This window comes from Rattus rattus, chromosome 17 (genome assembly GCF_011064425.1).
Source record: "Rattus rattus isolate New Zealand chromosome 17, Rrattus_CSIRO_v1, whole genome shotgun sequence".
Taxonomy (NCBI): domain Eukaryota; kingdom Metazoa; phylum Chordata; class Mammalia; order Rodentia; family Muridae; genus Rattus; species Rattus rattus.
The window spans coordinates 14373844-14518022 of record NC_046170.1 but is presented as its reverse complement, the minus strand read 5'-3'; the positions used below and the strand labels follow the sequence as shown (position 1 = coordinate 14518022).

The 144179-nt window shown below is 42.9% G+C and overlaps 3 protein-coding genes and 2 pseudogenes across 4 annotated transcripts; 2 read left to right on the top strand and 3 right to left on the bottom strand.

Moving 5' to 3' along the window:
* Positions 1–2636: 2636 nt before the first annotated feature.
* Positions 2637–3217, bottom strand: LOC116886615 (annotated as a pseudogene).
* Positions 3218–25282: 22065 nt separating this feature from the next.
* On the bottom strand, positions 25283–59982 carry Vps35 (VPS35 retromer complex component). The gene is made up of 17 exons (XM_032887347.1): positions 59899–59982; positions 55329–55427; positions 51000–51096; positions 48739–48862; positions 47386–47568; positions 45185–45398; positions 43002–43085; positions 42285–42394; positions 40140–40236; positions 39883–40031; positions 36743–36950; positions 35464–35619; positions 32471–32593; positions 28949–29128; positions 28122–28361; positions 26901–27044; positions 25283–26205 (listed from the first exon to the last, which is right to left on the bottom strand). Exons 1-17 carry the CDS (start codon positions 59899–59901, stop codon positions 26026–26028), a joined length of 2391 nt encoding a protein of 796 aa, XP_032743238.1. The 5' UTR covers positions 59902–59982; the 3' UTR covers positions 25283–26025.
* Positions 45681–45778, top strand: LOC116886797 (annotated as a pseudogene).
* On the top strand, positions 59982–67990 carry Orc6 (origin recognition complex subunit 6). Its single transcript, XM_032887348.1, has 7 exons — positions 59982–60437; positions 61362–61491; positions 62613–62776; positions 63148–63237; positions 64963–65075; positions 66106–66207; positions 67488–67990. The coding sequence occupies exons 1-7, from the start codon at positions 60373–60375 to the stop codon at positions 67610–67612; spliced, it is 789 nt and encodes a 262-aa protein (XP_032743239.1). The 5' UTR covers positions 59982–60372; the 3' UTR covers positions 67613–67990.
* A 12007-nt stretch (positions 67991–79997) lies between these two features.
* Positions 79998–130976, bottom strand: Mylk3 (myosin light chain kinase 3). Of its 2 annotated transcripts, none has more exons than XM_032887718.1 (13): positions 113613–114335; positions 108323–108416; positions 106738–107116; positions 101474–101877; positions 100161–100266; positions 99321–99414; positions 97756–97865; positions 95703–95844; positions 94215–94285; positions 88612–88740; positions 84109–84261; positions 82725–82857; positions 79998–81171 (listed from the first exon to the last, which is right to left on the bottom strand). In XM_032887718.1, exons 1-13 carry the CDS (start codon positions 114096–114098, stop codon positions 81112–81114), a joined length of 2361 nt encoding a protein of 786 aa, XP_032743609.1. In that variant the 5' UTR covers positions 114099–114335; the 3' UTR covers positions 79998–81111. The 2 variants fall into 2 exon arrangements, with proteins under 2 accessions (XP_032743609.1, XP_032743610.1); XM_032887719.1 differs by lacking the exon at positions 113613–114335 and adding an exon at positions 130890–130976 and having other exon boundaries at positions 81112–81171.
* Positions 130977–144179: the final 13203 nt, after the last annotated feature.

Below are 144179 nucleotides of genomic sequence, written 5' to 3'. Positions count from 1 at the left end.
GCTACCCTACAATGGGGGACAATACCCCAACTAGGCATCTCATGCTATGAAACAAAAACCCTAGTATCTAGAATGGGTTACTTTTTACATTGTTAGTAATGGGATCCCACAGACCCCCTCCCCCTCAAGCATTGCAGGCTCTGTCTCCCCTCCAGAATTCGGCAGTACGATCCTATTCCTGAAGACACCAAATAGCTGAGTCACAGAAGATGGTAAAAGAAAAGCATCAAGCTTCATTCCTACTGGCTAGCTTATATGGTGCTGAAATGTGCTAGATATGCTGTCAGAGAAGAAAAGTATCAGTTTTCCTCGGCTATGAATTCTGCTACAACAATGACTGGCCTGACAAGCCATGCCCACTAGGGTGATGGTGGTATAAATGTTATGGGAGTAACCAATCAATTTCTGCTTTGATCTAAGGCCTGTTCCACAAGATGGAACCCATGCCTTGCACTGGTATAGGTGCCAAGAACCTGTCTGCGGCTAGATAAATCATGGGCCCAAAGGGAGAAAACAACACTATTTTCTGCTAAATGGGCATATAATTAAAATGACTCCCAGTGACATATTGCTATACCCCTTCAGTATTTTTCAACCCTCATCAGAGAAGCTTCTCTTGGTAGTATATGACAATTAACAGAGAGACCCTCAACCAGTCAGTGTTGGCATGTTTCTTTTTACTATGTTATTGGGTTCTTATATCTCTACCTCCTTTTTTATTTATTGATTGATTCATGTATTTATTTATTTTTACTGAACTGTCACTGATAGCTGCTAGGACACTGGAAATCAGTTTTCTCCAATAGAGTGACCGGGTATATCAACCACTCCAGGTCAGGCCTTGTGTTCAGGAGTAGTTGAACAATATCCAATAGACCTCACAGTGTGTGTGTGTATGTGCGCGTATGCATGTGTGTACGTGTGTGTGCGCGCATGTGTGTGTATGTGTGTGTGTATGCGTGTGTGTGTGTGGGTGGGTGCGCGTGCTTTTATTTGGTTACAATTTGTTGGGTTTTTGTTGTTGTTGTATTTCCCTTTTGTGTGTGGTTTTATTTTGTTTTCTTGGTTTAGGATGGGGATTTGTCGTTGTACTGGGCTGTTGTTTTTTGAGAAAGAACTTTAAAGATGGGTGGGTAGGGAGAGGATCTGGAAGGACTTGGGGGAGGGAAAGAATATGTCCCTGCATGTAACTACCCTCATTTCAACTTAAATTTGAAAATTGTTTTCGATAATAAAAAATATAATAAGAAAGAAAAAAGTCACTGATAATGGTATTGACTTGTACAAACAAGGGGATCTGACCAAGTGTCTGAATTCACTGTTCAGCTTGGTTAACTTCTGTGCAAATGAATGTGTGAATCCCGCTTCTGAACACTCGAGTCATTGAACACTCCCTGGGAAGATAATAATTCTGAGACACTTTTTGAAACCCACAAAGTCTTTAATTTTCCAGCCATTATTATGCCTGTAGAATGAAGTTTTATTGAGGCAATGAGACCATCTGTGGAGGAGCTCAGATTCCTGGGCTTGCTAGGAGCACTGGTGCAGTGCTGGATACGGACTCTAGGCAGAAGCATTCCCAGCCTAATCATTCGCCCGCTACCGTGGCAGGGCAAGCATCAGCATTGCTGCTTTACAGATGGACAAAATGAAGCTTTGTCAACTGGAAAGTGGCGTCGAGGAGTAAGTCCGGGCCCTGTTCTGAACAGTTATGCTCGAGCCAGCGATTCTCAAGCTTCAGTCCTTCAGTCATCCGAAACTCAGAAGCTGGACCCAGTCCAAAGCTCTGGATCCATTGGATGACGTGAGAAGATTTGCATACCCAACAGCTTCCCCCAGAGCCGGAAGCTGCACTACGGAACCAAGCTTCTGAGCCATCCCTGCTGTCCTGCTTTGTCCAAGCCCCACTTCATTTTCTGTTCAGCAGCTCGGGAGCCACGTCTCTCCTCCCTGCACCTCCAAGAGTTCTATTGAGTCAGCATGTTTCTGGGCCCTTAAGCGTGTAGCCCTCATGAGTGGCCGCTGCGGTCACCTCCTGTCCCTGAGTGTAACTACCCTCATTAAACACGTTCTATTTACCATCCATGTAGACAAGCTCTGCTGAGCAAGGGCTGTGTCTGCACCTGATGCCCAGGCAGTGCCAAGATGGCGCTCCAGCTGAGTCTTTGTTGGAAGGTTCTCTGGGCTCTGTTCCGGGTCAGGGCTACCCTGAGTTGTCCTTGCAAAGCTGCAGAGCCTGCTTTAGCGTCCTCTTCCATCTTTCCAAGCAAGCCCTGAGACCTGAACTGAAGTTCAAAGTCAGGGCGGGATGGTGGCCTGCTGTTCTCAGCCCTCGGCTCATGGGGCAGATGAAGGCCTCTAGAAGTCCTTAGGGTTGAGGCTGGGAGGGCAACTTGATCAGGTGTAGTTCGAGTAAATGCATCCCAAACTATAAAATAAGCACATGAAAGACTATTCTCCACATCTTTTTTAAAAACAAGGTCCGTCACTGAACGGATTCAGCCAGGCTGTCTGGTCAGCACGCCCCAGCAATTTTGTCTCTGGCTCTTCAGTGCTAAGATCCTACAGTGAGCCAACATGCTTGCCTTTTTGCATGGGAGCCCAGACATCCGAACTTGGGACTTCATGCTTGTGGGTCACGTCAGGCACTTCATTAACGAAACCATTTCCTCAACTCCCTTGTGTGAGTAATGCTGATCTGCAATTCTTGCCAGCCCCAAATCCCCGATCTTCAGCACGAGGTCCTCCGTGCTGATGAAAATGTTGGCGGGCTTCAGGTCCCTGTGCAACACATTGGAAAGTGGATGTACTTGAGCCCACGTAGCAGCTGGTACATGAACAGCTTAGCGTGCTCCTCGGTCAGTGTGACCAGGCATACCAGGTCAGTTTCCATGTACTCTTGGACAATATAAGCCACGCTTAACTTGAAGAGCTTGCGCTACGGATCGCCACCCTTGGGTCCTAGTACCTCATACACTTTGACAATGTTGTCGTGGTCCAGGCGCCGGATGATTTTGATCTCTCGGAGCACATGCTTCATGCTTCGGGCATCGCTCAGCACGATCTTCATCATGGTTATCTTCCGGCAAGCCCTGCTATGCGTAGCCGACAGCACCAGCCCGTTGACCCCGAAGCCAAGGGGTTGGAAGTCAGTGAAGCGCCCACCCATAGGGTCGTACCCATAGACACTGGCGATGCAGTCACCTTTCTCAGGCATTGCTGCCTCAGTGGTCTGGGGCTGGCTATAAAATGCAGGGGCAGTCGGGAAAGGCCAAGTTCCAGCTAGTGGCTTCCCCCAGCACACCTCATTCTGTCAGATCTCACAACTGAGGGATGCTTTGGCTCCTGGTGAGGTCACTGCTGTCAGCTCTCAAGGATAGGAAGGGCTGCAAGTCCTTGCTCACCGACCCTGCTCAGCTGGATGCTGCAAAGGTTCTTACCTGCACTGGGAGGGTTTGCCACCAACTCCTGTGCCCCAAGAGCCCTCCTAGATGCTTAAAATGGTTCATGCTTCTTCTAGATCTGGCATTATTAGGAGGAGAAGCCCATATCATTATCTTGTATCTCCATGGATCTCACAGTAAAGTATGTGGCAACTTTGAATCCTTCTGTGTGGGCTCAAATGCAGGCACTGCTTTCTGAGCTCTGGCTGCTTTACTTAAGTGGGTCCAAAGCTTAATCGGATCACAGCCTCCCTCTGTGCTGTAAGTCATGGATTCTAGATGGTTCTAGGGGCTTCTTTTCATTTCTTTCCAGTTTATCTTTCTACAAGTTGCTGTCCCAAGTCCAAAAAGAACTCAGCTGTCAAGCCAAGACCCTCCAGAGGCTTCAGAGGAGAGGACATCCTCTCCACCCACATATCCGCAGCACCTTGACAGAGAATGCTCGGCCAGATGCAATAGGGCCCCAGGAATGCAGCATCTTTCAGACAGCATCTTTGAGCGTGGCGGCCCTTTGTCTGCGGCCGCGGTGCCGGCGCTCTTCGCCTGGTTGCACCAGCCCTGGTGCGTCCTCTACCTCCCTTTCAAACCATATTCCACTCTAATCCTTTCCAACCTCCCAACACTAAGTAGAAGAGAAAGGTTATAGGGAAAGGGGCATGTAGACCTCTGTAGGATATTTCCTGATAATTAGGGGCATTGGATTCCTCAGAGTAAGTCCAGTCTTTGTTATCAGAATTATCTAGCAGACCAACAACCCAGCAGTCCAGCAACCCAGAAACAGCAAACACAGCAGAAGACACAGCAGCAGGATGAAACAGCAGGGGCAGGGACAGTGGCAGGAGTAGCAGCCACTGCCACAGTCCCTCTCAGGGCTTTCTTATACATACCTTCTCCAGAGTCCCCACAATTAAACTATCTGCAGTTGGCAAAGATTGTGCCCTTGCTAGTGTAGATGGCATTTTATAATCACCTGCTGTGAAGCAGCCTCTTATCCTGTACCTGGAATTAAAACAGAAATATATTCACATAGCATGACTGGGTTTTTAAAGAGACCAAACTCTCACGACAAGCCAATGTGCTGAGAATTAAGAGAATGAAGGGTGCTCAGATTACATGGGATACAATTAATACTCTTCTATCCAAGATCCAAGGATCATCATAGAAGAGGTGGAAAAAAGGCTGGACAGGAGGTCCAGAGTTGGTGGATGCCGTTAAGGAAATAGCTTTTCTGATACAACAGGGCGGATGCAAATAAAAACTCACAATGATTGTGGTAGCCTGCACAAGACCTAAGCAAGCTCAAGCTAGACAAAATCCCAGGACAGAGGTGGGAACGTGGGCTTGAAATCCCACCCACTAACTCAGGAGCTATTGGCATTTAATAGGCGCTGAGAAGGAAGAGTCAGTTTTCTTTAATGATGAGACCCTTGGTAGATCAACTACATTTCAAGAGTAAGTCCCAGACACCGCCGGAACCTGAAGGGATAAACAGTTCTCTGCACCCAAATCCCGTGGGAGGGAGAGCTAAACCTTCAGAGAGGCAGACATGCCTGGGAAACCAGAAGAGACTGCACTCTGCACACATTACTGATTCCAGAGGAAAACACCAAACGCCATCTGGAACCCTGGTGCATGGAAGCTCCCGGAAAGGGCGGCACAGATCTTCCTGGTTGCTGCAGCCACGGAGAGCTCATAAGCAACACCCCATGAGCAAACTTGAGCCTCTGGACCACAGGTAAGACCAACTTTTCTGCTGCAAGCGGCCTGCCTGGTGAACTCAAGACACAGGCCCACAGGAACAGCTGAAGACCTGTAGATAGGAAAAACTACACGTCCGAAAGCAGAACACTCTGTCCCCATAACTGGCTGAAAGGAAACAGGAAAACAGGTCTACAGCACTCCTGAAACACAGGCTTATAGGACAGTCTAGCCACTGTCAGAAATAGCAGAACAAAGTAACACTAGAGATAATCTGATGGCGAGAGGCAAGCACAGGAACCCAAGCAACAGAAACCACATGGCATCAACAGAGCCCAATTCTCCCACCAAAGCAAACATGAATATCCAAACACACCAGAAAAGCAAGATCTAGTTTCAAAATCATATTTGATCATGATGCTGGAGGAATTCAAGAAAGACATGAAGAACTCCCTTAGAGAACAAGTAGAAGCCTACAGAGAGGAATCGCAAAAATGCCTGAAAGAATTCCAGGAAAACATAAATAAACAAGTAGAAGCCCATAGAGAGGAGACACAAAAATCCCTGAAAGAATTCCATGAAAACACAATCAAACAGTTGAAGGAATAAAAAATGGAAATAGAAGCAATCAAGAAAGAACACATGGAAACAACCCTGGATATAGAAAACCAAAAGAAGAGACAAGGAGCTGTAGATATGAGCTTCACCAACAGAATACAAGAGATGGAAGAGAGAATCTCAGGAGCAGAAGATTCCATAGAACTCATCGACTCAACTGTCAAAGATAATGTAAAGCGGAAAAAGCTACTGGTCCAAAACATACAGGAAATCCAGGACTCAATGAGAAGATCAAACCTAAGGATAATAGGTATAGAAGAGAGTGAAGACTCCCAGCTCAAAGGACCAGTAAATATCTTCAACAAAATCATAGAAGAAAACTTCCCTAACCTAAAGAAAGAGATACCCATAAGCATACAAGAAGCCTACAGAACTCCAAATAGGTTGGACCAGAAAAGAAACACCTCCCGTCACATAATAGTCAAAACACCAAACGCACAAAATAAAGAAAGAATATTAAAAGCAGTAAGGGAAAAAGGTCAAGTAACATATAAAGGCAGACCAATCAGAATCACACCAGACTTTTCGCCAGAAACTATGAAAGCCAGAAGATCCTGGACAGATGTCATACAGACCCTAAGAAACCACAAATGCCAGCCAAAGTTATTATACCCACCAAAACCCTCAATTAAATAGATGGAGAAACCAAGATATTCCATGACAAAACCAAATTTACACAATATCTTTCTACAAATCCAGCACTACAAAAAGGATAATAAATGGTAAAGCCCAACATAAGGAGGCAAGCTTATACCATAGAAGAAGCAAGAAACTAATCGTCTTGGCAACAAAAACAAAGAGAAGAAAAGCACACAAACATAACCTCACATCCAAATATGAATATAACAGGAAGCAATAATCACTATTCTTAATATCTCTCAACATCAATGGTCTCAACTCCCAATAAAAAAGACATAGATTAACAAACTGGATACGAACGAGGACCCTGCATTCTGCTGCCTACAGGAAACACCTCAGAGACAAAGACAGACACTACCTCAGAGTGAAAGGCTGGAAAACAACTTTCCAAGCAAATGGTCGGAAGAAGCAAGCTGGAGTAGCCATTCTAATATCAAATAAAATCAATTTTCAACTAAAAGTCATCAAAAAAGATAAAGAAGGACACTTCATATTCATCAAAGGAAAAATCCACCAAGATGAACTCTCAATCCTAAATATCTATGCCCCAAATACAAGGGCACCTACATACGTAAAAGAAACCTTACTAAAGCTCAAAACACACATTGCACCTCACACAATAATAGTAGGAGATTTCAACACCCCCTCATCAATGGACAGATCATGGAAACAGAAATTAAACAGAGACGAGACAGACTAAGACAAGTCATGAGCCAAATGGACTTAACAGATATTTATAGAACATTCTATCCTAAAGCAAAAGGATATACCTTCTTCTCAGCTCCTCATGGTACTTTCTCCAAAATTGACCATATAATTGGTCAAAAAACAGGCCTCAACAGATACAGGAAGATAGAAATAATCCCATGCATGCTATCAGACCACCACAGCCTAAAAGGGTCTTCACAACAATAAGGGAAGAATGCCCACATATACGTGGAAATTGAACAATGCTCTACTCAATGATAACCTGGTCAAGGAAGAAATAAAGAAAGAAAAAAAGACTTTTAGAATTTAATGAAAATGAAGGTACAACATACCCAAACTTATGGGACACAATGAAAGCTGTGCTAAGAGGAAAACTCATAGCTTGAGTGCCTGCAGAAAGAAACAGGAAAGAGCATATGTCACCAGCTTGACAGCACACCAAAAGCTCTAGAACAAAAAACAAATACACCCAGGAGGAGTAGAAGGCAGGAAATAATCAAACTCAGAGCTGAAATCAACCAAGTAGAAAAAAAAAGGACCATAGAAAGAATCAACAGAACCAAAAGTTGGTTCTTTGAGAAAATCAACAAGATAGATAAAACCCTTAGCTAGATTAACGAGAGGACACAGAGAGTGTGTCCAAATTAACAAAATCAGAAATGAAAAGGAGACATAACTACAGATTCAGAGGAAATTCAAAAATCATCAGATCCTACTACAAAAGCCTATATTCAAAAAAAAAAAAAAACTAGAAAATCAGGAGGAAATGGACAATTTCCAAAACAAAAACAGGTACCAAAAAAAAAACAGAAAAAAAAAAACCAGAAAAACAACCCCATAACTCCTAAGGAAATAGAAGCAGTCATTAAAGGTCTCCAACCAAAAAGAGCCCAGGTCCAGACGGGTTTAGTGCAGAATTCTATCAGACCTTCATAGAAGACCTCTATACCAATATTATCCAAACTATTCCACAAAATTGAAACAGATGGAGCACTACCAATTCCTTCTATGAAGCCACAATTATCTTATACCTAAACCACACAAAGACCCAACAAAGAAAGAGAACTTCAGACCAATTTCCCTTATGAATATCAATGATTAAAAAAATACTCAATAAAAAATTCTGGCAAACCGAATCCAAGAGCACATCAAAACAATCATCCACCATGATCAAGTAGGCTTCATCCTAGGCATGCAGGGATGGTTTAATATAAGAAAACCATCAACGCGATCCATTATATAAACAAACTGAAAGAACAAAACCACATGATCATTTCATTAGATGCTGAGAAAGCAATTGACAAAATTCAACACCCCTTCATGAAAAAAGTCCTGGAAAAAAGAATAGGAATTCAGGGTCCATACCTAAACATAGTAAAAGCCATATACAGCAAACCAGTTGCTAACATTAAACTAAATGGAGAGAAACTTGAAGCAATCCCACTAAAATCAGGGACTAGACAAGGCTGCCCAGTCTCTCCCTACTTACTCAATATAGTTCTTGAAGTTCTAGCCAGAGCAATCAGACAACAAAAGGAGGTCAAGGGGATACAGATCGGAAAAGAAGAAGTCAAAATATCACCATTTGCAGATGATATGATAGTATATTTGAATGATGCCAAAAGTTCCACCAGAGAACTACTAAAGCTGATAAACAACTTCAGCAAAGTGGCTGGGTATAAAATTAACTCAAATAAATCAGTAGCCTTCCTCTACACAAAAGAGAAACAAGCCGAGAAAGAAATTAGGAAACGACACCCTTCATAATAGACCCAAATAATATAAAGTACCTCGTGTGACTTTTAACAAGCAAGTAAAAGATTTGTACAACAAGAACTTCAAGACTCTGAAGAAAGAAATTGAAGAAGACCTCAGAAGATGGGAAAGATCTCCCATGCTCATGGATTGGCAGGATTAATATAGTAAAAATGGCCATTTTATTAAAAAGCGATCTACAGATTCAATGCAATCCCCATCAAAAAACCAATCCATTTCTTCAAACAGTTAGAACAATTTGCAAATTCATCTGGAATAAAAAAACCCAGGATAGCTAAAACTATCCTCAACACTAAAAGGACTTCAGGGGGAATCACTATCCCTGAACTCAAGCAGTATTACAGAGCAATAGTGATAAAAACTGCATGGTATTGGTACAGAGACAGACAGATAGACCAATGGAATAGAATTGAAGACCCAGAAATGAACCCACACACCTATGGGCACTTGATTTTTGACAAAGGAGCCAAAACCATCCAATGGAAAAAAGATAGCATTTTCAGCAAATGGTGCTGGTTCAACTGGAGGTCAACATGTAGAAGAATGCAGATCGATCCATGCGTATCACCCTGTACAAAGCTTAAGTCCAAGTGGATCAAGGACCTCCACATCAAACCAGACACACTCAAAATAATAGAAGAAAAACTAGGGAAGCATCTGGAACACATGGGCACTGGAAAAAATTTCCTGAACAAAACGCCAATGGCTTATGCTCTAAGATCAAGAATGGACAAATGGGATCTCATAAAACTGCAAAGCTTCTGTAAGGCAAAGGACACTGTGGTTAGGACAAAATGGCAACCAACAGATTGGGAAAAGATCTTTACCAATCCTACAACAGATAGAGGCCTTATATCCAAAATATACAAAGAACTCAAGAAGTTAGACCGCAGGGAAACAAATAACCCTATTAAAAAATGGGGTTCAGAGCTAAACAAAGAATTCACAGCTGAGGAAGGCCGAATGGCTGAGAAACACCTAAAGAAATGTTCAACATCTTTAGTCATAAGGGAAATGCAAATCAAAACAACCCTGAGATTTCACCTCACACCAGTGAGAATGGCTAAGGTCAAAAACTTAAGTGACAGCAAATGCTGGCGAGGATGCGGAGAAAGAGGAACACTCCTCCATTGTTGGTGGGATTGCAGACTGGTACAACCATTCTGCAAATCAGTCTGGAGGTTCCTCAGAAAATAGGACATTGGAACTGCCTGAGGATCCAGCTATACCTCTCTTGGGCATATACCCAAAAGATGCCCCGACATATAAAAAAGACACATGCTCCACTATGTTCATAGCAGCCTTATTTATAATAGCCAGAAGCTGGAAAGAACCCAGATGCCCTTCAACAGAGGAATGGATACAGAAAATATGGTACATCTACACAATGGAATATTACTCAGCTATCAAAAACAATGACTTTATGAAATTCGTAGGCAAATGGTCAGAACTGGAAAATATCATCCTGAGTGAGGTAACCCAATCACAGAAAAACACACATGGTATGCACTCATTGATAAGTGGCTATTAGCCCAAATGCTTGAATTACCCTAGATGCCTAGAACACATGAAACTCAAGATGGATGATCAAAATGTGAATGCTTCACTCCTTCTTTAAAAGGGGAACAAGAATACCCTTGGCAGGGAAGAGAGAGGCAAAGCTTAAAAAAGACACAGAAGGAACACCCATTCAGAGCCTGACCCACATGTGGCCCATACATATACAGCCATCCAATTAGACAAGATGGATGAAGCAAAGAAGCAGACCAACAGAGTGTATATCGCTCCTGAGAGACACAGCCAGAATACAGCAAATACAGAGGCGAATGCCAGCAGCAAAACACTGAACTGAGAATAGGACCCCCGTTGAAGGAATCAGAGAAAGAACTGGAAGAGCTTGAAGGGGCTCGAGACCCCACATGTACAACAATGCCAAGCAACCAGAGCTTCCAGGGACTAAGCCACTACCCAAAGACTATACATGGACTGACCCTGGGCTCTAACCTCATAGGTAGTAATGAATATCCTAGTAAGAGCACCAGTGGAAGGGGAAGCCCTTGGTCCTGCTAAGACTGAACCCCCAGTGAACGTGATTGTTGGGGGGAGGGCGGCAATGGGGGAAGGATGGGGAGGGGAACAACCATAAAGAAGGAGAGGGGGAGGGATTAGGGGGATGTTTGCCCGGAAACCGGGAAAGGGAATAACACTCGAAATATCAATAAGAAATACTCAAGTTAATTAAAAAAAAAAAAAGAGTAAGTCCCACTCCCAGGACTAGGTGGGCAATAAAAACTGAATTTGATGGGGGGGGAAGAAATTTCAAACTTGAATGGGTTGGGATGAGAGAGGATGGAGAGGGTAGATGTTAGAGGAGTTGAAGGAGGGAGGGTAAATATATTTGAAATGCACAGTTAATCAAGCAGACTAGAACTACCTTCATTATGTGGGAAAGATCAAGTCTCCATATTGTCTTTGGAAGTTAGACTACTCTAGTTTATTTTTATTATTTGCTTGTGTAAAAAACAATCCAACAGCTAATAGGCTATCTGTTGCTAGATATATCTAACTAGTCTATTTGTGTACACAGTTGTGGGCTTCCTGTTCACATCTCTATGTGCAGCCTAGGACTAGATGAAACCCAAGAAATCATCTGGGTTTCCTTTCTAGGAATTGAACATATTCTGTCTCTTGATTAGCTAGTTGAAAATAGATGAGGTGCTTCTAGAGAGAGGAAGACACCTCCTTTGAGTAGGGATTGTTCTGGATGTAGTTTGGCTAGCAGTCCACCAGTCCGTGGCTAGGTGGCTGAAGGTAGTAGAGGTCTAACAACTATTCATGCCATCTCCAATTCTTGAACTCTCCTGAATAAAGAATAGTAAATTCAAGTTTCAAAAAGGCAACCAAGTCATACAAGGTAAAGGATGTCATTAGGACAATTGTGTCATCATGTCCATGCAGTAAGATCGGATCCAATCATCCCCTGCCCCTCACCCTTCAGGACTTCCTAGTGCTGCTCACTGCTCCTCAAAGTCAGCGTTCCAGCATCCAGAAATCTTGAGCAATCTCGAGCTGCACAAGCTGTGGGCAATCTAATAAAGAAGCTCGACAGCCATTTCAAAGCCAAGGAAGCCTTTGGGTGAGGAAGGCTCACTAATCACATTATTGAACCCTCTGTGCTAGGATGTAACGCCTTCCTCCGGGGTCAGCTCTACAGCACATCTCTGAAAGCATTCAAATACTTTCCAGGAGCTGAAGGCTTGCCCCAGCCCAGTTGAATATCTTTAAAGCCTTCAGCTACCAGGATTAGAAGTATAATCAAACTCATGGCTGTTGTTTCCTTCTACAGTGAAGGGACTTTTTAGTCCTTCTTACACTGTGGGATCCATTCTTCTGGTTGGAACATCTCTTATGAGAATAAGCACAGCTCTTTTGTGCTAGCCTAAGAAAGATCTGGAGTTTGAGCTCAACTACTCAGAGAACTGAGGGAAAAGAATCATGTGAGCCTACTGTAAGAGGCATAGTGGTACCTTATGTTTTAAAAGGGGAGAAGGATTAGGAATATAGCCTAATTGGCAGACTTCCTATTGTACACAAAGCCCTGGTGTGCTGGTTTGAAAGAGACTGGCTCCATATGTTCATATATTTGCATACTTTGTTCCCAGTTAGAGAAATGTTTGGGAAGGATTAGGAGGTGTGGTCTTGTTGGAAGAGGTGTGCCACTAAAACATGCCAGGTCTAGTCTTTCTCTTTCTCTGCCTGCTGTAACTGTACTAACTGTAAGCAAGCTCACAATTAAATGCTTTCTTTTACATAAATTGCTTGGATGTACCAACATAGAAGTTGGTACCAGGGACTGGAGTATTGATGAGGCAGGTATGATCATGATGTTTGTTCATGGAATATGAACATTAGATTAGAAAAGTAGTTGAATACTTTAAGCATAGCTTACTGATCCTTACTGATCCATCCTGATAGAAGCTTGGAAGCCAGTAGTACTGAGAGCAATGTAAACCTGACTTAAGAGGTTCCAGGAGAAAAGAATGAATGGCCTATAGATCATTCTAGTGATATTTTGGGGAAAATTGTGGCTGCTTTTTGATCTTGTCTTAAAAATTTGCAGAAGGCTAAATTGAAGAGTTTTGGGTTAATGACATTGGCAGAGAAGTTTTAAAACAGCTTTGTATTGACTGCCATATGGTTATTAATAATCATCTTTATGCAGATCTATAATGAAAAAGAGCAAGCTGGCCAAAGAGAAATGCAAACTGTACAGTGTGAGGAGAAAAGGAGTGCCAGGTAGTGTCGTGGAGCTGTCCAGTGCTCGAGGAGAAAAAACGTATAAAGAGAATCCTGGTGCTAAATGGGATAAAGGGAGTAGTGGCCTCAGAGCCGAACTCCACCCAGCTAGATTTCCAACTTGTGAAAATGACTTCAAGGAGGCTGACGCGGTGAAGGAGACCATTAACAACAGAAAACTGAAGCAAACATAACTGAAAGAGGGGGCTCAGTTCCAGCAAGCAAGCAACAGAAACTGGGTTCAGTTGCTGGCAATCCATAAATTCAGGTGGCGTGGCATATCTCTGTAATTCCAACATTTGAGGAAAATGGTTTCAAGGTAAGCCATGGATACACAGAGAGTGCAAGGCTAGCCTGGGCTACATAATGCTTCCTATAAACAAAACTGATCAATGGTTGACAAACTCTGAGAAAATGGTTGTTCTAACATATGAAGGAACAATGGGCTCCATCTATGTGGGGAGCACCCACACTTCTGGAAGTAACCCCTTCCTTATGTCCTGAGAGTAAGTTCAATAAATACACTGTTTTTCCCCAGGGTGAACTTTGAGGGAAATTGTGTCTCAGTGTATCATTGGGACCTTTGGAGAATGAGGAGGGGTAGACATTATTTTTAGCTCTTGAGGAAAGAATTTTAGCAACATTTGGCATAGTTGGCAGAACAAGACTATACTGGCTGGTTTTGTGTGTCAACTTGACACAAGCTGGAGTTATCACAGAGAAAGAAGCCTGAGTTGAGGAAATGCCTCCATGAGATCCAGCTGTAAGGCATTTTGTCAACTACCGATCAAGGGGGAGGACCCAGCCCATTGTGGGTGGTGCTGTCCCTGGGCTGATGGTCTTGGGTTCCACAAGAAAGCAAGCTAAGCAAGCCAGGGGAAGCAAGGCAGTAAGTCACATCTCTCCATGGCTTCTGCATTAACTCCTGCTTCCTACCCTGTGTGAGTTCCAGTCCTGATTTCCTTTGATGATGAACAGTCATGATGTGTTGTGCAGGAATAGAAACCCCGACTAAAAGAAATTGGTGGGGTTGGGGATTTAGCTCAGTGGTAGAGCGCTTGCCTAGCAAGCGCAAGGCCCTGGGCTCGGTCCCCAGCTCCAAAAAACGAAAGAAAAAAAAAAGAAATTTGTACCAGCATAGTGGGGTATTCCTGTGACAACCTGACCATGTTTTGGGGAGGACTGTGGAAGGACTCTGGAACCTTAAACTAGAAGAGCCATTGGGATGTCAAGAGCTCTGTGGGATGTTCTGTAGGAGCGTGAAAGATAATGTAGAGAGCAATGCAGAAGATGGAGGCCTGGCTTGTGAAATTTCAGAGGGAAGATTAAAGACTCTTCTCAGGGCTGCTGCTATTTTGATTGGGACGATTCTGTGGTTTTGGTTAACTGGGGCTGAGGAATCAGCTGTGGTTAACAAGATACCAGAACCACTAAAGCAAAACCTTTGCAGTACTGGGACTATTGATGCTATCAGCTGGAGCTAAGAAATTTGTGTTGATTAAGGAGAGACTAGCATCATTGAAATGAAATCTTCTAGGAAGTGTTTTCGGAGGAAACAAAGAGGCTATGTTCGAGAGATAGCCACAGTTTTATCTCATGCTGTGGCTGGATTTGGTAATGTGTAAGAGTCATCCAGGTGGTACTTGTTTGAAGGTATGAAGGGGTCATGAGGAGCAGCTGAGGCTGGGCGCTATGAGAGGCCATGGAAGGCCATTGGTGAAGATGGCCTCAGCTGCAATTGATGGCCCAGGACTGAAGGGTCATGCAAAGGGGTTAAGGCTTGGCACCATGAAGAGAGCCTATGAGAGGCTATTGATGAAGCCTAGTTGCAGCACAAGATAACAGTGTTTTGGAGATGCCAGTACCATGAGATGACCACCAAGAACAGCAGCAGCAGTGGAATACAGGCATCTGGAGCCTAGAAGACAAGGTGTGTGCTCCAAAGGGCAGAGCTGGAGAAGTAACCCAAGCTCTTGGAGGAGCCCAGAAGATTGTGAGTGGATCCCAGACATTGGACTGTTAGCTTGATTTTGCTTTTGATTTTGACTGTGCCCTGATATTTTTCCCTCTTGAAGGAAGAAAGTATTTTAGTGGAGCCCACAGTTAAGAGACTTTGAATTGGAAAAAAGACTGCATTTTAAAAGAGATTGGAAATATTTAAAGGGATTGAAATTTTAATATGTAAGAATTTGTAAAGACTGTGGGACTCTTAAAATTTAGATCTTGGGGATGAATAAGAAAGTAAGGGTTGAGGCTTAATAGTGATGTGTTTGTGTGTCAAGTTGACCAGGGGTCAACTACACTGGCTGGTTTTGTGTGTCAACCTGGCACGAGCTGGAATTATCACAGAGAAAGGAGCCTCAGTTGAGGAAATGCCTCCATGAGATCCAGCTGTAAGGCATTTCGTCAACTATCGATCAAAGGGGGGAGGACACAGCCCATTGTGGGTGGTGCTGTCCCTGGGCTGGTAGTCTTGGGCTCCACAAGAAAGCAAGCTGAGCAAGCCAGGGGAAGCCAAGGCAGTAAGTAATGTCTCTCCATGGCCTCTGTATAAACTGCTGCTGCTTCCTGCCCTGTGTGAGTTCCAGTCCTGACTTCCTTTGGTGATGAATAGCAATGTGGAAGTATAAGCTGAATAAACCCTTTCCTCCCCAGCTTGCTTCTTGGTCATGATGTGTTGTGCAGGAATAGAAACCCTGACTAAGACGACGGCAAAACTAAAAACGTTTGGGAACAGCAATTGTGTCTCTGATATGGACGAGACAAAGAGCTGAAGTGAAGTCGCATGGTTGGAGGAAATGATGTTTGCAGAGAAAATCCTGATATGGTGGCTTGTCCCTATTGATATTGCAGGAGTAGTGCTTGGGGCATGGTCAGTAGTGAGACATTTGGGACCTTAGGAGAATGAGGAGGAGTAGACATTGTTTTTATCACTCCCAAGGAAGGAATTTTAGCAACACTTAGCATAGTTGGCAGAACATGACAAAAGCAGCAGAAACTGGGTTCAGTTGCTGACAGTACATAAATTCAGGTATGCTATCTCTGTAATTCTAATATACCAAGGTGAGGTAACTTAGGTGGAGGGTGTTGGTGGGTGAAAACCCAGGATGGCATTCTTTTTCCAGATGGTAAGGAGCGGTACACCTGCTTGGTAGATGGGATCCACCAGGGAAGTAGAGAGATGATATGAGGTCTAGAGCCCTGGCAGTGGCTCATCTTTGGCAGGGGTATCAGCCATCATCTTCAGAAGCAGCCTGGCTGCTGCAATCTGTAATATATTTATCTGAGGCCGAGCTGGCATCCTAGAGGGAGACTGGCTGTAAGGAAGGAATCATAGCAAGAAAGATATGAAGTATGAGGCTGGAATCTGTGGTATTAGACTCTCAATTTTTAAAGGCTATGAGGCTCGAAATGAGAAGAGGGCCCAGAAGTCCTCCTAGGACTCCAGAATCAGGAAGCAATGGGAGTAGTAATGTATAAATGAAGAAGGTAGCAACCTGGAAGCGACAGAAGAAACTGACAGAAGCAGGAAAGACATCCAAAAATGCAGAGTCAAAGTTGAACTTCAAACTACCAAGCAAGTGGAAGCCATAATACAGTTGGTGCTAAAAACTCTCATAACTGACAATGTGGACTTGAAAGTAAGACAAGCCAGAAAAAGAGGGTTACCATGTCACAAAGCAAGCAAGTCATAAAGAGGACAAAACTATTGTCAATATTTTTACACCAAATATCAAGTTTCCAAATTCATAAATCAAAAACTAACATGCATAGAACACAGATTCTGATAGAGTATTAGAAAACCTGAGTATCCCACTCTAATTTCTTCCAAACTAAAAATCAGCAAAGAAATCTGAGATAAACTCTGCCATAGATCAATGGTATTTAGTAGATACCTACAGAAAATCTTACCCAATTACGTAAGGAAAAAGCATTCTTCTCAGTAGGGCATGGGAGCTTTATTAAAACTGTCACGTTACCAGACGCCAACGAGCTGGCTTTGTTTACAAGCCTCTTTGCCTCTCCCCTTTGTTGAGTTTAGGCTTTTATAGTAGGATCTGATGATTTTTTGAATTTTCTCAGTTTCTGTTGTTAAGTCTCCCTTTTCATTTCTGATTCCGTTAATTTGGATACTGTCTATATGCCCTCTAGTTAGTTTAGCTAAGGGTTTATCTATCTTGTTGATTTTCTCAAGCAACTAGCTCTTACTTTTGTTGATTCTTTGTATAGTTCTTGTTGTTTCTAATTGGTTGATTTCAGTCCTGAGTTTGATTATTTCTTGCTACCTATTCTTCTTGGGTGTATTTGATTATTTTTGTTCTAGAGCTTTCAGATGTGGTGTCAAGCTGCTAGTGTATGCTTTGTTCACTTTCTTTATGGAAGCACTCAGAACTATGAGTTTTCCTCCTAGCACTGCTTTCATTCTGTCCCATAAGTTTGGTATGCTGTGCCTTCATTTTTTTTTTTAATTCTAAAAACTCTTTAATTTTTTTCTTTATTTCTTCCCTGACCAAATTATCATTAAGAGTTGTTCAGCTTCCATAAGTATGTGGGGTTTTTGTTGTTATTGAAGAGTACTCTTAGTCCATGGTGGTCTGATAGAATGCATGGGATTATTTCAATTTCCTTGTATCTCTTGAGATTTGTTGAAGAAGGTAGCATGAGGTGCTGAGAAGAAAGAAGGTATATTCTTTTGTTTTAGGGTGAAATATTCTGTATATATCTATTAAATCCATTTGGCTCATAACTTCTGTTAGTTTCACTGTGTCTCTTAGTTTCTGTTTTCACTATTGCGTGAGGTTCGATTTGTGCTTTTAGCTTTAATAACATTTCTTTTACAAATGTGGGTACTCTTGCATTTGGGGTATAGATGTTCAGAATTGAGATAGCATCTTGGTGGATTTTTCCTTTGATGAGTATGAAGTGTCCTTCCTCATCTATTTTTAATGACTTCGGTTGACAGTCTATTTTATTGGATATTAAAATGGCTACTCCAGCTTTTTCTTGGGACCATTTGCTTGGAACTTTTTCTTCCAGCCTTTTACTCTGAGGAAGTGTCTGAGGAAGTGTCTGTCTTTGTCACTAAGGTGTGTTTCCTGTATGCAGCAAAATGCTGGGTCCTCTTTATGTATCCAGTCTATGGCTTTTTATTGCGGTACTGAGTCCATTGATGTTGAGAGATATTAAAGACCAATGATTGTGGCATCCTGTTATTTTGTTGTTAGAAGTGTTTGTGTGGTTCTCTTCTTAAGAGTTTTTGTGAGAAGATTAATTTTTTGGTTTTTCTTGGGTGTGGTTTCCCTCCTATGTTGGAGTTTTCCTTCTATTATCTTCTGTAAGGCTGGTTTAGTGGAAACATTGTTTAAATTTGGTTTTGTCATGGAAAAACTTCATTTCTCCATCTATGGTAATTCAGAGTTTTACTGGGGATAGTAGCCTGAGCCAGTATTTGTGTTCTCTTAGGGTCTGTATGAAATCTGCCCAGGAGCTTCTGGCTTTTAGAGTCTCTGGTGAGAAGTCTGGTGTAATCTAATAGGTCTGCCTTTATATGTTACTTGATCTTTTTCCCTTACCACTTTAACATTCTTTCCTTTTTTGTGCATTTGGTGTTTTATTGTGTGACAGAAGAAATTTCTTTTCTAGTCCAGTCTATTTGGAGTTCTGTAGGCTTCTTGTATGTTTATGGGCATCTCTTTCTTTAGGTTAGGGAACTTTTCTTCTATAATTTTGTTGAAGATATTTACTGGTCCTTTAAGTTGGCAATCTTCACTCTCTTCTATACCTATTATCCTTAGGTTTGATCTTCTCATTGTGTCTTGGGTGTCCTGGATGTTTTGTGTTAGGAGCTTTTTGCCTTTTGCATTTTCTTTGATGGTTGTGTCAACGTTTTCTGTTATCTTCTTCCCCTGAGATTCTCTCTTCTATCTCTTGTATTCTATTGGTGATGCTTGCATCTATGCCTCCTGATCACTTCCCTGGGATTTCTATCTCCATGGTTACCTCCCTTTTTGATTTGTCTCTATTTCCATTTTTACTTTTAGATCCTGGACAGTTTTGTTCAATTCCGTCACCTATAAGATTGTGTTTTCCTATATTTCTTTAAGGGATTTATGTATTCCTCTTTAGAGTCTTCTACCTTTTAACCCGTGTTCTTCTGCATTTCTTTACGGGAGTTATTTATGTACTAATAAGGTCCTCTAATACCTTCAAGAGATGGGATTTTAGATCAGAATCTTGCTTTTCAGGTGTGTTAGGGCATCCAGGGCTGGTTATGATGGGAGACCTGGTTCTGATGTTGCCAAGTAGCATTGCTTTCTGTTGCTTAAGTTCTTGCTCTTGCCTCTGGCCATCTGGTTATCTCTGGTGTTAACTGGCCTTGCTGTCTCTGATTAGAGCCTGTCCCTCCTATGAGCTTGGTTATGTTGGGCTTCCTGTGTCTGGGTATGGGAGGGGGTCTAGAGAGCCTGATCTGAGAGCCTGACTGTGTCAGAACTTCTGGAGGTCAAGGTGTCTCTGAGTGTGGATAGGGTGAGGAGGGGGGCTGGAGCACAGGATCTGCTCCCTGGTGTAGATGCTAGCTGGAAGGAAGGTCTCTATCATAACTTTCAAAGAAGACTGTGGTGCTTTGGATAGGAATGGCCCCCATAGACTCTTGTGTTTGAATGCTTGGCCATATGGAGTGGTACTATTAGAAGGTACCTTGGTGTGACCTTGTTTGAAGAAGTGTGGTCTTGTTGTTGGAAGCAGGCTTTGAGGTCTCCTATGCTCAAGCTACTATGCCCAGTACGGCACACAATCTCCTTCTACTGCCTAGAGATCAAGATGGAGAACTCTCAACTCCTTCTCTTCATGCTGCCATGTTTCCCACCATAATGGGCTAAACCTCTGAAACTGTAAGCCAGCCCCAATTAAATGTTTTCCTTTAATGGAGTTGCAGTGGTCATGGTGTCTCTTCACAGCAGTAAAACCCTAACAAAAGACAAAGATCTACAGCCGATGCTTTTATTTTATTCAAAAAATAAAAAAATAAAGGAATTGGGCACTTCCAAATGCTTTGTATGAATCCACTATTACTCTAAAACCAACACCAGGCAAAGACACACACACACACACACACACACACACACACACACACATACACACACACACACACACAACACACACACACAAACAAACACCAATATCCCTGATGAAAAATGGAAAAGCATCAATAAAATACTAGCAAGCTAAATACGGGAACATATCACACAGGTCATCCATCACAATCAAGTGGCTTTATCCTCGGAAAGCAGAGTTGGTTATATGCCAGGGAGGTGGGAGGGGGTGGGTGAGTGCCCTCATCTAGAGGGGGGAGGAATAGGGGGTTTCCAGAGGGAAAACCAGGAAAGGAAATAACATTTGAAATGTAAATTAAGAAAATATTCAATTAAAAAAAAATGACAGGGAAGCTTCACTTATGATTCCTAAACAATATGGCTACCTAAACAAGATCTGAACATGAACAAGACCAATAAGCATGCTAATGTGAAAGGAAGAAATATCATAGGACATCCCTAGATAAAGAATTAAGTAGTCTTCCTCCCATAGTGAAGACCCCTAAAATTGAATATCCAACACTGTGTTAGTTACTGTACTATTGTTGTAAAAGACATCATGACCAAGGCAACTCTTACAAAAAACAAACAAGCATAGTGCTTTGGCAGTGGCTGAGAACTATATATCCTATCTGTGGGCAAGAGAGAGAGGGAGGGGCGGGGAAGAGGTGGGGGGGGGGAGACACACAGTCAGACATCGAGAGAGACAAAAACAGAGACAGAGAAAGAAGAAAGAAGACACAGGGCCTGGTATGGGCTTTTGAAACCTCAAAGCCCATCCTTCGTGACACACCCCCTCTAACACAGACACATCTCCCTCTCAAACAGTTCCACTAACTGCAGATTTAGTATTCAAACATGAGCCTATGGGGGCCATTCTCATTCAAACCACCACAAACACCAAGTGATCAGCCCTGAAATCATGTACACATAATACTTAATTCTTAGGCTGTATCTATATATTTCATACCTACATGGGTACACACACACACCACCACCAACAACAACAACAACAATTAAAGGAGGAGGCTGGAAGTTTCAGAGGAAGGAGCATGGTACAAGTTTGATGAACAAAATAGAATAGGATGCTATAATATTTTAATGTTAAAATGTCTATAAAATTAGGATCACAGGACCAAGCAAGATGACACACACCATTAACCCAAGAACTCGAGGCAGAAGCAAGTAGATCTCTATGAGTTCAAAGTCAACCTTACCTAGTGAGTTCCAGGATAGCTGGGGTTACACAGAGACTATGTGTCAACCCTCCTTGCAAAGAGAATCACAGTTACATGAAAACATACTAAATAATGTATTACAACTGCAAAAGAATTATATTTCACTAAAAATCCTAAATGAATTTCTAGTGTTGTATCACTACCAAAGTTAAACCAAGATCTAATAAATGCACAATTTAAACAGATCTGTAACTAACAGATCTGTAACTACATTGTATACCTTTATGAAATCTTCAAAGCATAATTTAAAAATATTCTTAAAAAAAAAAACAAAACCAGAGGGGTTTATGGTAGAAGAAGCCTGTAATCCTAACACTGAAGAGGAAGATGCACAGAGTCAGAAGTTTGGAGCCAGCTTGTGCTGAAAAAGGAAAACCTATCTAAAGAAAAAAGTTGGAACATAATTCTCTTGAGTATGGGCTAGACTTCTAAGATCAGGTTATCACACGGTATTGTGGTAGCCCCCAATCCCCTACTCTTTCTGGGGTGTATCCTGGAGAAGCCAGATGCCATGTGAAAACGACCCATAAGCTATACTATGGGAAAGGCCACGGGACAGGAACTAAAACCTTCATAACAATCATGGGGTACACAAACAGGTCAGTCATAACCAAACCTTCAGATGGCAGCACCCTAAGATGTGATAAAATGGGCTGACCTAGAACCCCAGCTAAGCTGTTCCCAAATTCCTGATCTAGACTACCATGACATAATAGGTTGGCTCCTGAAACTCTGACAAGTAGTAGTGAGGAAATGAAGACAGGACAGACAAACGGGTAGAGGAAACCTGGGAACAGGTTGGGTAAGCTAAAAGCCCAAGCAACTAAAAACCTCATAGTGTTAGGAACAGCACAGAGGGAGGGAGGAAGTCTTGTAGGTGAGCAGACAAATACCAAGGAGGAGGAAGCTACAATTGGCAACTGTCCACAAACACTAATACTCAGCTTCTAGAGAAAAGCTTTGGTATTCCTCTTTAGCCTCACCCAAGTAAAGCTTTACTACACATGTGGATGAGGCACTGGACTCCTCTATGTCAGTTTCTATGGCAACTATACATATTTATTCAAGACTTTACTTATTCAGGCCTTCCACACTGGACACTACTTCCTACACTGGACAATAGTGAAATGAGTGATTTTAGGCCGTTCTGAGAGTAACTGTTAGTGGTTAACTACACAGGTAGAGAACTTTTAGGGATATTATGGTAACTCCTCATACCCTAAAAAAGGGGGGCGGGTGATTGAAGGAGGTAATTAGCTGTAAACACCTAACAGATGGTACCTTATTCACTAAGTGCTTATAACTAGAGTTAAATTGGTAAACACCAAGCAGAAGGAACTGCCACAGGTAAGAGAGCTTTCTGGAGACCAGGTCTGTTTTTGCTCATCTGCAACGGATGTACCTCAGAGAGGCACAGCCCACCCCCACCAAGGGCATTTATCTCTAGACTGCCTCTTGCTGTGCCTTCTCATGTTTGTCACTGCTATGTTCCTCCTGCATGTGTGAATGGGTGTGGGGAGGCCCTCACTGCCTATAGTCTGGCAGGATTGCTTTGTGAGAGACAGTCCATTCTGTTGGGCAATTTTCCTGCAGATCAACATGAAGATGAATTTTCATAAAATAATAGTTTAGATAAATTAATGATTTCACAAATTTCTGATTTAAATAGTTATACAAAATTAGGGTAGTTGATACAAAGTTTAAAGAGATGGTTTATATTGTTTTGCCAGAAGGATCTAATAGAGTAGAATGTGCCTCCTCCTTGTAGTGAGGGCTGCATAGGTTAGGAAAGGAGTACAGTAAGCTTTCATACGTTACAAGCACATAATTGTACTTGGGAGAGAAAATAGACTTGAAACAAGTTAATGATCAAAGAAAACATTCATTCCAGGTTGGGTCTGAGTTCCTTGATCTTGTACTCTAGGGATATGTCATAGGTTTCAGTGTGCGCCATGAAAAGGGGTTATGAATGAAGAGTAAATATAAGAATAGAGTCAAAGAAAATTGGACATTGAACTGCCTGAGGATCCAGCTATACCTCTCTTGGGCATATACCCAAAAGATGCCCCAACATATAAAAAAGACCGTGCTCCACTATGTTCATAGCAGCCTTATTTATAATAGCCAGAAGCTGGAAAGAACCCAGATGCCCTTCAACAGAGGAATGGATACAGAAAATGTGGTACATCTACACAATGGAATATTACTCAGCTATCAAAAACAATGACTTTATGAAATTAAGAGGCAAATGGTTGGAACTGGAAAATATCATCCTGAGTGAGCTAACCAATCACAGAAAGACATACATGGTATGCACTCATTGATAAGTGGCTATTAGCCCAAATGCTTGAATTACCCTAGATGCCTAGAACAAAATGAAACTCAAGACGGAGGATCAAAATGTGAATGCTTCACTCCTTCTTTAAAAGGGGAACAAGAATACCCTTGGCAGGGAAGAGAGAGGCAAAGATTAAAACAGAGACTGAAGGGACACCCATTCAGAGCCTGCCCCACATGTGACCCATATATATACAGCCACCCAATTAGACAAGATGGATGAAGCAAAGAAGTGCAGAAGTGTAGATCGCTCCTGAGAGACACAGCCAGAATACAGCAAATACAGAGGCGAATGCCAGCAGCAAACCACTGAACTGAGAACGGGACCCCCGTTGAAGGAATCAGAGAAAGAACTGGAAGAGCTTGAAGGGGCTCGAGACCCCACATGTACAACAATGCCAAGCAACCAGAGCTTCCAGGGACTAAGCCACTACCTAAAGACTATACATGGACTGACCCTGGACTCTGACCTCATAGGTAGCAATGAATATCCTAGTAAGAGCACCAGTGGAAGGGGAAGCCCTGGGTCCTGCTAAGACTGAACCCCCCAGTGAACCAGACTGTTGGGGGGCGGCAATGGGGGAGGTGCGGAGGGGGAACACCCATAAGGAAGGGGGGGGAAGGGATGTTTACCCGGACACGGGAAAAGGAATAACACTAAATGTATATAAGAAATATTCAAGTTAATAAAAAAAAAAAAAAAAAAAAGAATAGAGTCAATAATTAGCCAGTTTAGCTGAACGAGACTTCAAAAATAAGTTGTAAGAAGATGATCTGTTGCTTGGTAAATACAAATTGTCAGCTTAGCATTAGGAAAAATTACTACAGACTTGATCTAGAATTAGTTTCAGGGTTATGATGAATTGTAGAGAGAAAGAAAGATGGAAAATGTTCAGTTAGGTTTGATTTCAAAAGAATAATATAAATCAATAATCCTGTATTAGTCTCCTTTTGTGTAATGACTTTAATCCGTTTTGGAGAATATGTTTTTGTGGTGTTAGTTTGGGAAAAATATATAACTGGGTGTATGAAGTAATCTTTTTTCTTTCATAAAGAATTTTTGTCTTAGGTGGTATAAAAAGGCTAAGAGAAAAATGTTGGTGGAGCTTGTTGGAACCTTGTTTCATGTACTCTGTGTGTGTGTGTGTGTGTGTGTGTGTGTGTGTGTGTGTGTGTGTGTGTGTGTGTGTGTGTGTTTCTCCTTATTCACTGGCCCCAGAGAATTAAGTTTTGTTCCCTCACCCTTTATGCCAGCCCCAGAGAATTAAGTCTACTGAGTGATTGATCACTGATTCCATGCTTCCTCCTTAGTTTACTTAACCTGTCAAAACTGGCCTTCAGCATTAAATACGGTAAGCATGAGACTACATGGCACTCACTCCACAGGTAATCTATTAGTTTCCTTCATTAATTGTACAAAAAACAAAAATAATCCAAAATTGTTAACAGCAACTTTATTATTTCACTGATGAAAAAGTTGTAGTTGTGATGCATTTCACATAAATTTACAATAGTGGAGGTTATACATAAATTACATTAAGTCACAAAATTTCTATTTTATAGAATCAAATTATTTTGATGTATCCAGATGATGGCATAGTTCTTAATGGATAGCTGAGTCCAAATATGCAAAATATAGCTTCTGCTTCTGACCGTGGTGCTTTAAAATTCTTCGGCATGCATTAATATATTCTAGTTGTAGGGAATATATTACACATAGGCTCTATCTTGCATTCAGGGCAAGCCCAAGCTGAATTTCACACACAGTACTCCTGTCCTCTAAAGTAATCTCAGATAGGACCAGAGAACAAAGAAACAAGTATGTTTGGCTTAGTATTCTCCATTAATTTAGAAAATACACAATCAACAATGCATCAAAATAAAAATAAGAAAGGAGAGCTCCATTAGTAGCCAGAATAAGTGGGTTTTGCTTTCAGGTTTCACGGATCACAGAAGTTTAAAAAGCAGATCAGTCATGCTACTTGGGGTGATCAGACAGACTTAAACAATTATGCAGTGAGTTAAGGTCCTGAAGGTGTCTGGAGGTGCTGGGTAAACACATCACAGGTAAGGAATGGGAAACCTACCTCAGCATTTCTGAAAGGCACAATCTATGGAAGGGAGACCTAGTTAAGCCCTTTCTGATGTGTAGAAAGGAGTATGCTGAGCTGAATTCTTTTAAAGGATGAGACCTTCATAGATTGGCCCCTCAGACTCTGGTGATTCCCGTCTTGAGCGCAAGTGCTCCAACGTGTTGTGAAAATGCTTGTTAATTTGCTCTGTTTCTTCACTGGACTCAAGGTTTGGGAGATCTTCTCGAATTTTTTGAATAAGTTGGTTCAAGACCTGAATTGTTACCTACAAAACAAACAATTGTGTAGCAGGCATGTACCACAAAAGAAAATTTAATAGCACTGTTTTAATAGCATTACTTTAATCAAATACCTGAGTAATTATGAAAAAGAGATGAGAATGATTCTGAGTTTAAGCAACATCTATTAGCTATTCTTTAAGGAAGAAGTAAGAATTGTAAAAACTCAAAATATAGAGCAATAGAAACCAGCAAAGGAACAAAAAACAAATTGTATTTAACCTAAAAATCTTGTTTTAATGTATTTATTTCTATTTATGTGCATTGGTATCTTGCCTGAATGTATATCTGTGAGGGATGACTGTGTGAGAGTGCTGGATCCTGGAACTACACACAGTTGAGTTGCCATGTGGGTGCTGGGAATTGAACCCAGGTCTTCTGGAAAAGCAGTCAGTGCTCTTAACTATTAAGTCATCTCTCCAGCCCCTAACCTAAAAATCTTAATGATTACCACAATGTTACAAATGGACAATGAGCTTAGGACTGACTCTGAACTGCTACACAGTGACAAATCAAGCCTACAAATTGGAAATGTGTATTTGGTATTTGGTTAACTGCAAGGTCTGTGCAGACAGAAAAGGATTCTGGGTAATGGAAATAGATTGCAGGAAGACTAAGCAAAGTTAAATTTTCACAAATTAAAAGTATCAAACCTACAGAAACAAAGAGCTATTTCACTTACCGCATCATTTTCTTTTTCATAGAAATAGATGTACCTGTTCAGAATCTCTATAAAGAGCTGAACTTGTAGAGAGGGGTCCATGCACTGATTTGCTATTTTTAGTGCCTTCTTTAGGCACTCCATGACCCTTTTACCTCCATGAAGCTAAAATAAAGGGCATGAAAATAGTAAAAGGATTAATGAATGAGAAATATCCCATTTTATCACCACCCTTAGAAATACAACACTATAAGGCCTTTATGCTACGAAGGGATACAACAAAATGAAACCCTAAAACAAAGTAACTGTATTTAAAAACAAGTGCCAGGTGTGGTGGCAAATACCTAACTTTAACCCCAGTACTCAGGAGACAGAGACAGACAGATGGGTCTCTGTGAGTTCAAGGAAACCTAATCTACAGAGTGAGTTCCAGAACACCCAAAGCTACATACAGAGATCCCAACTCCAAACCAAAAGAAAATTACAACTAGTAATAAACAAGCTGTAGTGGCAATTTTAGCATTTTGGTCTCTTTAAAAAAAAAAATTACAAAAATATTTTAAGAATATGTTTTGTTTTTAATTCCAGCTGTGGGATATGGACTGTTTCAGATCATCCACAGCAGCTGACTATGATCTGCCTCATGCTCTAGCAGGGGTGTGATTCTGCCAGCTGTAGGTAGTTTCTGCAACTGTGTGACGTTTGGCATGCTGGGGACTCTTGAGAGAGGGTGTAAATGCTAGGGCCCTAAGAAGCAGGATTATTGTCGGTGGATTGCTGGTTGCTTGCTCTCGGTCACAGTCTGTTAAACAGTGGTGCACAAAGACAAGAAGAAATTAAATATCCTGACATCGAAGATCAAACTTGCCCTAAGGAACTCAACATCCCTAGTCAGCAGGAAGTGGTCTAACTTGCCCCCTTTCCCCACTCTATCCTTTTCTCTCTTATTTAGTGTTAGGGAATTAGAAGGGTGGAAGAAAAGAGAGGGGAAGGTGGAAGAAAGAAGAGCCCACAAAGTAGCAGACATGGGCTACACCAGTTGCTATAAACATATACTTTAAAAAGTGGACCTTTACCACAGGGTGAAATGCTACATCATGACCCCCTCGTTTCCTCTAATAAAGAAAACAATTGTCTTTGTCATATTTCCAAGCTACCAATGTTTCATGTCCAAAGCACAATGACAGGTGACCAGTCCCTGTTACCAATTCTATCTCCTCTAACAACCAAGAGGAACCTCACCTCTTCCCCATTTTTGTCTGTGTTTCGGCCAGACCAAAAGAGATGTGCACATGTGCTCACAGCTCGGCCTTGGTCCGGTTTTTTCAGAAGTTTTGATGCAGCAAGTGCACACTGAGTCCTCAAGGGCTCATGATTCTCTTCACTGAAGCATTTCATCCTCTCAAAAGTACCAATGATCAAGGTGATAGCAGCCAGCTGTGCTTTGGAATCACTGAGCTCATCTTCATATAGAGAAAACGCCTGGCATACACACAACAAAGAGTATTCATGAACCAACCATCAACAGGAGCACCTCCAAAGTTCTTCCAAACCCCATTCCGTGAGATGGTCCGAGTGCCACTCACATCAGTGCAAGGTGTGCCTCTCAATGAAGAGGCAAAAGCTACAGCCGAAATGGAAAGGTCGCGAACAGTTTAAAATTAAGAAACCTATTCCAGCTTTCTTGAGTTGATACTTCTCAACTAACTAACCACAGGAACTTTTAATTCATGAAATACTTTCATGGCTACCCGCCAGTAAATCTTGGGGTTTCTTCCATTCCTGGCAACTCAACCATCTTGCTACTCTGCACAGGCAATGTGACTACTATATGAAAACACTCCCACATAGTCAGACTTAGTCAAATATAAAAAAGTGAGATAAAAGTGAGGGCCAGGCACAGTGCATGCCTTTAATCCCAGCATTCAGGAAGCAGAACAGGGGGGTCTTAGTTCTAGATCAGCCAGCTCTACATAGTTAACACCAAGTGTATTACCTCAAAAATAACGGACCAGTGACCCAACCCAACAAACTGGACAGGAAAATCCAAGAAGGAAGAGAGAGCTCACCTGGGACATAAATTCATATGCTACTGTTTCATGATTTTCGAAGCCAATCTCCCCAGCAGCTAATGCTCCTTGAAGAAAAAGTCTCAGTGGTAGCTCAGCCAGCTCGGCTTTAATCAAAGCACTGATAGTCTGGTGCGCAAATGAAAAAATCTTCTGGCATTTCTTTTCCCATTTGTCATCCTGAAACAGGAAAGACCTGTCAAGCTCAAGGGCAATTTGTTCATTCTACTGAAAACTTCTAATAAGGCCTCTAAGCAAAAGTACTGAATCTGAGTTCGGTTTTTCTGTCATTTTTCTTCTCTCTCATTTAAGGAACACAGAAGTAAACCCAAAACTAAACCCATCTAAAACTGCTGCTTCTGTAATTTATATAGATCTGATATTTCTTTTTATGATTAGAAAAGCAACACATCCCTAAATTGAGGAAAATAACACAAAAAAACTTAGAAAATACAATCAACCCTGGTAACGTGGTTGCTAATGTCTTCCTGTCCACTTTTTGTCTATGTAAATATAGTGGAGTATTTGTATGTAGTTTTGTGATGTTTGCTTTAAAGCAGATCACTGAAAAACAGTTAAAATTGGGTTCATACTACAAACGATTTGTATGTAACTTTTTGTTAAGACAAGTTTCCTCATAACACTAACTTATTTAATATTAATACTTATTTAATATTAATTACTTTAACAAGGAAATATTCCTTCAACTCATTTATAACCTAATTGGTTATACTGCCCCCCCCCTTTAGAAAGCATCTGTGAAAGCATACTGACTGGTCAGTATATATACAAAGCTTTATTAATACCCTAATTATGTGCCAAGTGCCAAGACCCAGCAGGTACAAAGATTTGCCATACAAGTCAGATAACCTGAGCTCAATCCTGGAACCCCTAAGGTAGAGCGAGAGAGCTGACCTTTCGCCCTCCACATGCACACCACAGCATCATCCCCAACCCCTCATACACACAATAATAAAAAGCATAATGAGATTTGAGAAACTTCCCTGATTATCTTAGTATAAAATCTTAGAAGAGGAACTACCGCATTTATAACACTACAGTTACACATTGGCAGCATACTAAAACTGTAATAGTAATTCACATTTCTACCTTTATTAGATTACATTCTTAACATTGTCATTGCTGAAAATTATTTTTCTTTTCCCTTTACTATCTTGTAAAAATACCAGTGAGGTTAAATTTCATCGGTGCTACACCATCCAAACTTCTCTAAAACTAGTAAGTACTCTTTACTTTTTAAAGATGATATAAGAAGATTTGTTACAAGGATTAAATACAATAATCCAAGTCTGTAGTCCTTGTTACAATACAAACACCAGTTGCTACTTGAGGAGGGTGTCTTAAATCCTGTTTTCCCCTTTACTTTTTTGTTGGTCTTCAAATTTTTTCATCTGATAACATTCTGTATAATTTGCCAGCCACTGGTTTACTGCTGACAGTTTTAGATTAGACATGTGAGATTAAGTGTTCTTTCAGTAACTGGTTATTTTACTCAGCATGCTGTCTTCCAGGACCATCTATAGTGTCACAAATGCTAGGGGTTCTTTCATTTTATTCATTAGAATAATGTTCCAGTATATGAATGCACATATGTGCATGCATACACACATCATATTTTCATTCTCCATCACTGAGGTGTTGGGCCATGGCCACTTTAATTAATGCTGCAATGAATATGAAAGTGTACGATCTCTCAGAAACAAAAACTGACTTCATCTCCTATGGATATTTATCTAATAATGTGCTCTACCTTCAGCCCAAATATTAAGTTTTGGAGTAGTCTCAACAATGCCCCTCCCTCTCCCACTTCCTTCCTTCCTTTCCTAGTCTTCCTTTTTTTTTTTTTTTTTTCCTTTTATTTTTTTATTTTTGAGACAGGGCTTTTCTGTGTAACAACCCTGGCTGTCTTGGATGTTACTTTTGTGAACCAGCCTGGCCTCAAACTTATAGAGATCCACTTGCTTCTGACTCCTGAGTGCTGTGAGTAAAGGTGTGTACCACCAGGCCTGGCCCATGCTGTTGTCTATAGTAACTGCACTGTATTTATATTCTAACAGTGGTGTGAAGGGGTTTTTTGTTTGCCTGCATGTGATGCCAAGGACTAATCCTACAGCTCTGTGCATGCAGAGTAGGTGATCTACCAGCAGGGCTACGTTCCCAGCCATTGCACTAAAGATGAGCCATGCATCACTGCCCCTTTCCTCTGCATTTCCCTCCTGACTGAGTAACATCAGTTACTCAGCATCTTCTCTGAGAACTACGGTCATCTGTATGTGCTCCTCGGGGAAACGTCTACCCAGGTCCTTTGTCTCTGTTTGTTTATTTGCTGTTTTGGAGAGAGAGTTTCTATTTGTCTATTTTTGCTTTTGTGACCTATGCTTTTAGTATCCCCTCTCCTTAACACCAATAAAAAGACCAAGGTCTAGTTCCTTAATCCATTTTGAGTTTATGTTTTGTGTATGATGTGAAATAAAGATCCAATTCCATTCTGCTACAAGTGGATATCCAGTTTCCCTGTCCCCTTCATTAAAAACTGTCCTTTCCCCCTTGTGTTTCTGGCATAGAACAAGGATTTAGGGAAGATGGTCCACTAGATGGCCAGGGTGGCACACATCTTGAATCTTGGCCCTTGAGAGGAGAGGCAGGTGGATCTCTGAGTTTGAGGCCAGCCTGGTCTACACAGAGAAACCTTAGCTCAAAACAACAACAACAAAACAAACAAAAATAGATAATCTGATCACACATGTTTGGTTTTCTGGATACCTTCTCAGTTCCACTGGTCTATTCACATATATTTCTATTAGTACTATAGCATTTTGATCAGTAGAACTTCATAACATGGCTACTTTACTGTTAGAGTGACAAATACCTAGTCATGAAGTGCTGAAAAAAAAAAAAAAAAAAAAAAAGAACAGAAGCTATCCTGACAAAAACCTGATAAATAGGCTGGTAAAAATATTAAGATATAAATGTTTTTAAAAAAATTATTAGAAAATCAAGTTTACTGAGCTGTATTCCTAACATAAACCTGAATGTTCAACTTCTATGTCTATGAGACTGAGGAATTTTCTTTAAAATTAGGCCACTAAAGACAAGCCATGATTCTGCTTTAAAAAGAAACAAACTCATAGAGTAGTTGCGTGTGATTCATCGCATTATTCAACTACAAGTTTTTTTGAGAATTGGTTATACAATGCTGGACCTTATCACTAGGCACAGCTACACTGATTCAGACCCTAAGGAGAAGTTTTCGCACCAATCTGAACTGATTCGGCCTCATATTTCCAAGTGCTGTTATGTGATTTCTCAGCCAGTGTGTGGCTCGGCTCCCCAGTGTCAGTTAAGAACAGCAAAGGGTGAGTAATGAATGAATCAGGAGTCCTGAAGATGGCATCTGGTATCATTATCACATTTTGTGTGTGTGCTTGAACTTTTCTACAACCTAGAAGATACAGTAAAGAAAAAGGACAAATGTAGTGACAAGTTTCAAAGTAAACTCACCATTTGAGAATTCTCTTTGTACCGAAAAGCCAACTGGTAAGCTGCAAATACCAAAGGTGGCAGTGTGAAGCGAATCCGCTGATTTCCACCAGCCCCAAAATGTTTTCGTGCCGTATTCAAAATCTGACAAAGAAAAAATTTAAAAATAATTTTCCACACTAGGATTGTTTACACAATTACATGGGAACTCTATTCCATACTGCTAGTATTTATTATAGACCAGGCTTTATTGAGGCACACAGTTCCTATACTAATCACTCTAAAATACTAACCCCTTTTATATATAAGCAAGCTGGAAGCTCACACAGCTGTATTACTGGCCTTAGGTAACTGGTAAAGAACAGATCTGCTCTTTTCAAATGCAGGTATATACTTCATTGACAAAGAACACAGGCAGATGAAGAAAATCAGACGCACATGTGATGGTAGATTCTAGTCCTCTTTGCCCTTTACTGCTGCTGTGTAGCAATCTATTGAAACATCCCGTCCTGGAAAGATGCTCCAAAGACTCAGGAAATAAATAACTTTCCAAGTCCCAGACAGCTTAAACCTGTAAGACTAGCAAAGGCCCTACTCGAGGACCAGTAAACCATGCTGATAGAAGAGACTGACCAGCAAGGCTGCTTGGAGGAGCTTCTCCAACAAGGAAGCTGCCAGCAAGCCATGCAGAGCTCCAGGGTTGCAGATTTAATGAGCTGTAAACAGTACCAGAGTGGGATTTTCAGTTATGGCATTGTCTTTGAGACAGCCCTGTCCCTGTGAATAACTCCACCCTCTCACTGCCCCCACTCCTGTAAGTAATCCCAACTCACTAGTTGGCCAAAGTGAACATTAATAGAATCATTATGTGGGTCTGTCATCTATTCCTAATAGCAGTGAAGAGATGTCTGAGTAGTGATTCCCAAGAATAAGTCTCATACAACAACTGTCTTCCTCTTAGCTCAAATTTCACTTGAAAAATGAGGTAGTGCACTCCTATATAACTGTTGGGAAGATTAAATGACACAAAATTTCAATTGTGTAATCAATACCTTGCACAAATTATGGGCTCAGAAAATAGGCAATGGGAAAACAGCTGTGAGGGGTCCGTGTGTGCGTGTGTGCATGTGTGCGTGTTACCAGAAGTAGAAGAATCACTCCCAAAAGCCAAGGCCCTACACTGAGTTCAGAGTTCCAGGAAGCCAGCTAATTGGGGATTGTAGAGGCAAAGCTGCCTCAGACACCTGGTGGTTGCAGAAAACGATGACAGACCCTACAGTCTCCAAAAACAAAAACAAAAAACAAATTAAAAAAAAAATCAGGTTATCTAAAGAAACCAGCTAAATTCTCCTTTCCACTTTTCCTATCCTTAGCTTCGAAAACCCCAGCCTAAGGCTACATGTAATCTCTCATTCTCTTGAACTCAGACCACTGAGTGACTGGGTCCTATACCCTAATTAGTTGGCCAGAATTAGAGAAACTACTTTTCTGGAATTAAATAAAGCCTGTTCTAGCTGTTGGGAGTTGTCTAAATTCTGACCTTTTAGTTCTTCCTATAAACTTAATCATTTATCCTTACAGGTAGAGCAAACTTTCTAAACATACTTAAATTAAGAAGAATACCAATATAATTTAAAAAGCTGTGTGAAACAAATGTATGGATGGTTCAGAAAGAAAAAAAGAGAAAAAGAAAACCAAAGGATTGGGCAGATGGTTCAATCAGTAAAATTCTTCCAGCACAAGCTTGAGGAACTGAGTCCGGTTTCCTAACATCTACCTAACATCTACTTAACATCCACCTAACATCATACACCTAACATCTACCTTACACCCACCTAACACCCACCTAACATCTACATAAAAGGCCAGGTGCAGCCACGCAAATGCAGTTTCAGCACTGGGGAGGCAGAAGCAGGTGACTTCATGGAGGTCACTAAGGAACCCTGCCTAGAAAAATACAATGGAGAGCATCTGAGGAAGACACTTGATGCTGACCTCTAACCTTCATGTGCACCTACATAAACATGCAAATACAAACATCAAAGAGGATAAGCAAGTCCACGTAAAATACAGAATGTGATATATTTGGGTCTTGTGAATTTCTTTGATATGGAAGCATACAAACATAATCCGTCACAAATATGATCATGGGACAGAAAATGAGAGCAACCACACACACACACACACACACACACACACACACACACACACACAGAGGAAGGGGGACAACTTAAAATGTTTAAAATACAGTATTCACATCCTGTACTGTCCCACAGCGCATAAAAACAATCTCTCCCTAAGCCAAATCAAAGGTTACCTCTCTACTAACAGAGATTAGCTTTTTAATCATTCACTGTCAGATGCCAACAAACCTACCTAGGCCACATTTAAGTCTTCATTTCATAAACATTAACTGAGGACTACAATAAAACAGAAAGCTTTGTCTGATTACTAAACTTCATACGTTTTTCATCTGACAAAAAAAAACCATCTTCCTATCAGAGCACAAGTCAGCCTAGGAAGTCTAAGTTAATTATGACAAATAACTAAACATTCCACATGCACTAAACTACTGAACAAGAAACAACACAGAATAATTAATGTAATTTCTAACTAAAGGAAAGCAAGCTTTTCTGCACGCAATTCTCAGGTTTTCAAAAGAAGCAGGAATATCTAACTTGCTCCTCTGAGTGCCAACAGCTTACTCATTTATACAAAAATAAAATCTCAGCTGTGCATGGAGGTACACCCTAAAATCATAGCACTCAGGAAGCTAAGGCAGCAGGATCATAATTTTGAGGCTAACTTGGCTACAGTGAGACCCTGGCTCAAAAAAACCCCAAAACAGTAACAACAACAAAACCTAAATATGTTAATTTTATAAGGCCATAAACTTTAAATTCAGTAGCAAGCTTTTCAATACCTTAAACTAAGGCAAAAGCTGCATTAAACCGTTTAACCACTTCTCTGCTCATTATGTGTGATGAAAGGTTACAGCAAGAGGTAACTCATACCAAGTACTGCTGATCAGGGTCTTCAGAACGCAGAAGGTGAATAAATCGGCCAACAAGGCTCTGTTCATCAGCAAAGTCTTCTGGGTCAGGGTCTTCTACAGGTTGGTCTGGCTGATCCTGAATCAACGTGGACACCAAATTCATTATGGAATCTACCTGCAACATGGAAAGTAGAAAATATTAGCGTGAAACCAACATCAACAAAGGTAACAGTTTCTAAGTGTATACATAATGAAACAGTATCAGCAAATTAATTCAGGGTTTTGTTTTGTTTTTGTTTTTTGTTTTTGTAAAGAAGTTGGTATAAACAGTCTCAACCAGCTGTGAACCTTAGAAGCTACAGTAACAACCCGTTTGGCAAAATCAGCCCATTAGTATAATAGTGGAATGAATGTTTTAGGAATAACCAATGACTTTCTACTCAGACTTAAGTTTTGTTCCACAGGGAGCCCGTAAACCTGGCCAAGAACCCAAGGAGTATGAAGTGAGAGGCCTGAGGCAGAATCTACTACTATTATTTTGCTAAATTCACATAGTAACAAGCTGCCTTCTAAATACTTACCCTTCCACCTATAGCTTTCTCCCTTATCAATGATGCTTCTTTTGCAGTGGGTAACAGTTAATACAACTCAAAGGGTAGAAAATAAATGACTATGGAGTGTTAAGTCCTAAATAGCATATCTTTAGCATACCCTCCCCAACATGGCTCAGGGAACACTGAAGAGGGAACAGAAAGATTATAAGAGCCAGAGGTCAAGGATTACTGCAAAATAACACCTTCCCACAGTAGCTGTGATTGCCTGCCCAAGATCAAGCTCGTCAACGCACATGCTGGATAGAGAGGAAGTTCCCAAGGATCCAAGCCCAGTTGAAGAGCTATTGGCAGTGCTGGCTGCTGAAAGCAGCAGAGTCATTTCTATGGGAAAAGCTACTGGAAAGTTGCTTATACTCCCAGCAGGTGACCCTCACCCATTGACATACAGGCAGTAATAATTGAACTGAATGGGGGGGGACAGGGAATTTGTTCCAGAGGCATTGAAAAGTTAATAGGTCAATGTATACATTTATGCACAAAAATCTGAAAGAAGATATGCCAAATGTTAATCAACTGTGGTTATTATCCTTTTGGTGAAATCAGACATATTTAATAATTCTATGTACATCTCCAATTTTTAACTTCTATAATAAGCTATTCATAGTTTTTATTCTGTTACCTCCTTCATTTATTACCAGTCTATAGCTCAATGTCCCCTAAAAGAGCGTATCTGTATTCTCTTACCTGGTCCTGAGAGACGATTTCTGTGTTATAATCCAGAACATTACTAAGCACATAACAGCTCATACTCTTTCTGGACTCATAGTCAAAGTACTCAAAAAGTGGGTGGAAATGCTTTAACTTTAAGACTGTTAAGATATTGTTGTAAGTATCAACAGGAATCTTCAAAAGTCTGGTAAGCTCCTTTGAAACTGCACTACTGGTAGCAATACTACAAAGAGAAAAACAGCAACCCTTTCATGAATAAAATTAATCTTTATACACATAGTACTTGTTTCACATATTTTTTAAAAAAAAAATCTTCATTTACCAACTATGGCAGGCAGAGGAGTTAGCCCCAGGGTCATGAGAGTAGAAGAACTGGCCATGTCCCTCACTGGCTGCAACATTCAGGAGAACAGGCCCTGCACCTCACCTGGACAGCAGGGTAGAGCTGGCCATGCTTCCAGGGGTTGCTGGTGAGCCAGCCCTAAGATGGGGAGAACAGGAGAGCCCTCGGACTGACTAGCTCAGATACCTCGCAGGCCCAGATCCAGGGCTTTGGATTGCCTTACCCCAACATCTACCGCATTGATGGAACTGCTGGAGTACGTGAAGGTTTACAGATGTAAACCTACAGGCTATCCATGGCACAGGGCAACAACAGAATAACCAAGAGGAGTCCCAGTGAGACAGCAGAAGTCAGAGGCCTTGTACTAGACCAATGAATGAGTCTTTACAATGAACATTTGCAAAGAAATGTGGACAAAAAGGTACACCATGAGATACACTGTGACACACTATAGAGATTTTTTTTCCCCATTGGGGAGAGGCTGCAAGGGTGGAGAACAGGTACAGGGGGCAGGAGAGATGAGTGTGACTGGGGTGCATGGTATGAAATTCACAAAGAAGCGATAAAAAGTTTTTTAAAATTCAATTACACATTTAAAGAGATAGGTCAAGCAAATTGAGAAAATAATACTTAATCTCTATCCTATTGGTTCCTAGGATAGAGAACAAGTATTATGAAGAAAGTAAGTAGGAGAAAAATCCATGCAAAAACCATCTAGAAGAAAAATCTGTATCTGGTGATTCAGGGAGACCAAGTTGAATTTAAGAGGTAGCATCTTATATAGGGGACTGCGCATATTTTAGCATTTAAAAGACCTTTAGACACTGGCATTTCTAGTTATTTTAGTAACTTTTACTTTAAAGTTCATCTTGGAGGGATAAAGGAAAACAAAGATATCATTTACTTTTCTCTCTTACTTATGTAAAAGATCTGTACTGTGTTTCAGTTCACAGGAAAATGGAAATAACTAATAAAAGGGAGTAAAGGAGAAAGAAACTTTCCTGTTGTGTCCTAACCAACAGGTGGAAACAAGAAAAGAAAAAGTAGTACATTAACACCCAAATATTACAAGTAACTTAGAGAAAAGCAGGAAGTCTAATTAAGGGACTCAAGGGGCAGCTGTTGGGGAAAAGACACATATCACAGCACCAAAATACTCAAGGAAACAGAGGCAGTAGGGGATCTGAGTTCTAAGTTCCAGGCCAGCCTGGTCTAAGAGCGAGTTACAGAATAGGTAAGGCTACACCAAGAAACCTTTGTCTCAAAAAACAAAAAACAAAAACAACCACCCCCTCAAGTGGCCCTTGTAGGGTGCCACAGGTCTAGGACAGCATGACTAAGGAAGCATCCAGTGTAGGGAACATTATTGTAATGGTTTGTATATGACCAGGCCAGGGAGTGGCACTATTAGAAGGTGTGGCCCTGTTGGAATAGGTGTGGCCTTTTTTGGAGTAGGGGTGGCACTGTGGGTGTAGGCTTTAAGACCCTCATCCTAGCTGCTTGGAAGAGAGTCTTCTGCTAGCAGCCTCAGATGAAGATGCAGAACTCTCAGCTCCTGCTGAACCATGCCTGCCTGGATGTTGCCTTGTTCCCACCTTGATGATAATGGATTGAACCTCTGAACCTGTAAGCCAGCCCCAATTAAATGCTGTCCTTATAAGACTTGCCTTTGGGGCTGGAGAAATGGCTCAGTGGTTAAAAGCATTGACTGCTCTTCCAGAGGTCCTGAGTTCAAATCCCAGCAACCACATGGTGGCTCACAACCATCTGTAAATGAGATCTGATGCCCTCTTCTGGTGTGTCTGAAGACAGTTACAGTGTACTTATATATAAATAAATAAATAAATCTTAAAAAAAAAAAAAAAAGAGTTGCCTTCACCATGGTGTCTGTTCATAGAAGTAAAACCGTAACTAAGACCATTTTCCCAACAGTTATTAAAACCAAAGCTCAAATATTGTTACACTTTGAATATATACATATGTCCCTAATTTTTCAACATAAACATACATACACCCTTATTGTTCACAATTTACTCATCTGCAGTAAACCTTTTTCTTTTTTGCAGTGGTGAGGTGAGGTGCGGTAGGGTGGGGTGGGGAGGAGTGGTGGTCAATGATGTTTCCCTACTAGTTTAAAAACTGGCTCATTCTTGAGGTTGAAGAGATGGCTCAAAAGGTTAAGCACTAGCTGTTATTATAAAAGACCAGGTTCTCTCTCCACCACCAACATGGCAGCTTGTAACTGTCAGTGACTACAGTTTCAGGGTGTGCCAACCCCCTCTTCTAGTCTCTAAAGGCACTAAGAACACACATGATGTGTATACATACATTCAGACAAAACACTTATACACATAAAATACAATAGTAAAGACAACAAAACAAAAACTAACTCAGGAAGGGTTTTGAATTAGAGACACAGAACTTTGAAGACTGTCTACAGATCTTACAGGTCACTAACCACTTCACTACTGTATACTGTACACAAGTAAGCAACTAGCAAAACTTTTGGTCCTGTTTAGCACCACACAGGAAAATCTCAGCATATACTTCAAACATTTCAAAGAAAAACTGAGAAAAGAAAAACTAATATAATGCTAAGAATTTTTTTCAATGTTGTAACTTTGGGGTATGGCTCAAGGGGTAAAGACACTTGCCACTAAGCCTACTAACCTGAGTTCTATCTGCAGAAGCCCCTGGAAGAGACAAACAACTAAAGCAAGTTTTTCTCTCACCTCCACATGTGCATATTTTCTAACTCCTTCCCCAACAAATAAATGTAGTTGAAAATTTTTTAAATATAATATTGACTTACTGTTCAAGGTTAAGTTTATTGAATATCTCCACTGTTGTTTCTAGAACTTTATCAACATAGTCCACACGATCAGGGTAACATTTCATAGCAAGATTAATGAGAGAGACTTGTAAAGATACAACATCCTCTGATGGCATGTCTTGTCTGGACTGCAATGTTTAGAAAATTATATAATTTATTTTAAACAATTACAAAAAAAAAGATAGACCAATAAAGAAATTCCAAAGTTGAGAACTTAGAGAAAACACTATACAGACCTGTATCACTGTAGCCACCTGCTGTGAAAATATGTCAAAAAGTTTAATCTCAGCTGGAATTCCAGGTCCATCTTCACGATGAGCAAATAAAGCTAATCTAAAAAAGAAAACATTTTTTTCTTTTTTTTTTTTTTTTTAAGATACAGGATCTGAGCAGTGGGTTCATTTTTTTTTATTGCTTTTCTGTGTTTTCTGAGTCTATTTCTTAGAACATTAAGAATGGCTGTTAAGATTATAGCTAAAAATACCAAGACATTACTATTAATTTTTGGTGAATTAATTCCAAACAAGACTTTGGAAATTTAGCCTAGATGCTACTGTGATGGAAAGAACTTATTTTAACAATAAATGTTACTGCTTTTCCATTTAGGGTGGGAAGGTTAAAACAAGAGCTACAATGTATGACTTCTTACTCCATTTCTTAACTAAGTTTTGTTAATGATGCCTTATTCTATTGGCAATCATGTTTGCTTACTTATTCACTTACTGTATGTAGAACAACCCAGCCTAGAATTCATGGTACTCCTGTCTCTACTTCAGAAGTGCTGGGCTTAGTCATGTGCTACCACACCCAGATTAAATAAATAGAGGCTGCAGGCATGGCTCAGTGGTCAGAGTACTTACCACTCTTGCAGAGAACCCAAGTTCAGTACCCAACATCCATATGGAGCCACTAGAAATAATGTTGACTTTTATAACCTGCATCTTAAGCTATTCAAACCTGTGCACACTGCGTTACCTGTCAAGGTCCAAACTACATCTGCATTTTTCTATGCATTAGAAACCCACACTGATTGGGATTGCTAAATGGTATTACTCCTGCACAGGACAATCTAGTTAGCCATCTTTCTTTAAGAGTAGGCCCAATAAGCATGCAATGTATGCTGCCTAGGACAATCTGGAGACCTCTGCTTTATTAATTTCTAGACTAGTAACTTAAGACTAGTAACTTAATTAAATAGCTTAAAATATATATATATACATATATATATATATATATATATATATATATATATCTGCTGAAATAAATCTTTGGTGTTGTTTCTAACCTCATAATGATATATACTCACAGTAGGATAAATTATGTGTTATTTATCATATAGCAAGGCTACCAAGCAGCCATTCATTACAAATATTATAAGAAGCCAAGTTATACATACATATGCATTATACATATATTTATATAGATATAAATGTTAAATATACATATATACACATACATATTAATATATGTAAATATATAAAGTTAATATTACAGTAATTTTATATATTTATGTATATATATATATATATATATATATATACATACATACACACACACACACACACACACACAAACTAAAAAAGTTTTACTTTTAAATCTTGAGTGTAAATACAAGTATCTATGGAATCCAGAAGGAATGTCAGGTGCCCTAAAACTGGAGTCTCAGGCAACTGCGAGCCATCAGTATCAGTGCCGGGAACTGAACTCAGGTCATCTTCAAGAGTAGTATGTGCTCTTAACTGTTGAGCTAATCCTAATTTTTATATGTTTTATCAATTAAAACCAATGGCTAAAAAACTATACTTAAAGGAGATAACTAAAAATGCGGTTCTTAAAAACTCTTCTTTATGAAAATGTGACAGCAGAATGAATGCTTAAGCATTCTTAATCATTCTTATGTTGTTGCTACTTAAAAAAAAAACTAAATCAAGTAAGTTACCACTGAAAGATAATTTACATAATTCTGAGAAATTCTGTTCTTCAATGAACTTTGGACAAGGAAAGCTTTGCACAATAATGTCTACACATATCAGTTCAACAGATTAAAGAACTCATTGTAAACCAGGTATAGTCTAATGCCAGCACCTGAATTAAGTCAAGAGAATCAGAAATTCAAGGTCATCCTCATGTACAGGCAGCCTGGGCTACATTAAAAAAAAAAAACACATTAAGCTCCTTAAACCTTCGAAGGAAAAGGTAAACCTTCACACTTAAGTCAGGCAATCACTAACTAAATATTGAATGCTATATTATCTATAGCAAAATTACACTAAAATCGGTACTTATAAGTAATAACAGAAACAAAGGACTTATGAATGTTGTTAAGTCGCTTATTTCCATTTCAGAGCATGCATTTCCCTTCCAGTGCTGAACAGTCTTACCTGTCAATTAAAGCAATGATTATGTTTTTCACATTTACATTTTGGTGTAACTCAGCACAAGCTCTAAGAAAAGGATTCAAAGTCTGGAGATGGAACTCATCAGGAAAAACCTAAAAGTCAGATATGATTAATCAATAAAGAGAAAGAAATTCACAAAATATCCAGATCTTATGACTGGTATACAAAATCATTACTTATTGAAAAAATAATTTAACCTTGGATAATTAAAATCAAAACCAGAAATATTCCATTTCTAGCATACAAGTAAGTCTAATAAGACCTAGAAAACTCAAGATTATTTTCCTATATTTTTGAGTCAAAACAAAACCAGTAATTAGTACAAAGACCAAGCTTGAAAATGGAAATTTTTGAAGGACGTTTCCTATTCAAGAAAAACTTTTCTTTCCCTAAGTTTTTTGTTTTTTGTTTTTTCTATTTCTGAGACATAGTTTAGGCACAATGGCTGGGTTGGCCTTAAACTCAGGGCTTCATCCTCATAACGGGGCTGGAACTACAAGCCATGTACCTCCACACTGGGCTCAGGACTTCTTTTTCCCCAAACAAGAATGAAAACTCCTTTTAAGAATTACTGTTCTCGGGGTTGGGGATTTAGCTCAGTGGTAGAGCGCTTGCCTAGGAAGCGCAAGGCCCTGGGTTCGGTCCCCAGCTCCGAAAAAAAGAATCAAAAAAAAAAAGAATTACTGTTCTCCTACTTACCTGAATGATGCACTCCATGAGATACTCTTGAGCCAAAGCATCTCTACAATTCACAACTTGCTCCAAAATGCCTGTTAAAACAATCTAAACACAGCAAGGAAAAGAACAAAGGTGAGCTGGAAATGATTTTGAAAATCCCAAAGGATCCCCTAGCAATACACTGAACATGAACATCATTTTACATTGCTTCCACCCACACTTCAATGTTCACTTTTAAAATAACTTATTATTAAATATAAAAACTTCATCACATAAAGGTTTTAACTTTGTGTTTTTTTGTCTATCCTAATAAGACTTCAACTAATCCAAGATATGAAGATTATGTTTTTTTCTAGAACTTTTAGATTACATATAAATAAGTCTCTGATCCCTTTTCTGTAGTTTCTACACTATGTGGGAAATGGTTAAGACTTAAAAGTGTCTTTGTTTACCCATAAAGTGGATATTCAATTGTTCCAGAGTAATTTATTAAGGTTACCCTGGGCAGGTATAGTAGTGCACCTCTTTAATCCTCTTTGCTCAGCAAGCAGATCTCTGTGAGTTCAAGGTCATCCTAACCTACATAGGATGACCTAATTTTCAGGACAGCCAAGGACTAAAGACTGGCCCTGTTTCAAAAGACAAACAGTAAGTCTGCCTTTGCACCTTCATGAAAATGAACGGCAGGGCTGAAGATGTGGCTCAGCTGGCAGAGGGAATCTCTAGGACTCACTCAGGAGGATCAGAACTTAAAGGCCATCCTTGGCTACAAGTGAGTTGGAGGCCAGCCTGAACTACCTGAGATGATCAAGGGAGAGGAAAAAGAAGGGGCCGATATGTGAGTCTAATAATGGACTATCTAATCCAAGGATTAACAAATCTAATTCACTGGCTGAATTTTGGGGGGTTTGTTTCATATTTTTGTTGCTATGGATCCAAATCCAGAACCTGAAGTCTATTAAATAGTAGCCAAACTGAGCTGTACTCTAAAATGTCAAGGGACCAAGCCCTGCCCTGATCATTTTCTTAATGTTTTTCCTGCCTGTGCCCCATACCCATCTAATTTACTACTTTTAACTAATAACTTACAAAATTCAAATACTTACCATCTAGCTAGCCTTTTACAGAGAAATTTTTGCTGGGAGTTGATCAAAACCACTGGCTGCTCTTCTAGAGAACCTGGGTTTGATTCCCAGCACCCACATGGTGGCTCACAATCATCTGTAACTCCAATTCCAGGGGATTTGACACCCTTTTTTGGCCTCTGGGCACAGACACACACGTGGTACATAAACATACATGCTGGCAAAAAACCTCACACACTTTTTTTTCTTTTAAAGTCTTTAGACAAGTGTGCAGATCCTTACTTTATTCCCCTTCACTGTCTCATGTGTCTGTCCCTTTCGTCACTTCCCCCTTATGCTTCTCTCCACTGGTTTCTATTGCCACCACGAAATACCATGACCAAAAAGCAAGCTGAAGAGGAAAGGGTTTATTTGGCTTACACTTCCACATCATAGTTTATCACTGGAGGAAGTCAGGACAGAACTCAAACAGGGCAGGAACCTGGAGGCAGGAGCTGATACAGAGGCATGGAGGGGTGCAGCTTACTGGCTCGCTCCCCATAGCTTGCTCAAGCTGCCTTCTTACAGAACCCAAGCCCACCAGCACAGGGATGGTACCACCCACAATGGGCTGCACACCCACACCCCCACCCCCTATTGATCACTAATTGAGAAAATGCCATACGCTGGATCTCATAGAGGCATATCCTCAACTGAGGCTCCTTTCTCTGCAATGACTAGCTTGTGTCAAGTTGACACAAAAACAGTCAGCACAACTGGTATATATCAATACCACAAACTATCTTCACTTCAGTGAAAGTAAACTTAGGTCCTTTTGTCCTAGTCTTTTAAAACAGCTGTATTATAGGTTCTCTTCTCTTTCTCATATACTTTAGAATCAGTTTATTGACTTTATAAAGCAGACTGAGACCACACTGAATCGATAGTTAGATTTAAGTAAAACTGCTACCTTGACAGTACAGAAATCCCCAACCCATAAACATGATAGTGCTTTTAACTAGATCATTTTTAGTAAAAAAGTTAAAATATTTTTAAATTTAACAAAAATATATTTAAAATAAAATTTTCAGTTTAGATCTCACAATGTAAGAAAAAAATGACAACAAAAAAGATAAGAACCTGTTTGTAACGTTCCACATTTACACCTTCCAACTGACTAAGGCGCACCAAATTAGTTCCCACTAAAATTCTCAGTTCTTGTCTCTCCCGTTCTCTTTTTTCTCTATCTCGACTATGTCCTTGATGCTGCATCCGCACCCAGAGCTTATTCATTTCTGCAAAGTTGAGTAGTACAAAATCCATGGAATCACTGATATCACCAGTTGTTTCTTCACTGCCAAGAAAAAGTTAGAAAAATCTTTATGAACATGACAGGATCAACTTACTACTTGTCCATTCATTTCTTCTTACTTCTACAAATACTCATGCTTCAAAAGCCATTTTCAACTTCATTTCATTTGGCCTAATGCTAATTAAATTTCAAGAACAGACTGTAGCATGAAAAAAACTAGGGGAAAAACACAATACATTTACGGGGCAAATCGCTTTCCATGACTCCTTATTCTGAGCTCACTGGACTTTGCCCTTACCGCAACTCACTAGAATATAAAAAGTTGTGCTCAATTTAGCAGCACACGAACTAAAATTGAAACAGTACAGAGACTAGCATGGCCCCTACAGTAACAAGCAATCTGTGAAGCACCCATATTTTTAAGGGGGGGCATGACAGGTCTTCACATGGTACTGGCAGCTTACGTTACTCTCTTCAACAACTACACTTCTTACAGAGAACTCAGACATGTATGGTGACACGGTACTACTAAAGAGGGGTTAGTATGGAAGGCGCTGCACTTGGAAGCATGATGGCGTCCCAGCTCCCACCATAAGGAATCCAACTACAGCCGAATCCTTACATATCCTGATTAAAAAACAAAAATTAAAAAATTTTTAAAAGACCCCAAAACTTGACATTTAGGGTAGACCAATAACTACTGCTTTACTGTTATATTTTGGCTTCAAATGAAGTATGAGCTTTATGAAGAAAGACCTTATTTTTCTATATCTTCTAAGACAGGTAACTTAGTTTTTCCAATATTTTACTGATTGTCTAAATGTTTAAAATTCAGTCAAATTATAATAATAAAAATAACATCATCCTCTTTGTATACTATTAAATCTTTTATGTATGGTTTAACTTAATACGAAGAAGAAGGAAGAGGAAGAAGGAGGAGGAGGAAGAGGAAAAGGAGGAGAAGAAGAAGAAGTAGCAGCAGCAGCAGCAGTAAACACTTCTTGGCATAGTGACACAAACCTGTAATGTGGACATTTGAGAGGCAAAAGGAGGAGGATTGCATGCTCAAGGGAAGCATGAGTTATACGGTGAGAATGTTTTTCAAAATGAGAACGAAGGGAGATGGCTAGTGCAGTGGTTCAGAGGGTAGAGGCACTGGCCATGTACTCCTGGTGGTCGGAATTTGATTCCCAGAGCCCATGTAAAGGTAAAAGCAAAGAATCAACTCCACAGTTATTCTCTGACCATCACACACACACCATGGCACACATTCACACACGTGAACACACACACATCATTACACACAAATATACACATAATAATGTATTTTTAAAGGGATTGATGCAGATAAACTATTGATTTACTAGTCTTAGAAATTTAAAAAACAGGTAAACTTTGAATAAAAGGAAATTATTAGTTCTTCAATCTAGGGACCCATCACATAAAAAGTTTACCACACCTAGCAGCAATCCACCATTGCTGGGGGAAAAAGGTGTCATGGATTTTAATGCTAGAATGGAGGCTGCAAAAGAAACAGAGGTCTCTATAAACTATCTTTAGTTTTTTTTCCCAAGTCAACACCTTTAAAGGTTACAGTCACAAAGATTATCTAATGTAATGGGAAGATGTTCTAAACTATATTAGATGCCTATAATCCATCACTTGAGAGTGTGCATACAGGAGAGCTACTGAAAAATCAAGACCAGGCTAGGCTACAGTGAATACCAGTCACTCAAGGCCACACAGCAAACCCTAAACAAAACAAAACAAAAATAAATAAATAAATAAATTTTAAAAAGCAGATTCTAAAGAATCTTTCTAAATATATAACTGAATATGAGTACATTTTGTCTCATACCACACAGACTGAATTATATACCTCAGTGAAAGTCTAGACACAAAATACTACATGAATTTGAGTGGTAAAACTACTGACACCGTGTTCTTATTTCTGTATACTTTTCTACAATTTTAAGACATTTCACTACAGAGTTGGTGGGAACACTACAACGACACCAAGATTACTTACTCTGTTGGCTCTCCTTCATCAGGTAAAATGTTCCTAGTACACTGAAGAAGATAATTTCGAAGAAACAAACCCCTTAGTGGATGCTGCACGCCACGGCACATTTCTACCAAATCTTTCAAAATATCTTTCCTGGACTGAGGAAATGACTTGACATACACAACTCCAACTGTGATCAAGAGATAACTAGGAGAAGCAAAGAATCCATTTGATTAGAGACAGAATATGTGAAAACTTGATTGTATTCAAACACACCACACACATATTAAATAAATAAGACAGAAACTATATCATCTTAAACAGTATTCTTTATGGTGAGAAAAACCACCTAACTTTAAATATAACTACAAAAATATTTGAAAAAAAATCACTGACTGATCCCAGTGGTCAGTCAGTCCCTCTGACTCATGAAGAATACGACCCAAGACAGCCATCTGCTAACTGATACTGCAGCTGGTATGTACGGCTATTCACACACACACACACACACACACACATTTACTAATCAGTCAAGTGATTAACCACAGTAACTAACATAACTGTAACAGTATTGTAACAAAAGATAACATGAGTGAATGATCTCTCTCCTCTATCTTACTATGCCGTATTCACCATCCTTGAATGTGAGACGATACAGTAACTACCCAATGAGAATAAAGTAGGTGAGAGAAGATGAGGTAGCATTAGGCTATCTCAGCAGCACAGCTATTCCAACAAGCAAGATGGCTACTAAGAGACTAAAGGGTAGATAACATATACAGTGCGATCAATAAAACAATGATTCACACCCCCAGTGGAACAATAAAAAGTTTTATCAGGCTACTTAAAATGTACAAAAGTTTAAACTTAAATTACTTCTATCATTTTCCTTTCAATATTCTTAGACTATGATGACCATGGTTGCTTGTGGAAATTACTACTGATTTTTTTTCTTTTTGATTTTCTCATACACACACCTGCTCTTTCTTACTAGTGTAGGCCCAGCTGACTTAGATACTTAGTTGCTATGTAAACCAGGCTACCCTTCAACTTGCAGCAATGTCTCTGCGGCAAAGAGCTGGGATTACAGGTATATGACACCATGCCTGCCCCTTAAATAAAGCCAATGTCAGCTAGTCATGGAGTGTCATGTCTACATTCTCAGCATTTGGGAGACTGAGCCAGGAGGTTTCGTGAATTCAAAGCAATGAGATGCTGTCAAAAAAAAGAGAGGGATAATTTCAAAAAAGAAAAAGTATCTAAGTCAAGAAATGCAAAGAAAGAGGAGTTTTAAACTAGCATTAACTTTTGTTGGATGAGACTTCACCTCTACACAAAGCCTAGAAAGTGTGGCTATAAACGACGTTAATTACTTACAGCCTTGGAATAATGTTTCCAGCATACTGTACAAGTTCATAGAGATCTGCCACCTTTCTTCCTTTAGCAAATTCATCAGTCAAATAGACCTCCAAGTAGTGCAGCTCATCAGAAATAGCCATATCTTTAATTATGGTTAAGGATTAAGAACAAAGGTAAATTAATTAAAAATATATATATATATATATATATATGTATATATATATTTCACAACTACTGTTGGGATAATTACAACTGTTAGGCAGGGCCAGTGATATAGTTCATTAGTGTAAGCATTTACCTGTCACAGAAAAAAGTCTTGTATTTTATTTCCACCACTGACAAAACAAAACAAAACCGCACACACTTTTAGACTGCCTGGCATAGAGGTCCATGGCTGTAATACCAGCTGCTCATGAGGCTACAGAGAGAGGGCCAGAGTTCAAAGGAAAGGCCACGGCTGAGATGCTTTACATTGAGATTAATGTTTAAAGGGAAGAGAGAATTTCAGCTGGCTTTCATTGCTTTACAGTAGAGATCACTGGAGCAGAGATGGGTTAGCAGTAAGAACGCCTGCTGCTCTTGCACCAGAACCATTCAGAACCATTCCTAGCTCCAGTTTCAGGGGATCTGATACTCTCTTGACTACCATGGGCACCAGCTACATGCATATATGCAATGCAAACAGCCATATATATAAAAGTAAATTAAACTTAAAATTTTTTCCATGCTAGTATAATAGCACATGTCTGAAGTCAGCCCTCAGGCAGAAGAACAGTAAGTTCAAAGCCAGCCTGAGCTACACCACAGTACATTGTCTCAAAAAGAAAGAAAGACTCCCAGCTACCTGGGAGGCTGAAGATGGGGATCAGCTGAACGCAAGAGTTCAATCCTGGCCTCAGCGTCTTATAAGGGGGACTGAAGGGAATGCCAGGCATGGTGGCATGCACCTGTAATGCCAGCACACAAGAGGCAGATGCAAGAGGATCTCTGACAGTTAACAAGCCGGGGGAAGGCCACACAACAAGATCTTACCTCTAAAACAACAACAACAACAACAACAACAAAAAAAAAAAAAAAAACAGAAAACAGATGCTACTCAATGGCTTCAATTTTTTCAAAAATTAAGAGCAATTTATTTTGAGAAACTTAGACATATGGGTATGGATTTAGTTCAATTGGCAAATCGTCTGTCTAAAATTAAGGTCAACAGCCAACACTGTGAAAAGGAAAGGGGGAGAGAGGAGATTTATTCTTGGAAAAAAAGGGACACTTTTCTCATTTAGAATATCTGCTTGGAGAAGGACTATTTTGTCTAAAAACTAATAGAACTACTGACTCCACATATTTTTAACAAAGAACAAAAGCCAGGCATGATGGTTCATCCCTATAACCTTACCATTCAGGAAGTTGAGGCAGGAGAACTGCTGTGAGTTTGAGGTTAGGTTGGGCTAAAAAATAAGCATCCATTTAATGGGGAGGGGGGTGATGGAGGGGAGCACTAGCTGCTTTTCCAAAGGACCTGGGTTCAAGTTCCAGCATAGTGGTTTCCAACCATCTGTGACTATAGTTCCGGGGAATCTGATGACTTCCAGCCTCTGCAGGCACTAGTCATGAGTGTGGTCCAGATATACACATATGCAGATAAAGCACACACACATAAATCTAAAAACAAAGAGTATAAATAAAGGCCTTAAAGGCCCTCCCACTCTTAAGAGTTCTTTCCTCGCTTCTTCTTAATAAATCTGTATTGGTTCTGCTTTAAATACAAATCCAACAACAACAACAAAAACAATTGGCCTTATCAAGAAGTAACTATAAGCCAGATGAGGTGGCACACACCTTTGCTCCTAGCACTCAATAGGCAGAGGCAGAGAGGCAGAGAGGCAGAGAGAGGCAGAGAGAGAGGCAGAGAGAGGCAGAGAGAGGCAGAGAGAGAGGCAGAGAGAGAGGCAGAGAGAGAGAGAGGCAGAGAGAGAGGCAGAGAGGCAGAGAGGGAGAGAGGCAGAGAGGCAGAGAGAGGGGCAGAGAGGCAGAGAGGCAGAGAGGCAGAGAGGCAGAGAGGCAGAGAGGCAGAGAGGCAGAGAGGCAGAGAGGCAGAGAGAGGCAGAGAGAGGCAGAGGCAGGTGGATCAGCCTGGTCTGCAGCATGAGTTCCAGGGAAGCCAGGAACTCAGCCAGGCTACATAGAGGGAAACAAAAACAAAAACAAAAAACAAAAAACAAAACCAAATAAGAAATAAGTATGGCTCAAATGTTAATCCGTCAACAGTCAAAGGATACAAAGTTCATAGTAACTCTTTGGTGATAACATAGAAGTCCGGAGTTCTCCAAGCATATTCGAGGCATGTTTCAGAGCGTCCATCAGCTTGTTTTTGTCCTACAGAAACACCAATAACCGATGAGAGTACTTACTTAACTAAACGTTTATCTTGGTTCTATTTAGGCAAAACTGTTACACAGTTTTAAGAGTCTACAGCACTTATTTTAGTCACATAAAAATCAACTTCACAAGTTTCCCTTTATTAAAAATTTAAATTAAAAAAAAAATCTAACTCACCAGGGTTATAAAGCTTTCAAGGCTTCCATAACTAAGACAGTATGTTTCATAGAGCAACTCCAAACTTTTGAATTCAAACTCTACGAAGTAGGGAATTAGTTCCAATAAGCCATATTTGACTTGCAGTCAAAGAAGGCATGCTAAGCTTCTTCAGCAAGATATCTATCCTAACAATGGCTCTGTCCCAGAACTTCAGGCTCTTTGCAGCTTGGGCAGTGATTAAACATGTAAGCCTTTCCTTGTGTTTTTCAACCACCAGACAATTTTTGAGACACAGTAAGAAACATTATTCATGCTCAGAAAGAAAAAGAAACAAGAGAAAACCCATTTTCTATTCTAAAATATTTACTTTTCTTTCCAAATCTATTGCTAAGAAAATCAAAACAGTAAGACATAAGAGAGTTTTAAGCTTTAGAAAAGGTAGACCTGGGGCTGAGAAGACAGCTCATGGGTAAGTGCCGCCTGTGCAAGCTCTGAATTTGAATCCCCGCCTGCCCGAGGCAGCACACATCTGCCATCCACACACTAAGGAGGAAGGCACAGCAGATCCCTGGGGCACACAGGGAGTCTGGTCTACTCGGTGGACTCCAGATTAGAGATGCCGTCTCAAGACCTAAGATGGGAAGAGAGGCAAGAAAGGGCCACTGGTACTTAGAACCCTGATGTTGTCACTCACACTCAGAGATTAGGGAGGAAAGTCAGCCCCCAACAGTCACCATCTGAAGCCAGGTAGTGGGCAAAGGTTTAGGAACTCCCCACCAGTCATGATCTACGGTCACAGAAGGTACCAGGACATAGTCTCCCATTACTGGTTGCATTCTGTGATCAGAAAATGTATGGAGGCTTGGGAGCCACTGCCAGTGGCACTCTGAGGTCAAGAAGGGAACAAAGGGGCTAAAGAGATGGCTCAGAAGTTAAAAGCATTCACTGCTCCTCCAGGGACCCAGGTTCAATTACCAGTACCCACATGGCAGTTCACAGATGTCTGTAACTGCAGTCCTAGGTGATCTGACCACCTCTCTGGCCTCTGAGGGCTCCAGGTACACATGCAGCTCAAAGACACACATGCAGGAAAAATACATACACACGCAAAATATAATAAGACACGGACAGGCCCTAGGACTTCAGCCACACACCAGGTCAGGTCAGGGGGCCTGCTGAGACTCCTGCCTTTCAGAGCTAAGCTACACCTACTTCTGTTTCCTTCCGATGAGTGCACAAAGGAAAGATGGCGCATACGCACAACTGAGGCTTACTCAGCTTCAGGAAAGATGAAGTTTATAGTAAGCAGATGGACTGGGAGGATAAACCACGTGAGTAAACACCCAAAGAGAAACACTGCATGATCTTTCCCGTGTGTGCATCTTTGCTTTCAATCTTCAGAGTCGTTAACGAGGAATGCCTGTAGACACTAAAAACTAGGAAGGGGCTTGAGGTAGTAAAGGGGGAGTGAGGGGGTGGAAAGCAGAAAGGCCTTAAGGAAAGGGTGCAGTAGAACAAAGTGGCATGGAAGTGGGAAAGGAGTGAGAGGATAGGAAAGATTGACATAAGGAAAGGGGTGGAACAGGAGGGAAGGGTGGAGGAAGCAGCAGCAGCAGCAGCAGGAGAGCTAACACTAAGGATGTATGAAGAAGCTATACGGTAACTCATTATTTAAAACTTATAAAAGAGTGCGTAATTCTGGGGGCTGGAGAAATGGCTGAGGTTAAGAGCACTGGCTGCTCTTCCACAGGCCCTGAGTTCAATTCCCAGCAACCCATGGTGGCTCACAACCATCTGTAATAGGATCTGATGCCCTCTTCTGGTGTGTCTGAAGACAGCTAACAGTGTGCTCATGTACATAAAATAAATAATTCTTTACAAACAAAAGAATATGTAATTCTTATAAACAGTTTAACTGGGGTACCCTACACAGGGAGATAATGGTCCTCTCAGAAGCCATACGTTACTAAACAAAAAGTCCTAAGCCAGGTACAGGATATCTCTCTGTGAGTGTTGGTCAGCAAGGCCCCAAAAGCACCCCCAAACAATATAGGCTATTGGTACTGCTCCTGTTTTTCCCACCAGAACTTGATAAGACCCTATTGCTAAAAAGAGCACATACTCCAGTTGCAGTACTTGGAAAAAAATCAAACTATTAACTGATCAAAAAGCTTCCTCTCAACTGGCTACTTTTCATAGTACCAGAAGGTATGACATAGGGAAAGAAAGTCACCAAGAGTCTTATCCAGATGGGAACCACTGATGATACAATATGAGCAGCCTGGCAAGATGTGCCCACTGGTACAATAGTAGTCATGAATGATATAAAAGTAACCAACCACTTCTTAATTTGATTTAAGGTCCTCACCACAGGAATATAAACCTCAACAAGTCAGGACTGGAGCTGTAAGAGCACTTGTTGCTCTTGTACAGGACCTGGGCTCAACTCCCAGCACCTACATGGTAGCTCACAATCATCCATTAACTCTAGTTCCAGGGCATCATGCCCACCAGCACCTATGTATACATCTATACATAGGTACATATACACACAGGCAGTTAACAATCATACACATTAAATAAGTCTAAAAAAATAAATAACCCAGGTGAAAGGGCAAAGACTCGTGGGGGGAACCTACTACCTACTACTGTTTTGCTAAATAGTAACACACTGCCTTCTGCATGTTTATAATTACAACACAGATTAGCACAGCTCTCTACCTTCATCACTGAAACACCTTTTAAAGGTAGGGGAAGCTAATACAGAGACTCATAACTGGCCAAAGTGATTGCAGAGTGCTCCACCCTGTCCCCAAGGCTCACAGACCATCTCAGAAGAGGGTGAAAAGAATGTAGGAGCCAGAAGTTGGGGAGGAGCGCTGTGAAACAGGGTCTGAACCGGACATGGCCACTGCACTCACTGCAGCCATGGGCAGCTGTACCATATGGGGTCAGCCACTGTCTCACCCTGTACGGAGGAAGAGCTCATAAGGTTCCGATGCTCGCTGGGGGACCATAGGCTTTTAATGGGTGCTGGGCGAGAGCCTGTCATAAGTTGTTCATCTTCTGGATATAACCCCTCCCTCATACTCATGCAACCCTACATAATTAAACTTGGTGGGTCAAAACGAAAAGATATAACTTAAGAGGGAAAGAAGAATTTTAGCAGGAAAGAAGTTAATAGAGCACAAAAATAACCAAATTTAAGTTCTGTGCGTGTGTGTCTGTGCGTGTGTGTCTGTGCGTGTGTTTCATAGATATATGAAACTGAAATTGTCAATGAGATCAAGAGCAACTGACAGAAAACATCTGACATCAATCTCTGGACTCCATACACATGCACAAATACACACATATGCCACATACATGCATGGAAAATGTAAGGCACTTTACAAAGTATCATCATTACTCCAGCAACTTATAGCTTCAAGTTTCTGCCTACGTGGTTCAACTCTAAGTGTTGACACACAGAATATAAAGTACCTGTGCAGATTATTCCTACTTAGACTATAAAAACATATAAACAAGTATCTGTGTAACTTTTGTTTTTGTGTTTTAAGGGTCTCACCACGTAAACTAGAACTGGCTTCAAGTTCATGGTTCTCTTACTTTTGCCTCCAGAAGTAGTGACTACATGTATCTTTAAGCATAATTTTTAAGCTAGTTCCTACAATAAAAGTACATATTCAAAAGTTCTCAACGATACTCAGGTGAAATAAGCATAGCTTAATAATTCAAATCCATTCATTCATTAAGTATTTAGTGAACACCCCCTCTATGCTGAGTTCTCCTCAGGTCTAAGGTGTAAACCAAACAGGCTCAGATACTTAGCTGCTAATGTGCCAATGTGTAACTGAAAGTCAGCATCTCTCCTCCTGAGAGTACATTCACTGGACAGACACAAACTTAGGAGGAAGCAGGGCTCTTTGTCCATAAATATCTACAGTGCTACACAGATGAAGTTGAGGCAGCTGCTGCTGGTGACTAGACTGACTGAAAGCAGAAGTACTACATAATTTTACAGCTGGGGGTGCTTGCTTAGGAATTTAATTTCACATTTCCATTCTTACCAGGCATCTTTTCATCTGGAATGATTGAACTTTCACAGCCTGGATGGCTTCATCCAAGAGTTTTTCTTGCTCATCCTGGGGTGATTGCTGTGTTGTAGGCTAAAATGAAGATTTTAAAAATACTTGCATTAGTGGCTCATAAGCACTTTCTCCTGTCAAAAAGAACTTTTTTTTTTATTTCTGTAGTTTTAGTCATAGTCCATTCCCAAAACTTTCACATAAGGCTCATTCAAACTTCCTATCTCAAATTAATTTGTCAATTTTTGACTGACTCAAAAATTCTGGCCTCAGCCCAGCATGGTGAAGCATGCCTTTAATCCCAGCACCTGGAAAACAGAAGCAGGCACATCTCTTTGAGCTCAAGGCCAGCCTGGTCTACATAATGAGTACCAGAACAGCAAGAACTTCCTAGTGAGACCCTGTCTAAAAATGACTGAAAAAAGAAAAGAAAAAGAAAAAAAAAAATCTGGCATCAAAGAAAACTGTGGTGGTAGTTTATAGTTATGTCCTGCTAATATGCTGTACACCCAACTGGAACATAGCTATAAAACCAATCTATTTCTTATGATAACTGTAGTTATAAATTCAAAATTTTAAGAACTTCTCTCTCCCTCTCAAAAATGTTCACCTACATTTTAGCTTACTTTACACCAAGAAATGAGTTTATAAAAACACAGCCCCCTCCATCATAACAAAAACTAAACCACTTGGAAATAGCTAGAATTAATTAATGACTGAAAAGAGAAAATGGTAACGATAGTTTCCTCAAATACCTACTATTTTAAATTCACAGATAATCAGCTAAAAACAAAGCAAATCTACTCTTCCATGCCATCAGCAAAACTCTGTTCACAAAATGAACTCACTTTCCCTGTCAAGAAGCATTAACCCATACTTCATGTTAAGTAACACCATGTTTACATTACTACCACAGCGTGCCTAACAATGTAATTATAAATAATGGTGTGTTTGAGATCCAGGACACACAATGTGTGCTTCGTAAATGTTCACTGCACAGATAAGCTGACTCCAGACCCTTCAGATCATACGTTTGATTAAAAAAAAAAAGAAAACTAACCAACAAATTAGTGGATAAGCAGTATATACACACAACAGCCTATTGTTAAGCCATAAAAACGTCTCTAATATTGAAACACTCCTATTATAGAAATTAACCTAGAAAAAATTACACAAAATGAAAAAAGTCTGACAAAAACGCATGCTGAAAGACTCCATTTATATGAAATATCTTAAATAGATAAATCATCCACAGATTTACTAATTTAGAAGAAATGGCAGGCAAGCCACTGATGAATGACTACAAAATTTTCTTTTTAGGTAGTGGAAATATTTTCGAACAAAAGGTAATTTGTCAAAACCCACTCACCTGGTCATTTTACGTAAATTTCAATAAAAAAGTTTTAAGACTAATTAGAGGAAAAGTACCTCTCTACATAATGTTAGAAAAAGTAAAAGGATTTACACATAAACATGAAAAAAGATTTCATGTTTCATATCTAAGACAATTAAAATATGTATTCCAATTAAACAGCAAGAAAAATCCACTTCTGAAAAATGATGGTTTACAAAAATTAAAGGCTTTGCCTTGGCTTCACTTTAGATAAAGAAAAAAACCTGAGTAATGAGCAACGCCTTCCCTGTGCTCTTTCGTAATAAACTAGTGAATGAGTTTTCCCACAACTATTTCTTTTCAAAAATCATAAAGGACTGAAAGGATAGCACAGTGGTTACGAGTGCCCAGAGCTCCTACAGAAGACCTGAGTTCAATTCTTAGCACCCACCCCCTGGGTGGCTCAAAGCCAACCGTAACTTCAGCAACAGGGAATCCAATGCCACTGGCCTCCTCAGACATCTGCACTCACATGTGCAACAATACACATGTGCATACAAATGAACACATACACATAATTAAATTTTTTTAATTAAAATGCTTATTTTAATTACAATTGAACTTAAAAGAAAACAAGTATCTTTAAAGGAATGTTAATTTATACAGAAATATTAGCATACACCCCCCCCAATGTCCGTCGGCTAAGCAATTCTACTTTATTTTATAGTAAGTTTTATTACTGTAAGTATCTTATATAGACAGAATTACACAGCATTTTTCCTTTTGTGTCTGGCTTATTTAGGGTTATGTCCAAGGTTCATCTGTATGAAAGTGTTTATCAGAATTTCTCTTCTTTAAAGACTGTGTAATATTCCAGCATATGTGTTTGTATATGCATATGCATATATGCATGTATATATATGTGTGTGTGTGTGTATACATTTATTGATTCACTCAATATAAACTTATGGATTGTTTCCAGCTCTGGCTACTGTGTGCAAATAACCTATAAAATGGGCTATAAGCAGTCACAAATTTTTGGTATAGACTAGAAAAATAAAATAGCACACAAAGTCCTGAATGTGCACAGCACTTAGTAATGAACACTCCATAAATGTTAGTTATTACCATATCCAGTTTGAGAGCATTTACCTCTACCAGTTGTAGGAACCTGCTTGTTGGTTAATTTTCCCACTTATAAGCTGCATATGTGATATGACAATATAACATAAATTGTAAAATAAAGTTACAGAATCATCATGTTGATGAATGTTATTTAAACCTGGAAGCACAAATTAATACTTCAAGGAGAGCTGAGGATAACAAAAGAACAGAAACTTTAAAATAATTTGGGTTGGGGAGTTTGTGTCTAGGGGTTCAATCCCCAGGACTACAAAAAGAAAAAGTAAACAAAGAACTCTATCTACAGTTTGAACCCCATGCACACACTAACTCAGCAATGCCCCAGAAATCCCATAATAGAGTATACCATGAACATTAAATGGCAAAATTCTTTCTTCTCTTTGTGGAGAATTTCTGCCCATTCTCCTGAGAATCTGTTTGCATTACCTCCAAAGTCTTTTCTAAGCTCCTAACACAACTCTTTCCCACCATGAACCCAAAGAACTGTATGTTTCAAAAGCACATCTCCGCCATTTATTTCTATCCAGTGTCTACCACATTCTATAAAATGTAAAGTACAGCAGATGTGTGGTTAGTTGAACTGGACTCTGGATTTTTAGGAGTACAGTACCAATGAGATCAACACTTGCTTCCAGATGTAAAAGTGAGACTTAAAGGCTGGCTACCTACTCAAATCATAAAAACTGCCTATGACAGAACCGATACCTTAGGTTCCATTTTCCAATAAAATTTACAGGGAAAACTGTGCTCCAATCTGGTTCGCTCTGCACATAAATGGAGTTTATAGTGTAGCCTCAAATGCTTTGTATTATAAAACACTATGTCAACCAGTAAGTGTTGAAAAACAAGTTAAACTTCACACCAGTCATGTGCCAAATCTCGACTGTACAAAGTTCTGAGGGGGTAAAAACACCATCTTGCAAGGCAATAAATATATATATATATATATTAAAGTTGTATACATCAGAGATTTATCAAATTATGGGAACAAAAGCTTAGAACTCAGAAAGCTGGAACCAAAACAAAGATGACCATAAATACCAAGCTGATCGGAGTCTAGCAAGAGCATCTCAAACCTCCACTCCAATAAAATCAGTAGCAAAAAGATTTAATGCTGGTTTTTCCTACTGACACACTTAAAGTGAAGTATGTACACAGCACGGAGAATTATGAATACAAAGAATGAATACTGAAATCATGAAAACGGACATAAGCATACCAACATCCAAAAGCACTACCTGTTCTACGCATATCACAGCAAATGCTACTATGATGCAAGTGACAACTTGCCCTGTGGAAAATAGACAGGATTCGAATTTTGAGGAAGTTCCGGTTTATAAGGCTAGTGCCACAAAGCGCCGCGACGTGCTATCATCGCAGAGAAACCTTTGAATGACTGCTTCCAGCAAGTGAGCTAGAATCCTCAGAGAACGAATGCCAAAGGAAGACCTGTCTCCTATCTGATGGTTGGCTTCCATGAAAGAAAGCATGAGTCCTTCGGGAAACTCACGTGAGCAGGTCCCTAGAATTCGCTGACAGACGCTGCAAGACCACAGAAGGCCGGGGAACCACTGCGGCCCCACTGAAAGACATTTCCAACCGAGAAAAGGCGTGGGACCCCCGAGTGCAGCTGAGCACAAAGGTGGAAATGCACCATCTGGGCGCGACCCAGCTACAGCGCCAGCCCTCACTCAGCTACAGCACGGGCGCTCCTCACTGTCCCAACTCGGCACAGACTCGGGACTCTGACTCTCAAGAGGGAAGGAAGATGCCCTTTCCACACAAGAGGACGATGCAGGCCTCCACCAACACCCAGAACCTGCAGCCCCAGACACACCTAAGGGAGGCTGCTTAGGATCGGGGCAACGACGGAATCCAGCGCCACCGCCCACCGCAACCCACCGCAGCCTAAAGCGGCCTTCCCCAGCCCGTGCCCTATCCCGCAGGCCCAGCCCCGACAAGACGGGTCTCGATCGAAACCTAGGGTTCCTACTCTGCCCGCAAGGCTCCCGTCCGCTGGAGGAAAGCGTGGGCTGCGACCTGGGCAACCCAGGCCCACCGCTTCCCCTCACTCACCATGGCGACTCCGGGGACCCACAAGCAGCAGCGCCTACTCCGCCGGAGCCGCCCGCCGTCAGGTGACAGAGCCTTCCGAGCCCCGCCCTCTCTAGCCCCGCCCCCGGCCGGTAGAGGCTTTTCGATTGGCCCACATAAAGTCTCGCGTGGTTTGGGGAGAAAGGGCAGACGGCGGTGTGCAGTGGACGGGGCGGGACGAGGGTAGTACAGCGTAGCAGCGAGCTATGGACAGCCGGAAGGGAAGCCCTAGTTAAGGGGTTCCGCAGCAGAGGAAGAGCAGCGATAGAACCCTATGAGCGTCCACTATGTCTGGGCCAGCGCATCATCGTGTACACATGCGTAGAAGAAAGACCAGGATTGGTTTGTGGGACGGTCTCAACTTCTTGTCGCAACCAATCTGGACGCGCCGGGGGTGGGTCTTATCCCTCTGACAGTCTGCGCGCGCATTTCTTTCGGCGCGCATTTCGTCCAGCAATGGAGTCGGATCTTGTAAGGCACCTCGCCCGGCGCCTCGGCCTCGAGGAGCCGAGTGTACTGAGGTGAGTGTGGCCGCGCATGTAGGGAAACGGCCCTGACTGTGGCCCTGAGTCCTCCCAAGGCAGCGCCGGAGAGCACTGGCGATGAGGGAGGATCGCACACTGGTCTGGGTGGTTAGCTTGTAGAAGGTGATCGTCCTTGGAGCCCTCTAGCTCTGTGGGAAGCACTGCGGTCGGAAAAGTCGGAGAGGATCTCCTGTCATTCCCTCAGGCTCGGTATCCTGTTTACACGGACGAGCCAGGCATGCAAGGCAGACCCTGTGGAAATCACTGTAAATGGCAAAAGGAAGATAGAGTATGGTACAGCGTGAAGAGCTGGAGTGATGAACCGGGCGTAAGAATTCAAGAAAGGAACCACTGGCTTTGGAGCTGATTTATTAGATAGTGCCACGCACTAGAAAATATGGCAAGAGTGGCCCAAATAGCTTCAATTTTCCAAGGCCCTTAGATTGGGAGGATCGTTGTAGGATCTGTCTTAGGAAGTAAAGCTACAGTAGGCAAGTGTGTAAAAAGTTTATAGGCCTATTCCCAAGTCTACTGACCAGAAACGGGATAGGACCCAGAATTGTTTTCACAAGCCACCATAACTGAGAGCCAACCAGTGAAGAAAGAGAAAGAGAATTTGATTTACTCTAATCTGCCTGCTCCAACTCTATACTTGTTGAAGTAATGTTAGAAGGAAAGGGGTTGTATGGGGAGACTTGAATGCATTTTTTGTTTAAGCACTTGGACACAGCTAATGACTTGGAGTCATTTTGGTTCTATGTAAAGAACTTCCCCCTCTCCAAAGGATGTGCATTCTAGCCCCCAAATGAACTTGCACAGTAGTGAGGTGGAGTACAAGTCCACCATGCAGAATTCAGTTCTTTGCCTGAGTGCTGGCAAGGTTCTGGAACAGTTTTAGTGACATGCTGCCTTTCTAACCAGGAAAGCAGAGGAGTACCTGCGGCTATCTAAAGTGAAGTGTGTCGGTCTGTCTGCACACACCTCAGAAACCAGCAATGCTGTCATATGCCTGGACCTTGCAGCGTCCTGTAGGAAGTGCCCCTTGGATAGAGTAAGTTGGCTTCGTAGGACACTTGAGTGATCTGATGTGACCCTGAAGCTTCTCTGTTTCGTTCTAATCTTTTTAGTGGTGGCTCTGTTTCTTTCATGGCGCTCGGATAAATTGCCCTGGTAAATACAGTTCATCGGAGATGGTTTTTAATCAAGTTCAATCTTATCCTGACACAGAGATCAAAGCAACTTGAAGAATCTACATGGCATCTACAGTCAGGAAGCAGAAATCGATGAGTCTTGTTTTTGTATATGCAGGATCCCACTGAAGGAGATTATGCCACCTTCAGAGGTCTTCCACCTCCCTTCGGCATGCCCAGAGGCTCTTTTTCCAAGTGATTCTAAATCTTTTCAACTTGACAGTTGAGATTAACTCTCACAGTTGGACCAGGTTCTTGTCAAAATCCCTAGTGTGAGTCAGGAAGAGTCACATGTTGAAACCAAATATCAGTATTATAAGATCCATGAGCTGCCAGTTTCTTCATCCATCAAATAAGGATAAAGAATGTCTTTTATTGGATTATTATTCTGACTAAAGAAGATATCTATCTTCTTTATGTAATAGATACACACACACAGTACTTGTGTCATAATGGATGTATTTATTCATTAAAGCTCTGTTAACTTCTCTGTTGCTGTCTTCAGTCTCTTTTCCCCTGGCCTCAAGCTATGATACTCAGTGAGTTGTAGTTCTGTGCATGCAACACTTTTCCACCCTGGAATGGCCTGCTGCCGAGTTCATTTTTGTCCTAATAGACTTGGTTCCCTACAATGGTGGGTTATCCTGCTCTTCTCCCCTTTCTTCCCAGATATACATCTTCCTCACCCTACACCCAATACTTCTCTTAATTTTCCCAGAAAATTTACTGTTTAATCCTTTTTAAATTATTTGTAAGCATGCATGATTGTACCCTTTTATAATATGAATTCTTTGAAATGCCTGCTTAAAGTGATTGATAAGTTTTGGATTGAATAAAATTAGCCTGTAATTAATACCACAGACTGGAGAGGTGGCTCAGCCATTAAAGGCTAGGCTCAAAACCAAAAACATAATATACCACTTAATAAATATTTAAGAATAATAATATTGAAGTTAAAATGTGTGTGTTTTTCCTTTCAAAGGCGTATTTAATTAAGCTCTCTGGTTTGAACAAGAAGATGTATCAGAGCTGTCTTAAATCTTTTGAGTGTTTGCTGGGGTTAAACTCAAATATTGGAATAAGAGACCTGGCTGTGCAGTTCAGCTGTACAGAAGCCGTGAACTTGGCTGCGGGGATACTGCAAAGGTGTGTGTAATCCTATAACATTTACCTGTGTGTACAAGTGTCTGTCTGCATGTTTGTATGTGCACCCCATGCGTGCCTGGCGCTCTCAGGTCAGTAGAGGGCATCAGGTCCTGTGGACTGGAGCTGGGAACTGAGCCCAGGTGCTCTGAAAGGGCAACAAGTGCTCTTAACCAGTAAACCATCTCTCCAGCTCCTAATAAAGACTAGAAAAAAGTCAGTAGCACAGCCAACAAACAAACACTAACGACAGGTCAGTACAACTCAAGTTGGAGGCCAAGTTTTGTTTCCTTTTCTCAATTATTTTATTGCATTTTCAGTCTCTTTAAAGTATTTTGCCGACAATTGATTTCACAAACATTGCTGTCTCCTAGCTATGAGTCTAGTCTTCCGGAAGCACAGCGAGCAGATCTTGACTTGTCCAGGCCACTTTTCACCACGGCAGCTCTACTCTCAGCGTGCAAGTAAGAGTTCCTGGGCAGTGTTTTATTGTGGGGGGTGTGTGTGTGTGTCTGTCTGTCTGTCTGTCTGTCTGTCTGAGAGAATTTCCCTGTGTCATCCATGCTGGCCTGGAAGTCACTGTGTATCATAAGCAGCTTCAAGCTCATGGTGACCCTCTGCTTCAGACTCCCAAATGCTGACGTTTCAAATGCGTGTGACTCAACACCCAGTTAGGTTAACCGTTTTTTACTATTGGGAAATGTTGCCAATATGTGAGCCTTTCACCCCCAAAGAACCCTTATCGTGTCATTTTCTTCAGCTCAGCACACTTCGCACTGTGGCTCGTGGCCTGGTGATGAGAATCTCGAGTTGGCTGATGATGTAGCCACCGACCTAGAACTAGTGTTCCAAACGTCTACTTGCCACGTGGCAACCATGTTTGTGAGCAAGGCCATTTCAGGCCCTACTTTCAGGAAGCGTGTGTTGTAAATCTGTCAGGACAGTGAGCATGTTTGATTTTCCAGGGATATTGTTTAAAAAGTACTGCCTACAATTGTTCATTTTAGTATGAAACTTTTCTAAAATAAATTCTTGCATTTAAATCATCAAAATACTTAGTTATTAGTATACATACTGAATTATTCTGTTAAGTACTAACTTTTTATATCTTTGAAGTTATATTATTTTACTTTTCAAGAAAACTTTCCAGAAAAATTATGGGGCTGGAGAAATGGCTCAGTGGTTAAGAGCACCGACTGCTCTTCCAGAGGTCCTGAGTTCAAATCCCAGCAACCACATGGTGGCCCACAATCATCTGTAATGAGATCCAATGCCCTCTTCTGGTGTGTCTGAAGACAGCTACAGTGTACTTATATAATTAAAACAATTTAAAAAAAGAAAGATTCTGTAGTCTGTTAAAGAATATATTTCTCCCTTCTGAGTCACTAATTTTGCTGTATTTGGCACTTTCAGCCACGTACCTAGGAGTGATTGTCATTCACAGATAATATTCTTTTTATTCAGCAAGAGTGTGTGGGTGTACAAAGAAGGGATGTCATTGATGTTACAGAAGAAACTGAAAATAGTCAAATTACTTCACTTTGGAACTGTATTAAACTGAACATGAAATGGTTGATTGTCCTGTTTGTGCACGCACACAAACATGGTGTGGTGCCTGTGGAGGCAAAAAGAGGGCATTGGCTCTCCTAGAACTGGAGTTACAAGTAGTTGTGAGCTACTGTATGGGAGTTGGAATTGAACTCAGGCCCTTTAAAGACGGGCAAAAGTTCTTAACCACTGAGCCATCTCTCCAGCCCCAGTTATTTTGTTTTGTTTTTGAATTGCTTGCTGAGAAATATGAGTAGGATTTGAGCTTTAGGAGTGGGGCAAAGAGATATGACACTCGTGTGTAAATAGAAACATCCAAAGTGAGGTGGACACTTAAAGATAGAGTCCATTCTGCAGATAGGTAGCATCTGAGAGACACGAAGCTCTTTAACAGATGTCTTTATTTGCCCCATTTACTGCTGAACAGATGCATTTTAGTTCTCAGTTTAATAAGAAACTAAGGCACTTAAGAGAGCAACTTTGCACGCTTTTGGCTAGTGACATTTAAAATAAAAGAAAATCCAGACAGCTGGAGAATTTTAGTAAAGCGTGGGCAAAGGGTAAGAGGTTTGTAACCTTTTTTACTTGCCCAGAAAGCTGGTGATGTTAGAAAAAAGCAAATTTATGAAATTGTTTTTTAGAATTCTAAAGATAAAGGTGGATAAAACCAAAATGATAACTACATCCGGTGTGAAAAAAACAATATTTGATCGACTGTGTACACAGCTAGAAAAGATTGGACAGCAAATTAACAGTGAGTATTCTGTGGTTGAAAATGCTGATTTTATGGAATATTTTAGTGAGATAATTGACATGTCTGTTCCGGGAATAAATTGGTTTAGTACCTGTCTTAGTCAGAGTTTCTATCCCTGCACAAACATCATGACCAAGAAGCAAGTTGGGGAGGAAAGGGTTTATTCAGCTTACACTTCCCCCTTGCTGTTCATCACCAAAGGAAGTCAGGACTGGAACTCAAGCAGGTCAGGAAGCAGGAGCTGATGCAGAGGCCATGGAGGGATGTTACTTATTGGCCTGCTTCCCCTGGCTTGCTCAGCTTGCTCTCTTATAGGACCCAGGGATGGCACCACCCACAATGGGTCCTCCTATCCTTGATCACTAATTGAGAAAATGCCTCACAGCTGGGTCTCATGGAGGCATTTCCTCAAGGGAGGCTCCTTTCTCTATGATAACTCCAGCTTGTGTCAAATTGACACATAAAACCAGCCAGTACAGTACCTTTAAAGAATATGATCCTGGTTGGGGATTTAGCTCAGTGGTAGAGCGCTTGCCTAGCAAGCACAAGGCCCTGGGTTCGGTCCCCAGCTCCAAAAAAAAGGTGGGAGGGGGGAAAAGAATGTCAGTAAAAATATGATCCTACAAATCTGTGCTGAGAAAATAGATTCCTTAGGACACATCAGTCTCAGCCAGGTAGGATGGTGCACGCCTGCTATCCCAGCACTTGAGAGGCAGAGGCAAACAGATCTCTGTGTTCAAGGCCAACCTGGTCTACAGAGTGAGTCCCGGGTCATGCAGGGCTACAGTGAAACCCTATCTCCAAAGAAAGAAAGCAGCTCCAGTGTTACATGCCAGGATCTGTGTACATAAGCTAGGATGGAATTGATTCTTATGTCTAACAGAAGAAGCAGCCAGAATGAGAGGAGCAAGACTGTGTGCCTTTCCTTCATATCTTTTTGCCCCTCTGTCATCCAGCTGAGGACTTGGATGACCAAATATAAAATGAATAGAAAAATTAACCTTGAGACCACCTTTTCTTTTTCTAAAAGGAGACTCTGCAGATTTAGCTAGTCCAGCACTGAAGAAAAAGAAGCCAGCGTTTAGTCCAGCACTGAAGAAAAAGAAGTCAGGGCTTGAACAACCAGCAAAAGGTAGGGCACACTAGCTGTCTTGATGCAGAAATTGGTGCAGGATGATTTATGTACTGAGCAGTCCTGTGACAGTCACAACAGTTTACATGACAAGAGCCAGCACTAGAGAAAAGTCTGACCACTAATTACTTGGTGAGACCTATTTTTCAAGCCAGGCTTGATTTACACACCTGTAATTACTCCTAAGTGCTTAGAAGATAAGACGCAAGAGGAGAGGATTGCTGTAAATTGAAGGCCAGCTTGATCTATATAGTGAATTCCAGGCCAGCATGGGCTACACATTGATACCCTCTCACAACAACAAAACAGCCTTTTAAACAACGAGTAAAAGAAGTAACAGTAAGTAAAAGCATATCTGAAGTGGCCAAAGAATAAAAATATTCCTAACTTTTAAAAATATGTCTGGTAAAAAAAATAAAAATAAAAAAAATAAAAAATATGTCTGGTACAGCATGACATATCTTTAATCCCAGCACTCAGAGGCAGAGCCAGGCGGATCTCTGAGTTCCAGGCAAGCCTGGTCTACAAAGCAAGTTCTAAACCAGTCAGAGCCATACAATGAGAACTTGTTTTAAAATAAACAAAGTGCGAGTGTTGGCAGCTAAACTGCCTGGGTTCATATTCTGCTTTGCCAGTGTTAAAATCTTTAGGCAAAAAAACAATTCAAGCAGAGACTGGCTTATAAGTTTGATAGCTTCGAACCCAAAATTGGTTCAGAGAACTCCACCCAGTGGTTAAACAGTGAGTCCTAATAGACTGAACCTAAAAGAATATAGAAAATACCATGGAGTCAGACTACTCATTCACTTTATTTAAGGACGTCTACTGTGATGTCCCTGTTTGGACACCCAGCAAAGTAGCTTTGGTAATTGCCTGCTTTTTTTTTTTCTCTCTCTTAAAATATATTTCCAAATTAGGTTCTAGTTACTTATATAGGAACTCTAGCTACAAAGGTAATCTGATACTAAAAGCCATTTGTTTAACACTCCCTACTGGCTGTGTGCATTTGAAAGGTGACATAATTTCTCCAAGCTTCATTTCCTAATCTGTAAATGTGACTAATGTTAGCACCTACATCATAAGGTTGGGATGGGGTTACTTGATGTACCAGCTTGTTTGATGTCTTAGCATGATTAGAGTATAGGAGAGAAAAGTGGGAGCTGCTGCACTACTCTAGGGTCTTACTCTCCTACCTTAACTGAGGTAAATACTTTCCAGTTTTTACTTTTATGCCATGTATAAACTTGAGTTTGATTACACTTGCTAACTTTCTCTCACAGACATAGAAGTAATAGAAACCTCAGATAAACTGCCGAAAGACGCAGGTCTGACACAGGATTATGAGGAATGGAAAAGGAAGATTTTGGAAAATGCTGCCAAAGCTCAAACAGCCGCAGCGGAGTGATTTCCATTTCCTGCAGGCCTGTGCGCCTCTCTGGGAGGTGAAGGCTGTGGAGACTTCTCTAGGCTTGTACACCAGGTGTGCTAAGGAGTATCTCCATATCGAGGATGTTAGCACTGGGCACCTCACATGGACATTGGATCAACCATATTGCCTCTGTGGACTCAGATCTGTCCTCTTCTATGAGGTGAAATCGGGACCATTTTGCTTCAGTGTGTTAAGTTTAAGGAAGTTTCCTGACTAAACCGAGAATGCAGATTTCAAGCTGAAAGGCATCTCAGACACATTTTTTTGTTTTTGTGGGTTTTTTTAAATTTTATTTCACTAAATCAATGTTATATACCCTAAGTTAATAAATATTTATTTTTAAAGACTTTTTTTAATGTGTATGAGTATTTTGCCTGCATGATGTTTGTGTCCCACATGTATGTCTGGTGCAGTGGAAACCGGAAGAGGATGCCAGATCCCTGAGCCTAGAGTTGCTGCCATATGAATCCTGGGACTTAGTCCTCTAGAAGAGCGGCCAGTGCTCTTAACCACCAAACAGCTCTCAAGCCCAATAAATGTTATTTCTATATGCATTTGAGTAGCGATTGTCAGCTTTGAGTAATCTTAATTAGGCCAAAATCTGTATCTACTCAAGAAAGTCCATGTTCCTGTGCTCTGAACCCTACTACCTAGAACACAGATTCAGTCAGACTTCCTGTGTTTAAGACCCAGTCTATTGCCACTTGAACACATAAAATTAACCTCTGTTTGCTCCATCTAGAAGGTGGGAATTGAAAGCTGTACATGTGGCTCTGATGCTAGGGTAACTGTCAAACGTGAAGCCCTGGGTTTGGGTTACCATCACTCCATAAAACCAGGCATAGTTCATCCCTGTTATCCCAGCACCAAGGAAGAGAAGGCAGAAGAATCAGAAGTCCAGACCCATCCTTACCTACATAATGAGTGGAATACATAAAACCCAAAACAAAAAACCTGTCTCACTGCTGCCTAGAATAGCTGGGAGGAGCATCAGACCCATGCATCAAAGCACTGTAGTACAATATGTGAAGAAATAATAAAGATGGAGACCTGGCATAATGAATTACACACTAGCACATATTATAAAACAATCCACCGGTTTATTTCTTTGCTACCCATACACAAAAAAATGTAATCTTAGTAAACCCTTTAACATGGAAGGGGCTTTATAGATTTTCATACAACATATTCTGATCACTTCTCCTTTCCATCTTCTAGATATTCCCCACCAGCTCATTCAGCTCCATATCGTCTTTCTATAGAAAACAGGCAAATAAAAGTACAAACAAAAGCACAAGAAACAAACACATACACAAGGCCCATAAGAACATAAAATCAGAAACCCTAATATGCAAACAATATCCCAGTAAGATAAAACAAACAAAGCGATATAAGACAAAAAAAATGTACCAAAATAACATGGAGTTTGATTTGTGTTGGCCACCTGCTGGGCATGCCTTTAAGTGTGACTTATATAAATCCAGTGACACGTCCGCCATTGGAGAAACTAATTTTTCCTTTGTGGTTGTCAAATTGAAATGGTTTTTTGGTTAGAGCTCATGCCCACCTCTCCCTCTCAACATTGGGACCCCATCTGCCTTGGACCTGTGCAGGCTCTGTGCAGGCTGCTATGTCTGAGTTCACATGTCTGTCAGTCCTGTTGTATCTGTAAGACGTTCCTTGTGTCATCCATCTCTAGCATTCACACTGCCTTTTTCACATAGCTCCCTGAACTCTGAGGAGAGGAGTCCCATTTAGGACTGCACATTCCAAGGTCTCTCTCTGCACATTGTCCAGTTGTTGGGCTCTGCGTTATCTCCCATCTACTACAAGAGAAAGCTCTGGTGATGGCTGAGTGAGACACTCCTCTGTGGCTATAACGATATCATTAGGAGTCATTTTATTGCTATGTTCCTTTAGCAAAACAAAATTATTTAGATTTTCCCAAGGCCCAAGGTATGTCTGGCCTCAGATTCTTAGCTACTGGGGCAGTGTCAGGCCTGGGCCATCGCATAGAGCGGGCCTTAAATTCAGTCGGATAGCGGCTGGTCACTCCCACACTGCACTGGGCCGCTATTGCACCAGTGGACCATGCAGGCCCGGTCTCCACTGTGGAACAAAAGGGTTGTAGCTGGGTTGGTGTCGTGTGCAAAGTGCCTTCCAGTACCATGAACACTAGTAAATAGAGATGAAGACTAGTTAGGTACCAGCTTGACTTCTACATAATGACATTGTAAGCACTGTTTACAGCAATAGGGCCTTACCATCAGTTTGTAATAGCATTGGCAATTGCCAAGTTATTTAAGGGTTTTCATGAGGCCCCTTTGGCCAATAACTCAATTAGATGGAACTAATTCTTTTTTTTTTTTTTTTTGGTTCTTTTTTTTTCGGAGCTGGGGACCGAACCCAGGGCCTTGCGCTTCCTAGGCAAGCGCTCTACCACTGAGCTAAATCCCCAACCCCGGAACTAATTCTTGACTACAGATTTCACTTGGCCACTTGGCAGCATTGTCTTCATTGTTTGATGACTCTATTTAGATTTCATATATATATATATGTGTGTGTGTGTGTGTGTGTGTACATATATATATACATATATATATACATATATACATATATATATATTGACTCCTATATATATGATCTCATATACCATATGTATACCATATATAAAACATATATATGTGTGTGTTTTAAGAAGCTTCTACTGTAATAAGTTTCCAGACGTAGAAGTAAGGGCCTTCCTCAAAGGCCCATCTCTCCATAAGTATATATTCTTTTCCTGTTCATTGAGAGATCTCTCCCCTCTCCTAGTCCCTTACTCTGTACCTAACACCTGTGGTTACATGAATTGTAGCACGCCTGTGAAAGGCTTAAAAGCTAGCATCTACCTGTAAAAGAATACATACCATGAGGGTGGTTAACAGCACTGACTGCTCTTCCAGAGGGCCTGAGTTCAATTCCCAGCAACCACATGGTGGCTCACAACCATCTGTCATGAGATCTGATGCCTTCTTCTGGTGTGTCACAGACAGTGTACTCATACATAAAACAAATAAATAAATCCTAGAAAGAAGAAAGGAATTACATACCACATTCGTCTTTCTCAGTCTGGTTACCTCAGTCGGGATGATTTTTTTTTTTTCCTATCTCCATCCATTTACCTGGGAATCTCTTGATTTTGGTTATTTCCTTATAATAGCTGAATAATATTCCATCATGTAGATGTATCACATTTCAACATTGTAGGCTGCTGTTAAATTCTGGCTATTATGAGTCGAGCAGCAGTAAACATGGATGAACAAGTATCTTTGTAGCAGGATGTAGAACTCTTTGGGTAGATGCCCAAGAGTGGTAGAAATGAATCTTGAGTTAGATTTATTCCCAGCTTCCTAAGGTACTGCCACACTGCTTTCCATAGTGGATGTACAAGCACTACTACCAGCAATGGATGAGTGTACCCTGTGTCCCACCAGCAATGGACGAGTGTACCCCATGTCCCACCAGCAATGGATGAGTGTACCCCACATCCTTGCCAGCATGAACTGTCCTTTTTTTTTTTTTTAATTGTTTTTGGCCATTCTGACTGGTATAAGGTGAAATCTCAGAGCAGTTTTGATTTGCATTTTTCTATGACTAAGGATGTTGAACATTTCTTTCAGTGTTTCTCAGCTAATTGTGTTTCAGCTTTTGATATCTGTTTAATATTCCTTTTTTAGTTGGGTTATTTGTTTTCTTAATGTCCAATGATTTTTTTTTAGTTCTTTATATTTTAGGTATTAATCCTCTATCGGATGTGTAGTGGGTAAATATCTTTTCCCATTTTGTAACCTGAACTGTTTGAATGACGGTGTCCATTGCCATATAGAAGCTTTTCAGTTTCATGAAGTCCTATTTATTAATTTTTTTTCTTTTTTTTTCGGAGCTGGGGACCGAACCCAGGGCCTTACGCTTGCTAGACAAGCACTCTACCATTGAGCTAAATCCCCAACCCCATTAATTTTTGTTCTTAGTGCCTGTGCTATCAGTGTCCTGTTCAGAAACTCCTCCTTGTGTCAGTGAGTTCAAGACACACTTTGTCTTCTATCAGATTTGGAGCATCAGGCCTTATGCTGAGGTCATTGTTCCTTTGGAGTTTAGTTTTGTGCATGGTAATAAATATGAATCTATTTGCATCCTTCCACATGCAGCCTAGGGGTGTAGTTCCTTGGGGCAAACTCAAGCTTGCCATCAGGATATCCAGTCTGACTTGCACCATTTGTTGAATATGCTTCTTTTTTTTTTGTTGTTTTTATTTTTACTTCTTTGTCAAAAATCAGGTGTCCATAGGAGTGTGGAGTTACGTCTGGAATTTCAGCTCTATTCCATTGATCAACGTGTCTGTTTTAATGTCGATAGCATACTGTTTTTAATGCTAAATCCCTGTACTGCAACTTGAAATTCGGAATGGAGGTACCTCCAGCAATTCTTTTATTATTCAGAATTGTCTTAATTATCCTGGGGTTTTGTGTTTTTTTTTTTTTTAATGAAGCTGAAAGCTGTCCTTTCAGTTTCTGTAAATAATTATGTTAGAATTTTGATAGGGATTGTGTTAAATCTGTAGTTTGCTTTTAGTAGGATGGCCATTTTCACCATATTAATCTTATATATCCATGAACATGGGAGGTCTTTCTATCTTCTAAGATCTTCAATGTCATAAAGTCTTATCATATAGGTGGAAGAACTTGTTTGATATGTGTGTGTGTGCATATGTGTGTGTGCATATGTGTGTGTATGTGTATGTGTGTATGTGCATATGTGTGTGTGCATATGTGTGTATGTGTATGTGTGTGTGCATGTGTGTGCATATGTGTATGTATGTGTATGTGTGTGTGTATATGTGTATGTGTGTGTGTGTGTGTGTGTGCGTGCTATTATGAAACCTATTGAGTTGATTCCAATTCCTTTCTCAGTCTGTCTGTCTGTCATTTGTACATAGGAAGGCTTGACTTAGACCAGCAAGTCACTTTTCACTGACAGGGTTGAAGGTCCAGGAGATGCGAGAAGTCAGGAGAACTTTTTTAAGCCTATGGCTTGTGCCATCTTACTTACATTTTTCTTACATATGGAAAGAGTCAGAAAAACCCATCATACAATGGGATAGTGTCAGCAGGAAGCTAATTAAGCAGTGTTCCACAGGGTAACAGGATATCTCAAGGATATCACGGACCAAGCACACAGCAGCCTTAGGACGAATAACACTGTTCTCTTCCATGAGGAAAGCCAAGTTCTCAGGAATCAAAACATGAACCCCTCAAGGACCTAGCCCCAGCCCCAGACTGGACCTTGCCAAGTCTACCCCTGGGCAAAGACACAGAACTAGGTCCCTTTTTGTAACTTGTCTTTTGCCGTTTTGTGGGGTCTTCGTTCTTCCACCCTTCCCCACCTGTTTTCCACCCTTTCAACCTCCTAACACTACACAGGAGAGGACGATGACAGAAAGGAAAGGGGGCAGTGTAACTACTTTCTGCTGATTAGGGGCATCGAGTTTGACCTTTGGGGCAAGTTTGACCTTTGCCATCAGGACATCTCATTTCTTCTGTATCTTCTTTATACATGACTCTAGAGAGTCTCCAGAGTTCCAAATATCATACAATAGCAGAAACTAGCTGCTGCTGACAAAATCACACTCCCGCTAGAGCACAAGGCAAATCAGAGTCCTCTGCCGTGGACAGTCTGAAGCAGCCCCACACCCGAGATTAAAATGAAAGCATATTCTTATAATATTGTTTAAAGAAATGAAAATTCTCAAACTGTCACTACACTTTTTGTCTTTTCAGGGGCCTCTGAGGGTGAGAATGGAGGGCAAGAAGAATGTTGCTCACCTACCTGTGTCCCTGGCAGGTGTGGCCATTAGGAGTCCCACTTAGAAAGTGCTTCTAGGTGCTGGAGACGCACACAAAGAATGGGGATGGATTAGAAAGGAGGATTGAGAGTGTCCACAAGAAGGAAGGAAACTGTGTCCACACCAAGGTTTGGTGGAGTCCCAAGGGAATGGAGGAAGGGTGGAAGCAGGCTTATTCAGGGGTGGAGACAGGCCTGGAAAGATTGTGGGCTTTGTAGATGTTAAAAAGCTCATCAGAACATCATGTCATAAATGATTTTAACTAAAGTTAAAGTAAATGTGTGCTCACTTCAGAAGTACATATAGGAAAATCGTCAGAATACAGAATAAGATAGGCCCTGTGCAAGGATGAGCGGCAAATTCATGAAGTAGTACACATTATGTTTATTATATTCTATGAGTTAGTTCGAATCTGAAATGTACCCCCAAAAGTTCACGTGTTAAAGATCTGATCTCCAGTCCGGTGTTCTGAGACATGATTGGACCATGAGGACTTCAACTCATCGAAATACCTAACCCATTATGGGTTCCTAATTTGAAAGGGTGGCGATTAGAAACTTAGAAGATGGGACTTAATCGATGGGGGTGGCATACACAGAGGGACTTTACCTTGGCTTCTTTATCCCTCTTTTTCTGTCTCTGCATCATGGCCCCCATTGGAAGAGCAACTCTGCTTAACCATACACTTCCCACCATGATATCACTCTGACAAAAATAAAACAACTGAGCTAACCATATAGACATGAGCTCCAATCAATCTTTCCTCCTTTCAGGTGTTCCCATATGCTGCCAACATGGTGGCACTCAGAAGGGATGGCTCCTCATGGCTAGCTCAGCCTTCTTTGTTGTAGAACTGAGGCCCACCAGCCCAGGGGTAGCCCGATTCACAATGGACTGGGCCCTCCCAGCCAATCACTGATTTAAAATGTGCTCTACAGGTTTGCCTATAGCCCCGATCTTATGGAAGCAATTTCTCAGTTGAGGTTTCCTCCTCCCAGGCGACTTTGACTTGTGTCATGTTAACATATAACTGCCATGATAACCAACCCCTTGTCAACTTGACACATCAATACAATATTACAAACTTAAAAATACCACAGCCTTTAACAGTTTAAGCACTTTAAAAGTCCAGTTTCTAAAAAAAAAAAAAAAAAAAAAAAAAAAAAAAAAAACTCCATTTTTAAAAGTTCACAGTCATGCAACTGTGGGCTGTTATTGGGGGGGGGGGTCTCTGCAAATGCCATAGCCAGAAGAGTAACCATTCTGACCCAGGGCTGTTTATTTTAGGCATATTTAAGTACAGTAAATTTTGGGGGAAAAAAATCTTTCCTGGTATACCACAATCCCAGGAGAACGAGGAGGAGTGATTACAATGAAACTCTTATCAAAGTACAAGTCACTTCTACCATGAGAATGGATTCTATAGATAGACTACTTGTGTTGTCTTAAGGGCCTAAGGGAGGATCTGGTGTGGTCTCAGTCATACAGATAACACGAAAGTCTTCTAGACTATTATCCACCTCCAGTCCTGGGTGTGGAAGAGACCACACCCAGGCCACGAGACCCTGGCCATACAGACAGTGCAAGGAACTAAGCCATTAGCCAACTCCAAGAAGAAAACAGGTTATACATCCCTGGTTTTCCCATCCCTGAGTATAAGAATCCTTGAACTCTCCACATCCTCTCCCTTCTCTATCTTAAAGGAAAAGTAGTGGATGTAATAGAGGCCAAGATTGAATGCATTACCTCTATAACTAGTCTAATTAATATAGGCAAGCATAAGAGAAGTACGCAAATCATTAATTTGATCATCAAGAGTATGAGAAAAAAAAATCTGACATACTAAAGCAACATATGCCGGGAAATTGTAGAAAACACAGATTTTGTTTGAGCAAGAAATAATCTATAGCAGGATCTATTCTGTAAAACCGTGGTCCTCGATTCACCATCTCTTGATTAATTTCTGCTAACATTTTTTCTTATGTTGTCAACAGGTATGCTATAATTATTAACAGTAATATTTCCTGGGACTAGAAAAATGGCTCAGCGGCTAAGAGCACCAACTGCTCTTCCAGAGGTCCTGGGTTCTATTCCCACCAACCACGTGGTGGCTCACAACCATCTGTAATGGGTTCTGTCGTGTTTGAAGACAGCTACACTGTACTTGTATAAATAAAATAAATAAATCTTAAAAAAAAAAAAAAAAACAACAGCGCCCTGGTGATGTTAGGTAAAAGAAATGGACTTGTACAATCAGAAAACAATGTAATATCCACCCAAAACTTATTTAATTGGGCATCACTGCATAGCTATCAAAAATACCTATGTAAAACTATTAAAACAGCTAACATTGTGCAAATCAACAAGACACAGTTTCATAAGGGCAAAGGGACTAATTACATCATCTGTCACCCCAGGAAGCCGAGGATGGCAACTACGATCACATTTACTTTATAGAGGCAAGATGGTGGAGGTCAAAGGTTGAAAATACTTAATAATTTGTGATGTCATCGATTCAGTTATGAAAGAATATGAAAGCTGATTTGAAGATTTCTGGTATTCCCTACTGACTCTTGTACTATAAAGTACTCCGCACTCTACCAGAGGAGAAAGATAAACACCCACCCAGCTACAAACCCTTCGATCTACAATGGTGTCATCTACCTACATGTGCGATGCTGGCACAAACACTATATAGAGACCACTCTCTGATTGAATTTAAGGCCCACTCCATGAGACGACACCCATGCCTGACACTGCCCAGGTAGCCAAGAACCTGAGACTGGACAGACCAGACCAGGACAAATGCTATTGTTCTGCTCAGAGAGCACAGCATTGATGTGACTCCCAGTGACATTCCGTTACACCCATAGATCTGTGTGTCACTCAGCCATCATCGGAGAAGCTTCCTCTTGTAGTAGATGAAAGCTAACAATGCCAAGGCACACAACTGGACAATGTGTAGGAAGTGAGGGACCTTGAAACACTCAGCCCTATATGGGACGTCCCCCTCAAACCCCTACCCTCAGGGCTCAAGGAACTCTGTGGAAGAGGAAGAAGAAGAGCCAGTGAGGATGGAGGACACCGGGGAAACAAGATCTTCTAGATACACCATGATGTGCACATGAACTCACAGAAACCATGGCAACATACTACTCACAGAAACCATGGCAACATACTACTCACAGAAACCATGGCAACATACTCAGGGCCTGCACAGGTCCAAGCCAGATGGGTGTCCCAGTGTTGAGAGAGGAAGGAGACGTGAGCTCCCATCCATAACCAAGGGGTTATCTCCAAATGACAACTGCTCGCAAAGGAAAAGTCAGTTTTCTCTAATGGTATTCAAACCACACTTAAAGGCAGGCCCCATGCCAAGCAATAGACGGGTGACACAAAATGAACTCAATGCTATACGCCATAACTATACTCCACCTCACCTTTCCCAGTTTTTACATTTCCCACTCTTCTGTGGGGTTTTCTGGACCTTGAGGGGTTGGTATGCATATACGAATGTTTTTCTCTTTAAGCCTGAGTATTGGAATGCTGTCCCAAAACAATAGTGTAGACCACAGTAACAGCCATTGTTCCTAATACTTTGACCAGTTGGACACCAACTGTACCAAGAACTTCTCTTCATGGCTGAATGCAGAAGCAATGTATGGGTGTAAGCACACATGTTTAGAGGACAATTTAATAATAATTTCCATCCAAGTCAACATTCCTCACTGGGGCCCAAGTCTTTCCTAGTCACAGGGCTTTGCTGTGTTTTATAAGAACAGGGTGCTTCCTGTGAAATGGGCTTTCATTCTACTGGATAACTTAGTTGGACCTTCAAGCGTTGTATCATTACAATGTCAAAGGGCACATCTTGCCTGGCATGGTGATGGCCTAACACATAGGTTCCACAGCTGAGCAAGACTGTTGGTGACAAGTCAGCAGCCTATATAGCTCCTTCCTGCATTAGAAATGCCAGCCAGTTAGAAACTCAGCCTCACCTTGATTTCTCCATATCCTACCAGAAAAACAAAAGCCTATAGATTCTTCAGTAATTGTTTCTCTAGGCAACACCAAGAACACAGGGAAAAAATAGCAGAAATAAAATAGATACAGTGTTTTCTCTAGACCTGCCCAGTCCGACAGGAAAGCTATTTAAAACAGACTTATTGATGTCTTTTAATAAATAAAGGACTAGAGAGATGGCCCAGTGGTTAAAAACACTAACTGCTTTTCCAGAGGTCCTGAGTTCAATTCCCAGCAATCACATGGTGGCCCGCAATTATCTGTAATGGAATCTGATGCTCTCTTCTGGTGTGTCTGAGGACAGCTAACGTGTACTCACGTAAATAAAATAAATCTTTTAAAATACTTAAAATATAGTTAATCCACTGACAAAATTAATTTACTAATTTTGACTGTGTAAAAATGGATACCTCATTAGATTATTAGAAAAAGTTTTAGGTATGTTGCAAAGTATTTGACTGTATGGGATCATTTTCTAAAGTATAGTTTATGAACTCTACATATAGATTCTGTCTAATAAAAGCATAGCATCTGAACTGGCATGTGTTGTAAATATAAATTACAAGCCACATTTTGGAGACTTAGTATGAACAGAAACAATATAAATATTTGGCACACGGGGTTAAGTTATTGATCTTAATTTAAATGGATGTTTTAGAGGAATGGTTCTAAAGTTCAAACCGTGTGTGGCTTGTTTTGCATTTCTATTGGACAAGCTTCTCTACACCAGTGTGGCAACCTGTGTGTGTTTCCAGGAAGACTCACATCACCAAGTGCCCTGAGTTCCAATATCCTAGCTAGAACTCGAAAGATCCTCTCTAGTTCCCTCTGCAGACTACCCTTAAGCCCTTTCCCAGGAAGAGACCTGACATTTTGCCAGATCATGGACTGCATCGCTAAGGCTGTGCCACAATCCTGCTTCAGCTGTTCATTCATGGCCATCTTGGAGCAGGGCTTTACATGGTGGCTCTGGAATCTCGGAACCTGGGGAGCGCAAGCATTGCTGAGGAATAACCTCTCTGTCTGCACCCAGGCTCTCTGCCAGGAAGTCTTTAGTGTGGGGGAGAGGGTACGGGGGTGGATGGGTGTTGAGGGTAAGAAAGCTGTGAGACTGACATATGTCTAACTAAGGTCTAAACATCACTTCAGAGACTGAAAGGGCCGGATGAAATGGGATCCAGGAGGCTGGAGAGACAGCTCAGTGGGTAAACTGCTTGCCAAACAACTTGATCCCAACACCCACATCAGAGCCTGTAATCCCTTGCTAAACAGCAGAGACAAGGGCACCCCGGGGTTGCTGGCCACCAATCTAGCCAAAGCAGGAAACAAAGAACAATCCAGGGAGACACTCAACACTGACCTCTGACCCCAAGGGAAGATGCACACCTGTGTAAATGTACACACGCACACACACACACACACACACACACACACACACACACACATACACACACACACATACACACACACATACACACACACACACACACACAGAGTACTAGGAATATACACACAGTTAAGAAATAAGGGAATTAGAATGGAATTAGAACAACATCCTTTAAAAACTTCACAAGTTTGCAAAGTATTTAAACGCACACGACAAGTTGGGGATATGCTAGTCACTTACCACATTGAGAACGGGCATCTCAGGCAATGCACACCAGAGTGATTACATATACCTCCTTCTAGAAAAGTCTATTCAGACTAAGCACAGGCTGTGTGGGAGAGCAGTTGTTCTTCATTGCTCTGTGATGGGTCATTTCCGAGTTTCGGTTAGGAAGCTGCACATTATAATTACCTTTTCCTATACAGTGTGTATCAGTATCCAGACTTACAAGATTAGAAATTCATAACCAAGAAAGGGGACGCCAGAACGGGTAGGAATTAAGCGAGCAGCTGGGGGTGCACATCAAGCTTTAAAAGCACACTTAAAATAAGCAAATTTGGTCATGGAGGTTGATAGGTTTCTAATTTTCAAATAATACTAAAGAAATGTAGGCTGATATTGTTTTATTTTTAAGGCCTCAAACTTGTAATCCTTCTGTCTCAGAGTTTTGAGTGTTGGAATTGCAAGTGTAGCCGCTATCCCTAGCTGATATTGTGTGTGTGTCTGTGTGTGTGTGCGTTCATGGGTTTCCTGAAAGAGTTTATCTGTGTAGCCCTGGCTATCCTGAAACTCATTCTGTAGACCAGACTGGACTTGAACTCACAGAGATCCATCTGCCTCTGCCTCATGGGATTAAAGGCGTGCATGCACTACCACTGTCTGAATGGTGTTCATTGTTAAAAGAGAAATTAAAACATATTTAAGGGTTGTTCTCCTCACATGTCCTGAGAGCAGAGACCCTAATTTAGTCATAATTCTAGGAACTCTTGACACCAGAAGCCTTTGCACTGATCCCAGTCATTCCAGGATGGCATGCCTTTCCCTGCCAAAGAATCTACTGAGTTCTGTTTTAAATGACTTTTTTATTCTTTGAACACTCCATACATTAGTACAATGCATATCGATCATATCCATCTACCTGCTTCCAACTCTCCCTAATGTCCCACTCCATCTCCCTCCTACCTACAGGTACTCCTTTTATTTATTTTTTTTGCCATCAGTAACCTCCCCAGTCTAATTGGTACTGCCCATCTGCACATGGGTATGTAGCATCTACTGGGGCATAAACAACTACTGCTAGAGGTTAAAGAAGAACAATTCTCCCTGCCTCATCAGCCAACAATTGCCAGTAGCTCCACCAGTAGGGGTGGGCCTCTGGAGTTTCCTCCCATCCTCACTGGAATTTTGGCCGACTTGATCTTGTGCAGGTAGCCACAGATACTGTAAGTTGATGCCAACACAAGTCATGTCATGTCTCAAAGACACCCCCTAGGACTCCTCCTCATCTACCAACTCTTACGTTCTTTCCATCCCCTATTCTGAGACGCTCCCTGAGCCTCGGATAGGGGAGGATTGACTCACCCAGAGTTGAGTGCAGTTTGCATTTTGATCAATTCTGAATCTTTGCACTATTACTCACTGTTAAAAAAAAAAAAAAAAAAGGAGCTTCTTTCACTAAAATAGCAAGCAGCTTGAACCTACTGACTCCTTTAAAAATACATTTTATTAATTCTTTAAGAATTTTATACAGTATGTTTCGATCATATTCCTTCCCACTGTCGGACCTAATTCTTCCCTGTCCCATGCCTCCCTCCCTACTGGCTTCTTTAACCATGACGAGTTTAGAATTGAATTTGACCAAAGGCCAAGTAGGATTTCCCTGCCCTTCCTGAGCGTGCCCACTCTCATTACCAGAAGAGAGGGTGCTGGGGAGGAGGCAGCATTAGACCTGGTGACCTTCCTAGGGCTTTAAAAAAACACACTTTCATCCACAAGGAGGCCAGCAACGTAGCCGTCTTCTTTCCTTTTCCCTTTTCTTCTTTCTTTCTCTCTTTCTTCCTTCCACCATTCTTTGCAAAATAAGATCAATAACAGCCAAGCTCCAGACTCCATAAAATCCTGAGCCATCTCTTCACATTATCACTGTGAGTCGCCTCAGGAACTCCCAGGCCCAGCTGTAGATTAGGGACATGTTGGAAATTTTCTTAGCCTGTTGACTGCAGTCACCACATGGAAATGTTTCTTGAAGTAAAAGGCAGGAGGGGGATAAAGAAAAAGTGCATCTTTAGATCGAGTACTTAAGACATGATGGAAAGACAAGTCTAGGCGTCTGTGCCTTCTCTTGGGCTCTTTTCCTTCTGTATATTTTGTCCAAATCCTATGTGTTAGTTGTGTTTTGTTTTGTCTTGTTATATTTTATTATTATCACTTAGAAGCCTAGTTTTTGTTTACTTAGTTGGTTTGGTTTGGTTTTTCAGGACAGGGTTTCTCTATGTAGCCCTGGCTGGCCTGGAACTCAACTCTATAGACCAGGCTCGCCCTGATCTCACAGAGAACCACCTGCCTCTGACTCCTGAGTCCTGGGATTAATGGCATGTGCCATTGGTTTTCTAATGACAGACAGAAAGGGGGTGAATCCAGATAGGCGGGGGAGGAGGAACTGATAGTAGGAGAGGGAAAGGAGACAGTAACAGACAGGGATTTATTATGTGAGGAAAAACATCTATTGTCAATAAAAGAAAACCAACCAACCAAACAAACAAACAAAAGCAGCTGGTACTCTACAGGGGGACCAGGTTTCCAGAACAATTGAAAGTCACATTCTGGGGCATGTTTGAGAAGAAAACTGTTACCCTGTCCTTTAAAGTGGAAAGTAGTGCTCCTTAGAACATATTTTATAATTGTGACTCATAAATCATTAGTGGGTCATCAAATTCATCCTGTGCACTAGAAAGAGCTCTAAACAAAAGCAGATGGCATAGGAAAGGCAAAAGGCTGCCCTATACTACGGAAGCAGTGTAAAGTGTTTGCTTCACATGGCTGGGAAGGAAAGCTCCCAGGGAAAGAGGTTTGGGTTTCATTGTCTGTTTCTAAGTTGGGGGAGGGAGTTATGTGGGGTCTTTTTATTGTTTCTTTTATGCTGAGATTTGAACCAAGAGCTTCACACATACCAAGTACATACTGAGCCCAGCACAAAAACCTGTTGATCCCACACATTCCCATGGGGATCTGAGTCAACAACAAAGTTTTGAAAACCTGTGGTGAGCAACATTTAAAAGCTTTAAAGTTTAATATAACTTTCCCGTCTTGCTTTCTAAAATGTGATAGAATCAAGTCCCAACACTACACACAGCTAAGCCTGGGTCCTCCAAACTGTCATCACTAAGAAGAATATATTCTCAGTTTCATCCTGGTACTTCAAGAATTCAGACAACTATGGGCTACATCACTTTTATACCAGTAGTTTCTGTTCTGTGGCATTTTTGTTTGATTTTTGTTTAGAACCTGTAGTTCTGGCTGACCTGGAACTTGGTATGTAGACTAGGCTAGTCTTGAACTCACAGTGATATCTGCCTGCCTCTTTCTTGGCCTCTCAAAGTCCTGGGATTAAAGGTGTACATCATCATGCCCAGACCCCTGGGATCTTTTAATCAAGCTAGTAGCTATGACATGAGAGAGTAATATTCCCTTTAAATAATCCTTATAAGGAGAATCCATGTATGAGGAAAAACTTGGCTGTAGTGCTTTCAAATGCAGCTTTTACTGAAAAAACAAAAACAAAATAACCAAAATACCTTCCATTTACTCTGGGCCATATATTTCTGCAGCAGTAGTTGGGATCTGAGGCGAACGTTGGAGCCTGAGGCTTTGGCAATCAGGTGATTTAACCAGTCATGTTTCAGGCACTGTGTGGCACTCATCCTACAGCTGTGGAGTCAAACAGCAGTAGAACCATTGAGTTGAGTTTGCCTTTTCAAGTTGTCTAAGAGTCTGTACTATTGGGTGCAAAGTCTGAGTCAACAGTTCATCATCCCTGCAGATTTACGCCCACTGTCAAAACTCCCCTCCTCATAAGAGGCAGTGAAAGCTGTCAGTGAGAAGTTTCCTGACCTCTACAGAAGATTGTGTCCTAGTGACTCACCACTGCCTCCCACAGAGGGCTGGGAAGCTAAGGCAGAACAGGAAGGCCAGCTGCTACTAGGATTGCTCTTAGGAGAACATGATGCTTGAACAAAACCCTTTTCTCCTGGCACAGTAGAGCATCAACTGGCTCATCTGAATTCCAGGTTGGGTTTCCTCACTCAGAAAGATTTTACAGTAAGAAACTGAAGACCTAAGAGCACTGAGCTGTCCTGAAGCCCAGATGCTTGGGCCTTTTTCCTAGGGTGTACTTTTGTGTCACCTTTGTGCCAGTTTCCAATTATTTCATGTCTGAGTATCAAAAAACTCAATGGCTCAACCAATGACTTTCATAAAGTTGCTTGTGTCAGCAGGTTTTAAGTCAACTCGAAGCAAGCTAGGGTCATTTGAAAGGAGAGAACCTCAACTGAGAAAATGCCTTCACACGTCAGGCTGTAGGCAAACCTGTACGGCATTTTCTTGATAAGTGATTGATGTAGGATGACCCAGCCCATTGTGGGTGGCCCATCACCCATTCCTGGGCTGATGCTTCTGGTTTCTATAAAAAATCAGGCTGACCAAGTCAGTAGCACCCCTCCATGGCTTCTGCATCAGTTCCTGCCTCTAGGTTCCTGCCCTCACTTGCTTTGGATGATGAATTGTTATACAGGATTGTGAATTAAATAAACTCTTTCCTCCCCTAGCTGCTTTGGTCATGGTGTTTCATCACAGCAATAGTCACCCTAAGACACAGCTGAAGTCTAAGAATGCCTTTGTGATGAAGAAATGAAGTACTCAGACCTGTATTCCAAGGGTGACATCTACATACCTCAGCTTCTTCCAACATTAGCTTATTATTAAGTGATAACTTAGAAATAACACTTATTTGTAATATAACTCTTTCTAAGACTCTGATGTCAAGCTGCAGCTCCTTTCAATAGTCCAAGCAAGTAATAGACTAAGAAATCTCTCAGGATAAAAGGATTCAGCATACCAGCTTGGCACACAGATCAGGGCCTGTTATATAATGGCCACTGAGTGACAAGCAACTAAAAATACCTCTTCTCTTTGACCAGCAATCGGGAAACAAAGTCCTTGGCTTCCTCTGACAGCCCTTTGAAGGTATCAGCATCGAAATCCCAGCTGCAGTTCACAATAAAATTCATAGTCTCTGCATCTGTGTCCCCTAGAAATGGGGACAAACCACTGAGTCTATGGAGAAGAGAAAGGATCATGAATATATCATAAGCTCAGTGTATCACAAGCTTTTCTTCCACAACTTCTCTATTGCATATATAGCTCTGTATGTTCACATGAAGGTGGGAGGTGGGGGAAAGGACATTCTGAACAGTCTCCCATCTCATGTAACCGTTTCCTTATCTCTAAGGAAATGATTCTCAACTAGAGCCTTCTCCCTCTTGTCAAATGCCTCTTGCTTGTCAGGCTAGGGGGAAGTTTGGAGCAATAAACTTCTATTGAACCAGAAGAAGAGAATCATGCTTGTAGAAGGAAAAACTTTTACACAAGCAAATATGGATTAAACTCATAGGCAATGATTCTCAACCTTCCTAACACTGCCACCACTTAATATAGTTGCTTATGTTATGGTGACCTCCAACCATAAGACTACTCTGATAACCAAAACTGCAGTGAGGACTTTGACAGTCTTCAAGTGTCATGCGTTTATTGCTACTGATATAGCAAGCAGGCATCTGCAACTTAGAGTACATTCCAAGAGGTTGTAAAACCATTTACCAAAGGTCATAAAAAGGGAACTAATGATTTACTGTAGGTGCAAGGATAGAAGATAAAATATTTACTGGGTTTATCTATACAAAACTTCACTAATAACTTAGTCACAAAAGTTATGGTTTTTAACTCTCCATGAACTTATAGAAACTGGTGACAGATAATGTTTAGTCAGATAGTTACTCTTAATAGATATGCATGTAAACATTCTCTGTTTTTAACTTCTTATTTAATTTTATGTTTGAATTTCTAGTGAACTTTAATTTAAAGCGGGGAGGGCAGTGCTTGGGAAAACCATGTGATCTACTCTCCTAGAAAAGGTATAAAAGACTGGGAAAGATCACATTCAAAGATACACATTGGAGAGAAAGCATTGGGAGTAAGGCATGAGGAGTGGAGCATTGTTACATCAGAGCAGGAAGAGAGAGCAAGATTAGAAGGAGAATGCAGAGTGGTATAACTTAGAAACTATAAGGCAACTAAAAATATTAGGAGAACAACGTGCAGAATGCAGAGGGAGAAGAGGGAAAAAGAAGAAGCTACAAAGAGCAGAAGAATCAGGCAGGTTTCTCCTTAGCATGGGACAGAACAGATCTTTTCTTAATAGCAAGGCAGGCCCACTCTTACTAAAGAGAGTAAAGCTTTCTTCTTACAGACTTGCCTTAATTCATTTAACAACAAAAGTGAAGAAGCTTTTTTTCTCTATGAAGTAAAGATTGGAGCTCATTTTCCATCAAGAATGAGTGAGTTCTTTCTGTACTGGTGCTTGGTCTTTTGTCCATATGTATATGTAAGTATGGATGTGTGTGTGTGTAAGTATGTAATTACAAGATAAGTATGTAAGCTGAGCCCAACTGCTGTGAATGGAGACTTATGGTTGGGTGTGCATGAATCTATATATGAATTTATGAGTTTAATCCATATTTGCTTGTGTAAAAGTTTTTCCTTCTACAAGCATGATTCTCTTCTTCTGGTTCAATAGAAGTTTATTGCTCCAAACTTCCCCCTAGCCTGACAAGCAAGAGGCATTTGACAAGAGGGAGAAGGCTCTAGTTTAATCCTTTACTTAATTCCCTGCTGTTTTATGATGAGGTGCCAATTGCCAGAGACTGCAGTTTCTGGTCCAAAAGGAACTCAGGCAGCTCAGCTACAGTAGCAAAGTGACTTAGATTTAAGATAGGTAAACATTTTGTTTTTATACAGCAACTCTAAATATCTTGTGAGACCAAGTCTTACCCCAGCCGCAGCTCTTCCCCCTCTGCTGCCTCAAGTGGAACCAACAAGAAAGAACAGCCTGGGCTTGCCCCTGGCAGTGTCTCATTATAAATGATTAGATGGGAAAAGAGAAGGTTTAAAAGAAAAAGGGTTATGTAAGTTGTGAGGGTCTAAGAAAGTAAATACCAGCTGTAAAGGTCTAAGGTATGTAAAAAGTGAGAATGTTTCAGACATCTTCCCCCTCTCTACACTACTGTTATCCTAAGACTTCTCTCTACACTACTGTCCAACCCCTATCCTAAGACTTCAAAAGTTCACTTTTAGCAATCAGTGGAGTTCTGATAAGCTATAAATCTAGCCCTATAAAGCACTGACTGCTATTATCAAAATCACATGCTCAAAAATTTACATTTCTTTTAGTTGTCTTCTAAATATGGACATAACAGTGCTTCTCATTGTGCCAAAAACATCTTTGTCCAATCTATATGCCCAGCCCTTGGGACAGAGGAAAGAATATTAATGCTTTGGAGTTATTTCTTTGGATTCCTAAGGTCTTATGATGACTCAAAGGCATGAATCTACTGCCTTTTCTATGATGTGAACTACAGATTACAGCAGTGGTAATGTTAATATATTCAAAACTCGTATTTTTTTCTTTTTGTAAACTTAAAAAATTTATGTAAGCTTCAGGTAGCTGACTTGGTTCTGCCTTTTACAAGTCAAAGGGACTGCAGATGAGTACTCCTGTCAATCAACAGCCTAAGTTTTCCCAGCTCCCTATTCCTGAGGATGGAATTTCTCTCTGTCTCTGGTCTCTGTCTCTCTTTGTCTCTGTCTGTCTCTATCTCTGTCTCTCTCAATCTCTCACTTTGTCCCCCTCTCCGGTCTTAAGACTCTCCTGCCCCAACTACCAGGACCACTGGTCTAGAAGTTTCAAATGTACACCCAAGTTAGATGATTTCCCCCAAGCTCTTTAACTTTGCCTTCTTTCCCTAGTCTACATCTGCCCCGGCAGATTTCTGTAAAGCCCAACCAACTCCATTTTTTAGAAAAAGCTCCTGACTAAGGGGCTAAACTCCAATCCCAGAAGGAAAACCACAAAGTCCGCTTGAACAAACATCCTACGGCAACCTCCCTCCTGCCCCCTGCTTAGCAACAGCCATTCAGTCTACAACAGGTCAAGATACAAATAGATAATCTAAGACAGCCTGCACAAAATAAGTAGCCCAGCCATCCTGTTTTTCAGGTGGTTTTGCCCCCCACCAACCATGTTTGTTTCCTACAGATTACACCAGAAATGCAGTTTTTATAAAATATTAACTTGCTGACCCATGCAGAAATTCCCCCACGCTTGCTGTAACCACAATCAATACCCTGCACCCCTAGACTTGGGGTTCTCACTTCTGACCTGCTGCAATGGTGACAGTGACAGTGAGAGTCCTCGCTCAGGAGCTCACAATAAAGACCCTTATGTGTTTGCATTGGAACCGGCTCCTCAGTGGTCTTTTAGGGGATCCCTGTGACTTGGGCATAACAATTTCCAATCAACTTAAAAGTGCAAATGGCTTCAAAACTACCTACAAAGCACAGGAACCAAGCATTCCTTTGAAGGCCGTATCCAAAGCAGCCTGCATTTCAGTAGCCCCAGACAGTTCTGTGGAACCTGGCAGTGGAGACAGATGTCCCTAGTCTACCTACTTCTGTCCCTTTCAGTTCTACCGTTATTCCAGCCTTCCTGGGCCCATGACAATGATGTCCCAGTTTTAGATCAGATGCAGTTATCATCCACGAAAGGCTGGAATGTTAGATCTCAAAGACCACCCTGCCCAAAACAAACAACAACAAAAACCAAACAAACTAACCAAACAAAAAACCAACCTAGGAGGGTTGGAGATTTAGCTCAGTGGTAGAGCACTTGCCTAGCAAGTGCAAGGCCCGGGGTTCAGTCCCCAGCTCCGGGGGTGGGGGGTGGGGGGGGGAAGAAAAGAAAAAAAAAAAACCAACCTAGGTGCCTATTTAACACATCAAAGCAGACACTGGCCAGCTCTCCCAGTAGTACTCAGTACCTGTGGCTCCTTCCAGCACTTCTCACCCTGCCCCCTACCCTAAACCTCTCCTTTCCAAGGTCCAGACTTTCCTTTCCCCAGGTTCTCTTCCCTATTTAAACTTGGCCATTTTGACTTTCACTTTAGTGGCTCTCGGTTCCTCTCTTGGTTCCCTGCCCTCTTGGTGCTCTTAATCAGTGGTTCCACTCTAAGTCTGCTTGCCCAATTCCCTTCTTCTGTTCCTTTCTCCCTTTTCCTCCCATCCCACACCAGTTCTGGATTCTTCCAGATATCTCTCCCTCATATCTACAACAAAACCTTCTCCTCAACCACATGTAGGATGGTCTTGTCCTTATTTTCATTTAGTAGCTAGAAGCAAGCTCCATCTGTAGCCCCCCTTAGGTGACTGCTTCCCTTCCATCTCACCGCCCAGCTCCTCTATCAGTGTTCCTGACAACACTGGCCAAAGTGTGTGTCTCTGCTTCTAAAAGTACCAATGTCAGATGGATAACCCAAGCCCCACTCAGAACCAACCTCCCACCCGAGTACTCACAGCATGTAGGTGATAACTCCCACACTCCACATGTCTGTTGGAAATGAGACAAACTCATAGTTAACAACTTCTGGGGCCAGGAACTCTGGAGTACCAAAGTTCACCTTCAGCTTCTCCCGAGGTTTATATCTGAGAAAAAGAGAAGAGTTAAGAGCACATGAAGGGAGAGAATGTGGAGCAGATGTGGATCCTGGAAGGAAACACTTCCCCACCCTACCTATCTGTATGTATATACCATACCTGTGTGTTATCTGAGCCCCACACTCACACTACACAAGTGGTTTCCTGGGGGAATGATCATACCCTCAGACATTGCTTCCAGCCTCTCCATGATGGCTTAGAGACAATTCCGCTAGGCTCCACCCAACAGCCACCTGAAGCCACCTGTAGACACCTGCAGCCACCTGTAGACACCTGCGCTACCCCACCCTCTCTCTCTTCTCCACCTCCCTCTCCCTCTCCTTCCTTTCTCTCCCTTTTCCCTCTCTCTTCTTCTCCTCCCATTCTCTCTCTTCCTCCTCCTCCTCTCACTCTCTCTCTGTTCCTACATGTCCCCACCTCTCTTTCTGTCCTTCTCTCCTTCTTTCTCTGCCTCTACCTCTTTCCAGGCCCCTCCCACTCCCTTCCCCCTCCATAAATCTTCTTTATTCTAGACCTGTCACAGGCGTGATTCCTCAGGGGGACACCTTGGCAGGACCCACAAAGGCATCCCCCACCCCACCCCCCCAACACACATTACATCATCGTTTTACAATCCATAACAAGAAAACTACAGTCCTAGCCATTTACAATCTGAAGAGGAGGGGAGATCTAACAGTACGTCACGTGAAAGCACATGACTAAGTACCAAGAGCTTCTGGAGAGCAGCTGCTTTGTTTGTGTGCACATGTGCTAGGAGGGGTCATAGTAAGAAAAGGAAGGATGGACTTTATCAACAATCACGAGGGAAATACAAGTTACAACTACAGTGTATTTCCATGTGCACCCCTATAAATGTCTATAATACTAAATGCTCACAGACATACAACAGAGGGAGAAAAATATAGCATGCATTGACTAGAATGTAGAGAATTCAGAGCCTTTATGCAGTGTAAGTAAGTGAAATGGAGCAGACGTGGCTCAAATCAGAAATGAGAGCTGGGGGTGGTGTCTTAAACTGTGATTCCAGTACTCAGGAGGCTGACACAGGGGAACCGAGATGAGTTTGAGACCAGGATGAGTTACACAATGAGTTTAGGCAAGCTTGAGTAACAGACTCTCAACGAAACAAAACCCAGAGAGGTGACTAATGAAAATGTAACAAGTAGAATTGTGTAATCCAGCGATTTTCAAGCACGTATTCAAAAGGATCAAAAGTAGAGCTCCGGGGGCTGGAGAGATGGCTCAGCGGTTAAGAGCACTGACTGCTCTTCCAGAGGCCCTGAGTTCAAATCCCAGCAACTACATGGTGGCTCACAACCAGGAGAAGCTGTGTGCTTTGCTGTGCCCTATTTTCACACCCTGGGACCTGAGGTGTGAGATTCCTTCCACTGCAAGTAGAAATACCTTAAAATCAGCTCCACTCCACTGATGCTGGGACTGGCCATAGGCATTGCTTTGCCAATAGAATGTGAGTAAAATTTCACTGGGCCAATGCCAAGCTAGGCCAAAACTGTTCCTGTGTCACTGCCACAAGAAGAGAATGAGAGACACAGTGCACATGTGACGTCACTGAGGACTGGAGAGATGGCTCATGGGTTAAGACCCAGGTCCAAGGTCAGGTGTGGTGGCACACACCTTTAATCCCAGCACTTGGGAGGCAGAGGCAGGGAGATCTCTGTGAGTTTGAGGCCAGCCTGGTCTACAGATCCAGTACTAGGACAGCCAGGGATACACAGAGAAACCCTGTTTCAAACAAACAAACAACCCCAACAAAACAAAACAAAACAAAAGATTCAGGTTCAATTCCCAGAATCCATATGGTGGCTCACAACCATTGTAACTCCAGTTCCAAGGGATTCGATACCCTTTTCTGGTCTCTGTAGACACTGTACATATGTGCACAGATACATACAGGCAAAATGTGTGTGTGTGTGTGTGTGTGTGTGTGTGTGTGTGTGTGTGTGTGTGTGTTAAAATTAACTAGCTCAATGATCTCAAATAGTGGTCCGTGGGTAAATTTTCAAAAGCAGCTGTCTAGACTTTTTTTTAAAGGCTTGATCTGCAGTAATTGCCAAGTTGGGTGATCTAAATACTGATTTTTCCCAGGCCAGTGTCAAGGGCCCATCATGAAGTTACTGAGTGGTAAGATTCAGTAGCCTATCAAATAACATTTGAGCCTAGCATTCAGGATTCTTCTTTAGTGGTCTCATCCATACTGTGCTCGCCTTAGATCAGTCTGCTCATACTCACACCCTGGTTCTCAGGCCGTAACTAATGCCATCTCCCATGATTCCCCTCTATAGCTCTGTTCATGCTGGTTCTGGCTCTCAGAAGAGCTCTAAATCTGACTGTGCTCCTCAGTTTGCCAAAACTGAAAACTATCACAAACCAACCCTGTATCCCCACTCCCCTCCTCTTCTGAGCTGGTGAACCCTCACCAGCATCACCACTACCTGCTCATGACAGATCCTGCTCATGAGAAGCCTCCCTCACACCAGGAGCTTCCAGTGGTTGCTTCTTGCTCTGAATTCAGTGTGTCACTATAAGTGGTCATACGAACAACTGGTCACCTGACTTTCAAATGTGTCCTGCAAATCTTTTTTTTTTTTTAAAGATTTATTTACTATATTTATATGAGTACACTATAGCTGTCCTCAGATACACCAGAAGAGGGCATCAGATCCCATTACAGATGGTTATGAGCCACCATGTGGTTGCTGGGATTTGAACTCAGGACCTCTGGAAGAGCAGTCAGTGCTCTTAACCTCTGAGCCATCTCTCCAGCCCGTTTCCTGCAAATCTTATAGATGCATTCCAACAAGCACAATATTATACCACAAGGATCTTAAAAAGGGGGAGCTTTGGGACGTCGAAAATTATTTAACTATTATGGTTTTGCAAAGGGCCAGAGGACAAACACAGATGCATGGTGTTTCTATGGCACTGCACTCCGTGGAGCAGTGGACACGGTGAGTATGCAAAAGGGTCTAAAAAGGCCTTGCTGGGGGCAGATGGTGATGAGAACTAGGTTGGAAGCCCCGGACTCTTGTGTAAGACACACATGCTTGCACAATAATCCTAAGTTTAGAAGACATTATTTAGGAAACAATGAAGCAGGCTTCCCACATCATTGTGATTTTTCAAGTGTGTGGGTAGGGGGTTTATATTGTTCCCTGACGGCGGTGGGCTGGCAAACTTCTGTTTTAGCAACAGCATGGGGGCAATGAAATATAGCGTTCACTCCTGCAAGTAGGTAACATTTCAGCCCGTGGAGGAGTGACCCCAAAAGACCGCCACTGTAATTCAGATGTTCCCTGGAAGCAGGGGCAGAAGCTAACATGGTGAGGAGTTCAGCTGAGGGGTGAGTGATGGGGGATGGACAGGATACTCAAAGATCAACAAAGACAGCTCCTTTTGGGAAACAGCCATCAAGACTACAAAAAATCTGCCCACAGAGGCACACACATAATCCTAGCACTCAGGGGGCTTAAGAAGGAAGATCACAGGTCTGAGGCCAGCCAAGGGCTACATAATGAGACCGTGTCTGAAAAACAAACAAATGAACAAAGCTGGGTGGTGGCTCGGGCTGTAATCCCAACAAGCAGAGGCAGAGGAAAGAAGACCAAGACTTAATGGTCAAAGTCGGCCTCAATGGACAAGTGTGAGGCCAGGCTGAAACTCGTTCCCCTCCCCGCCCCAGTCAAAAACCAAAAAACAAAAACCAAGAATGAAGAAAGGAAGAGGGTAAGAAGGGAGGAAAGAAAAGAAAAGGGGAATTTCAGGAAAAACTTCAGAAAGAATTGAAATTCGGCTGCTATATTCAGAACTATCCAGAAAATACGTGATTCCCAGAGAATGGTCATTTTTAGAGGACAGAAAATTTGAGGGAAGCTTGGAGGATGAAGAACTAGTGAATCAATTTTAGTTAGCATCTTAGTTGAGACAGGGGTTTGGTGGACAGTCTTTCTAAGCTTCACAGAGTTGCTGAAGTCTCTTCTAGGAGTCCACACTGCCCTTTGCGCGTGTCATGGGCATGAGACTGTCAGGAGACTGTCAAGACTGGGAAGTAAAATCATGTGTACTTCAGGCTGTATGAAATGTAAGGGTCTTTAAGATATTTTGAAAATTATATACAAAGAGGGCTGGAGACATGGCTAGGTAGTTAAGAGCACTGGATGCTCTTTCAGAGGACCTAGATTCCAGCATTCCACATGGAGAGTAACAACCATCTGTAACTCTCGTTCCAGGGGATCTGATGTCCTCCTCTAACCTCTGTGGGAACTGCACACAAACAAAAAAGAATTCTTTATAAAATATCATAAACAAGAGTCAGTGAGATACTCAGTGGCTACGGTGCCTCCTGCCAAGTCCAGTGATGAGTTAATCTCCTAGGGCCCACATGGAGGAAGGAAAAAACCAACTGCTAGGGGCTGCCCTTTGATTTCCACTGGGCGCCTGAGGCATACGTAAAGGTTATAAGAGTTTCAAAATGCACACAATAACCACTTAATGTGCTGAATCCTGGGGCCCAACAGGGTTAGTATTACCAGTACTAGATCCCATGCAGGCCCTCGTGTCACGTGTCACTAGTGCACTAAATTCTAATGTAGTCTTCCTTGACTCCAGATCTACTCACATGGCTACACTCTATCCTGTCACATATGTGTCTTCGTATGTAAGCTAGAGATTTCTCAGAGTGCAAGGATGGCGCTGGGTAGCTTCTTCCCTAGCAGAAGGGAGAACTGACAGAATTTAGTCTGCCCTGGGTGAGCTCAGCAATCCCCTGGAACTGTTTCCTTCTGCTTAGACAGGTGGTTTGAAGTACAGTTAATCCCACAATCTTTTAGGACAAATGGAGCCTGTACTACAAACCCACTACAGAAATAGCAAGCCAAAGGCCACCAGTCTCTGTGTGAGAACTTTCTTACATCCATCTCCAAACCCAAAAAATGCTAGATCTCAGCCACGTAACTATATTGACGTGCAGAGAGAAAGTCTTACAAGAATTACCTATCAAACAAACAAACAAAAAAAAAAACCCTGTAGCCAATGAGCTGAAGCAGGGAATAGGAGGTGGGACATCCTGCAGGGAGAGAGGATTCTGGGAAATAGTGAGGCACAGGGGAATTTACTTGGAATTCTGGGGAGGAGATGGATGTAAACCAGATAAATAGCTGAACTCAGGGTAGACTAAGGGGAGATTCACCCTGAAATGCTGATGAGCTGGATATCAGAAGGAAAGGAAAAGAAACCAGCCACATAGTTGAACCCAGATTAGAATAAAAGGGATAAGTTAAAGCAAGTCAGAGAACAAAATGAAGCTTCAGGCCTAGGCATTATTAATAAATAATCAGTCATTATTGCCGAGAATTAAGTGGTTGGGAAGAAAAATTCAGAATTTACATCAAGAAAGCTAGAGATGCTGCTGAAGGAGGAATTTTGTCTAGTATCAGGACCCTTACCTTCTAGCCAGCCCAAAGTCAATGATCTTAATTTGATGCCCAGTCTGGCTGACACACAGTATGTTCTCTGGCTGGAAGAGAGGAGGGGGAGGAAGATATTATACCATTATTACCCTGACTCAGAAAGCCTTCAGCTCTCTCCCTTATTGTCACAAGTCTCATTTTCCTAGACTACAAGGAAAGTAAACGGCTCAGGATACTCATATGGGGCTAGACAGATAATAAAAATAAATGACTACACTAATGAAACGGTTTGCAGAGGGAGCTGGAGACTTGGCTCAGTGGTTAGGAACATGTGCAGAGTGGTTAGGAACTCTTGCAGAGGGGGCTGGAGAGATGGCTCAGCGGTTAAGAGCACTGACTGCTCTTCCAGAGGTCCTGAGTTCAATTCCCAGCACCCACATGGTGGCTCACAGCCATCTGTAATGGGATCTGATGCCCTCTTCTGGTTTCTGAAGTGTACTTGTACATATAAACTATGAGGAAGTAGGACTCCTCTATACCATCCTCAGTACCATCCGCTGTGTAAAGGGGTACTCTGCTCAGTACCATCCGCTGTGTAAAGGGGTACTCTGCTCAGTACCATCCGCTGTGTAAAGGGGTACTCTGCTCAGTACCATCCGCTGTGTAAAGGGGTACTCTGCTCAGTACCATCCACTGTGTAAAGGGGTACTCTGCTCAGTACCATACGCTGCTCACCAAGAAAGGAGCTGGGACAGCAGTCAGAGCTTCTCAGTCTTCAACAGAAGTCAAAGATCCAGATTTTTGGTATGAAGATTCCATGTTTTAAAATGCTGACAGTGACATTAGATGTAGAGGTGTATGAGGTGAGGACTGAAGATGGAGACCTGGCCTATGACTTGTGAGACAACTGCTTTGGGACAGTGCTTCTCATCACTGGCTGCACATCGGAATCAGAAGAGCTATGTTTGCTTATTTATATTTCTTGGAGACGATGTCCTCATGTATTCAGTATTGGCTTTAAATTTGCCATATCGTCAAGAGTGGCCTTTAACTCCTGATCCCTCTGATTGCTGACTCTACAAATGTATGACATCACATCCAGTTTTATGTGGTGGCCAACCTAAGGCCTTGTGCATGCTGGGCTCTACCAATTGAGCCACACTCCCAGACCTTTATCAGGGAAGGTTTTAAAATCCCAGTGCTCAGGTCCCCACGATTTCAGGAATAAGCCCAAAGCAACATAGAGCATAGGGCTAGCTGGATATAGTACACATTGCCTCAACCCTGGCACTCAGAAGGCCAAAACAAGGAGAATTTGCCAATTCTAGGCCAGCCTGAACTACACAGTGAAACTCCCATCTCAGAAAAAGGGAGAAGGGGCTGGGGATGTAGATCAGTGGTAGAGCACTTGCCTAGCGTGCAAAGGCACCATTCCCAGCGGATATCTGCAATTGTGCCATAATGGTTCTGACCACGGGATCGGAATGGTGCTCAGAAGACAGCAAGGCTCGACGTGCCACTCACCTTGAGGTCCAGGTGCAGAATGTAGTGCTGGTGCAGGTAATGCACACCCTCACAGATCTGCCTCGTGAACAAAACCACATCCAGCTCGGTCAGGTGGTACTTCTCATCCGTGATCCGGTCGAAGAGTTCACCTCCATCCACACTGCCGGAGGAAAGCAAGAGCCAGGTGTCGGACGGAGAAGGTCCTCAGAGAGGCTGAGAGGGGCCAATCCAGGTGTTCCTAAAGTTGGTCACAGCCCATTGGACACCCAGGGCTGGTTAAAAAGGGGCTCCAGACACTGCTACATGGGGTTTTGCTGGGGCCTTTGCTCTGGCACATTCCATGCAGAAGGTTCTCCTAGAACCTGGAAAATCTGCAAAGGGACTCTGGCCAGCATGGCTCTGGCAGGACTTTGCCCTGAGGCCCATTTCCTCTGCCTTGCCAAAACACCATTAGATTCCATTCCTAAAGCAAAGCACCAAGATCTATTCCCTTATTTGGCCACTTCCAAATAAGGGCCGACTTTCAAGGTCCAGCTATCAAAGTACTGAAGTCCAGCGATCAATCTCTGGGTAGGGGTGGACTGCAGTCCGCTTTGGTTTACCTAATTCAATGCCCAATCAAAACCTATCACTGCATCCTAGCCCATGCTAACACAGACCTCCCCCTTCCCTCTTCTTCAAAGTTTTCAAGGTCACCTGCTACTGTTTTTTTTTTTTTTTTTCCTGCCTGAGTCAGAAAGCAACTGCTTTCAATCTCACACCATCACCCACTCTTCATAAAGGGAAGCAGGTGTTTGGTGTGGTTTGAGCCTAATGCTGGGTCTGAAGGGGAGCCCCCTTTGTACAGTGGTCTCCTAACAACAGGGTTTTAAAATCAGCCACTTAGGAGTGCCTAATAGTGCCCCCACGGCAAGGACCCCGAGTGAAGCCAGGCATGGTGACCCAAAACTGTTAGCCTAGTACTTGGGAGGTGGAGAAAAATGGGTCAGGAGTTCAGGACCATTCCCAGCTACATAATGATTGCAAACATGGGCTACATGGAACCCTATCTCAAAAAAAAAAAATAATGGATAAGTTAATTAACTGAAAAATTAAAAAGAAGCCTACATAGGAAAATTGGGCCACGTGTGGGACAAATTATTTCCAAATACTTTGGCAATGGTGGTGATTGAACCCAGCTTCTCATACAGGCCAGGGAAGTGCCACTGAGCCTCTGTTTTTCTCACCTTTGATGGTTGTATGTGCTAGCATTTTGTCCAGGCTCAGCTCTACAGTAACCTAGCAACAGCCAGGTATGCCTGACTCACTATAAAAGGGGCTGATTGCCGCCTCCTCCTCCTCCTCCTCCTCCTCCTCCTCCTCCTCCTCCTCCTCCTCCTCCTCTTTCTCCTCCTTATCTCTCTCTCTCTCCAATCCCTCCCTCCCTTCCACGCCCCTACTACCCTCTTAACTCCTCTTCCCCATTCCCTGAATAAACTCTATTCTATAATACACCATGTCATACGGTTGATCCATCAGGGGGAAGGGATATGTCAGCATGGGTCCGTGGAGGCGCCCCCTTCCCTCTTCCCCTACACCTGACTACACATCCACCAAACACATTCCTTCCCTCTATATTTTTATAAAACACAGCTGTATGCTATGACAACTTTTTAACTTGTATAATCCCTGTCAGAAAATAACAACACAAGCGCACCTCTGCAGACAGGTGTGGGTCCAATGTAACTAGATTCTTTATATTTTCATGAACGATATGAAGATTTTCCAATTTCTGTCTATATTTTCTAATTACCAACTGTTAATCCTTCACCCAGAATTGCTAAAACTTGTTTAGGACAAACTAGCCTAATGTGTGCCAGTCAGATCATAAATGCTACACTGGTTTGTGACAAAAGGACTTTGTCCTCCAAGTTCCATGCTCAGGTTGAAAGGACTAGACCAGGGAGGGTGGCTGGCTCTGGGCATGCCTGTGACGAGCAGAGGTGGGGAGCTTTGCTTGAATGAAGGCTCTCAGTCCCAGCCTTGAGCCCACCCTGAAGGAAAGCCACCACCCCACTTCTGAGATACTCACTACTCCATGATCAGGGTGAAGCTGTTCTTGCTCTCAAAAGCATCATAAAGTTGGATCAAGTTTACGTGGCTGAGCTGGTTCATGATGTTGATCTCATTCTTCACATCCTCCTTGTGGGACCAGAGGGGAAATGGGTTTCCCAAGAAAACAGATCAGGAAAAGAAGCCACTTGAATCTCCCACAGTGTATACACATGGGCACGTGCACATTCATGTGCACACAAACACGTTCACGCATACACTTATATTCACACACATCTACACACTCACATGCACACACAGTTACACAGACATATACTCACATATCACAGACACACACATACACACACTCACATCACACAATCATATATATTCACTCACACACATATAAACACACATATGAACTCAAGAAGGATGACCAAAACGCGAATGTTTCACTCCTTCTTTAAAAGGGAACAAAAGGGGTTGGGGATTTGGCTCAGTGGAAGCTTGCCTAAGGCGCAAGGTCCTGGGTTCGGGCCCCAGCCCCGGAAAAAAAAAAAAAAAAAAAAAAAAAAAAAAAAAAAAGGAAAAAAAATACCCTTGGCAGGGAATAAGGAAGCAAAGTTTAGAACAGAGGCAGAAGGAACACCCATTCAGAGCCTGCCTCACATGTGGCCCATACATATACAGCCACCCCATTAGATAAGATGGATGAAGCAAAGAAGTGCAGGCTGACAGGAACCAGATGTAGATCTCTCCTGAGAGACACAGCCAGAATACAGCAAATATATAGGCGAATGCCAGCAGCAAACCACTGAACTGAGAATGGGACCCCGTTGAAGGAATCAGAGAAAGGACTGGAAGGGCTGGAAGGGGCTTGAGACCCCATATGAATAACAATGGCAACAACCAGAGCTTCCAGGGACTAAGCCACTACCCAAAGACTATACATGGACTGACCCTGGGCTCCAACTGCATAGGTAGCAATGAATATCCTAGTAAGAGCACCAGTGGAAGGGGAAGCCGTTAGTCCTGCCAAGACTGAACCCCAGTGAACGTGATTGTTGGGGGGAGGGCGGTAATGGGGGTAGGTTGGGGAGGGGAACACCCATATAGAAAGGGGGGGAGGGGTTGGGGATGTTGGCCAGGAGACCGGAAGGGAATAACAATCGAAATGTAAATAAGAAATACTCAAGTTAATAAAGATAAAAAAAAATAAACACACATATGTATCACACATTCACACACACACACACACACACACACACACACACACACACACACCTTATGCTTCTTTCAACCTCTGCTCTCACACCAGGTCTCCTTGACTCCTCACCCAAATATGCTCTTATGACAGAAAGGATCTTGCTTCAGCCCACCCACTCATCTCACAGACAGGAGGCCCAAGAAGGAAAAGCCACACCAGGCCGTTCACACAAATGAGGTCTGGACTACGGAATGTGGGTGAAAGTGAGTGGTGCATGAGTCAAGGGAAGAGGGAGAGAAGACATCAGGTTTCTGCTCGCACGGAGGGGACTGAGTGCCATGAGGGAAATGAGAGTCTAGGATTGGCTAGAAGGATCTGGCCTGGGGCAGATGCCTCACCCGGTCCTTCATGTTCTTCACTTTGATGATCTTGGCTGCCAGTGCAAGGCCTGTGGACCGCTCTGTACACCTGTGCACCTGGCCAAACCGGCCCCTACGGAGACACGGGGACACGGTGAGCTGAGATGATATGCTCACCAAACCATGAAAGTCACCATTGCTCTCCCCTATACGCACAGCATGGGCTGTTGTCCATGGGCTATACCATGGGCTGATGTCCCAAAATCTAGAAAATCACTTCTTCATCACCCACATCATGTTTAGGCAGTGAGGAAGTTAGAAAACAGAAAGCTGTGATGATGTAATAGGACGGGGGAGGGGCACTTTCTAGTCCCAGCAAGCAGCAGAAATCACAGCCACATGGCTCTGGCTTTAGAGTCAAGAGTAGAAGGGGATACTGGGACAATTGATGCTGATTAGCTACAGCTATGAAATTAGCGGTGATCAAGAAAGAAAACAGAGGGGTTGGGGATTTAGCTCAGGGGTAGAGCGCTTGCCTAGGAAGCGCAAGGCCCTAGGTTCGGTCCCCAGTTCCAAAAAAAAGAACAAAAAAAAAAAAAGAAAGAAAGAAAGAAAACAGAAAGCATCCTCACTTTACCATGGGCTATTCTGGATACGGGACTCTCTTCCTTACCCTCCATATCATATCCACCTATTTACCACACCCATGCCTGGCACTCCGACTACCTCTGGAATGTCCTACTTTGAGGGCCTCCTGCACCTCTCCCTCCCTTACACATGCAGCCATCCACATCCTAGGGATACCTCTGTTTATTCTCTATGCAGGTCAGCCTCAGTGGTACAGTCCCTGCCCCTCACCCAGGCAGATGCTGCACTTACCCTCCCAAGACTTCGTGTTGGGACACCGTGTAACTTGTCGAGATGAGGGTGTCTTTGATGCTCACTACCCGGTGTTCAAAAGGGGCTGGGGGTGCTGCGCTGTCATCTGTAGAGGGACAACAAAAAACCCGTGAGTCTCCTTCAGGGAGCTTCCCCTCCTACATGTCGATTGAGTTACCCGGTGGCAACCCCATGGTCCTTCTTAACGGCCCCAGCATGTCAAAGCCATCTCTAGAATCCAGTGGAGCCACACATTGGCAGGAAAAGGCAGCCAAGCTCACTAGGTCAGCGAGCAGATTTTCACAAGGAGGAGGCTGTATTTAAGGCCAGGGGGCTGTGGGAAATAGTCAGAGAAGTGTGTGAGGGAGGGGGCTAGAAAACAAACACAGCGTCCTCACCTCTCAGCCTTGGCCGGAGGATAGCTAATCTCAGTCAGATTCCCCAAGGGCAAGAGAGCCTGTGGTGAATCTCATGATTGGCGTCTCTCAGGGCATGGGATGGTGAAGAGGGTTAATGGATCACGAGGGAAAACAAAGGGCAGCTAGCAATGGGAAAGTCAGGGGGAAGGGCATTTAGGACTGGTTTTTCTCTTTAACTTTATTACAGTGTGTGTGTGTGTGTGTTTGTGTGTGTGTGTGTGTGTGTGTGTATGCACATGTGCATACTATAACACACATGTGCATGTGGAAGTCAGAGGATAATTTTCGGGAGTTGGTTCAATTCCACCATATGTGCTCCGTGAACTGATCTTGGCAGCAAAGGCCTTTGCCTGCTGATCTGGCCTTTGGTTTTCATTTTAACTGGGCAATATGAATTCTTGGAAATGTTGCGTGGAATCAGTTTTCAAAAAGAAGACATACAGCAACCGAACTACGTTCGGTTTTATGTTGTGTAGGGATCAAACCCAGGGCTTCCGCTCTCTGTATCCTGGGCAAACAGTCTACCAGCTGAGCTATATCCCTAGCCCTCCTGGGTTCCGCATTCTTACCCGCTCTGCATTTCAAAGGATGCTCACCGGGGCAGGGAAGTTGCTTTGAGAAATCTACCCAGTTCAGCCTCAGAGGCTCCTCCTTGCCAACCACCAAAGCCAATTTAAGGCCCAAGTTTAGTTCTCACTTCTGCATCTTGGATTCCAGCACCAGGATTTACTATCCAGAGCCTTGCCCTTTCTTAGAACCACATAATCTACGGAAGGTATAATAAGACTACCAGACACTCACCTTACGGTTGTGCCGAGCCGGGCTGTGCCGAGCCGGGCTGTGCCGAGCCGGGCTGTGCCGAGCTGGGCTGCGCACAGACTCAGACTCACTCACCTAGAACTACTATGGCAGCCTCTGCAGCAGAAGACACCCTCCTTCCAGCTTCGGTTCTCCCTGGGCCCTGGGCTGCATGGTCCTTCCCAGGTTCAGGGCTCACCGCTCCTGGGTCTCTGCCTTGCTGCAGGTCTGTGGTCCCAACAGGCTCATCTCTCCAGTCCCTTGTGGCCAAGCTTGGTCCTCTGATGGGCTCAGCCCCAGGCCCTGTTGCCTCCTCTGCACTAGCGCCACCATTGTTGCCGCTCCTCTTTGGCAGGGGTGGAAATGGTCTGGCTCCTTTAGGGATCTGGTCTTCTAACACAGTTCCAGGGCCTGGAGGTTCTGCCGAGCCAATGGGGCTGCAACCTTGGGTCTCAAACAGCTCCTCGGGAGGAGTCATCTCTTGCATACGGACAGAGATCCTAGGCAGAGAGAAATATGGTCCTGAGGTTCCAAACAAGGATGTTCAGAGGGCGAAACTCAGCAGTAGAACACTGCTTAGTGCCATCGTTAGCCTCAGCTGTTGACTTGACACAAGCTTAGAGTCACCTGGAACTAGAAAACTCCTAACCGAAGAACTGTCCAAATCAGACTGGCCTGTGAAGCATTTTCTTTTTTTTTTTTTTTTTTTTTTTTTCTTTTTTTTGGAGCTGGGGACCGAACCCAGGGCCTTGCGCTTGCTAGGCAAGCGCTCTACCACTGAGCTAAATCCCCAACCCCGTGAAGCATTTTCTTAATTGCTAATTGGTGCAGGAGGGTCTAACCTACTATAGGCAGCACTCTCCCTAGATGGATGGCCCTGGGCTATGTAACAAAGGTAGCAGAGATGTGGAGACCCACAGCCAAATATTAGGTGGAGTTGGGGGACTCCTGCAGAAGAAGAGGAGGGAGGATCATAGAAGCCAGAGGGGTCAAGGACATCACAAGAACACAGCCCATAGAATCAACTAGTCAGGGCCCACAGGGGCTCACAGAGACTGAACTGACAATCAGGGAGCCTCAAGGGTCTGACTGAGGTCCTCTGCACGTATGGCATGCAGCCTATACATGCTGTTGTCTTAGGGCTTTATTGCTGTGAAGAGACACCATGACCAAGGCACCTCTTATAAAGAGAAACACTTAGTTGGCACTGCCTTAGTTTCAGTCCATTATCATCATGGCAAACATGGGAGAGCGCAAGCAGCCATGGTCCAGGAGAAGGTTATAGGAGATCTACATCTTGATCTGAAGGCAGCCAGAAGACTGTCTCTTCTGTACTAGGCAGAGCTTGAACGCTAGGAGCCCTCAAAGCCCACCTTCATCCTGACACATTTCCTCCAACAAGGTCACACCTATTCTAATAAGAACATACCTCCTAGTAGTGGACCAGGCGTTCAAACACATGAGTCTATGGAGGCAAACCTATTCAAACCACTACAGCTGGGTAGCTTGGTGCTCTTGTGGGAATTCTAACACTGGGAACTGGGGCTGCTTCTGAGTCTTGCCTGCTTTTGGGATCCTTTTCCTCCTACTAGTCTTATGTAACTTCCTGTATTTTGGTTGATATCCCTGGGAGGCTTGTTCTTTTCTGAAGGGAAACCGAGGAGGAGTGGATTGGGGTAAGAACTTGGAAGAGAGGAGGGAGAAGAAACTGTGGCCAGGCTATATGAATGAAGAATAAATAAATTAATGGAGGAGAGAGAAAGAGTGAGGGGAGGCTAGTTGAGCAATCCAGAAGGCAGAAGACAGTTAGCTGCACTCCTCCATGGTCTCTGCTTCTCTTCCTGCTTCCAGGATTCTGCGTGAGTTCCTGTCTTGGCTTCCCCTTATGATAGATTGTCATGCAAGCTAAATAAACCCTTTCTTCCCTAAGTTGCTTTTGGGCACGGTAGTTTATCACAGCATAGAAAGCAAGCTCAGGCACTTAGCATGTGCAAATTCCTGGGTTCCATCATTCCCTTGTCAGAACTGTGTAGTTCAGGATGACGGTAGTCCAGCTTTCCTAATAATTTTGTTTTGTTTTAAACCAACTGATGAAAGGATCTGTTAAGATATCCAAAGTGCTGTGGATTGCTGCCTGTACACAGGTGAGGTCAAATGAAATCTTAATTAGTCAGATAAGGCTGTGATTGGGCAGTGGAAAAAGAAGGCAGAGCTGAAAGTTTTAGAGAGGGAAAGAGAGACAGAGAGGGGAGAGAGGGAGATGAGGAGACAAGATGGAATATAGGAGAAGAGGACAAACCAGATCCAAGTGGCCTAAAGAGCCACAGGTAGCTATGGATATCTCAGAAGGGCAATAGAATGATACAGGACACATTTGTCCAATCTAGGTGTGCAGCTTGTATCAATATCAGTTGAGCTTTGAGTTCTTTGTGTGGGCGTTTTGGGGGTTGAGGATTTACTGTTATAAACCTGACTGATAAATTATAAGCCTCTGGAGTTTTCATTATAAGGGGCTTGGGGTTTAGAGCCAGTGGCCACCAGTCTTTGCAGGCTAGCCTCAGGGGAAGGATGGCTTGGGAAATGTGAGCGGTTCAGCAGCAGGCTAACTTTGGGAACCTAGGAAGACCACAGCTTGCAGTTCCCAATGGGGGAGGGAGACTGCATTGCTGGCACATAGCCAGCTTTAGCATGGATTGATTTTCTAATAATTACATGCTGCAAAGCGTAAGTAAAAATAAAACAAAGACTTAGAGATTTACAAATACAAATAACAAAATTGCTTAAATAACATTCATAACATAGTATTTGTACTATATTATATTTCTAGCTAAGTAGAAATTAACAGCACTTTAATCTGCACTTATCCCCTAAGAAAAATTAACTTCTAGATTCGATGCTCAAGTGCCTCTGAAAATGTTGGGATTGGAGAAGTGGTTGCTACTGGTGAAGATTGAATCCCAGCACCCCTCTAAGAATCTGGGCATCTCATGAGTCCTCTAACCCTAGCTGTGACAGGGCAGGGACAGGAGACCACTAGGGCTTCTAGTCAAAAAGAACTAAAACAGAAAATAAACAACAACAATGAAACATGAGACCCAGATTCAAGGACACAAAGAATAGACCGAGACCAAGAGAGGAAGGCACCTGATGCCATCTTCTGACACTACATACATGGGCACATACAGACACATACATACACACATATACATACACATATAGACATATACACAAACATATACACATATACACATACATACATATACAGACATATACCTGCAAACACAAGTGCACGTGCACCCATAGACATAAACACACATAAATAAATAGATAAACAATTCTTTTTAAAAAAAAACTGTAGAAGAAACACAAATATGGCTTTTTTAGATTTTTAAAGAGAAATAAAAAGTGATTAAGATGGGCTAGGGTGAAGCTTTAGTGGTAGAGGAAGGCTGCATCTCCAGCTACACACACACACACACACACACACACACACACACACACATACACACTCACATATATGCACATACAGACACATACATACACACATATACACACATATAGACACATATACACAAACATATACACATATATACATACATACATATACAGACACATACACACAAACATACACACACATACACACATATATACATACAAACATACACACACATACACACATATATACATACAAACATACACACACATACACACATATATACATACAAACATATACACACATACACACACATATACACACATACAGACACATACATACACGCATTTACACACACATACAGACACATGCACACAAACATACACACATATACACACTCACATATACATACATACAGACACAAACATACACACATATACACACATATATATACATACAAGCATACACACACAAACAAACAAACATATACACACTCACATACACATACAAACATACACACATATACACATACAAACATACACACACATACATACATATACATATACATATACTTATACATATACAAACATACACACATATACACACAGTACAAACACATACACACATTATATACACATATACATACACACACAGGCAATAAACTATGTTATATGTCTTTTATCATAATAAAAAGGAAAAAGAAAAAATACAGGCCCTTTCACCAGCAACTGAAAGCCATGTCCGCTCTGAGATCTAGGCCTTTGAGAATGGAGGTTGCCCACAAGTGGAGCAGCTGAGAGACATGGCAGCCCAACTAAGTTAAACACTGGGCAAGAGTGCTCGGGACGAGATACTCATCACTCATGGCAGTGGGATGAAGGTTGGTGCAAGCTAAGTCACCCTGAGCCGAGCTCAGACCAAGAGATCCAGAAAACTCGACAAGCCAATTGCTGGAGGATTATCCAGGGGTCAGTAGCAAAGCCATTGGACACTGCAGCCCTCTCTGGCCTTCTCTTCCAGTGGAGTAGGAAGCGACCCTGTGTCATGTAGCTCTATGGCTACACTTGGTGTCTAAAGCCTCCTTACTTACTGCACAAAACGCCTACCTCAGGCATTGCCAAGTTCAGATATGGTCTCAGGATACCTCTACAAGCAGCCCCTTCTCGTCAGAACTGACACAATTTTCAATCTCCTATTCTCAAAAACAAAACAAAACAAACAAAAGACCACAGTCTAGGGGAGGAAGGGCTTGTGGTGACCTCCTTACTTCCTGAGAACTGCTTCAGGTCTGGTGTATCTGAAACTCAGCTCAGGGATGCTACTGGGATGGAAAGCCCTTCTCACTGAGGGGTTTTTGGGGGCCCCCAACAAGTCACAGAAAGTTCACTCCTAGCACTGTTCCCACATTCAGAGTGCATGGATTCGGTAAGCTGGTCTCAGATCCCAGATTTGTGTGTGGTGATACCCTGAGCCCGAATTCCACCATCAGAAAAATAATATGACAACCTTCACATGCCGGGAATGCTGGGAGGATAAAATGGGGTGATACCTGCAGAGGACTGCACCAGAGCTGGAGTGCTGTAAAGAGCTCTGGGAACCCTCTTTACTGAAGTAACTATTTATCTAAAAGTTGGTCATTTGCAACCCTATCCCCATTAGAACTCCCCAGTGGTACCTGAGGACCAAGCAGCACCAGACCAAAGGAATCAGAGTCTCCGGGCCGGATGTTTCCCCACTCCCCATCCCCAGGTAATTCTCATACCCAGCAGGTGGACATTAGTGCTCCAGGATCCCAAACATAAGACCTTGCCCCTCTGAATCTAGTGCAGCTCTCTCTATACAGTGGTCACACACCAATCATGTGCCACCGGCCCACTGGCCATGCTGCTAATTACACCCATGGCCCAACACAGAAGAGCTTCCTTACCTGGGAAGTCCTTCATCACTGTGAATGTCACTGTCTATAGTTAGTGGCCCTAGGGGCTGAGGGCCAGGCTCTGAACAGTCAGGCTTGCTGAATGAGGTTCCTTCGCCGGCACTTTGGGACATCCTGAGGCTAGTGAGGACCTCACTGATTCTGTCAATTGCTACAGACAATTCCAGGGTGGTCCCAGTGTCCTCGCTGGCTAGTGCAGGAAGCCTGGATTCTGCCTCTGCGGGTGGGGGTTCTTGGCCTGGGTCAAGAGCTTCAACTCCCTGCCTCAGTGAGGCTCCAGCCTGGGTGAGGTCAGCTCCCTTCAGTGACGTATCGATGATGAGAGGCAGCCCCTCCACTGTCCCCACGGGTGTGTCCTGCTTCTGGCTCTCTACAGGATAACAGGCAGGGAGAAAACACACTCATTAGGAGACGCTGCTTACAAAGGAAAGACGAGCACGTATGTACATTATCCCGTGTATCACGTCTATAAAACCCAAAAACTGGACATAACCACGCCGCCATCGGGAACATGTCCAGATGATGGAGTGTACAACCATTTCTCAAGATGAAAAACAGAAGTCTGAGAGACGGCTCAGGAGTTGAGAGCACTGGTTACTCTTCCATAGAATCCAGGTTCGAGCCCCAGCACCTACACAGTTGCCTGTTTAACCATAGTCCCAGAAAATCTGATGCCCTCTCTGGACTCCACAGACAACAGGCACACAGACACATGCAGCCTGAACACTGATACATGCTGAGAAAAGAAGGATGTTTGCGAGTGTGTACATGTGTGTAAACATACAACTTCTTATAATATGTTTACATAGACTGGGCCACACAGGAAAGATAGAGACTTTTTAAATGATCAGAAACAAAGGTTTTTAAGGAAGTAGGAAGAAGCCAGACTTCTCTTAGCAGACCATATTTGGTCAATTTGACTTCAGAACCCTAAAAATATTATTTGAAAAAAGGAACTTTGTTTTCTTGAAACAGGGTCTCAGGGTCTCACTGTGTATCCCTGAGGGACCCGAAACTCGCAGAGATCTGCCTGCCTCTGCCTTCTGTGTGCCAGGATTAAAGGTGTGCACTAGCATACCAGGCATGTAAAGTTTTAAAGAATTAACTTTTAAAAAAATCAATCCGGCTAAACCCATTTTTGGTTTTTTGTATTTTTATGGATTTTTTTTGTTTTTTGTTTTTTTGGTTTTTTTTGTTTTTGTTTTTGTTTTTTTGTTTTGTTTTGTTTTGTTTTGTTTTTGAGAAGGGATCTCTGTGTAGCTCTGGCTGTCCTGGAACTCACTCCGTGACCAGGCCTGGCCTTTAACTCTGAGATCTGTTCGTCTGCCCCGTCCTCCCGAGTGCTGGCATCAAAGAGTGTGCCACCACTGACCAGCCCAGCCAAACTCTTAACTCCATCACTCTGGGGACGGAGGCAGGTCATCCTCTGCTACACAATGGAGTTCGAGACCAGTTTGGACTACATGAGACCCTGTCTCAAAAAGGCAAACAATCTTACCACTGAGGTGGTTTGGTTTGTGCTTTTATTCTGAACCATTACGGGTGCTGTTGGAAATAAGCAGGCACAGCCACTCACCTTCCCACAGCGCCCTAGAAGTGGCAGCTTGCACACTTCCTGTATTCAGCACATGCTTTGGCTTCACTCCAGTCACTTCTGCTTGCTCCTTGTTCTAAAAAACAAGACAAGGCAAAACAACAACCACCAAACATAAAAACACTGTCATGCAGACTTCGAACATCTGTGGGCCACCTACGGCATGCTTAAATACAGTTGGGTTATTCCATCTGACCCACCTCAGGGTTAGGGAACGCACAGTATTACCACTCTGTAAATAAAGACACTGGGGCAGGAAGAGTCTAGATTCAAACCCAGAACCCATAGCCTTGCCAGCACATCACGGAATGGTTAGGAAGCTGGTGTACAAAGGACTTAGGCCAGGAATGGGGAAAGAAATCAATTCTAAATCATCACCTCAGATCAACTATTCATGACGCTATAGTTCTGCTTGAGACTGGACTCTAAAGCCAAATCCATGCTTGACGAAACCACCACACAATGGCTCACTTCAGTCCAGGAGCTGGGGAGCTGCCTCTAGCTGGGTTTTGTCATCTGGGCTGAGAGTTGCCAAATCTTTGTTTTCCAAAAGAAACTGGCATTAGACTTTTTGTTTTGATCAGACTAAGGCATAAAATTAAGTAAAAACTAGTTTATTAAGGCATTGTTTGTATACAAATGTATTTACTTATACACATATAAGCTAGAAACTCTTTGTGAGACACAGTCTCACTCAGGAGCTCTGACTGGTCCAGAACTCTCTGTAAAGACCAGACTCACAGAAACCCATCTGAGTACTAAGGTTAAAGGTGGGCACCCCTATACCAGTTCAACAAATGTGCAACCTACATTAATTCTGCTACGCTGATCCTGAGAATTCTAACCTAAAGATTTAAGATTTCAGTGCTGGAAACCAAATAAAAATCTTTTAATTGCTGCAGATATAATGTATCTTTAGCTGTTCATTGTCACTGTGCTCTCTAATAAGGAACTCCGTGGCTGAGGCAGGAGAGGCCTGTTAGTGGTTGGCCACAGGTACAGGGGACCAGGAGGTTGTTAACCAGAGCTGTTGCTTTGGCCTAACACCAGGAGCCACGCTTGGGACTTTACTGGTCAAAGGCTCAAAACTCCTGGGGATCCCAACAATAGGCAGAAACCTTTTCTGGAGAGGTAGCTGCCTGGTCACAGAGTGGCCAGGGTCAGTACAGGGCTCTGAATGTGTATGTCAGGCCTTCGTCTCCAGCAGACCTTTTAGGTTTACAGAGAGCGGCTGAGCACCCGTCTGGACCAGTGCTCAGTGTCCTTACACAGGGGCCTCCTTGACACTGGTCACTCTTTGTTTCAAAATAGCCACAGATGGTGAGTACCTTTTGTGTGCTGGACACACATTTTGAAACATTTCAGATTGGTTCCCTAATCTCCCTGCCCACTCTTTGTTGTTGTTGTTGTCGATTTTTGGTTTTTGTTTTTTTGTTTGTTTGTTTGTTTGTTTGTTTTTTCTCACACAAGTGATTTATCGGGGGAGAAACACAGAATGGGGCTGCTTCTGAGAAGAAACAGAAACAGAAAAAACAGCCAGGCAGGTGGAGAGGACAGTCCCTGCCCACTCTTGAAGGCAGATCATATTTACTAACGGAATGGTTCCTGATTTACAGAGACAGAGTGAGAAGCTGTGGAGGTGGGCGAGTGTTGACGGCAGAGTTGAAACAAGCAAGTTTGATTTGAGAGGCCAGGTTCCTGCCACACTGCTGCTCGGCTCCTGGGCTGAGGTTAGCCACTGACTGTGGCGTCCCATTCCCCAAGCATGACTCGGCCTTGGAATCCAGTCTCAACCATAACTACAGAAGCATGAACAGTTGACCCAAAGTCCTCCCCGCTCCCAAGTCCCCCTGCCTGTTTTTCCCCTGCCTCTCAGTCCTGCTCCCTTCTCATCCCTTTGTGGTTCCAGAGCATGATCCCTGCCCATGGAGATCACATGATGACTCGTGGGAATTGGTTCTATCCTTCTAGCACATGGGTTCCATAGTCAGACTCAGGTTTTCAGATGTTGCAGCAAGCAGTAAGCCTAAGAACTAAATTTTACTCCCTCCTCCCCTCCCTCCCCCTCCCTCCCTCCCTCCCTCCCTCCCTCTCCTTTCCTTCCTTCCTTCCTTCTTTCCCTTTCTACCTTCCTTCCAGTGTATGCATAAGCCACAGTGCACAGAGGAACTTGTGAGAGTCAGTTCTCTCTTTCTTAGTTCTTTTTTTTTTTTTTTAAGATTTTATTTTTTACTTATTTTTATGCATGGACATACTGTAGCTGTCTTCAGACACACCAGAAGAGGGCATCAGATCCCATTACAGATGGTCGTGAGCCACCATGTGGTTGCTGGGGATTGAACTCAGGACCTCTGGAAGAGCAGTTGGTGCTCTTAACCGCTGAGCCATCTCTCCAGCCCCAGTTCTCTCTGTTATGTTAAATTCGGTTCATGAGGTTTGGTGGCAGTCATCTTTACCTACTGAGCCATCTTGCCAGCTCAGTTTTGCTCTTTTAATAACACTGAGTGCACATAGCCCAGTGTCCAGCACATAAAAATCTATGCTAGCTGTTATGATCCCCATGCCATCGGTGTGACCCAGACCTGTGCAGCAGACAGCAGGCCTCAGCCTTCCTCAGCAGGATCTCTCCTGCCGCTCCTGTTTAGGGAACTAGAGGCCTCTCCACAGACTTCCTTACCAATGGAAGCCAACTTGTATAGACTGTCCTGAGGTAGACCCCGTTGGCTCAGTCTGCCCTTTCCCTTTCCCTCCTTCTCTTCAGTGTAGGAGGGCTCCTGTGTCCACCCACTCATGAGGGCTGATGTCCTGAACAGCATGGCTGTGTTGGGCCCAAAGCTGAGGGCAGCTGGCTTCTTAGGATAACCTAATTCATTATTACAACCAAATTAAGGTTAGTGAGTGCTTTAGAAGATGAAGCAGGTGGCAAGGTGATGATGTCCTAGGATTGTAGTCCAAAGTCCACCTGCCTTGTATATGTGAGGCCCTGAGTTCAATCCCCAGCATCACCACCAAAATATAATATAAAGAAAGTAACCAAGCTCTGACATAATTTCCAGATTTAACAATGTCAGGATGTAGGTCAATTCTACATATGATTACTACACCCCTACTCTCTTAAGAGACGAATGGGGCAGAGGGGGTCTTCAGATGTCTCTAGAGTCTAGATTTTAGCAGTGAGAATGTTAAAGACCCGTGGCTGAGCCTCAGTTCACAGAGTTCTCTGAATTGCACGTTCACCCTTGACAGCCAGTTAAAATCTAACAATCTAACTGGAAGATAAGACCCAAACCAGCAGCCACTGATACGTGAATTAAACACAAAGACCAGAGGGAGACGCAGCGGGGCAATGCAGACAGACAACACACCGTGGCAAGAATGAAAATACAGTTCCACAACGTCTCCTGTGCCCCAGTGCTTATGTAGTTACAATGCAGTTAATTCTATTATTCTACAAGTACCTCTTATAAGTAATGAGGAGAAGGGGTAAAACAAAATAGGAACGTTTATGAACAGGTAGTTTACTGAAAACGTAAAAGGCTTTAAACCATGCTCCATCCTTTAGTAAAAGACATTAGAGCAGATAGTAGCAAAATTATTTACTTTGGTGATATCATAACAGCAACAGGACTGTGTTCCTGAGATAGCCTGTCTACTTGCTGTTAGTGTTGAGTTTGAAACATGGGCCTGGTACATGCTGGGTAAATGCCCCTTTGAGCATGACCTCTCATTCCAACTTGATTCTTTCCCATAAGGATGAGAACACTGCCTCTACAAAGCACGCTGTCCAACATTTCAACTCTCTTCCACTCTTTTCATTCTGAGGCATGAAAAATGGGGTCTTACGTGTATTTTAAATATTTCAATATGAGAAACTTCAAAACACTTAAAAAAAGAAAACACCATAAAGGGCATTTGCCCCACAGGATCCAGGACAACACAGGAAACAGAGTATTTGCCTCCAGCCTTGGAGATCTTTTTTTTTGGGGGGGGGGTTGCTGTTTATGTCTCTCTGACTATCTCACCCATCTAGCCTCTTCCTTTTTTTTTTTTCCATCTTTATTAAATTGGGTATTTCTTATTTACATTTCAAATGTTATTCCCTTTCCCAGTTTCCAGGCCAACATCCCCCTAACCCCTTCCCCTCCCATTCTATATGGGTGTTCCCCTCCCCACCCTCCCCCCATTATACATTGTATGGTATAGTTCCTAGTATAATGTACCAGGTAGATAGGTATTATCTTGTAGCAGAAGCATCTCCCCAGAAGGGGTGGAATTCACTCCCCACGCTTGGGGAAACTAAGGAGAAGACCCTTGACCCTTGACCCTTGTGCTATGATCCTCCAACGTGAGACTATGGAATCGCTGGGATGAGGAAACAAAGATTAGAGAATTAAAGGATGACACACAAGCCTATGAAAAGTTAGTACTTCGCTCTCCTAGCTACTTGAAGAACTGAAGACAATGCCCACTTTATTTGCATAAATTTTAAAACTTTGTTAGAAATCATCTTCGCCATAGTGGTCTATCACCTTTCTGTTCTTACGTGAAAACAGTTACTAAATACTGCTATCTTCTGTACCAGGAAACCATAAGGGCTGTGTCCAGATACCGGTGAAGGGCAGGCTGTGTAAACCCCGTAAGGAAATGAACCTTCACTTTGTGTTTAGTTTTGTTGTAAGGAAGTGGGGGTTGGGACTAACGAGCTGGAATTTATAAAATTCACGTAAATGTAAGGATTTCAAAAAGAAATTATTCACAACGTTCAAAGCCTTGATGGCATAGTTTTAGCTAATAAGTCTGGGCTCAGGCTCTCTGGTCAGGAGAAGGAAAAATGAGAAAGGAGAAGGGAAAAAATGAGAAAGGAGATAGAAGAAAGGAGAAGGGGAAGAACAATAAGAATCCTCAGGAGAAGAGAGAGCACTTGACCTGACAACCGTCCCCATCCACCCTTTCTCAGAACCCTCCTCTCCTTGAGGTTGGGCCTCAGCTCCCACAAAGCTAGTTTGTCCCTCATGTCTTGCCTGGAGCTGCCCAAGGACCTACATTCTGACTGGACCACCACCTCATCCTTTTTGGAAGAGGGCAGGGATCATTGGACTAGGTGGAAATCCATCTATGATCTTTAAATTTCCTTCTTTCATTTACCCTACAACAGGACACAGAATACATAAGGAAGCAATGGCCCCAGCTCTCCTAAGAATTATTTCCTGGCCTGGATCCCCACCAGGGTCCCAGAAACCACTCCAGCCAGGGCAGGGAATCCAGAACCAACCTCCTCAGGGCCATCAGCCAGACTGCCTTTCCTCCAGGGCACGGTCCCTTGCAGGATGAAATCATCCACTTTGGAATTCTGGATTGTGGACCCTACCAAAGTAATAGCCCTGTCCACAGCCACCACCATCTTGAAGAGGGCTTCGAGCCTGGCACGGTGCTGGGCACCCTCCTGCCGCACGGCCCTCACCAGCTCCAGGACCTCAGGCCATGCGGCCTGAGCAGCGGCTGGGGAAGTGCTGCCGGGCCCTGCCAGACCCAACTCCTGGGAGGCCTCCAGCCGATGCAGACCTTGTTCCAGGTGATCCATGCCTTGGCACACACACTGTAGCTTCTCTGTGACATCTTCTTGGAAATGCAAGAGTCTGTCGACCTTCTCAGTCAGCACATTAAGTTTTTTGTCCATGGTGGCTAAGCAGGCTCCGCCCAACGCTGGCAGACCCTGGGAACCCAGACCCTCTGGATCCTCCTCTGAAACTCCTGACATCCCAATTCTGGTTTGGTAAGGGCAAAGACAAGGAAACTGGAACACGAAGGGTCTGCTTCTCACTTTGGTGGTAAGGTCTGGAAGGCCATTGTCCTCCGCTGCTAAGAGCCTTGCTGCAGGGAACCAACCTGTCCTCCTGACTGAACTGTGTGGGGAACGGAGAGGGCCAAGTTCTCTGTGTCTATCTCCCACTCAGCCACTGAGAGAGCGACAGGCTGAGTTTGGCCCAGGCCCTTGTCCTGGGGCCTCTTTGACATCATGGTAACAATTAACATTCCTCTTTAAGAGGCTGCTGACTGCAGATATTTTAAGAGTCTGCCCAGAGAAGGCTGAGGCTCATAGAGCTCTCACTAAAGAGTGGAAGAAAAATGTCTTTTAACATGCAAACAGGGAAGGGGAAGCCACGGGACCCCACCCTTAGACAAAGAACTCCAGGAAACCAAGGAAAGCTGAGAATTAGTCTCCCCCAGGGATGATTGGTTATCCAATACCAAGTGGTCAGTACTGAAATCATACGCATCAAGTAACACTAAATAAGTCAGTGTGGTTTTATATATATAATAATAACAATAAAAAAATAAACTTGGGAGGGATTAGATGGAGGAAAAATAAGGGGGAAATTATGTAATTGTAATTTAATTAAAAATAAAAAATAATAGGGTGCTGGTGGCACATGCCTTTAATCCTAGCACTTGGTGGGCAGAGACAGGCTGATTTCTGGGAGTTCAAGAGTAGCCTGGTTTAAAAGAGGGAGTTCTGGGATGGCAAAACAAAAACAAAATAAAATAAAATTGAATAAAATAAAGTACAGAAAAGCATGTCCTCGTTCACATACAAATTCACTTTGGTCTTTAAAAAGGATAAAAGTATATATATGTATAAAAGTATATATAAGTATATATATATATACACACACACACACACATATATATATATATATATATATATATATAAACAAATGATCTTAAAATAAATTCCTTAGTGATTTACTATCCCTACGAGAGTATCTCTTCCGCTGGCCTATGCAAAGGAGTTTTCAGAATTCCAGGCTCTGAGGAGCCACAGCCACACACACATTTAATTCACCACACAAGCTGTGAGGTCACACCATCCAACTCTGCCTTTACTTATCATGAGACTGTTAATGTTTCTGCAAACTAAAGGTGAGCATTCTGTTGTTCTCTGTCTGGATGATACATGATATGTGAATTTGGACTGCCTGTGAGGAGAGCTTACAGCTCATGCCCCCTGCCAAACATGCACGTGGGACCCCTACCTAAAAATAGATGTGAGAGACAATGAGCTAGGGTACTTATCAAGTGCAACCCCACAGGTCATCGTCCTTAAAAGTACCCTCGGGAGACACACGCCAGCGACCTCCTGGCTCCCCGCATGGCGATGAACAAATTGGACAGCCGGTGTCTAAGTTTCCAGTCTCTGTGTCACAGAGAACAAGGAGCCCATGTTCCTGTGCTTTCCAAACACTTCAAAAATACTGCGTTTGAATCAGACTCTTACAGAAGCATCAGCATCTGAAGGGGACACATTCAGGTTGCAACTGGTGTGGGACCTAAAAGTGAAATTTGCACCTTGGAGGGCCAAGGATGTCACAGGCCAGCGTGACAACTTTCACCCATGTGGGAAATATGAGAGCCCAGAAAGGAACATATATATACCCAGACTACACAGGCACATGGGTTCCCAGGGTGGTTTTTGCCACATACAGGAAGGCACCAAGGGAAGAGGGCTTTGGTGTCCCCGCCCCCACCCACATTCCCTTTACTGAACACAATCATTTTGATAAACTGGCCTGGAAATCTGGGACCCATGGGTACCATCGAGCCATTTTGCTATTTTAAGTCGCAAATAGCCTTTCAATCGTGTTCTGGCTATGCTTGACCGCAGCCCGCCTCTACTCATCGGCTCCAGGACTCCTGTTGCTCAGCCTGGAGCTATCCAAACTCGTTTCTGGGAGTCTCGGTGATGGAATTGTGCACAGCAAGCTGGAAAGGGTCGCTGGTCTGTTTCCCTGTTGGTGAGATCACAGACAGATACCCAGAGTGGGGCTGTAGCTCAGCTGGTGGAGTAGCGTCACAGCCCTGGGCCCAGCAGTACACACGGTAACCCGGTATGTACAGTGCCAGGTCTGGTAGCGTAGCAGTCTGACAGGATGACTGTTTCCTAGGAAAACGTTCACTCTGTGTTATCACCCTCACTCTGGCTATCAGACCATTGAAACAAGGACCTGTGAGCCGCAGGTCCTGAAAAGCCGCCTTCTGTCAAGACTCCCTGTCTTAAACCCCAGCATGGCGCAGTGTTTGAAAGGCTGCAGTTTCAGGGTTAAAATATAATTTATCTTGGGTGATCTTTAGCCTACCAAAGAGCGACTCCTTGCCCACATCTGTTGGACCTAACATCCTGACAGAGAGAAACCTTGGGAATGTATGTATTAACTTAGCAAAACCCTATCCTCCACCAATGGAAGGACTAAGATTGCCATCACAGGGTGGAACAGATGGCTTAGTACCTTAGCTGCCAGCACTCACAGTGGCTTACAACTGTTTGCAAGTCCAATTCCTGGGGACTTAACACCCTCTTCTGCTATCTGTGGAATCATGCACATATGCACACATGCAAACAAAACACCATACACATAAAATAAATAAATCTAAAAAAAAAAATGCTGCGAAAGAGTGTCATCAGAAAAGATCTGGGGCCTATTAAACCCCCCCATCTCCCTGTAACTACCTCTCTGTTTCCACCAACAGTTTAGTTTAGTTTTGTTTTGTTTCATTTTGATTTCAGAGACAGGGTTTCTCTGTGTAGCCCTGGCTGTCCTGGAATTCAATTTGTAGACTGGACTGGCTTCAAACTCTGAAAAGATCCACCTGCCTCTGCCTCCTGGAAGGATAATGGAGCCAAATCAATGATGGGTCAGACTCGTGCAGGAAGCTGTCTTGACTAGGCCTGCTTAGAATGGGTCCTCACCTCTGCTTAACTCTGAACATCAGGACCCAAAGGCAGACTTGGGTGGGACTCACCAGACCTATTCATCCTTTTCTCAAAGTGGCCACATTGGATACATCTTTTTTTTTTTTTTTCTGATTGTTGTTATTAATTTGGTTCTTGGCTCATTGAGAAGAGGTGAATGGTCCTACATTGTTGAAAAACAGGCTGTGGCCTATTTGGTAACAATCAGACACTATGAAGGGTCTTCCCTTTGTGGGTGCTGAATCTTATTGATGGAGAATCTGGAAACAAAATCAGAAGAAAACTCAAGATCATTTTGTTGGGGTTTGAAAACAGGGAAACAGAGTGGGCTGGACATTTGAGTAGCTGAGGGAAGAAAGGAGATTTAAAAAGTGTCTTTTGGGTTAGAGTCTCCCTAAAGGGAGGAGTGGGTCTCAGTAACTGAGCTCTGTATGGGGCTGGATGTGGAATGTGGAGCCCGGAATGTGGAGCAGACACTTGGGATTTGGACCTGTTTCCAAAAGAGAGATAGAAAGTGTATATCATGAGTTAGAACTCAAGAAAACCGTACAAACTTGACGCTGAAAATCTCTAAGAGGGCACATGAAGACAGAGGACATTAAATTCAAAACAGACTGGAGGCTTATGTCTCTCTACCCAGGACCAGAGAAGGAACTGAGAGTCTCTCCCTTTAATGGAGGAATTAGCTTTCCCTCAGACCTCTACCAAGCCATGGTGCCTGTGTCCTCTTTCCTTCTTATGTTATTTTCTTGCGTGTTACCCAGGAAATGGGAGGTGAGGTTCGTCTTTAACGGCCTCCAGTCCTGCTAAAATTTGTCTCATCTCTGACTAACAATTTGACCCAAATCTACATTGTAAAACATTTAAGATAAGACCAGTATAATTCAGCTGGGCGGTGGTGAAACGCCTTTAATCCCAGCACTCCAGAGACAGAGACAGGTGGATCTGTGAGTTCGAGGTCAACCTGGTCTACAGAGTGAGTTCCAGGACAGCCAGGGTTACACAGAGAAACCCTGCCTCAAAAAGCAAAAGCAAAAACAAAACAGTGTAATTCACAAAAATATATCAGCCTTAGGCTCCATTCATTGGACTATTAAATTCAATGCTCATATTCCAGACAGCAAAGTCCCCTGATCCACGAAACACTAGGTAACTTTGACAAACGCAACGTGATGAAAATGCTAGTCCAACTTTTGCTCACAGAGCTGGAGCAGTGGCTCAGTGGTTAAGAGCATTGTCTGTTCTTCCAGAGGACCTGAGTCCAATTCCCAACACCCATATGGAGGCTCACATCTGTCTGCAACTCTGGTTCTAGGGGATCCAATGCCTTCTTCTGGCCTCTGTAGGCACCAAGCATACACACGGTGCACAGACATGCATAAAGCCAGAACACTCACGTACACTAAAAGAAGAAAATTATGGGTATATCTATACGTCTGTATCTATATATACATATTTGACAGTTTCAACATTAAATCTGTTTAGAAGCTTGCTTTTACTTTTTTGTATTTTTTTTAATTTATAAAAATAAACCCCATTCTTTCGTTGTAATATAGAGAATTAGCACCCTCTTCTCTATCTTCACGTGAATATTTCTTCCATCTGTTCCTTTGTTCAAATAACCCTGTTACCTTCCTGTACTGAAACCCGTCTCTTAGGAACCTTGGTGCTACGATAGACTATGCTGAGTGTTCTGTACTTGAAACTTGGCTGGGGTGGATCTCAGTGGGCAGATGGTCTGCCTAGCTTACTAGAGGCTCTGGGTTTGATCCCCAGCACTGGCCAAAATGGAACAGTAGGGTCATGTAAGCCTGTAAGCCCAGGGGTGGGAACTGAAGGTTCATGACTTCAAAATCACACCTAGCCTCGGCCAGCTCCAGGCCCACCTGTCTCCAAGCAAGGGGAAACTATATTGCGTATTGGAAATTAGAATGTTGTCGTTTCTCTTCTGTCATGACTCTGTTTATTAAGCTACCCCGGCTCCAGTTGGGGGTTCCTGTTTTGGCAAAGCTTAGGCGGTGTGGTGCAGTGTGGCTAGAGGAAGTATGCCCATGGGGTGGGTTCAGAGGTTTCAAAGGACCCCCTCCATTTGCAGTTCCATCTCTGTGTCTCCTACAGTTCAAGATGCAAGCTCACTGCTGTTTCTGCCTCCAGGGTATGGCGCTTGGCGCCAGGTTTCCCCACCGTGATGGTGACAGACTCTCTCTCTGGATCAAGGACCAGATGCCCAAAATAAACCCTTCCTTCTATAAATTGTCTTGGCCGTGGTGATTTGTCACAGCAATGGAAAAGTAAACAAGATAAGGAACCTTAAGAGGACTTAATAAGAGACTATTTTTAAAGAATAAAAAGACCCCTAAAAGAAGCAGCATGGCTCTCCTATCTTGCACCCTTTACCTTGCCCTGAGTATACAGTTTAACTTAAATTCATCAGTTTTCCTTTTTAATGAAACAACGATCAGGCCTGAGAAACGACGGTTGATCGAGCTTCCTCTTTGCCCAGTCTCTTTTAGAAGACGCGGCCCCCTAGTAAGTAAACTTTGAGTGCTCTGTCTGGTTACTGTTCGACTGGGTTCAACTCAGTCTGGGGAAAGCAGGGCGAAGGCCAAGGTTTGTAAATGGTTTCCCTTTGTTTCCCACTATCTACTGCTTAACCGTTTTCCCTGAAAGATAACATATTGGTATCTTGCCCGGTTCCCTGGTTTGGAAGAGTCTCTGTGTTTGTCTTATGTTCTCATCTCCAAAGTATGACTTAGGAAATGTCGTTAGAGATAACAAGCCAATTTTTCAAGTTTTCATTTTGCCTAACTATATAAAAGGTTTTACTCAGTTAAGAAGTTCATCTAGTTACTGCTTGTTACAGAAATATTCTTAACATTTCAAAAATACACGAGAGTTAAAAGTTAGACATGATTTCATCTTTCAAGGATTCAAAGTGAGCATCTCTTGATGTCCAAAATGTATTTAATTTCTGTTTTTCTTTCTAGTCACACATTGACTATGTCATCACCAGTTCAGAATTGGGAGGACGTGGAGGAAGTAGACTGTTTTGTTTCTTGGCTCTTAAAATATGGGTGGTTGTTTTAAAATAATTTAGCCCTTCATAAGGCATTTTGTTTGTTGAAGACGTGGGAGAATCACAAGGCAGTCTGCAGCCATACATCGTTATGCCGTGTCACTTTAGAACTGAAGTCGTCCTCTGCTCTTAACAACATTCTATAGTTAACCTAAAAGAGAAGATTTGGTGTTTTGTTTTTTTAAAAAAATGTTTCAGACTTGCGAAACTACCTTATTACAGATTCATTTAAGATGTGGCTTCAGGGGAAACAGCAGCAGCAGCTGCAGCAAAAGTCAACCCCAGCAGTGGGCACATCAGGTGTGAGCATGATCCTGTTTCCCCTTGACTTTGAGCCAGGCTAAACTACGAGTGGAGAAATCAAGGCTGCCCTGTAGCAGCCCCTGGATGAGAAAGAGCAACAGAGCAGGGGTCAGAGAGGGCAGAGAAGAAAAGCTCCTCCCATCCACAAGCTGGTACTGAAGTTTGTTCTTTAAAGCACTAATGGAGGCATTCTGTCCTGAAACTGGCTGGTTCCTGCTTAAAAATGGATAATGATGAACCTAGGGAGATCCTACCCAACCCCTGTGGAAAAGGTTTCATAGTATATGCAGTGTAATGCTGACCTCTTAGTCAGCTTAAACAGTATCTTAAATCTTCCGTCTGGACAATGTTTGCTGTTTGAACCCTTGCTGGTATAAATCTGTTTGCCCTGACAAAATAAGTATTTGTTATTATAAAAGAAGATGCACTTGTACACGTTCTACTTGTAACAACTGACCCCCTTCCGTACTCTGTAAGAGGTCTAAAGTTTTAGTCAGTGCTGAGTTTTGCCCTGCTGAGAAAAAAAGTTCTGAATCTCACTTTCACAGGAGAAGCTGGCTTCATAGATTTAAAAAGACTGCTATATAATTCTGTGTAATGGTGTGTGTTGCCTTGGCTCTTTTATATACATATGCTATAAGCAATCTATGATACAAGCCCTAAGGAAACACTTAACAAGATGATATCCTCTAAAATGGAATTGTTACCAACACTAACCTTCTCCAGGTTTTGTGTATTCCTGGGCTGGATATATTTTATTGTCAATTTGGCACAAGCTAGAAGCATCTGAATGGAGGAACCTCAGTGGAGGAAAGGCCTCCATAAGTTCCAGCTGTAAGGCATTTTCTTAATCAGTGATTGATGGGAAAAGGCCAGCCCACTGTGGGTGGAGCCATCTCTGGGCTGGTGGTCCTGGGTTCTATAAGAAAGTAGGCTGTGCAAGCCATGAGGAGCAAGTCAGTAAGCAGCGCTCCTTCATGGCCTCTGCCTCCAAATTCCTGCCCAATGAACAAGTAATACAGAAGTGTACACAAATTATAAACCCTTTCCTCCCCAATCTGTTTTTTGGTCATAGTGTTTCATAGCAGCAACAGAAACCCAAACTAAGACATCCTTCTTTCCACTGTAGCCATGGTGAATAAATACCTTTTTTTTTTCTTTTTCCTATTAATCTGTGTCTTTTAATGACCTTAATGAGGAGGGGTGGCTGAAACTGGCTTATCGGGACACAGGCTGTGACTCTGAGTCTGATAACAAGTTGTGTACACCTGTAATCTCAGCATTTAGGAGTTAGAGACTTGATGGTCTGAAGCTTACAGTTATCCTTAGCTCCATTTTGATTTTGAAGGCTGCTTGGAAGGCATGGCACCTTGCCTAAAAACAACAATAAAGTTTCTTAAAAGACATAGAGGCCAGGCATAATAAACACATTTCTACATTCCCAGCACTTAATCACTAAGACAGGAAGGTTTCAAGTGAGACCCCATGTCAATGAAACAGAAAAAAAGAAGAAGCAAAACAAAGAAACTAAACCAACAAACAACAAATAAAGAATCCTTGGAAAATGTGATTTGGGGAACACAATGTTCTATCCTCTCTTGGGCAGGACCTCATCTGCCTCAGAAGTTGCCTGCATCTGGACACACCCTTTTTCCATCAATTAACCCTTGTTTTTTCCCCAGGAGCCAGAATTTCATGGCTCAAACTTCAGGAAGTAGCTGCCTTGAGAAATCTCTGAAGTCCAGCCCTCAGCCAATCAGATATGTCCCAGCCAATGACATAAGCTTTCCTGGAACTATGTTCCCACTAGAATGTAGACAGTGCCCTGATCTCTGCAAATTCAACACAAACACATGGGCTGCTTCACTGTCACCAGTGTTGAATCTCTGAGAGAAACCATCAAGCTTAGGGTTTATAAATCCCTGGGAAACTACTGAAAGTCCAAAAGAACACAGAGGAGACCAGCGGTGTCTCTGATACTATCTGTCTTTAAAGATGGCTACTTAAACTACCAAAGGGTTTGCCCTACAGCTCCCTGAAGCAGCAAGCTTTTAAGGCAGCTCCCATAGGGCACTTTGGTCAGCTACTGTTCCAAAGCCCTGTGGCATGAGCTGAAGGCAAACTGGAGTCTTCAGTTTGCCTGGTGTGGTGGCTTGAATATGCCTGGCCCATAGAGAGAGGTACTGTTAGGAGGTGTGGCCTTGTTGGAGGAAGTGTGTCACTGTGGGGGCAGGCTTTGGAGGTCTCCTGTGCTCAGGATCTACTCATTTCAGAAGAGAGCTTCCTCCTAGCTGCCTGAGGATGCCAGTCTTCTCCTGGATGCCTTTGGATTGAGCTGTAGAACTCAGCTTCTCCAGCCCCATGCTTGCCTGGATGCTGCCATGTTCCCACCATGATGATAATGGACTGAACCTTTGAACCTGTAAACCAGCCCCAATTAAATGTTGTCCTTTATAAGGTTTGCCTTGATCATGGTGTCTCTTCACAGCAATGGAAACCCTAACTAAGATACCTGGCATCCTCAGAGATGCCAGCATGCCTTGGTTTGTTGAGTCAGAAGACTAGAGTAGGGGAGGAGCACCAGAGATTGGCATCAACAGTTGCAGCATAGAAGACCGGATGCCCTTTCCCACCAGGACTCAAGGAAAGGCCACCTCTTCCTCATACAGATCCTGGCCATGGTCTGGGACTATTACAGTTCTGAGCTCAGCTGTATATCTCTTCTTTAATCTCTTTTCTACATAACTATCCATGAGAGTTATTGAGAGTCACAAGAATTTACAAGTCCCGGTGGTGGCCCTCCAACTCAAATCTATTCCTATAACAATACGGCCATACAGCTCCAGGTGAGAGGACCGCGAGGAGACCTCTGTAGGAGGGCTCTCAGAACCTTCGAAAGAAACAGAGTACAGGAAACTGACAGTACTGAAATCCTGAGGTAGGCTCTGACACCCTCAAGAGGGAGCAAGGAACACACCTATAGGAACCACACCCGTGTGGATAGTCACACCCTTGGGGATAATCACACCCTTGGGAAACCACAGCCACAGGAACTCGCGCAGATCTTTCTAAGACAAGGAGGAGCTGAGACCACAAATGCTCAATCCTTTTCTCTGTCTACAAGAGGAGGAGTGAGTTTATGCACACATGGGTTCTCTGGGAATTGAGATATGACTATTCTCTCTCATGAATGTAAGGGACACCGCAAGCAACCCAATGATTCTCTGGGGCCAACTGTGGCTGCCCAGAGAATGAAGAGGCATTCCTTCCCCATGCCAAAAGACCAGAAAAGCAGTGACTTTGATTGATAAACAATAGCAAACCCAACACATTTTTCCTTGCCGAGGGGCAGAGCAGTTGATCCACTCTTGAGAAAAGCAGGCTGACCTTTGCCCTGTGGTGGGCGAGATTAGAATTTCCCTGTGAAGTGGGCATTCTGAACTCCAAGAGTCTTGCACAGTCCTTTGGTAACTTGACGGCATGTGGGAACCCATGGAGAAAAGAAACTGAAAGGTTTTCATTTTAAAGTGGTATCAATGAGGCAGGAGAGCAGGAAACAGCAGAGGAGAAAGCCCCACAGGGAACACACAGAAGGTGGTGGTAGTGGACATACTGCAGCCTTTAGTCTACATGGGTTTCATTCAGCCACGTGAGCATGCTCAGAAAAGCTTGTGTTATATGAACTTGGCGGAGTAAGGGTCATCATGGGACCTCACTTCCTCATATCCCCCTTTGCCCTTGGAGCCTAGCCATAGGTGAACTAAGGCAAGCCTTCAGCTTCCTGAGTATCCTACCCTTAACAAACTGTCTCCTTTCTTGTAAGTATCCATGTTTTGCTACAATGAGTTGTAAAGAGTTACAAGAACCTAGAACTTCCTGCTCTATCCTCTGGACTCAGATCTGTGCCTGTCATATCGAAAATTCATCTTCCGTATTTATCTCATTCCCCGTAGGAGGCATAGCTCACTGAAAGCATTAGAAAAATCCAGAATTGTTAAACATGAAGGCTTTTTACTTTCCTCAAGGGGAGGAAGTAGTGTTTCCTCATCACCGGAAAGACTGGAGTCAACGTTGTCTGACAACATGGTGATCTTTTGGGTTTTCTATTAGGAGCCAGCCTTCCTGAATCCCCCAAAATCCTGAGCATTGTTTAGGCCCTAGTCTTGAGCCTTGTCTTTCAATAAATAAAACCCATCGTTATGGTCCCATATACATTGTGTCCTCCATCTGGAGACTCTAACCTTATGCTTATCACAAATCCTTCCTTCTTATGCCTTACCCAGACCACTATTGTAAACCAGTAGAACTCACTCTTACTGCAAAGGTCACAGGTGCTTTGCGACCCTGCTAGGGAGTCTATGTAGCTATGCCTGAAGCTTTGCGATGATACCTGGGTTCGGGTCCCCAGCAAAAAAAAAAAAAAAAAAAAAAAAAAAATGTGCAAGAATAAACCATGAGGTCAGACTCTAGAAGTTCTGGTCCAGTGTCAGCAGAGATGGCTCCAGACTAAAGTTCCACTCTTTACCTTATGCAAATTGCCTCCCTGCTGGCTGTGAGGCTTTGGGGGTTGGAGGCCTGGGGGTGGGGCCCAAGACTTCCCTTCCAGAAGCTGATAGGAAAGGAAGTGATAGAGCAAATATTAAAGTAAAACACCTCTCCATCGGGAGGATGGAAGGTGAGGCATTCACGGTGAGTAGGGTGAGCAGTGAATCTGTGGAAATGGAAGCCGTTGAAGAGAAGTAACTAAAGCAAAACAAAACCCTCTGCCTAAGCTGGAACAAAGGTGAACACGGACACAGCAGAGCCAACTTTCTCAGCACAATCCCGGAGAAGCCACTGGTCCCTGAGACACTGATGGGTAAACGACAGTGCGAAGGGTTAGTTCTTCCCCACATCCTCCCAGGGAGAAGATGCAGCCTGGAGACCTCACCTCCTGACAGAAACTGCACCTAAGGAAACTCAAGAGCCCAGAGCACAAGGGTTCTACATTCTGAGACAGAGAGGGCCCCTTGGAAACACCGCCCAGGATGATCCGCAAGCGCCGAGCGGTCCACAAAGCGCCACGGCTCACTCGGGGTTTAGGGCCAATACACAGAGACAGGAAAAGATCACTAGGTATTCACAGAAAGCCTCCCAATGAACGTAGGAGGCTAGTGAAGAGAGAAATATAATCAAGGAGGAAATAAAGAACATGAAACAGAATAATTCAAAATGGCTGTCACCCATAGCAACAATCGTGTGAAAGGCCGTCTGTCCCGCCATTAGAAGGAGGCTTACGGAAAGAAGAGGAAACACAAATGGCGGTGAAGACTTAAAATAGGAATACTAAGTCTTAAAAACACAAAAATATGGATTACAAAATAAAGTTAAGATGCTCTCCCAGGGCTGGAAAGATGGCTCAGCTGTTAAGAGCACTTGCTTGAGTTTGGTTCCTAGCACCCACATGATGGTTCAAACCATCTGTAACTTTAGCTTCAGGAGGTCCAATGTCCTGTTCTTATGTTTATGGCCACAAGGTTTGCACGTGGTGCACATGGTGCAAACACTGGTACACATGAAATAAATCTTAAAGTATTTAAAGATACTCGCTCAGAAAGTAAAACTAAACATAAAGATATAGGGTCAGTGAGAGGGCTCAGTGGGCGAGGGAACTTGCTGCCAGGCTTGGCAACCTGAGTTCGATTCCCCAAGAGCCCACGTAGTGGAAGAATGAACTCCCACAAGTTGTCTTCTGACCTTCACATGTTTGCCATGGCATTTGAGTGCAGACCACATGAACACACACATATATACAAAATTAATCAATAAATAATAAACAGATGTAGCCTAAAACTTCAACTAATAAAAAAGTCAGTATGAAGACATATGCGTAAGAAGCAAAAAGAGGTCTGACAGATGGCTAATATCCAAAATATACAGAGAACCCAAGAAGGTAGACTCCAGAGAACCAAAAAACCCTATTAAAAAGTGAAGTACAGAACTAAATAGAGAATTCTCAACCAAGAAGTCTGGAATGGCTGAGAAGCACTTAAAGAAATGTTCAACATCCTTAGTCATCAGGGAAACACAAATCAAAACGACCCTGAGATTCCACCTCACACCAGTCAGAATGGCTAAGATCAAAAACTCAGGTGACAGCAGATGCTGGTGAGGATGTGGAGAAAGAGGAATACTCCTCCATTGCTGGTGGGATTGCAAGCTGGCAAAACCAAATTGGAAATAGCTCTACCTGAAGACCCAGCTATACCATTCCTGGGCATATACCCCAAAAATGCTCCAACATATAACAAGGACACATGCTCCACTATGTTCATAGCAGCCTTATTTATAATAGCCAGAAGCTGGAAAGAACCCAGATGTCCCTCAAAAGGAGAATGGATACAGAAAATGTGGTACATTTATACAATGGAGTACTACTCAGCTATTAAAAACAATGATCTCATGAAATTCACAGGCAAATGAATAGAACTAGAAAATATCATCCTGAATGAGGTAACACAGACACAAAAGAGCACACATGGCATATACTTAGTGCCAAGAGGATATTAGCCCAAAAGCTCACCATGCCCATGAACAACCCACAGACCATATGGAGCTTAGGAGGAAGAAAGACCAGGGAGTGGCTGCTTCAGTCCTGCATTGGGGAGGAACAGGATGATCGAGGGAGGTGGAAGGAGAGGAAGACCTGGGAGGGAGAGAGGAGGGGGAGGAAATAAGGGGGTAGTATCAGGAACTAGAGAGGATGTAAGAGAGGTACAGAGGGTCAGAAAATTGAACAAAAATATGTAGCGGGAGGAACTGGGGACAGCCACCGGAGGGTTCCAGACACCAGGGAACTGTGAGGATCCCAGCTCCCAACGGGGATGACTTTAGCTAAAATGCACAGAGAAGTGGGAGATAGATCTTACAGAGACCTCCTCCAGCAGATAGGTATGACCCACCATCGAGGGATGGGGAAACCCACCCATCTCAAAGTTTTTAACACAGAAATGTTCTTGTCCAAAGGAAGAGCAGGGACAAAAAAATGGAACAGAGCCTGAAGGAAGGGCCAACCAGGGACTGCCCCATCTGGGGGTCCATCATGTCTGCTGACACCAAACCTGACACTGTTGCTGTGGCCAAGAGGAGCTTGCTGACAGGAACCTAGTGTGGTGGGTCCTGAGGAAGTTCCCGCCAGCAACTGACCAATATAGATGTGGATGCTTGGAGCCAACCATCAGACTGGGCTCAGGGAACCTGGTGGGGGAGCTGGCGGAAGGACTGGAGGAGAGGAGGGGGATCGCAACCCCATTGGAAGAACAACATAGTCTGGCCTGACCACCCAGTTCTCCCAGAGTCCAGACCACCAACTAAGGAGTGTACCTGGAGGGATCCATGGCTCCAGACACATATGTAGCAGAGGATGGCCTTGCCTGACAGCAACAGGAGGGGAGGTCCTTGGTTCCGGGGAGGTTTGATGGCCCAGCGTAGGGGGATGCTGGAGTGGTGAGGCAGGAGAGGGTGGGTGGGTGAGCACCCTCATACAGGCAAAGGGGGGGTGGAGGGTAGATGTGGGATGGGGGGTTAGTGGAGTAGTAAACCAGGAAGTGGGATATCATTTGAGATGTAAACGAATGGAATGATTAATATAAAAATAAAGAAGAAGCAAAAAGAGGGGTCGGGGAGCCGGCTCCATGATTAAGAGCTCTGTCTGCTCTTGCAGAGGACCTGGGTTTGATATTTAGCACCCACATAGTAGCTCACAATCACCTGTAACTCCAGTTCCAGGACATCTCACACCCTCACACCCTCCTCCCACTTCCTTTGGCACCAGGCACACATGTGGTACACAGATTACATGTAGGCAAAAATACCCAAGCACATAATATAAAATTAAGAAAATAAATAAAAACATATTCCATGTGTCCAGCTAGTGTCACATCTAATTAACTGGAGTTTCAGGGATTTGTCAAACAAGTACTATAGTTACTATGTAATCTTACGGCAGAGATGGCCCAGCATCGAGGAACCCATACTACCTTTCCAGAGGGCCAGCACCCAGGATCAGTAGCTCACAACAGATCCAAAGGATCTGACACCTCCAGTCTCTGTGGGCACCAGCAGGCATGTGTTCATGCTTCTACACACACACACACACACACACACACACACACACACACACACACACATTCATGCACACTTTAAAATAAAATAATTTTTAATGAAAACATAAATAAACATTTCTGGAAGTTAGAAAACAAAATCACATAACAAATGATTTAAGTTGGACATCAGACTTCTCATCCTGACAACTGGATATCAGAAAACAGTGGGTTGGACATAGAGCTCTAGATTGGAAAGCATTTCCCCTCAGACTTTTGATTCCATCGCACCCTTGCCAGGGAGTTCCGCAGCTTACAAGGATGTACTGGACACTTTAGTTTCCTTTCCTCAAAGCGCTCTCCCTAGGACAGCTGCTTTAAAGATGAAATCTGGTCAAAGTATAGAGAAAAACAGTTTCAACATGGGCACAGAGGTGAGACAGAAGAATGAGGAGCACCCCTGTAAAAGAAGGAGTGGGGAGCAGTACGTAAAACAGTTAGTTAGGGTGGTACATGGCTGTGATCCTAGCCCTTGGGAAGTAGAGGCAGGAAGATGAACCGTTCAAGCTTGAAGCTACCCAGAGCTGTACGAGAATGTGAGCCCATCTCAAAATCCAGCAAACTGTACATACACACATACACATACATACACATACACACACAAACACACACACATATATATACACACACACATACACACATATACACACATACACACACAGACACACACATACATACACACACAGACACACACACACATATATATATACTATACACAACACACACACACATATATATATACACACACACACACACACACACACACACACACACACACTCACACACACACACACACACACACATATATACACACACACGCACACAGACATACACACACGTATACACTGTTCTTTGTTTTGTTGTTAGGGAGTAGGGGGAGTAACTGGCACAGGGTAAGCAAGCTTTCTGCTACACCCCCAGTCCTAAAGATATGTAAGAAATGTTAAGAGCTTGGGGGCCAGAAGCAGACTAACTAGATTTAACTCCTGTCTCTCTCCTCCTTCTGCCCCCTCCAGTTATTACCTGCAACTATGGCCGAGGTTACCTAACTTCTGAGTCTGCACTTCTTTCGTGCTGAGGCATAAGAAAAATATCAATATGTGTATTTCCTGGATTTGGCAGAGGGTTACAGGAGAAGGCTAAACCTTACAAGGCTTATCAGTGATTGACACATTGGAAGTACTCAGGGGTAAGCCTGAAGGTGGCAGGCACGGCAAACAGGGGACAACCAGAAATAGACACCTGCCCCACCCCCACCCCCACCCCCCCCCCACCCCCTGCCGACCACACAGTCTCACAGGAAAGAATGGCGTTAAAGTATATAATCATTGATCTAGTGGTGAATATTGACACTCCTAATGAGGTAAATGCTTTCTTATGTGAGAGTAGAAATGAAGAAAGTCCAGCTTGAAAGACGCACAGCCATTTTTCTAAGAGGAAGTTCCAGGATGGGGCTCTAAGAACAAATGACCATGGGGTGGGGGGGGGCAAATAAAACAGCCAAAGTTTTCCACGCCCTTCTGTGGGAAGAGGTCTGTTATGGGGCACTCACAGCACACATCTAAGAAAGAGAACACGGAGCACCCCTCTAGCTTGTATATTTTTATCATTACTGCATATGGCAAAGAAGAGGTCCTATTCTAACAAATTCAAATACTAAGGTTTTTTTTTTTTTCCAAGAAAAGGAAGCAGATACCCAGAGAGTGCCCCTCGCAAATGCTATGGGACAGCTGCATGCACGGAAACGACTTCCCTTGTCTGCCTGCCGTGGTTTCCCTTCCACGGGAGCCTTGTGACGCGACGCGCTTGACAGTGAACGTCAGTCCCACATCTGCACAGTGTCCAGCACACGGCTAGTATTTCTAAGTTGTAGAGATTAAACAGCCGTAATGGATGCAGGCAGAGAAGAATTCTCCTCAGTCTCCAGTCACTCCACCTCCTCGCTGACACGTGCTTGGAAGGTTTGTGCACGCTCTCCGTGGGGCCGAGTTTAGTTAAGAAGGGAACGCCCACGAAAAGCAGTCTCAGAAAACCACGCACACTCCAGTTCACTTGAGGGTTAGTTGACATTGCCTGTCCTTTACACCCCTGCTAGTAGCTAGGGAGGCCCAAGATGGCTATCCTTGGACAGTACCCATCAATCAGAGCTTCCCATTGATTGCATTTCTTTGTCCAGGAGGACCTGGCCTTGGAACAATTGTCATTGTCTCCTTCGATCCTATGACCCTACTGTTCCTCAGGCTCTAACTTCAAAGCGCAATGGCTCAACACCACCCTTACCGCGAATATCTGGGCGTAATCTGATGCCCACTGCTGGCCTCGGGTGCTGGGCCTGCACAGAGCTGGGATAGGGCACAGAGTTCCCATCCTTTGGCCACGGTGGCCAAGATCTGTTTACTTTGCCTGGAGATGGATGCTGCCCAACTCTGTGGAGCCCTGGGAATGAGGTGGGCCGGTTGGCAGGGAAGAGCTTGGGTTTAGTGATAAGCCTGGTATTTCCACTTATCTTTGACCCTGCCCAGACCCCAGAAGCATCCAGAGGCTTCACTTGGTTATCTGCTTTGCTGGGCTGTATCTGCCTTCCCTACTTCCTGCATCACTTAGCAAAGTGTCTAACTGTGAAACAAACATCTCGTAGTCCAAAGAGGGAGGAGAAAAGGGAGGGAGAAAAGTTCTGGGGCTGTGCCGAGCTGACCTGAAAAACTCCAATCAGAATCTAGTACAGGCCTAAATATATTGGAATCCTTGTCTTCAGACTTTCGGGTCTCAGAAGGTCCTAACCAGCGTTGGAATGGGTCAGAGGCCCTAACGTTCTTCTACAGGGTTGCTCATACTCTGGCTGAGAGTCTAGTTGATCACCTCTGGGCTAGGTGGGCCCAGCAATTACCTTTCCAAATAAAAGGACCGAAGCCATAACTAAGTACAGATCCCATAGGAACTCAAGCACACTGCAGCCCAGAGAAGGCAGTGGCTCAAGGTTTCTGCTGAACGAGGTACCAAGCAATCAGATCTTCATAGAACTCCTGTAGGAAGGCAAGAGAAACTTCAGAAGGTACGGGTAACCTCTCTTTGTTTTCCAATGGAAAAATCTAAGCACCAGAGATCACACGGCAAGTGATGGGCAGAGACAGAACCAGATGACTAAACTGATGGATCCCCTTAGATCATGGAACTCCCTGCCTGTTCTGTGGGTTGAGAGACCTCAGGGGCAATTAGATGGGGGTCACATCAGCCTGTGGGACATAGGCTCGACACTAACAGTCATCTGAGGATGTAAGGAAGGCACTGAAATGCAAGGACTCCTAGATACCAAGATCAGTTGCTAATTCTTTTTTTTTTTATTAAGATTTATTTATTTATTATATATGAGTACACCAGAAGAGGGCATCGGATCTCTTTACAGATGATTGTGAGCCACCATGTGGTTGCTGGGAATTGAACTCAGGACCTCTGGAAGAGCAGTCGGTGCTCTTAACCACTGAGCCATCTCTCCAGCCAGCTAATTCTTTCACAGAAAAAAAAAGTCTATAACTTTGTCATAGCAACCCCAGAAAGAGAATTGAAGCCATTCCAAATCCTGACAGGATGAATTCAGAAGCCACCTGGAAACAAAATCCAAACCAGCCAGCCCTGTGAAGAAGCAGAGTGGGAGGAACAACTGTGCTGAAACTCTGCCCAGGTATGACAGTCCCCTCCAGCCCTTCGGTGGTCGGAAGATTTGCCTCCAGGATTCTACGATCAGCCATCATATCCCTGGTTGAAGCTCTTCTCCTTCGTGTCTTCCTTCCCTGCACCCTCGGTTAACTAGTTCCTGGCCTCAGCAAGGTCAAATAAAATTAGCATGACACACTGGAGGAGAAAAGAAAGCACCACCAGGAACCAAATCCAAAAGGAACTGTAATAAGTCGGCCATTTGCATGTTCATCATTATCGTGAAGCAAACCCATTTAAGGGGCTGGTAGACACTAGTGCTTTAATGTGCCAGTTATTAGTACCACATCCCTATGTAAATGACTTTACATGCCCCTTCCAACAAGTCTAAGAGGAAGGAGACACACTTCAAGAGACAAACTCAGGCTTATAAGAATCAGGGAAGTTCTAAGTACACAGAAGAACTTAAATTTAAACTTGGGCAATCATGTCCTAGTAGTCTAAAACTTCCTGTTGTCAGTCTAGAATCTGCAATTTCTCCCTAGAGATCCTCATTTGCCAACCGCCAATCCAGAAAACCCAAACCAATGTATAAGTTAGAACTGGACCAATGGCCTGTCTGTCCTCCTGCCAGCTCACACTGTCACCAGAACCCGTTTTTACACGTGCTGCCACTGTGACGTGTTTCCATATCGCCTCACACCTGCTGCTCTGAAGAGGAAGGATCGGGATCTCTGACTCTTGAAGGGACTGAGGCTCACGGTGAGTTGGTGGGGAGCTGGGCCTCTCTGCCTCTGAAGCCAGTGTTCACTGTAGAGGGGAGACTTTCTGTAGCCTCTATCCCAGCACACACATTGCGCTAATTCTCACAGAGTAAGACCTGCGGAGCTTTGATATTGGATTATTTCATTGCAATCTTATTTAAGCTCCTTGACTGAATTTGTGAGCTCAAGAACTCTACTTGTGCCACAAGAAACCCCAAAAGTCTGAATGGGAGGAAGGGTAACATAGCAGAACAGAAGATAAAGTGACAAACAGTGATAAAACAGGAACCAAAAGCAACCAAAGAAGAAAGGGTTTTAATTTCAATTTACAGGTTATAGTGCATTATTGAGGGAAACCAAGACAGGAGATTGAAGCAGAAACCAATGGAGGAATGCTACTTATGGGTGTGTTTCCTCTGCCTGCGCAGCTACCTTTCTCACACTGCCCAGACCTGCCTGCCCCACAGTGGACTCGGCCCCCCTACATCAGTTAGCCATCAAGAAAATGGTCTAGAGCTGTCTGATGGACCACAGGCCAATCTGATGGAGGTAATTTCTCAGTCAAGGTTCCCTCTTCCCAGGTTCATCAAGCTGACAACCAAGGGGTGGTTAGCCATCGCAATATGACGCACAAATACGTCACATAACCTTTCACGTCCCCAGTCTTTACAAATCTCAATGCTTTGAAAAATCCAATATCTCCACTAGAAATCCAAATTCCCCTAACTATGGGCTCCTGTAAAATCGAAAATAATATTTTTCATCCCTAGATGGCAGAACCAGAGCACAGTTACTATCAGATTAAAGGAAAACAAAAACCCAACAATGTAAAAAGCTGTACTTGATTATCTAGGACTCGCGATCCTCTGGGATACGAGGAACTTGGACAGATCTGCATTTAGCAATACACACGTTTTGCCATTTTGCCTTGTAGGCACCAGTCGATTCTGTGCCACACTTGCTGCTGTCTTTAATGGATGTCCTTGCCTCTCTATCATTCTGGTGTTTCCTCTCAACTTTCAACAATGGCCTCCTGGCTGTCTTCAGGGACTCCAACCCTGCCACATGGTGCCGAGTTTCAGCTGCTTTCCACAAGCCCTCGGTGCCTTCAAAGCCAGTACTATGTGGAGATTTGTACATATTACTAAGTTTGGCTTTGTGTGCGAAATGCAGCCCCTGCACCCTCTGGACCAGCGCATCTGTGTGCTGATCCTAAGGAAATATTTCCCAGAAGATTTCACCTCACTGATTCCAGTCTTATTTACCACAGCTGGTGTCTCAAGCCTAGCTAACCAGACTCAGTTGTTCCTGTTGGACTTCACTGGGAGCCAGCCTCTTGTGAATCACACCTATTTCTTCAGCCCCAAAGGACCAAACAGCACAGATTCTTACTTCTAAATATCACATCAGTGAGCCCGATGCAATCTTTAAGGGTCTTGCAGACTTCCCTGCCTGAGACTTCATAAATCAGGCCTCAAGATTAAAACAGAGACTGAAGGAACACCCATTCAGAGCCTGCCCACATGTGGCCCATACAGAGCCACCCAATTAGACAAGATGGATGAAGCAAAAGAAGTGCAGACCGACAGGAGCCGGATGTAGATCATCCTGAGAGACACAGCCAGAATACAGCAAATACAGAGGCGAATGCCAGCAGCAAACCACTGAACTGAGAACGGGACCCCGTTGAAGGAATCAGAGAATGAACTGGAAGAGCTTGAAGGGGCTTGAGACCCCCATATGTACAACACTGCCAAGCAACCAGAGCTTCCAGGGACTAAGCCACTACCTAAAGACTATACATGGACTGACCCTGGACTCTGACCTCGTAGGTAGCAATGAATATCCTAGTAAGAGCACCAGGGGAGGGGGAAGCCCGGGGTCCGGCAAAGACTGACCCCCCAGGGAACTAGACGGGGGGGGGGGGGGGGGAAAGGGGGGGGGGGGGGGGGGGGGAACACCCATAAGGAAGGGGGGGAGGGAAGGGGATGTTTGCCCGGAAACCGGGAAAGGGAATAACACTCGAAATGTACATAAGAAATACTCAAGTTAATAAAAAAAAAATAAAAAAAAAAATAAATCAGGCCTCCACACCTGCGTTGTTCTCAGCATCAACTTCCAAGTCCCACAACAGCTCATTAGGTTCTGAGGGAGCAATGGCTTTTCCAGACCTTATCTTCAAACATTTCTGCAGTTCTCCCCCTCAAACAACAGACCTGTTACAGCGACACCCAACTCTAGGTGCCAAATTCTGTCCCAGTTTCCGTTTGGTTGTTGTGATGAACGGCATGAAGAAAATGATTTGTGAGAGTAAGGAGCTTCCTTCAGCTTCCGGGTTACAGTCATCACTGAAGGAAGACAAGGCACAAGCTCAGGGTAGGAGCCTGAAGGAGAGCCATGGACAACGCTAAATATTGGCTTACTTAGTCACTCTTCTTATACAGTCCCTGTCCATCTGCCCATGGGTACCATGTACGTGCACAGGTGTTTGCGTGCTCACGTAACACACACACACACACGCACACACACACTCACACACACATACACTCTCACTCACACACACACTCACACACACTCTCACTCACACACACACACTCACACACACACACTCTCACTCACACTCTCATTCACACATACACACACTCACTCACACACACACTCACACACACACACACACACACACACAGACACACACACACACACACACACACACACACACACACACACACAGAGTGAGCTGGGCCCTACTGCATTACTTAGCAATCAAGAAACTGCCTCCTACAGAAATGCCAACAAGCCACTGTGATGGAGGTAATCTCTGAGTTGAGGTTCCTCTTTGTCAGGTGTGTGAAGTTGACAACCGAAATTAGCCGTTCACAGATATGTGCAAAGGACACGAGTATGTTGGGGTGAAATTGTCCAATATACAAGCATGTCTAGCCTATATGTGAATTTTATTTTTTTGGTTCTTTTTTTTCGGAGCTGGGGACCGAACCCAGGGCCTTGCGCTTCCTAGGCAAGCGCTCTACCACTGAGCTAAATCCCCAACCCCCTATATGTGAATTTTATCTTCATCTATTTACATATTTTTTTCTCCTCTTTACCTGTACCTATGAGAGAGAGAAAGAGAGAGAGAGAGGGAGGGAGGGAAGGAGGGAGGGAGGAAGGGAGGGAGAGAGAGAGAGATAGATCTAAGGGACCCAAGGGTCTACAGAAAAGGCTCCTGGCTCATCCAGGCGATGGGGAAAGAAGACTAGGAAAGGAACACACCAAGCAGGTCTGGGGTCTGAGGTCTGACAGACCCTCAAGAAGCTCTGCTATGTGAAGGAGTGAAAGAGGACAGGCTCAGAGAGCATCTGTACTAGGAAACAAAGTGCCACCAGAATCAACAAAGGGACAGCATGGTGGTTGGCTGGCTGCGGTTGGCTGCGGTTGGCTGCGGTTGGCTGCGGTTGGCTGGCCTCCCACGACTTTTCCAGAAACTGAGTCATGGAGTGCCACTGTTAGAGGAAAGGCAAACGGTTTGAGGGGATTGTCTGGAGAAAACAAGGTTTAAGCTGAGCCTTGATGGATGGACAATATGAGGCCAAGGTAAGACAAGTCTAGTTGAAAGAGAACTAAGAAAACTCCAGACAGAGCTTGGCAGCATCAGGTGTCTATTTAGGCCCCGTCCTCAGCTCAAGGTGCCCACGAAAGCTCAGTAGATTCAACAGAATGAGCTGAAAACTTAGGAGAAATAGACTAAAAGCAAGAAAGTAGTAACCGTCCACGGGGTTTCTCAGGATGAGAAGTACCGGGATAACGTCACTGGGGGAATGGATAAACGTGATTACGAGGGCCTGACACAAAGCCGCTTCTGGGATACAGGAGACATTTTAAATCCTGGGTGGTAGCCACATGTGAGAGCTTGGTCAGAGCCAAACAAAACTTCAAAAGTAGCAAATCCCACGAGACAAAGAGCAGTGATTTTGGTTTCTTGGTTGGTGCTTTTTATATAAAATACTCCATAACCTGAGGTAGCCTGGAGCTCCTGTGTGGCCTAGGTTGGCTTCAAACACACAGCAATCCTGCCTTGGTCTCCTGGGTGCTGGGATTGCAGGCACGAGCCATGATACCAGTTGTGCTGAGCTGTTTGTTTTTTTGTTTGTTTTTTTTTCTTTGTTTTTAAATAGACTCCCATTCAATGGAGGAAGAAAGATTCTTGACTCCAGGCACAATTCATAAACTACAAAGTATAATCAATATGGAATTTTTATAATGCAAAGCTAGTGAGCATTTGGGAACAGTCAGCAGCAGTGACATTTTCACATGATTTAAGCAGCATCCGTATCATTAATCACAGTACCAGGCTTGGAAAAGCACTCTATGAATTCTCAAATTCATGTGCAACTTCCCCAAACCTGGTCAAATTAGAAGCAAATGTATGCACCCAGGACCAACATACTGGTTGTTGTTGTTTTTAAAACCAGACTCTGAAAGCATTTATGGAGGGTTCACATACACCCAATACGCTTCTGAAAACACAAACACAAAGTAAATTTATCACCTGAACTTGAATAGTGCCTTTATCCGTGGATCCCAAGTGGCCAGTCAGTAACGTTGTTTTCCCTTGTCTTCAGTAGGATGTGGAAATATCTCCATCTTACAGGCAGAGGCCTTTAGACCTGGACAGGTAAGAGACTCGTCAACAACTACAAACCCCAAGCAAGAGCTGTGCGAGCTGTCCCCTGGCCTCCCTTCTTCAGCTGGCTGTCCCTTTGAGCTTCTTCATCAGCCCTAGCATAAATCATGCCCAGACTGCTTTGCTGGTGAAGAAAGGGACATTCTATTTCCTGCCCTGAAGCTGGCCAAGTGCCCTGGCAGCACCACATTTAGACACAAGTGCATCATCCGTGCGTGAGTGGGGAGTTTGGCTCCTTGGAAACCTAAGTGGCATGTGTCAGCTGGCCCCGGCCCACTGAGAGCTCCTCTGGGCCATGCTGCCAACCCTCTCCAGTCTATCCTACTAGGGATGCAATAGAATTGGGTAAATGAGAACTCCTTCCTGGCAGACCCGCTGCCCCACACTCCACAGTCTAGTGTTGCCCATAGAAAGAACTGATTCTTTGCTCTCTGGGACTCAGGTCCCATCCCTTATTTCTGGCTATTGATTGGTCACTTGTAATCCCAGCATTACTTTAACATATTAATTTGTCATAGAATGATCATTTAGAATCAGATCCAGAAAGCCAAAGAAGTTACTGAAGTATTTACCAGGTAACCAGGGCTGCTAGTGGATCAGTGTTTCTCTGATAGCTGCAGTCACTACCAGAAGTCAAAAGTGGGGCTGGGAAGAGACACCATAACCACCTTATAAAGGACATTTAATTGGGCTGGCTTACAGTTTCAGAGGTTCAGTCCATTATCATCATGGTGGGAACATGGCAGCATGCAGGCAGACTTCGTTCTAAAGGAGCTGAGAGTTCTACATCTTGATCTGAAGGCAGCAGCAGAAGACTACACTGGGCATAGCTTGAGCATATGTAACCTCAAAACCTGGCCCCACAGTGACTCACTTCCTCCAACAAGGCCACACCCACTCCAACAAGGCCACGCCTCCTAATAGTGCTACTCCCTATGGGCCAAGCATTCAAACACATGAGTCTCTGGGAGCCATGCCTATTCAAACTACCAGGGGAACTCAGAGTTACCTCCCTAGCCTGATGAGACCCTGAGAGATTCTGAGAACTGCAAGGACAAACAAACAAACAAACAGAACAAAAAAAAAAATGCTGTGAACAGAACTTGGTGCATGAGGAGCAAGCTAAGAAAAACAATATAGTAGGAAAGACCAGCAGGAGCTAAAGCATTTCAAACTTGGGTATTTATTAGGAGTGTTTAAGAAAATATAAACTGGTTTATTAACCACAAAATAAGTGAGATTTTATTCCGTGTTACACATGGGCTAGAATGAGATATGTGAATTTTAATAAAGTCTTGATACACCATTTTTTTTGTTTTTTGAACTACATTTCTAAATATTACCATATGTTATGCAGGATTATTGATCTTGCTGTATTTTATCCAAATGAGTTTTTTCAGTTTAATCTATCGTAATTTTTTTTACAGCTGTGATGAGGGTTTTTCAGTTTGAGGAGAATAGAGGCTAAGGGCCAATTAAATAAGCAAGTAATAGAGTTTGCTTGTTTGGAAATAGAGAAAAACTTTAAAACTATGTCTATGTCAACAAGTAGGGAAAACAGTGGTAACTGTTAGATCTACAGCTGTAGAAAGAAGTCAACATCTGGACAAGTGACAAAGAACTGAGAATACACAAAATCAAATCCTGTCTGTAGGAAAAAGGAAAGACCAGAACCAGGAGGATGAGTATAGAGAGTGCTGAGAAGGATCTGACCCTATCACTGAGGGCAGCTGTCCTTGGAAGGCTGCTATGAACATAGTGGAGCACGTGTCCTTGTTATATGTTGGAGCATCTTTTGGGTATATGCCCAAGAGAGGTATAGCTGGATCCTCAGGCAGTTCAATGCCCAATTTTCTGAGGAACCTCCAGACTGATTTCCAGAGTGGTTGTACCATTTGCAATCCCACCAGCAATGGAGGAGTGTTCCTCTTTCTCCAAATCCTCGCCAGCATCTGTTGTCACCTGAGTTTTTGATCTTAGCCATTCTGACTGGTGTGAGGTGGAATCTCAGGGTCGTTTTGATTTGCGTTTCCCTGATGACTAAGGATGTCGAACATTTCTTTAAGTGCTTCTCAGACATTTGAGATTCCTCGGTTGAGAATTCTCTATTTAGCTCTGTACTCCATTTTTAAAGAGGGTTATTTGGTTCACTGGAGTCTACCTTCTTGAGTTCTTTGTGTATTTTGGATATTAGCACTCTGTCAGATCTCTTTCCCCTTCTCTTTACCATTTATACACTTTGCATTTGCATTTTTATAAGGAACAATTTTGTATGTTTGCCTGTTTTTTTATGTTTTTGTTTGGTTTTGTTGTTTGTCTTGTTTTTTTAAGACAGGGTCTTACTAGATAGCCTTGGATGACCTGGAAATTCCTAGGTAGAGCAGGCTAGCCTGACCTCACAGAGATCCACATGCCTCTGTGTCCCCAGCTCTAGAATTAAAGGCATCTGCCCTGTCACGTGTGACTGCTTGTATATCCTTTTAGGCAGTAAAAGGACTCAGGACAAAGTAAGTGGGTACCACATGGGGATGAAAGAGTTGGGGTGTCGCAGATAAGCAGCAGGATGGAGAAGAAAGCTTTACTGACCTGTGTGAACCAGGTGACCTCTGATAGAAGCAGCCATTTGCTTTTCCTTCTCTCCTTCCCTCCCTTTCGGTCACTCCCAGACAGAAGTAAACAGGAAACTGCCATGAGTTTGTGGTAGAGAGTCTCTGGGTTTCAGTCCTCAGCTTGGTAAGTCCTTCCCTAATGGCCAGGAGACCTCAAGCTGAAGATTAGTCTGACCTCGTCATACCTCTTCAGAGCACCGCATCATAATCCCCATAGCTAGAGACATCCAGTTACACAAGTTCACTTTCTTAAACATGGCCACCAGGATATTAGCAAAAGCAGCAGCCTCTCCAGAAAACAAAGATAATCAGGAAATGGAAGCAAATGACTAAAACCTTTAAAAAATAGGTTGGTCTGAAAAAAGTAAGGTAAAGTTATTAGAAACTAATAATATAAAAGCTGAAATAAAATGTTCAAAGAGGCAATATCTCTAGGAACAGACTAAAAAGGAAATATTTAAGGACAGATGAAAAACAAAATAAGATCCAAAGTCCAATACAATCACTAAATGGAATCCAGGAAAACACAGAGAGAAAAGGCCTGGAAAGAAAACATCAACAAAACCCACACACAGTTCTTACCTTAAAAGTAATAAGAGGGTGCCTGGTGGTGGCGGTGAGCACCTTTGATCCCAGCATTCAGGAGGCAGAGAAAGGTGGAGCTCTACAAGTTCCAGGCCAGCCTGGACTCCATAGTGAGTTCCAGTCCAGTCAATGCTAAGTCAAGAGACCGTTTCAAACAGTGACAATAGCCAGATGGTGGCGGTGAGCACCTTTGATCCCAGCACTGGGGAGGCAGAGGCAGGCAGATCTCTAAATTTGAGCCCAGTGAGGTCTACAGAACAAGTTCCAGAACAGGGCTAAACAGAAGAACCATGTCTCAAAAACAACCACAACAAAAGTAATAAGAGGACAATTAGTTCTGGAGCCATTTTGAGTGACTACGGCCAAGAAACACAGATTTAGGTTGTCCTAAATTTCAGGTTGCAATGTGGAAGCAGTTTCATGGTTTTACAGAAGAAAAAAGTCGTAAGTCAAGGCAGGTTTAAAACACATTGATGGGTCCATCAGAGAGGTGGATACAGTAAGATAGATGAACTTTTCTACAGGTTGAAGAAGTTACCTGTTGTCATTCTTAGCCTTTGGGTTGGTGGAAGGTAGGTGTCTTGGTTAGGATTTCTTTCTCTTTTTTTGTAATTTATTTTATATATGGGTACACCATAGCTGTCTTCAGATACACCAGAAGAGGGCATCAGATCTCACTACAGATGGATGTGAGCCACCATGTGACTGCTGGGAATTGAACTCAGGACCTCAGGAAGAGCAGTCAGTGCTCTTAACCACTGAGCCACCTCTCTAGCCCTTGGTTAGGATTTCTTTTTTGGTTTTTTTTTTTTAAGATTTATTTATTTATTTTTATATGAGTACACTCTAGCTATCCGCAGACACACCAGAAGAGGGCATTAGATTCCATTACAGATGGTTGTGAGCCACCATGTGGTTGCTGGGATTTGAACTCAGGACCTCTGGAAGAGCAGTCAGTGCTCTTAACCACTGAGCCATCTCTCCAGCCCATTGGTTAGGATTTCTATTGCTTTGATAAACACCATGACCAAAAGCAATTTGGAGAAGGAAAGGTTTATTTCACTTACACTTCAGGTAACACTCCATCACTGAGGGAAGTCAGAGCAGAAACTCAAGGACAGGAACCTGGAGGCAGGAGCTGATGAAGAGGCCATACCACAGAGGAGTGCTACAAGTTCCTCATGAGTACTCAGTCTGCTTTGTTATAGAACCCAGGACCATCCGCCGAGGAGTGGCACCATCCACAGTGAGCTGGGCCCTTCCCCACCAATTGTCAATCAAGAAGACACATCACAAACTTGCCTGTAAGCCGATTTAGTGGGAGCATTTTCTCAACCGAAGTTCTCTCTTCCAAAATGACTCTGCCCAGTGTCAAGTTGATGTAAATCTAGCCAGCATGCTAAGTTAATAGATCACAGAAGGTTTTGGGTTGTTTTTTTTTGTTTTTTTTGTTTGTTTGTTTGTTTTTATCTATTAGTCACAGAATGTTAGTTCCAACACAGAGATGGTCAAGGAATGGCTGCTCTGGGGGGCTAAAGCTAGCTCATCCTCTCCACATCCCTGCACCTCTAACCCATCAGTCAGCATCTGCAGAGGGAGCTGTTCTCCAGGCAGTCTCACTGATAAGGAAGATAAATTAATAAATTATGGGTTACCTCTAGCTATTCTTCTCCCATTTTTATATCACTTACCCCCAGGGGAACCTTGGTGGAAACTCATTCGGTGACCACAGTGGGAGAATAGTTCCTAGTCTTTACCAGCCCACCAAATTAAAAAGGTGAACTGACAGGTAGCAGTCAAAAAAAAAAAAAAAAAAGTGTTCCTGTGTTCCTTTTCCCTTCCCTTCCTCTCCCCTCCTCCCTCCTACCCTTCCCTTCCCTTCCTCTCCCCTCCTCCCTCCTACCCTTCTTTCTTCCCCTCACCTTCAAATATCCTTCCCCTTTTCAAAGAGTGACTTGCTGTGTACATCTTGTAAATATTTCCTGTTCCGATGGAGGAGATGGAAAATAGTGCAGAAAGATCTGACCAATGTGAGTCCTGCGGTATCACCACACCCCTCCCACTCGGTGACTGACAGTGTATGCAGCCTCTATTAGGCCAGCACTAATGGGTACCTGCAGTTGCCTTACCAGATGTTTCTGGCACCTCCATCATCCCAGTATCTCCATAGCAACTCAGTCTTCGCCTTTACAGTTTCACTCACAACCCACGGGGGAGCTTTATGGAAATGGCTGCATGCTGTCTAGTCTCAGTGGTTTTTTGGAACCTTGATGCAAGTCGTCATGACCCCATTACTCTTGGATCTTATGTCGGCAAAACCTACCCTACCTGGGCATGACCTAGTTCAGCTCGAAAAGTAGTGTGGCCCTTTGGAGTCACAACTGCAGCAACCTCTGAATCCCCTTACAGCTGAATCTGGGAAAATATTTCTCCAAGCGGCCATTTTCCAACATGGAGCCCTGAAGCCTCCATGTTTTCGGACAGTCTTTTCAAGTGTGTTTACACTGTAATACACTGGGGCTCTGGAGGTAATGGGTCTTACCCTTGAGGGACATTTACTTTTGTCCCAGGAAAAAGTCTGAGGTTTCTCCTTAATGGCCGCTTAACTAAGCTGCTTAATAGTTATTGTTGTGGTAAATATTAAAATTTGGCAACCTTTTAACCCGTCCTAGCTCCAGCCCCTATAGGGCCACACTGTACTGTGGGTATCTTTACCTCAGTGGCTCCACGCGACCCCCAAGTACTCTCTGACCCAGGCGATCTGCAAACCGGTCCAGCATGGCACCTTGCCACACTGGTCCCTGGAGTTAGTTCTATGAAACTATCCATAATTTATCTCTGGTTAGTATCTCTCCTGGCAGCTCTCTGCCAGCTGCGAACTCTCTGTTTCCAGCTACCCAGTAAAATCAGGGCTCTAGAAGTCCAGCACGGGCTGGCCTATCTCGGCTCCCTGCCACCGACTCTGCTCACAGTCCCAAAGACCGCCCCCTGGTAATTAACGTATAAACTCTCAACTGCCCAGTGAAATCAGGACTCAATAAACTGTAATTTATCAATCAGATTTATATGTTAAATTCTCAATCCACAATACATCCACATAATAAACTCACAACCAATTGATAAGGATATAAACTACCCAGTTAGATAAGATAAATTGGCCTATAGAAATCCATCCCTTAAGAAATATTCGTAACAACCTGAATCTATATAGAGATGCATGGCGAGGATCATTTATGTATGCTTCCATGTTGCTTTTCCTCTCTTCTGTTTCTCCCTCTCC

Excerpts from the sequence above, each read along its gene's own strand:
- Orc6 (XM_032887348.1), top strand. The coding sequence starts at position 60,373 with ATGGAGTCGGATCTTGTAAGGCACCTCGCCCGGCGCCTCGGCCTCGAG. Across the intron at positions 61,492-62,612 it reads GGAAGTGCCCCTTGGATAGA|GCGTATTTAATTAAGCTCTC; the intron begins GTAAGTTGGCTT and ends TTCCTTTCAAAG. Across the intron at positions 63,238-64,962 it reads GCTCTACTCTCAGCGTGCAA|AATTCTAAAGATAAAGGTGG; the intron begins GTAAGAGTTCCT and ends ATTGTTTTTTAG.
- Vps35 (XM_032887347.1), bottom strand. Across the intron at positions 47,569-48,738 it reads GGAAACATTATTCCAAGGCT|TTATCTCTTGATCACAGTTG; the intron begins GTAAGTAATTAA and ends TGCTTCTCCTAG. Across the intron at positions 36,951-39,882 it reads AATAAACTTAACCTTGAACA|TATTGCTACCAGTAGTGCAG; the intron begins GTAAGTCAATAT and ends TTCTCTTTGTAG.
- Mylk3 (XM_032887718.1), bottom strand. The coding sequence starts at position 114,098 with ATGTCAGGAGTTTCAGAGGAGGATCCAGAGGGTCTGGGTTCCCAGGGT. Across the intron at positions 100,267-101,473 it reads GGCTGCCATAGTAGTTCTAG|ATGACAGCGCAGCACCCCCA; the intron begins GTGAGTGAGTCT and ends GTCCCTCTACAG. Across the intron at positions 81,172-82,724 it reads TGGCCCAGAGTAAATGGAAG|AAACATTTCCATGTGGTGAC; the intron begins GTATTTTGGTTA and ends TTTTACTTCAAG.